The sequence below is a fragment of the Zootoca vivipara genome, chromosome 5 (assembly GCF_965207765.1).
Source record: "Zootoca vivipara chromosome 5, rZooViv2.hap1.1, whole genome shotgun sequence".
NCBI lineage: Eukaryota > Metazoa > Chordata > Lepidosauria > Squamata > Lacertidae > Zootoca > Zootoca vivipara.
In genome coordinates, this window is record NC_142588.1 from 33,691,271 (window position 1) to 33,811,769 (window position 120,499).

General features: G+C 43.5%; 4 protein-coding genes across 7 annotated transcripts; 1 reads left to right on the plus strand and 3 right to left on the minus strand.

Annotated features, from left to right (window-relative positions):
- Positions 1-4,935: 4,935 nt before the first annotated feature.
- PPP1R3C (protein phosphatase 1 regulatory subunit 3C) lies at positions 4,936-9,688 on the minus strand. The gene is made up of 2 exons (XM_035138351.3): positions 9,244-9,688; positions 4,936-7,505 (listed from the first exon to the last, which is right to left on the minus strand). The coding sequence occupies exon 2, from the start codon at positions 7,502-7,504 to the stop codon at positions 6,560-6,562; it is 945 nt and encodes a 314-aa protein (XP_034994242.1). The 5' UTR covers position 7,505; positions 9,244-9,688; the 3' UTR covers positions 4,936-6,559.
- Positions 9,689-46,282: 36,594 nt separating this feature from the next.
- On the plus strand, positions 46,283-84,013 carry TNKS2 (tankyrase 2). 4 transcript variants are annotated; one of them, XM_035137784.3, is made up of 28 exons: positions 46,283-46,749; positions 52,116-52,340; positions 55,008-55,103; positions 56,230-56,266; positions 57,625-57,700; positions 58,602-58,696; positions 59,754-59,820; positions 60,501-60,687; positions 61,136-61,257; positions 62,051-62,142; positions 62,881-62,959; positions 63,313-63,484; positions 63,658-63,747; positions 64,343-64,422; positions 64,689-64,834; positions 65,821-65,986; positions 67,016-67,235; positions 71,277-71,386; positions 73,266-73,454; positions 74,330-74,579; positions 75,611-75,693; positions 75,883-76,003; positions 76,649-76,746; positions 77,296-77,370; positions 78,897-79,002; positions 80,175-80,361; positions 81,636-81,792; positions 82,156-84,013. In XM_035137784.3, exons 1-28 carry the CDS (start codon positions 46,503-46,505, stop codon positions 82,216-82,218), a joined length of 3,636 nt encoding a protein of 1,211 aa, XP_034993675.1. In that variant the 5' UTR covers positions 46,283-46,502; the 3' UTR covers positions 82,219-84,013. The 4 variants fall into 4 exon arrangements, with proteins under 4 accessions (XP_034993675.1, XP_034993677.1, XP_034993676.1 ...); XM_035137786.3 differs by lacking the exon at positions 73,266-73,454; XM_035137785.3 differs by lacking the exon at positions 63,658-63,747.
- A 12,935-nt stretch (positions 84,014-96,948) lies between these two features.
- On the minus strand, positions 96,949-99,518 carry FGFBP3 (fibroblast growth factor binding protein 3). Its single transcript, XM_035138244.3, has 2 exons — positions 99,383-99,518; positions 96,949-98,413 (listed from the first exon to the last, which is right to left on the minus strand). Exon 2 carries the CDS (start codon positions 98,321-98,323, stop codon positions 97,538-97,540), a length of 786 nt encoding a protein of 261 aa, XP_034994135.1. The 5' UTR covers positions 98,324-98,413; positions 99,383-99,518; the 3' UTR covers positions 96,949-97,537.
- Positions 99,519-106,439: 6,921 nt separating this feature from the next.
- LOC118096469 (D(1) dopamine receptor-like) lies at positions 106,440-107,930 on the minus strand. The gene has a single exon (XM_035138349.3). It carries the CDS (start codon positions 107,928-107,930, stop codon positions 106,569-106,571), a length of 1,362 nt encoding a protein of 453 aa, XP_034994240.2. The 3' UTR covers positions 106,440-106,568.
- Between the last annotated feature and the right edge of the window lie 12,569 nt (positions 107,931-120,499).

Sequence of the window (120,499 nt, forward strand, 5' to 3'; positions counted from 1 at the left end):
CTGACTCACAAGCTGAGACGGGGATCTAGTCACCATGACACACACATACACCCCTAGGCAAGGCTGCTGTAGTGCAGTCTACAAGGGGCTGTCCCTTGGAGACTGCTCAGAAAGAGTCATTCATTCATTCATTTGTATGCCACTTTTCCACACACACAAATCATGCTGGATATAGCTTACAACAAAGAGTGCTTCCTTCACTTTCCATCTTCCCACTTTTGCTTCCAGTTTCTTTACACCTTCCAGGTCAAGGTCTGGATATAGTTTCACACAGCCCAGCACGATTCTGGCAAATGAGCCTCATTTCTTCATTCAGGTGCTTCTGTTGTGGTTCCTGTTCACTATTGTTGCTACTCAGAGCAACATTGGGACAAGAAACAAAATATGAAGGAGCTGATACCTAAAATCCCCACCCCTGGTCATTCCTCCCCTCCCAACACACACACTTAAGTAGAATCATAGAACTGTAGAGTTGAAAGGAACCCTGATGATCATCTAATCTAACCCCCTGCAATGCAGTTATATCCATATGGGGATCGAACCTGCAACCTTGGCGTTATCAGTACCAGGCCCTAACCAACTGCATGATCCAGGCCTTCAAGGAGTTTTAGCTAGGAAAAAGATATATAAAATGTTCTAGATTATAAACTTCTCCTTGAAAGTTTGTTTTTTATCCCGGTCCCGGACATCTCTCCTTGCAACTTAACTTCCGAGTCATTTGTTTAAGACCACAGCTGCTTGCAATGCTAAGCATGCTTACTTGAAAGCAAGTTCCATTGCAATAAATGAGAGCAACTTCAGAGTCCAAAAGAAACACACACTCAACTGGAAAACAGTTCCTTTTTTTCTATCTATGCCCGTTGGAAGCCAACATATTGAATTGTGGAGGTGAGGTGAGTTATGCCTTTTCCTGCATGCCAGGCTTGACTCCATTCCCCTTGGATTTCTCCCTGCCATATTTTTACCCCTTTCTTCTCCCTCTCTCTGGCTATGTGCGCAATGCAGAGGAAGTGCCTGATGCTTGGCAATCAGCGTGGGAAGATTGAAACTGGTGGCAAGTTTTAATACAGCGCTGTGGAAACCATCCAGAGACTCTTGTCTACCGCTCCCCCATTGTTCTGTCTCATGCTACACACGTCACCAGTTTATAAGGGTACAAAGACACTTAATTTAAGCCACGGCATGAATGAATTTCCCCGCTAAGGGAGAGAGGGCACGAGAGAAGGGGCAGAAAAAAAAGAACAATTTGTGGCATCAAAAGTAGCTGCTGTGCAAAATCTCAGGGAAGGGAGCTTGAAGGCACTAGGCCAGGCTCTGGTGAGGTGGAATGAAGGCTGAATCCCACTGATTTTATAACGAATTACCCACAAGGACTAATTTTACCTCATGACTCAAACTGAATTGAACAAAAATAGGTAGCACCTAGGTTTTTATTAGGCATTGACGGACAAAGATAATTTTAAATGCTTAAAGCTTAAATATGAATAGAAAATACAGGTAAAAGCAAATACCTGTACCACTGGATGTTTCTAAGTCTGTGGATATTTGGGGCCAATACTCATTGTTTGTTGTCTTTGTCCATGGAGTTTTCTTGGCAGGGATACTGGAGTGGCTTGCCAGTTCCTTCTCCAGGTGGATCACGTTTAGTCAAAACTCTCCACTATGACCTGTCCATCTTGGGTGGCCCTGCATGGCATAGCTCATAGCTTCTCTGAGTTATTCAAGCCCCTTCACCACGAAGAATTGATGCTTTTGAATTATGGTGCTGGAGGAGACTCTTGAGAGTCCCATGGACTGCTAGAAGATCAAACCTATCCATTCTTAAGGAAATCAGCCCTGAGTGCTCCCTGGAAGGACAGATCGTGAAGCTGAGGCTCCAATACTTTGGCCACCTCATGAGAAGAGAAGAATCCTTGGAAAAGACCCTGATGTTGAGAAAGATTGAGGGCACTAGGAGAAGGGGACGACAGAGGACAAGATGGTTGGACAGTGTTCTCGAAGCTACGAACATGAGTTTGACCAAACTGCGGGAGGCGGTGCAAGACAGGAGTGCCTGGCGTGCTATGGTCCATGGGGTCACGAAGAGTCGGACACGACTAAACAACAACAACTCATTGTTTACTTCCTCCCTCCTTTCCTCCCCCTACGTAACACATTTATCACCTACTAAATTTCACAGGGGTAATCCTATAGACAGGCTTTTCCCAGGAAAGGTTACACAGATATGCATACTTACCGGTAAACGGTACTCTGCTCACCACCTTGTTAACAGTCAGTTACCTTGAACATCTGAAGATTTTTTCTTCACTATACTTTTGTATCATTAATAGTGAAAAGTGCTTGCTGATGGCCAGGTTTTTTTTGTGTGTGTATATAGTATAGCAAAGCTGGGGCGGGTGTGAGGGGAATATCTATGTCTGTTCAATATAGTATGGAGAAATGCAAACAGTACAAATCTCCCCCTTGTTAAATGGAAAAAAGGAATCAGACTGTGGAGAGGAAAATCTGGAATGTATTTCTAAGGAGGGAAGATAATTTTACATAGGGAACAGTCACAGCAGGAGGATATATGGTATGAAGTATCAGCATTCAATGCTGCCCAAGTTTGGGGTGAAGTCTCTGAAATGCATCCTTGGGTCTACTATTTCCAGCTGTTTTCAATCAGAATAATTAACAACTGAGCCTATTCATCTGTTTAAAAAATTGCTTGAACTGCTTGAAGCGTAATGCATAATCTCATGTCATTGCTGTCCCAAAGTATAGCCCATGCACACAGTCCCTCCAACTTATGCAAAGCAGCAGAAAGAATTATCAGGAGGAAACAGACTCATAGAAGTCAGTGCCAGTCTTTGTCTGATTCTCCTCCAACAGGTCTCTGCTTCAATGTAAGACTTGTCACAAGCTTATTTTAATACAGTGGTAAGGAGCCCTGCAATTCTGAAGCCACAAGGCATGCACAGACAAATAGCAGAACTCTCCTCTCTTAAAAGCCAGCACAAAAAGAAAATGAGAACTTTGGGAGGTTCTTTCTGTCTGAGAGGCACCCTCCGAGATGTTCTTATGGTTGTGTGATTTTTAAATCCATGGGAGCAATTTTGTTAATAGCTTTACCTTGAGGCATGAAAAGACATTTGGTAAACAAAAAGGCTTTGAACAAAAAGCTAAGACTTTGAGAGGAATTGTAAGGGCATTGCAGATAGTAAAATGTCCTGTTAACAACTTTCCATTGAAAGTAGGGGGGGGGAACCGCAGCAAAGGATAGCTTGGACTCTTTTAATCATTTTCCATGAAAATAACATTGCCTTTGTGCATCCTAACAAATAGAAAGCTTCTCCTCCTCCACCTCCTCATTTGCTGACAACCAATGTTACCTATGAAGGCAGGTAGGTAGCCCTGTTGGTCTGACTATGAAGGCAACAAGACATTTCACTTCTGTTTACTGGATTTGCTTATCAAATAATGCGAGGATAAACGCACATCAAGGGTTCACCCCATTCAAAAGTGAAGTTCATATTTTTGCATCTGATGATGAATGTTGATTCTAGTCCACAAAATATTGTGCCATAATATATTTCTTAGTGTTGTAGCCAGTGCTGTGTCCAGAGTTCCACTTGCACCAGACTTCCCCTTCTTCTCCTTTCCTTGCAAGTGCACGAAATTTGCTCCAGAGGATCTCCTGACCCTTTGGAACAGATTTGTGGGGTGGGGAGAGAAGAGAAGAGAAGAGGGGAAGGAGAAGTTCTGATGTGCAAGTTGATATCAAAAGTCACTGAGGTTGAGGACAAAAAGCAGGGACATATTTCCCCTTTCTCTCTTCTGACAGGTTATCCTACAGGGCAACCAAAACTGGGCCTAACCCCCCCCCCCCGATTGAAATGGCTCTCAAAAAAAGTACTGGTAAGTTTCCTCCAAGAGTGCCTGAATAAAGTGCTTTGGGGCATGTTCTGTGTTTTTGAGAAGGCCCCAAAAACCCAGATCCTTTGCAACAGATAACTCTACATTATTATTTGGAAAAAAGGCTTGGTAGCCAAACATATCAAGGCTAATCTGCTCAAGCAAGATATTGTTTGCTTATCAATTATTGCAGTTGACTGAAGTGTTCCTAGTTATCAAATAATCTGTATTACTAATTGAAAAATCCAGAGGACATATGCCTGGTCATATAAGCAGAAAGGAGGAGAGGAAAAAAAGTATTAAAGAATGATCCAGCCTTTATTTGCATTTGCAAAGGGCAGGGTGCAGAGATACTGGTATATGCAAACATTCATGTACCACCCACACTCAGCTACGAGGGCATGCACACAATGCATGCCATTTCATTGATGCACCAGACGTGCTATTGAACACCACTGTGAAACTCCCATAGGGGTGCACAAACATAGCCTCAGCCCTACAGCAGGGCATCCAATCTAGCAAGTTCTGGTGAATCAGAGCCCGCAGCTTGCTGACATGAGAAGGCATGGACATGGGGGATACTGGAGTTGTGTGTGTGTGTGTGTGTGTGTGTGTGTGTGTGTGTGTGTCCTCTTTATAGCTTCTACCCAGCAACCATCTTCATATGCAGCATCATAGAAAGAAAGAGCATGACAAAGTGAGAATGTGGGGAACTGCTAAGAGATTATACTACAGGCACAGCCAGGAGTGTTGACATATTGGAAGCTTTGTGGGTTAAATAGTAGTAGCTTTTAACTGTTCTCTGCTCTTCAGCAGCACACACAGCCGTTAGCTGATGATTAGGAATTCTGGAAGAGGGAGGCCTTAGATATGGCCAACAGCAGGTGGGAACATACCTTATCCCCTGGGCTTCTTGTTTGTTTGTTTGCCACCTGATTCTGCCAATGACTGAACAACCCAGTGAATCCCAGCTTTTACGTTTCTCTCAGCTAAGGCCATGCTATGATGTTCAAGTCCTTCCCAAGAAAGGGATTGCTACAATTATCAAAACACAATTTATTTTTAAAGTGAATTGTTTACACAGTAGTGTGGTACAGTGGGGGAGGGGGCGAAGAGGCTTTTCCCTTTTTTGCAATACAGATTCCATGTCAGTACTGGTGGAACAAAGAGTATAATGATGTGATTTGCATTTTCCATAGACACCACCACTACAAAACAGGTTAAATGAACACAGAGATGTGTGCACACACTCCTATTCAGATTGGCTTTTTCGTATACAGTCCGTGCCAAAATTACACTATTATTTACAAAATGCTATATATCTGGGGAAGATTAAAGACTATAATCAGAAAGTCACAACAACAGCAACAACAGCTTTCTGTGTAACAGCTACAAAAAATGAGGTATGAGAAAGTGTATAGAAAACTATTTCTATTTATGTGCAAGATGCATACTGTTATTTTAAACCAATTAGCTTGAGAAGTGCAGCTACATTATTACCCCTTCAATATGAAGGACTTTTAAATTGCTTAGCTTTATTTTACTGTTGTGAAGAGCTATTTCTTGGAGAAGAAAAATATTACTAAACTCTACAACAAGCAAGATAATAGGAGAGTTTGTTTCTACACTGAACAAGGCAAGTTGAGCAGCCAGTGTCTACAGGATTAAGGCATTTCATTCAGTCTCTCTTAAAAACAAAACCGTGCAATCACGGGAAACCCTGTGTGATTATTTTTGGGTTTTTTTTAAGGCATAGCCTTTGTGTACATAGGATGAAGATCTACCTGTGAAGTGTGGTTGCAAAATTAGCAGGTTGAAAGACAGGATTCCCCTAAATCAAGTCTACAGCTTTGCAGGGGCCTATTTACATAACAGTTCCCTAGCCCCTTATGCTTTTCACACTTCCTCTCACCCCCTCCACACATATCTAAGCCTAATGGTCAGAAATTCAACAGATGCAGCTTTCCCCACTGCTGTACAGCAATTCACTGATGGGAAAAGTGCTGTCTGTTAGAAGTGCTGCCTGTCTGTACAGCTCTTACAAGGCCCATTTCTTCTTGCTGTATGCTTTACTTTTGCCCCTATAGTAAGTACACCATACCCCCTTTCTTCTCTCTCTCTCTCTCTCTCCACTTCATTCCCACTTAAGAGGCCCCTTTTCACCACAATCCTAAATATTGAATTGTATTCTAGCCAAGACCTGCTTTGTCTTGACTCAGGTCTCAGGTTTGGCAGTTCCGCCTCTCTTACACAATCTCAGCTACAACTTAAAAAGTAGGCACGAGGTTTTTTTGTGTGGCTACCTCTGCAACATCCCCCCCACACAATCACAGCTTCCCCAAAAGCCACCACACACTCTATTACTTCTTCACAAACTTCTCTGCTGCCCCCTAGTTAAGGCAAGTGAATAGCAAGTGAATGGTATATCGATCACTCGGTTTTTACATTAGGAGATGTTCTCCCTGAAATTCATATTCTCTCTTCCTCCCCCCTCAAGTCAAAGTTGTGGCTGGTAGTTTTTGTTTTTAAATGTAAATGCATAATGTTCACAGTCATTTCCCCTTTTTTAAAAAAGTAGTCAGCCAACCCTTCTATGTGGCTTGCTTATGCTTATTGAGAAGTTTAAAGTCAGGTGGCAACAGATGCCTCTGTGTTTTGTTATCATTCACCAATATGGAGAAAAGCTTTCAATCCTGCTCCAGCTTTGCCATTCAGGGAAGAGGCCATTGGCTATCCGAGGGCTACCCAGTCGTTCACAGCCTGCCTCGTGCCCTTTTCTTGCCGGTTTGAGAGTCACGCAGCCTTTCCTGGGAGATGGCACTTGAACTCCATCCGACTTCCATTCTGCATGGACAATCTTGTAGTTCTGCCCATCGTTATTGTCCCAGAATGTGTGCTCATCGCTTTGGTAATACACACAAAACTCAATGTTCTGCTCAGGGGCAATGGCTGGAGGCAAGTCAATAGCAAAGGAGAAGGTATCATTGTCAGAGTCTCCATACACGTTGTTCATGTAGACGCAATTGATGTCGGAATAGGTTTTCCACGAATCATAGGTGACCCGAATCCGCACCTTCTTCTCAAAACTCACATTTTTCACTTTCACAGTCCCCGACACAGCCCTTTCTTGGAGGGTGCAGTTCTCAAGACACACAAAGTTCTTCTGTAAGTGGTTCCGGAAGTCCAAGTAATCCGCCGAAGGCTGAGCGAAACCCAGAATCAAGTTCTTTTCCTCATGTAGTTTTAAGCCAGCAGTTATGCCTTCAAGGTCTAGCAGCTCAAACTGAAGATCCCACCCTGGATTCTCCTGAAACTCAGAGAAGACGTGAATGGCGGTGAGAGAGAGACCTTTTGAGTCCGCAAAGACGACTCTCTTCTTGGCTCGGCTGGCAGAGCGCTTCCAGTCACTGTTTTGGGATTCAGTTTCACGTTTCACATTGAGGCACGGTCTGAGAGGCTTAAATCGATCCACAAAGTTCCTTCTCTGATATTCGTCAAGTGGGTTGAGAAAGCTCTTCACAGGTGGCGAACGAGCCAAGCATATTCTCATGGCCACATCTACAGGCATGATAGAACTGGATAGGGGCCTTGGGTCCAAGACTTCTATCATTCTGCAACGTAAACAAAAATCAATCAGGCTTGCGTTTGTACTGGAGGACATGCGCTGGAGGGAAGCCTCTGCAAAAGGCTCCCTCTGCTTACACTCAACCCTGTTCATAATTCATCATTTGCTGGCTGGGAGGCTGTAAATAATTCAGTCACAAGCAAGATTAGCCAGAACAGTGACTGGCAGCCAGATGCAGAACTGATGAAATAATAACACCCTATTCAGAACACTTGGATGAATTCCACATGCCATTTTGAGTCAGCCACGTTTTTAAATTCATGTTTGCTTTGCACCCCCAAGAAAGCTTTTTGTATTTGTTTTATCAATAAAGCTCAGAGCAGGAGGAGGGCGCAGAATAAAGTTCTTAGATTGCAGATTCATATCTGGAAGGTAATCACGGCTCCCAATGCACAAGGAAAGGAAAGCATGCCTATCCTCTGTTAAAAATAAAAAGCATCTAAGTAAAATTCATGAGAAATAATTCCTTTTTAAATCGTTTCTATGGAATCTCTTATGTACCATACAGACAATATTTTCATGATGCTTCCTACAACCTTAAAAAAAAAAAGATGGCATCCAATTTATAGCACAATCCTGACCCATGTCTACTCAGAAGCAAGTCCTATGAAATAAGTAAGGCTTGTTCCCAAATGAGTGGTGCTATGACTGCAGCTTTAGCCATATTCAAGAGTAGACCCAGTGAGAGAAATCTTTGTACTGGGTCTGCTCTGAATATGACTTAATCAGATACATCCCTATTCATCCATCTCTGAAGCAATTCAATAGTTAAATACATTAAGATATCTCATTAATTTCTCTGTGTACATTACATACAGGAAGCCAGCTATTCCCCCCCAAGTACATTTATTGTAGGCAACTATGGTTACTTATGACGCCTTAAAGTAATGCAGAGGGTTATAAGAGGAATCACTTAAGACTACAATAGTTGGCGCCTGTAGCATGAGAGAAGCCTTATTTTACAGCAGCTTTCCCACAAGCTCAGAAGAGACCGCTTTGGCCTAAGCAAGTACAAATCAACTTTAATGAGGAGTCCAGTGATGAGGCTATTGGAATTTTCTAGACTCCTGGGAGGAAGGTTTCAAAGCATAGCTATTTATGTGGCTTTTCATGAACACCACCCCTCTGTTGGCCCGGGAGGACAATGACAGGATGACTCCCAATTCTGACCAGGTTGCAAGCAGCAGAAGATAATGAGCACACACACAGCTAAACCCTTTCCTTCCTCCTTACACACCCCTTGTCTTTTCACTGCGTTTGCAAGATTAGAAATGCAGGTGTCTTTCCTGAAACCATTTTCTTGCAGAGCTACGTGGAAGTTTCTGGTCGTTATGCTGAAACAAGCCCTTATTCTACAGCAAGAGATTAACTCAAACAGACGAAGGATGATAGGAGCAAGTTGCTTTGTTCATAGAAAACACGCCAACACCTTCCTTAAGTTAGGTATAGGATCCAAAAAACCCTCCTGTAAAATGCGGCTTTCCAAAAAACGCTTAGTCGGAGAACCTGCGCTAGGTTGCAGCCACAGCGCGACTCATGACGAAGCAAAAATAAAACACCCCATGCTTGCTCGCAAGCAAGTCTCGCCGCGATCAGCTCCGAAGCAAGTGGGTGCAGGATTGCAACCTTGCTGAAATCGCCCCCGTTCATTCCTAGGCATGGCCTTTTCCTGCTGCAAAGGAGCCCCCCCCCTTTAAAAAAAAAATTCCGCACATCAGGCTTACCTGCGTTAAATAGAAGAAAGTGGACCCGAGGAGAAGCCCATAAATATAGAGGGACGGTCGTGCAAACGGCAATCGCGGCTTTTCTGTGCGCCTCGACGGAGGAGTAACTTCCGCAGGAGGCTTCGGGACTTTTGCGCTCTCTCTTTAACTCACCCAATGCGTCCCCCCTGTCCTCTCCCCTTCCAATCCCGGCCGATCCTCGCCCGCAGAGTCAGCACCCCGCCAGCCTCGCTCCTACTGCTTATCAAACGCTGCGCCGTCTGCTCCACGTGAAAGCGCCGCGGAAGCCAATCGCGTCGCAGGCCAGGCGCCTGCCAAGCGAATCAGCGCCGGGCTGCCCTCGCTGGGGGAGGCGTGATAGCTCCGCTGCCAGTAGGCGCCGTGGGATGGGGACAAAGCATGCGGCTCTGTTGACACAGCCTCCAGCGGGAAGACCCTCGGGCTCAAGGTCAGCCCCTGCCGGCGACCCAGGAGTTAAGGCAGCTTTTCCAAAATATATAAAAAGGCCCAGAATGAATGTGGACAATTATTTTTGGGGTGTGTGTGAACGTTGTAGTACATATTGCATTGTTTTAATGGATGCTTCATTATATAGCGCACCTTTCTGTATTTTATTTTATTTTATTTATTTTTCTTCTGTAACTTACTGCATGACTTCCCTCTGCCCCAGCTGCAATGAAACAGGCCTTTTCCGTATTTGTTTTATTTTTCACATTTATATACAGTACCACCTTTCTCTTCCGTGGAGCTAAAAGTGGTATACCTTGTTGTCCTCCTCCTCCTCCCCATTCCATCCTCACAGGAACCCTGTGAGGTAGGTTAGGTTGAGACATGATGACTGGCCCTAGGTCATTCAGTGACTTTCGTGGCTGGGGGTGGGTGGGTGGTTCAAACCCTGGTCTTGGTCTCTACAGCCACAGCAGGCGCTGTAACTCTCCAATGGTTTGACTTCACCTGCAAAGTCACACACTTCCGTTGCCTCCTGAGACAGACAGATGCCAACAAAATCACTTCAGGACTTCCATTGGTTGCAGCAAACAATTAACAGGTTTAATAAATGTTAATGACATTGCAGCCCACTTTTGCTGGATAACTTTCACCAGCAGTTTCACATTTTCAGAAACATGGGGGACATTTGTAGCAGCCCAAAAGCTAATGGTCAAGGGGAGGGACAGAAGTCTCTCAGCACCACTGACTGGGTTCTTCCTTCCAGAAAGGACTGGGGCCACTATAAATTTGTGTCTCTGAGCCCCAATCCTGTTGGGCAACCCAGAAGGAGACAGTGGTTGCTGGTACCGAAACTCATTGAGAGGTCCAGAAAAACTAACAGGGTCACGCTCCCCCTATGCATTCCCCAGTGCAAATCATCTGCCCAAGTGAAGGTGTTTTCTGTCCTATAACCAGGCCAAAAGCCAGACTGGAATAGATCTAAAGAATCAGTATCATCCAAAACTGCCTTGAGCAGCGGTACTTCCAGAGCTTCACTTAAGGATGAAAAATTAGACACTGGGTGATCATTGTCCAGGACTGTTCTGACCACATCTGATTTATTTAACTAAGGATGCACTACCACCCTTTTCAGTGCAGCAGGTATAATCCCTTCCCTTAAATATGCAGTAATAACTTCTGGCAGTGTGCTGTCCAGATAGTGCGCCTGGCCCTAGAGAGCAAATGAAAAGGGCCCAGAATTTATTTGTATTTCTTGAATTCAGTCCTGCAAAGACATGTAGAGCCATAACTTTAGTACCTTGATACTCCTATTATAATTAATGGTACTTTCCTACCAAATTTCATGATTCAGTCTGACTGCACCATGTAATTAGGGTGCCAACGGTGCAGATCCCTGCACTTGCCAAAATTCTTTCTTCTTATTCTCAGCAATTAGCAGCATAGGAGCTACGGTAACTCCTAGGGGCCCTGAGGGCTTCAGCCCTCACAATAAAACATTTGAGGGAGCTGGGCCTTGACAAAGTTGATGGGCATTCCCATTCAAATGGTGTGTGTGCACTGTGTCATGTTATCCATTATGAGGGGCTTACCTGGGCCCCCACAATATTTTATTCAAGTTGGCACCCCTTATTAGAGGCATGGGACACTCTGCAGATGAGGAAAGGAAGCTACTCTTATGCATGTGAACAGGATTGTCAGCAATGCATGCATGTAGTTAAGGAAGAGGAGCTAGAACCCAAGCCCTTGGCATGTTTACCTGCTCAGCACATTTTGGAATTTCATATTTTCTGCCTAATGTATGATCCAGCTCTAGACATTTGCATGATTGTGACCACAATATTAATCTCATGTTCTAGATCAGTCCTGGAGAACCTTGACCCCCCCCCAGATGTTGCTGGACTGCAACTCCCATCATCCTTGACCATTGCACATGCTGGCTGGGGCTGATGGAATCCTCCAATATCTGGAAGGCCACAGGTCCTGCGCCACTGTTACAAAACATTGGATTTAAGCATGCTTACAAGTTAGGAGGCTTTTCGTTTTTGTATTTTGTGGGAGTGGAAATATATGAATCCCTGTGACCCATGTGTGGGGGGTGGATAATAAATCGGCTGGGTGCCTAGTTTCAAAACACGGGACTAGCACATAGAAAGCCCCAGCAGAGTTTAAAATCAAGTCACAACTTGTACAGCAGTAAAGTGTGGAAATAGGCTGTTAAATCTGCTTAAATATCCCATTTAGTTCACTGAAACAGTGGACCTCTTTCTACCCCTATTATCATTGAACAGACCACACTATGTTAAGTAAGTTTAAAATACTTTTACTTACAGATTCAAAGGTCTGATGCATGCAATGTTCCATGCAGCAGCAAGGAAAACACAGGAAGAAAGCTTTCGGGTAGAAAATACAGAATCTTGTTCCAAACACTTGCTCTAAGCTTGGGAACAAGCTTATACACACCCTCCTTTGTTGGCTACATGGTACAGAGGGGGGTGGACAGGAAGAGAGGGCTTCATTTCTTCCCTCATTGGAGAAGAAGGGGCATGACCTAACAGTTTAGGAAACACAGCTGTATTGTCTTAGCCCCTTCATGCACTAACTAGCCCTATGTTTGCTAGTTGTATATGAATGCAATCTCCCACCTATTACTGGAATCTTGCTTCCAAATAATAGTTATTAATAGCATTAGTCTATAGGTGTGTCAGAAGAACAAGAAAACTAGGCCAGTCATTTATTTTTTCTGGAGCCAAGAGCTTATGTAAATTAGTCTGCTAAACAAGACCACTTTCCTTTGGATTCATGATGCAATATAGCAAACCTCCAGAAAGAGGGAGAAAGCCACTGAGATGAAAAGCAGCTGTTATTTCTCAACCCAACTAAGCAAACAGCTGCCAAGTCCTTTCATTCATTTCACGCAAATAGAACAAGTAAGAGGCATGGGCAACGCTTGCTGCTTTTTTATAGGTAAACTGTGAGTCTGCAAAAACTGTTCAGGGTTTGCATGAAATGGTGCAAAGGAACAGCTTATTCTTTGTTATTATTGTATTTATATCAACCTTTCATGCAATGAGCTCGAGGTGATGTTCCCCATTTGATATTCACGACAACCCTGTGAGATGGGTTAGGCTGAGAGGCGGTGACTGGCCAAAGGTCACCTAGTGTGACTGAATGGGGATTTGAATCCTGGTCTTCCAGGTCCTAGTCCAGCTCCTACCCTAATCAAAGCAATGCTACAGCCCTATCCAATCATTTTATCCAATTAGAATTAAGTGAGAGGAGAGTAGGGACATCCTTTCTGATCCCACCCCTCCACTGCATTCTCATCACCCAGCCATGTCCCCTACTCCCCTTCCACTTGATGGATGGGGGGGAGGAAGTCTCAAGCAGGGAGCCTGAGGTTGGATGACCATCTGTCATGTATGATCTAGCTGAGATCCCTTAATTACAGAGGGTTGGACCCTCAGCATCCCTTCCAACTCTACAATTCTATGGTTCTGGTAAGCAGGCCTGTTCAAATAATTTTACAGTATAGGTGGGAAAGTGTGTTTGTATCTACAACAATGCTGGCTGGGAGGTATGTTTTGCATTCTTACTGGCCATCATTTGCAGGGTTATCAGCAGGGCACCCAGAGGCAAACAAAGTCCTTGTGAGTTGTGTAAAAAGAAGGAAATCCCTTTTCTTGCATGACAAGCCGCGCCTGCTAAAATTCCTTCCTCTGCACAAGTACAAGACCTTTGTCCTCCTTTGCATCTGTTCACCCTGGTGATAGGTCATGATTTGTGATAAATTCCCCCAAGTACCACTACTCTGTGTATGTGCTTTAATATGCTCTCTATGAAGAATATTGCCTAGCTTACCTGTCATACAGCTGTACTGTATATGCAAATACTAGCAGTTGATCTTGTTTCACTTTCTGCAGCTATACAAAGCTTTATCAGTAGGATCAAGCTGCAAGAATAGGTCATAGATATTTCTTTCATGGTCACCCACCCAGCAGTAGCTTGCCATTTTACGATATATAGTTATTGCCTCATTTATGGTTGACTATTTTGTTTGCCGATTGTCTACTCCTTCTTTCCTGAGCCAGCTGTGTGTGTGTTTAAAAGGGCAAATGAGAGCAAGGCTATTCCTCCATCTACACCCTATGGTAAGGTTACCAGATTTTTTTCAATGAATCCGGGGACACTTTTCAACTTCAATGGATTTTGTATGGGGACTTATCTGTAAATCCAGGGACTGTCCCCAGGAAATGGGGACGTCTGATAACCTTAAAGGTAAAGGGACCCCTGACCATTAGCTCCAGTCGTGACCAACTCTGGGGTTGCAGCGCTCATCTTGCTTTTCTGGCCGAGGGAGCCGGTGTACAGCTTCTGGGTCATGTGACCAGCATGACAAAGCCGCTTCTGGCGAACCAGAGCAGCACATGGAAACGCCATTTACCTTCCCATCAGAGTGGTACCTATTTATCTACTTGCACTTTGATGTGCTTTCAAACTGCTAGGTTGGCAGGAGCAGGGACTGAGCAACGGGAGCTCACCCAGAGCGGGGATTCGAACCGCTGACCTTCTGATCGGCCATTCCTAGGCTCTGTGGTTTAACCCACAGCACCACCCGTGCCCCTCTGGTAACCTTACCCTATGGCTATAAAGCTGTTGGGCCTCCCAGATCTCGTGATACTGTCATTGAAAAATGGCTTATGCGGGAGCATTGTGTAAAGGTTTCACTGCCCTGAAGGCATGCTTTGCTTTTCCAGGAAGGCCCCGACCCCTGCCTATAATTATTTGACTGTGACAAGCATGCAGCCACCTTTTCAAGCCTCCTGCAGACCAGAAATAATCTCCCACACTGTATTTCAGTCTCAGTGTGCCACCCAGGACAGGGAATGTATAAAAGGGTGGTTCTGAAGGGTGGTTGCCACCCACCTGTCTGCAGCAGTTTTCAACCATCTCCTTCAATGCAGCCTTTGAGCTGAGCATTGACCCACATCATTAATCCAGGGAAACACCCGCTGTCTCTCTGCTCCAGGGAAACAGGACTGCAAATGACATTTGGGACAAAGGCAGCTTCAGAATTTGGTCTAGCTCAGGGGGGGTCAGCAAACTTTTTCAGCAGGGGGCCGGTCCACTGACTCTCAGACCTTGTGGGGGGCCGGACTGTATTTTGGAAAAAAATATGAACGAATTCCTATGCCCCATAAATAACCCAGAGATGCATTTTAAATAAAAGCACACATTCTACTCCTGTAAAAACACTAGGCAGGCCCCACAAATAACCCAGAGATGCATTTTAAATAAAAAGGGCACATTTTACTCATGTAAAAACATGCTGATTCCCGGACTGTCCGCGGGCCGGATTGAGAAGGTGATTGGGCCGCATCTGGCCCCCGGGCCTTAGTTTGGGGACCCCTGGTCTAGCTTCTTCACCAGTGCTTTAATCACAGGTTGCTGCTTCGTTTTAGCTCCTTACTACTTTTATATCCCTTCTCTCCTCCAAGGTTGCATTCCACCCCCAATCTCTGCTGAGCAATAGCAAGATCTCAGGGAGTTCCAGGCACTCACCCAGGGCTGCTTCCATTGGGAAATCAAGGCCCGGTGGAAAATAGTGTCTTTAATAAACATGGTTTCTTGTACACATATTTACACCTGGATCTCAGGAGGAGCCCATCCTTCACAGCAGCCCAGCACTGGATCCCCAGACATCTCTTTACCTCTTTCCCAGCCTTTCTTCAGCCAGCTTACCAAGATAGTTCTGGCCTTCACAGTAGCACATCCAGTTCTCCCCCTTCTTCCCCAGCTTCTCAGTTTCAAAAGGACACTTTTTTCCTATGTGACATCATGCCTCCTATAAACTCCCCCTCCAACTCTGCTATTTACCCAGAGCTTAGGCAGAGGGTCAATGACTGGCCATAATTACACCTTGGTGGGCCTTCCCCCAAGGAGATTTCTTGGTGTAGCCTGCATTTTAGATCTAACATCTGGCATGTTACCCTCAATATTATCTCAATTCTACTGTTTATTAATTTTTAGCATTCCCTAACTCTAGCAGTTACGGGTGACCTTTCACCCTCAACATCTGTTGCCCAAGATCTGTAACAATATATATAACTTCGCCCCTCTGTTTTGATCCTCACAAAATTAAAATTAAATTAAGCTGAGAGATCGTGATTGAGCCCAGCGTCAACCCAGTGAAGTTCACTGCTGGGTGAGGATTTCCACCTTCCTTTCCCCAGTCCCAGTCCAGCGCACTAAATCAACCACTATGCCACACTTGAGATGATGTTATCACATGAAGGTGTGTACAGTTGCAAACCTGAAGGAGCGTCTCCACCCCCATAGTTCTGCCCGGACACTGAGGTCCAGTACCGAGGGCCTTCGGGCGGTTCCCTCGTTGCAAGAAGCCAAGTTGCAGGAAACCAGGCAGAGGGCCTTCTCGGTGGTGGTGTCCGCCCTGTGGAACGCCCTCCCATCAGATGTCAAAGAGAAAAACAGCTACCAGATTATTAGAAGACACCTGAAGGCAGCCCTGTTTAGGGAGGCTTTTAATGTTTAATAGATTATTTTATTTCATTTTTCTGTTGGAAGCCGCCCAGAGTGGCTGGGGAATAAATAATGAATTATTATTATTATTACAGTATTATTATTATTATTATTATTATTATTATTATTATTAACTGCTGTATACAAAGCACACTGTAAAAATATAAATAAAAACTGGCTTCTGTTCATTTCAAATGCTACCGTGTTTCCCCTTTTTTAAGACTCCGTCTTATAAGTTTTTTCCCTAAAAAAAACGTGGCTTTCGGTGGGATGTCTTATTTTTTTATTACCGGTGTGGTTTTTACGGCTCAGGGCGCTGCTGGGCTCTCTTGAGTGCTCAGCGCAGTCTGTGTGTATACAGCCTAAATGATGCCCCCCCCCATGTGCCAAGTACAAAAATGAAATGGGGATGGAGATGAAGCACACCTTCTGGGGCTGAGGTGCTTGTGTGTGTCGCTTCTGTGTTCCGCACAGCACCTTGCTCCTGGTTAGCAAAGCAAAAATAACCTACGTGCAAACAGGTATTGCATTATGCTCCACAATCCCTCTCTGACTTTTCTTGGCACACGGCTGTCCTTGCATGAAGTGTTAGTTTAGGAAGAAAATTCCCACGGGAATGCCATATCCCTGCTTACAATCTCCATTTCTGTCCCTCCTTATATAAATTAAACTCAAACCAGTGAATAAGGCTGCAGTCCCATAATAACCACTTATCTGGACTTAAGCCCAGCTGAACTCCATGGGACTTACTTCTGACTAGAGATGTATAGAATTGTCCTTTAAGGATGTCATTGGGACCATTTATTCCACTTGCAAAAAAAAAGTCTAAAGTTTATTTCAGCGCAGAATTCAGTGCAGAATTTGATTATCATTTTCTTTATGGGGCAGACATGCCCCAACAGTTGTTCAACTTCAGCACTCTATATACTTGATGAATTATGTAGGATGACATAACTGTACTCGTATTTTAATAGGACTGAAAAGAAGTTGTTCAACTTGAGTACTCTGAGTACCAGATGAGTTATGCAGGATGGCATTACACATGTTTTATTAGGACTGAGAAGCATGGAAGGAACATGCTTGGTTATCTGGAGGGTAGCTTGACATTGGCAGACATCACAAGTGGCCTCTGAAAGCTCATAAAAAGTCCAAGGCAGAAATGTCAGAGGCGAAGGACATTGCAAGAGTAACAATCTCCCCCTTCTTCATTTTTGACTCATGCCAGTGTGTTAAGTGAAACCTGGGCTCTCTTCAAAATCAGACAGTAGAACTGCAAAAATTGATCCTCAAGCCCTACAAAGGTAGAAGAGGAAACAGCACCCTCTCCCCTCAGTCGATCTGGACTGGAACCCTTTTTTTACAGAAAAGTTTGCAAATGTCAGCACTTTTTCCTTAAACAAATAATTGGTACATTCAGGTATCAGCCTAACTTGGGTGGGTATATTTTTTCAAAAACCAAAAAACAGCAGCTGGTATTTGGTGATTGAAGATAGCTCCCTCTGAAGGCTGATACTGTATCTTGTAAACCAGTACTCCCTTGCAGAAATGAGATTTCTCTGAATGGTGACTCTGTTTCCACCAGAACTCTTCAAGGACACCTTTCCCTAGTCTGTTTCTTACCTGTTCCATTTCAAAGTTTTCCAGTTCCAAAGTTTTTAACTTCGGGTTTTTGCTTCTCTGGCATAAATAATCCCTGATTAAACATTTCTGCATTTTATGCTCAAACCTGACAATGGCACTTTGTCTCAAGTGTTTGAGGTGAGATTACCGCAAGAACTCTTTGTAGTCTGGGCGATGTATTTTTAATGTCACGATTGTAACAGCTGTTCCTCAGCTCTTTCAGAGCAGCCAGGTGTTTCACCCCAAGGTAGCACCTCTGTCACCAGTTCGTTTCCCTAGCATTAAAAGTATAATAGTGTCTTATTACAAAAATGATTTTCCGCTACCAAGCTAAACGTACCTATTGTAGTTACGAGTGCTACGTGACATCTCACATATTGGCTAGTGCCCAGGACAACATTAATGATAAATGGCACTAATGATAAATAACGCTAACACATATCTCTGTGCCATTTTGTGTACCTGCTCTCCTCACAGAAATACCACAGTTTCGTGGATTTCCTTCTTCCTTTTCTTTTCTTTTCTTTTCTTTTCTTTTAGTTGTTTTAAGAGAGATTTCCCCCCCTCCAAACTGCAGTTCCACTCTCCTGTGATGGAGGGAGTCCTTTCAGTTCAGTTCTATGGGTTAAAGATCCAATTGAATTTCCAAGTATCCCATTGAGGCAAAGAAGGGCAAAACGGGCTCATAGCAACACACACACTCCTCCCTACTCACAAGGCCGCCAACTTTCATGAAGCATATTTTGCATATTCTCCAACTTTCGTAATGTATATTATGACCAATACCCTGTAGATTTGCTGAGGGATAATTCAAAGTGGGAAATTTATATCATAGAGGTGTATTTGGTGGATCAAATAGATCGGACTGTAGCCCTATTTGGACATTCTGAAACTGTACCCAGTAACTTACAATCCTCTCTGCAATCAGAGACCCTGATCATGCAGAAGTCCTGGTCATGTTTATCCTTGAAGGCTAGAAGTGCCTTCAGTTTATCCTTGCTTCTGACCTTCCCACTCAATGCCAGAAGGCTAGGAGGTGGAAAAGGTGAGGCTGACATGCATTGCCCCTCCACTGATACAATTTTAAAATGCTGGATTAAAGCCCCTTTTTTTGTGTTCACATGATTTATGAAATGCATTTTCTCTTCTTTTGTATGTATTTTCTTTGCATTTGAAGTAGCCCTTCAAATGTGGCTCCAGTTGGATTCCTGCTGTACATTAGATGATCTGGAGAACAGCCAACGGAGAAATGGGCAAAACTGCACATTTCCAATTGCTGTAAAATCTCATGCAAAGACTAAATCTTTGCATAAATCTAATATTAAAATCATAAGCGGGACCAACATTTGTGGAAAGTTCAGCGTTCCAAAGGTAGCAGCCTTGAGTGTGAGTGTATGAAATAATGAATCCTATTGCTGGTAACATATAAAGAACCTTTCAAAATGATTCACAGAGGGACTGGATGGTAATCCAAAAATGTTGGACCAGCCATCAAAACCGAGTCCACAATGGGAACCTTTATAGCTTGACATCTGTCTGGAATTCATGACTCAGGCACATGATCTCTTTCTGCTACCTTGTTGACAGGTGCCAATCACATCCTTGTTGGCAGATTCCCAGCATAAGGAAAGCTACCCTCCCAAAGTCCACCTAAGGCAAAACAAGGATGTGATACAAGGTCGTGAGCCTGCCAAGGATGATGCTGCCAGCAATGTACTTGTTCTGTTTATAAATAGAGGACTCTGTTCCATTGCTATGATGTTGGCACCTTTTCCTTTAAAGGGGAAGTGACAACTGCAAATTAAAGAAGCACCCTTGTTTTCTTTTAAGCTAAATTTAAAAGAGTTAGTGAATTCTATTTAGGAATAAAAATATTTCTTTGATAGCACTTGGGAAGACCAATATAGATTGTATCCAAATTAGCCCCTTTCCCATTCTCTTTGCATGACTTGTTGTCTCTCATCAGCTCTCACAATACATTTTTAGCGAAGATGAAATTATTCACAAAATGTTAACCTCTTGACATTGACCTTGAATTTCAGCATCAGAATCTGAATGTCAACTTTTAAAAAATCGCAGGGTATAATGCTGTCCTGATAGTACAACACAGACGAGCATTGTTTTTAGTCTGGACTCTTTCCAGTGTAATCTTTTATTACATCAGGTTGTTTTTGGATGGATTCCTCTGGAGTCTGCTGACACACAAAGGCAACCGAAGGGATCCAGCTTACATAGTTTCATTTCCTGGAAACATGCAACATCATTTGCACAGGCAGGGATCCATCAGGATCATCCCAGAAGCTATCAAATGGAGGAAATCTATTTGAATTGCCTCCCCACCCATTTATTATTATTATTATTATTAGTAGTAGTAGTAGTAGTAGTATAATTTATGAAGCATTTAACATATTCTAAGTGCCATACATAGATTAAAAACAAGACATTTCCTACCCGCAGGTTTAAAATCTGAAAGGCATAGCACAAAAGTTAAAATGGTTAGAGAAAGAAAACAAACTCAAGTACCAGTTGATAAAGTTACAGAGGTTGTGTACACAATCCCATTTGTTCTGCCTCCGATTCAGTGCATTCTCACCACCGGTTTGGGAAGCCGTATACACACGCTAGGCACAATTCACATCTGTCCTGGAGTTTCTTGAGAAATATTGTGTTTTCCCTCAAACACCTTTGAAACGATTTGAAAATGTAAGCCGTCTGAAGACATCCACACTCCCAGTCCACCCGCGGGTGTGAACAGACGGTGAATTTTTTCAAAAGCACATCCAACTGTGCTGATGCGTACAATGACGCACAAATACATGGGGGGGGAGTGGCCTCACTGTGTTTTAATCTATTAATATGTACACAGTCAAATGACCACCTTGAAAGGGAGGGAGAGGCCCGATGGCTATGGATCTCAATGGGCCCTGCTGTTCCAGCTCTCCTGCTGCAGCAACCCTTGGCCCTGTAGTATAAGAAAGTGCTTAGTATTATAAGAAAATACATTAAGCCTGCAATTTGCATGGGGATCAAGCTTAAAGCCAAAATCGTGTATAGTCAAAGCACATTAGGGTGGGATTACCAAAGCTTTTTTTTTTGCCTGGATGTTCACTCTGTTTCCACTATTTATTATTATTATTATTATTTCATTTCATTTCATTTCATTTTAATTGCCAAGCATGTAAAGCTGAATGTGCACAAGCTAAATGTGCATAAGTTGCAGGTTTACTGTATTCTGCATTTTGTGATCATTTTTGTTGTGCATCATGAATGCAATGGGCGCAGTCCTTTCACGATGATGCAAGTGTAATGCCCACATGTGGAAGATCTACCTAAGGGTCCACTTTTCCCTCTCCCACTGCCTGCACACAGGCAGCATAAGGTATATTAGTGGGGATGATAGACTTGCACCCATATCCCACATTTCCACCCAGGCCTTCCTCTCTATGCCTTCAGGCATAAGCTGAGGAATGAGGGAAATCACCTTTATTGAGAGCCTGTGCACACCAAAGCTGTGTGTGCAGGGCAAGCGGGTTGTTCCCTGCATGTTTCTGAATTTCATTGTTTATATGTTAAATATTTTTAAAAGTTACCTGCAAAAAAGAGCTTCATTCTTGGAGACTGCCATGTGGTTTCCAGTCTAGAATCACTAGGCATGAAGCACACAGAGTTGCAAAATATACTCTGTGGCATAAAGCTGTATTAGCTTTGAGGGTTTTTTTCTGGACAAAGACAAAATGCCGTTGTTGAAACTTCACAAAGAATCGTCTTACAGACTCGTAATCCCAGCCCCGTTCTGTCATCGACCCACGTAACTTTTTTACCAACTCCCTTTTCTTTTAAACTATTTCTTTCTTTCTTTAAAGGATTGAAATGTTTGTATGTTCATGTCAGCTAACGGATGCCTAATAGTTTGTTTATTTGTTCATTTCTTACGAGAGGAGTTTGCAGTACAAGGAAAATAAAAGGAGCTTCATTCTGTATAACCTGTGGCCAAGCTTGTAAGTGAATTGGGCTTTCATGGTTCTTTAGGTGGTGTAGGAAACAGTCCGATATTTGAGCTCCATTGGCGGAAGAACTGTAGGATTTGCTGGAAGCTCTGCTTTGCCACAAACCCAGGACATGCCAGACAAAAGAGACACTGGGGAAACACACCAGATATGCCACCAGAATGGACAAAACACAGCAAAAGTTGTACCCTATATTTCTGCCTCTTCTCTCTGTCATTGCCCTCACCTGTTGGGCATCCATATTCAGGGACTATATCTAGCTATAGCTCAATGCTCCTTCCTCTCTACAGGCCGTGAGATGGTACAGGATCCACCCCATGCTAAGTAGTAGTAACCAGGGTGGTCCTAACTGTTCCTCTGTGGGGTTGTTAACTTACAGTTCCTGGCAGACTCCTGCACTCTTGTGAGCTGCAGGGCACGCAGTTGTGCAACGGGCCATGGTATTGTGCCAGAAGGGATGCTATCTGGAGACTTTCCGGAGTGACTGCTTGACAACCCCACGGGTGTGCACTTCTCTTTCGGGACATGGATTTAATACGGGCAATGACTTTACGACAAGGTGGGGGTCCTCAGGGTCCATACCAAATATGGCCCCTCCAGGCTTAAGTGATCCTCAGAACACTCCCGAGGTGATACCCATCTCACTTGCCCTGCTTCACATCCCAAGATTTTTTGCTGGGCTGGAGTGTGTTCTTGAACTCTAATAATGCCTCTTGCTCACCTGGATGGAGAACAGAGAGAAGGAGTATGTGTGTGTATAGAGACAAGCCTAGTGCACAAAGGTAACATGGGTTGCTCCACCCACTTTCACCTCTGGCCCCACCCACCGCGGGCATGTGGCCCTTAGCAGGTTGACCAGCGGGAGACATTCCCTGCCCTACCTGGGGAGGCTGTGGGTTCAGCCTGGACACTGAGGTCCAGCTCTGAGGGCCTTCTGGTGGTTCCCTCCTTGTGAGAAATGAGGTTACGGGGAACTAGGCAAGGGCTTTCTCAGTAGTGGCACCCGCCCTGTGAAATGCCCTCCCATCAGATGTCAAGGAAATAAATAACTATCTGACTTTTAGAAGACACCTGAAGGCAGCCCTGTTTGATGTTTGATATTTTATTGCGCTTTTATATACGTTGGAAGCTGCCCAGAGTGGCTGGGGCAGCCTAGTTAGATGGGCAGGATACTATTCTTATTCTTATTATTTAACCTGGAACTTTTTATGTGCAATTCTGAGATCTCTACAATATGGCAACCCATGCTGAACCATGGTGGTCCTTGTGGAGAAAGATGTGAGTCCTTCCTATACACCAAGGGAGCACAGCCTTTTTCTTACATTAGCTTTCTTTATCTTTATTTCTTAATCAGACCCAGTTAATTCCTATATTCGGGGTGCTGCCAGGGGGTGTATCTTACAAGGTCTTCCTTGTTTTGTGTATCACAGAGGCGAAGTCTTTGCTCAGATATATTGGCAGAGTTAGAATTCTTTTTCCAAGTTTTTCTTGGATTTCCTACACAAGGAAGGTCCTCTGTAAAATAGACCCAAGATGAATGGAGCCTTTTTCCTCCAGATTTAGTCTAGATTCTGACTTGCGTGAACCTTAAAATAGGGGTTTATTAGGCGCTTGATCTGTTTACTTCAATTTGCTTCAGTGTGTTTTCTTTTTTCTTTTTTTCCCCTCTTCAATTTCTCTAGGGTCGAGGTTGGCGAGGCATATAGCTTAGCTTTGAGTTAGGTGGGTGAGAATGATACTTCTCTCGAGTCTGCGATTGACAAGAAAGCCATTCTTGCTCGATCAACTGACAAGGGACCTGGAATTGCCTATTGGGGTTGCAAAGGAGCCATTACTCAAGCTGCATTTGGCTTCTCTGTTATTGGAAGGGGGGCAGCTGCTCTAACTGTAGATTTCTTCATTTTAAAACCTCTGTCAAGAGTCCCTGCTAAGCACCACACTGCCTTTTGTTAGCTCTGTGTTAATTCCTTAGAGGAACAGTACAAATTTACAAATGAACTATTTAACATTTCTTTCAAACCAACAAGCATGTATGTTAAGCGGCATTTAAAATAGTCTCTCTTTCTTTCTCTCCTTCTTTTTAATATTGCCCAATTTTATTTAATACTGCCTACCAGAGAGACCAAGATTAAATCCAAATTTTTAATATCGTCCAAGACCACATGGATGATACCCACACCTTTTCCAAGACCTTCCTCAAGGGCGGCACGTGAGATGCTGGGTGATGCTTATACAAAATGAAAGAGTCCACATTTGAATTTGTTCCGCCTCTCTTAGTAAGCTCAGGCCAAGCAGGTTTTAATAACCAGGAAGGGCAAGGATTTGAAAAACAGCTGAAAGGTCCCAAGCCTCTAAGAAGCTTGTCTACAACCAGTGCTTTTTTTTTCCTGGGGGGGGATGGACGCAGGGGGGGACGCATACCCCTAAACATTTTGTGAATCTAACGGAAGAAGAAACTAAATATATATATATATATTTGTTTCTTCTCTAGCACAGTGAATCGTCAGTTCCATTGCTGCCCCCAATGGTGGCCTCATTTCCTGTCACAGTGTTTCCTGAGTCTCAGATGGAAGCGAGCGTTTAATGTGTGAAGCAGTGTGGAATGTGGATGTTAGTGCACACAACTTCAAGCCAATGTGGAAGTTACTGTGAGCTGTCAGCTGTGTAATATGAGGTAATGAACATTCTTTGTACTTTTGTCCATTTACTGTATTTATTTTTCCCAATTTGAACTATAAAATGGTGGTTTTCTTGAGTCAAAAAGAGCATTACACCCTAAACATTTTTTAAGAAAAAAAAAGCAACACCAGGTTGCACAAGCTGAAACATGTCCAAAAGAGCATCTATATCCAGCTATGTTAAAGATCCTGTGTGGTGTAGTAGTTAAACTGCCAGAGTAGCACCAGGGAGACCAGGGTTTGAATCCCCATTTGGCCATGAAGCTCACGGGGTAACCTTGGGCCAGTCACTGCCTCTCAGTCTAAACTTACCTCACAGGGTCGTTGTGATTAAATGAGGAAAACCATGTACACCACTTTGAGCTCCTTGGAGAAGAATTTAAATTCATCAAATAAAATAAAAATAAATACATAAAATAAAAGCCCATGGCATCCAAGTCAGAACAGATGTGAGCAATTCCGTCTGCAGCATATAATGCAAATTGCTCTCCGGAAGCATTCACAGAAATGTCGCTTTTCTACACTGTGATTCCATGAAAGTATTTGGAACACTCTGTTCCATTACTTCGCTATTGGTTTCATGCTAGGCCTTTCAAGCACCGATATTAAGCATTTGTTCTCTTTTCTTGGAAAGGGCGCAATACAAAACAATCTGCATGTGGCAATGTGGATAAATATCTGAGCCATAGCTCCATGGAATCAGCTGTTATATAAATAGGAACGGAGCCACCTCTGACAATGGGGGTCTCTTGCTGGTTTAAGTTGTTGGTTTTGATAATGCACACTGAGCTTGTGTTGCCTTTCTCTTCAATTATCTTGTTTTCCCTACCCTCACTGGTTCATGGGCAGAAGGAGCTGGCGCAGATTGTGTTCTAAGATATAAACAGAGTTCCTGGCACTAAGAAAAGAAGGAACAGTTTGTCAGGACTTGCAGAACTTACGTTCCTAGATTCTCTTCCATCCCAAAATACAGACCTAGTTGAATTGCTATCAAGCTTCCGGAGAAAATTAAATTATCCACGTCTTTGTATTTGAAAGCCAATTAACATCAAACCATAGGTTGTTATCCTATATAATAATATGCAAGTGTCTCTGCGTCCAGTCCGTGTGTCCGTGGGATTGCGCTACTGCGCATGTGCCCCACGGACAGCCGTTGGGATTTGGAGCGCAGAGACACTTCGGAGAGGAGAGCTTGGCGCCCGCTCGGCCCAGCAGGGAGACGAGCCAGGCTGAGGCGGCGAGGCGGGCACGAGGACCGCCCATTCCCCTTTGCCAGGCGCTGCTTCTTCTTCTTTGTAGGCCCTGATGGGAGAGGCGGGCGCGGCCTCCTCAGGGCCCGGCTCATCTGCGCAAGGAGCAACGCCGGCGGAAGAGAGAATGAGGCAGGCAAGCCGCTGCAGGGCTCGAGCCGGGCTGAGGTAGGAGGTCCGGGAAGGGAATTCGTAGGGCCGCTTGCTGGCCTCGGTGGAGGAGGAAAGAAAGCAAGGCCTTCTCCTAACTCCCACCCCATCAGGTCAGTTCTATCCGTTGGGACTTGGAGCGCAGACCCGCTGCTTCATCAGCTCTGCGCATGTCCCCGAGGTTGCTAGAGCAACAGGTCTGCTCTAGCACCCGTTATTTTAATGGGCTTCATGATACTAGTGAAAAGATAATAGCATGGGTCTGATCCCTTATATAACCATGGTTGTAATCCTATACACTGGGGACAGGGAAGCTGGTGGACTACAACTCCCATCATCCCTGAATGTTGGCCATGCTGTTGTCGCGGTCACTCTGACCTGCACATCACCCCCGGACGTTTGACGGTCTATTGGTGATGTGCCAACGACAAACAAATACTTTCAATCACTCACACACCTCAGACCAGGATATAGTAAAATAAAACAAGATGGTTTATTGAATGTTCTTATGCGTATTGGTTACTGTACAGAGCTTAAACGGTTTCAAAATCACAGATGGTTCCTATAGCGGCCTAATACCTCTAAATATGAATTACCGGCCTATTACCTCTAAATATAACTAATAATAATTATCACTAAACTCATAACACTGTATCCTGTCTATCTCACTATTTATCAGCCACCACAATATTAACCAGCTCTTATCTTCACACCAGCTCCTCTCATCTAACTCACTCTCCTCTCATCTAACTCTCTCATCTCATCTCCCTATATACACCCTGTTTCTGGCTGGAGAGCTCCCATTGGCCGTTTCCCTCCCTGGTAACTTAACCCCTTCTAGGCCCTTTAGAGGTGAAACGCCACAGCTGTCCTCCAAAAACTTGCTGCCACTCTGTTCCAAGCAGCGTCTGCTGCCTGAAGCAGCCGTCCCACTCTGCCTAATGGTGGGACTGGCCTCATATTCACCAGGGTGAAAATTCAGTGTCCATGTGTGTTGTACTTTTGGTATGGATCCCTCCCAAATTTTTCTCAGAGGGAAAAACATACAGGTCACAGCGAAAGCCAGGCTTATGCAACATTTCTAAATACCTTAGGTTTTAAGCATGAAACATTTACAGAAAATAATTAATGGCTGTGGCCTGCTTATACCTAAGGAGCAGTATATCTTACCCTAGTGTGGTTTCTGCTTAGATCTCCATGGACTGGGTGCACTTTTTAAGCCAGACAGTTAATAGCCACACCCTGCAATACTTTTTCTCTTGCTGACCTCACTTATTAGCATGACATGGACACAGGCTTCCAGGCTGCAAGTTGCAACAAAACAGCCAGGAACAACTTTGGGTAGCTCCGAAAAGGGGCATTGAGTACAGAACAATAGCATTACCTCAAACTGTTGGCAAACTCTTCCCCCAGCCAGAACCGGACTCGACTAAAATGCATATTATTCAAGCCAGAGTTAGAAAGTAGACAGGATTTTTTATTTCAAAGTTGTCAACAACTACTCATCAAGGCTCTCCTCTCTTTTTTTTAACGCCACCAACCTCCCTCCTTTTTTCACGTTCATCTGTGAGAGGAATCGCAAAATAGCTAAGGGGGGGGAATGGCGTTAACACAAATGTAAACACACAAACCCCTGTGTTGCAAAATATGACTCAGCAATATCAAAAGCAACACAATGGCCACAAACAATTACAATGTGAAACTTTATGGAATAATTCAAAACATAAAGATTAACAAACTAAAGTCTCTGAAGGTCTCTGAAAGTACTGAATGAATCACGGTGCCAGACTTTACGTGGCGGAGAAGAAGCTGTGAAGCTTTGTCATCAGCAATGTCCAATTCTGATGTCCAACTCTGAACTCTGCTGAACAGTTTTTCCAGATAGCAACTACTGTTTCGTTGAATTATTCATCAGCCAATTAGTTCAACAAACATTCGTAAGTATAAAGATATGTAATTTCTTCATAAACTGAAAATAAAATGTTGAAAAGATGACCTGCAGATGCATAACAACAACTTCAAATAGCGTGGAAATTATAAACTGTAACATAAAAAGGTTACATACCCAATCTTTTTGTGAAAAGATATAATATATACATGAGAATGAAAAAATACTCTGGAACAGTGCTCATGCAATTATGTAGTCACTGTTACTAACAACATTTTTTTTTGAAAAAAATATATAGCTGCCCCCAGGTGTTACTAATAACAAGGCACCATAGAAGGTATTGGCAGACCCACGGGTGCCTGTGGGTGCCATGTTGGCAGCCCCTGAGCTACACCCTTGAATGTTTAGTGAGGCAGAGGGGAAACTTGAGAGGGGGGACCTGAAAATAAAGCAACACTGTACCGAGCAGTGGTAGCTGGTAGATCTTCCGGAGTAGAAGCAGGGGCCACCACACCTGAGGTACTGTGTCCAGTTCTAGGCACCACAATTTAAGAAGGATATTCACAAGCTGGAATGTGTACAGAGGAGGGCAATGAGGAGACTGAGAGCAGAGATGATGGCCATTTGAATATTATATATAATTCAAATATCTAAAGGTTTGTCACATGGAAAATGGAGTGGCCTTGTTTTCTCCTGTTCTGGAGGGGAGGACCTAAACCATTGGCTTCAAGTTACAACAAAGGAGGTGCCAACTCAACATCAGTAAGACCTATCAGATGGTTAAGAGCTGTTCGACAGTGGAACAGTCTTCCTCAGGAGGTGGTGGACTCTCCTTCCTTGGAGGTTTTTAAGCAATGTTTGGATGGGCATCTGTCATGGATTCTTTAGTTGAGATTCCTTCATTGCAGGGGCTTGGACTAGATTATCCTTGGTATCCCCCTTTTGATAGGGGGGGCAGAACCTCAGTTTGCTATGTATTTTTATTGATTTTTATTGATTTAGTGGGGGCAGCTGCCCCTCCTGGGCCCCCCTGGCTATGCCCATGTTTCCCCGCTGGCTATGCCCATGCTTCTAATAGTGTATTATGTAATGTTTTTGCTTTTCATGACTTTGCTGCTTTCTTTTCTTCAGCCCAGCCCATCTGAAAATTGCATGCTTCATTATGGATCACTTTGCCCTGCAGCTTTAATGTCTTAAGCATCAAGGGAAACTTTATTCCAACATTGTTTTCTTGCTTGGAGCAGTTTCTGCAAATTCATATGTAACAAGGAAGTTCTAGAAGCTTTTGATCTTCAGGTCATATTTTCCTGTCAGCACTTCACCCACCTTTTGAGGAGACAACCGTCTCTACTAGATATACCTGTAAGGGTAGTGTCAGGGGGTTGTTGCGACTACTCTAGAGTAACGACGCTCCGCGTTCTTGTCTTTAGACAGTTTTATTTATTGCAGTCTATTTACAGTGAAACTGGTGTGTAGAACATGTCTGCTCAGTCCGATGCAGAATCTGGCACTGGACCGCCCCTGGACCTCCTCCAACATAAGAGTCTTGGGACAGCAAATCTCTTTCCCCTCCTTCTCCTGCGTAATTCCAGAACCGGAGGGAAAAAGGGTCTACGCTCCATGTTTTCCTTCTCCCCCCTTTCCCCCTCTTTCTCTTCCTCTCTCCTGTGTAGCAAGGGCTCTCCCATGCTGCCAGAGCCGGGGCCCTCTCTCTCCACTTCCTGACTGGACTCTTGAGCGTTCTCGCTGCTATCGCTGCTTGTGGAGGAGCTGCTTCTGACGAGGGGAGGAGGATCCCTATATTCTCTTCCCCTTACAGGTAGGTATGCCATTTTCTTGCTCCAAGATGCCTTTCCACCTACAGGAGGAGATTCCCCCCTCCAACTATGGAATAGTAAGTTGGGGTGGGGGCAGCAAAATGGCTGGAGGGGAAAGGGTTAAGCAACTCTTCCCCATTAGCATTCTCTCATTCAAGCTTGCAGACTCCTTTCATTTTTTTAAAAAAAAATCTGTCAGGAGATTATGGCATGCATGCTGTATAACAGTGGTTCTCAAAGGTTGTGGTGGCGCTCCACACCGGTGTGACAGAAGTGGATGGAAAGTGTGCTGGGAAGATTCAAGGACAATCAAAGAAACTTTTAAACATTTCAGTTTAGTATAGCATAACTTCCAAATGTCCCTATTTTCCGGGAACGTCCCTGATTTAGAGAAGCCCTGCCGGTTTCTGATTTGATCCCAGAATGTCCCACTTTCCTTACGATGTCCCCATTCTCATCGGAGAAATGTTGGAGGGTATGGAGTTATCCGACCCCTGAGCCATCTGAAGGCAATCCTGTACAGGGAAGTTTTTTTTAATGTTTAATGTTTTATTATGTTATTAAATATGTTGGAAGCTGTCCAGAGTGGCTGGGGCAACCCAGTAAGATGTGTGGGGTATAAATAGTAAAAAGATCATTATGGAATGGGATGTCCCCTATTTTCATCGGGGGAAATGTGGGAGGGTATGGTATGGTATGGTATGGTATGGTATGGTATGGTATGGTATGGTATGGTATGGTATGGTATCAAAATATTTCTTTTCTTTTTTGCAGAATATGGATAGATACCTTTCCAAAATGAGAGCAAGAGGATCAAGTGATGCTGAGGACAATCCTAGCTGCCGCTTGAATGGACTGCTGGAGAAGACTTATTTAATTCGAAACCACTAGCCAGTGCAAACAATCCCTGCCCCCATTAGCTATGCATTTCCATATAATATCTACAATGGCCCACAAATGCTATGATGTCAAAAAGTTTCAACAAAATTTGTTCCAAGTAAAGGGGCATTTCCTTCTTTCAGTTTTGTTAAAAGGTAAAGGGACCCCTGACCATTAGGTCCAGTCGTGACCGACGCTGGGGTTGCGGCGCTCATATCGCTTTACTGGTCGAGGGAGCCGATGTACAGCTTCCAGGTCATGTGGCCAGCATGACTAAGCTGCTTCTGGTGAACCAGAGCAGCGCAAAGAAACGCTGTTTACCTTCCCGCTGTAGCAGTACCTATTTATCTACTTGCACTTTGACATGCTTGAAAACTACTAGGTGGGCAGGAGCTGGGACCGAACAACAGGAGCTCACCCCATCGCAGGGATTCGAACCGCCGACCTTCTGATCGGCAAGCCCTGGGCTCAGTGGTTTAGACCACAGTGCCACCAGGTGACCTTTTATGGTCAGTTTGTAATATTCATCCAGCTCATTATAATCAGTGCTTTCCCCCCCCTTTTTCCTTTTAGAAAAAAATGTGCCGGTACTCATCATGAACTTGTTACAGTAAGTGCCACACTTTTAACATTTTGAGGAAAGGTGCCAGTACTGCGTACCCTTGAGTACCCCCAGGGGGGAAAGGTACTGATTCTAATTTTTAAAATTTTCTGATTACCCCTTTATTTCAAAATATCTAAAGGTGCATCGAACTCCATGGAATGGGCCAATTTTTCACAACATCCCTTATATTTGAATATGGACCTTTCATAAGGCTTTGGATTTTTGAATGTTGCTTTTGTATGTTACTTTTTCATACATTTACTTCACATTGTGAGAGCTATTCTAATCGGTACTATTATAGACCCATATTAAAGACAGAGGAAAACTATGGGGCAGATGTATTCATTTATTGGCTGGAATGATGCTTGGGGAGGGAGGGTAACCTTTTGGGTAGAATATCCTGTTGCTCTCTTTGTGCATCAAAATGCTGGATGCCAATGAGTCATTAATACTATTATTTCAGATGCATACTTTCTGAGATCTTGCCCTTTGTGCAGTGATTATCACAACATGGTTTCCTACTGGAATATATTATTTCCAGACACAAAATGGAACCCGTTGCGACTCTATGAACAAATGGTTCTGAAGGAGGATTAGTGTTGACACAGAGCTAAAAACGTATGTTCTTTGGCTTTTGAAAACAACCGTCCTTTCTTAACTATCTGTTATGCAGGGGTGTCTGTTAAGTAGAATTAAAATCCTGTGTGTGTCAATTATAGGTCACTGCTTTTCAATCAGCCAGTTTTGTTTTAACTCTCAGCAGGGTAGGGGAGTAAAAATATAAGAATATGAGAAGTGCTCTGCTGGCTGAGGCCAAAGTTCCATCTAGTCCAGCATCCTGTTCTCACAGTGGCCAACCAGATGTTATTGGCAAGCAGAACCTAAATGCAACAGAACTTTCTCCACTTGTGATTTCCACCAACTGGAATTGAGGGGAATACTGCCTCTGAACGCAGGGCATTGCTTTTGTAAATGGAATTATCTAAGTCACATATTCAGCCACTCTGGACCTCAGTATTGGAGGGTATGTTTCCTATAGGTTCAGACCCTGGTGTGGAACTTAAGAAACAACTATCACTTTCTTAGTCAGGAAACAGGGATCAGAATTCCAAGCAGATGAGTCAGGGATTGACAGGATGATTCCAACCCATGATAGGTTTATTATCTCTGCTCTGGACAGGATGGGTGTCCTGACTAGGGGAGAGGATAATACGCAGGGGAAGGATAATACTCATGTGTTCCCTGACAGCAGATAGCATATTCTCAAGGGCCGTATAGATCAGGTATAGGCAAACTCAGCCCTCCAGATGTTTTGGGACTACAACTCCCATTATCCCTAGCTAACAGGACCAGTGGTCAGGGATGGTGGGAATTGTAGTCCCAAAACATCTAGATGGTCGAGTTTGCCTATGCCTGGTATAGATGTTGAAAAGCAGTTTAAAGCCCTCTTAAACACTAGCTCAGCTGCCTGGAGTCTGCAAGCTTTTTGCATTCCTGGAGTCTTCTTGCACATTTTAGAACCCTAATTATGCAAGGGGCTGCAGGAAATTGCACCCAAACATAACTATGCATGAACATTAGTGAGTGCATGAAGGGATTAAGATCATAGAACTGTGTTCCTGGACTCAGGTAGGCCATGCTGTGTCTTCTCTGATGTGGGAGGAAGTGAAATTTTCTTATTCCTCCTCTCTCTCTCCTCGCCATGTAACTGACCAAGAAAGATGTGTCTAAGCTTTACTCCAAGCTTAGAGTATGTGTTTGAAGCTATCTCTCTGTGTTTTCTACACATTAGTTTTCTGCCTGTGTTCTCCTTACTGCTGCTTGGGTAAATGCATGAATCTAACATTTGGAACGTTTGGTAAGTAACACATTTTAAACTTACTTAACAGTGAGTGGTCTGTCCATTGCAAGAGGGGTAGAAAGAGGGGAGAGCTTTGCAAGTGAACTAAATGGAATATGCAAAAGGTTTAACAGCCTACATGCCAACGCTTCACTGTACTGCTTGAGTGTGTGGGGAATTTAGCCCCATGTTTTGAATCAAAGCACTCAGCTGATTCTTTTATTATTTACCATGCACACATGTGTCACAGGAATTCATATTTTTCCTCCCACAGAAACTTCTATAGAAACAAAAGTCTCCCTGCTGTGAAATAGCAATGGAGAGGGAAATGTCTTGTTCCCACCCTTACTGCCTCTCTCCCCTGCAGGTGTTTAATGCCTGAAAAGGGTTTAATAAAGCTTTTAATATGAAAAGATGGCTAGATGGCCATTCATGGTCAGAGGCATCTCTTGACTCTCTCTATAGCACTCTATGGTTTTCGAACTACATTCTGGAGGACCCTGGTGTTCTTCAGTGAGAAAACTAGCAAAGATGAGCTGGCTTCTATGAAAGACAATTTGTTCCGCACTGTTGATACCCTGTTTCTCATATTTTAAGACATACCCATAAAATAAGCCATAGCAGGATTTTTAAGCATTCAAGGAATATAAGCCATACCCCGAAAATAAGACATAGTGATAGGCGCAGCAGCAACGCCGGCCGTGGCAGGAGGAGGAGGAGGAGGAGGAGGAAAAAAATAAGACACCCCCTGAAAATAAGCCATAGTGTGTTTTTTTGAGGAAAAAATAAATATAAGACGTGTCTTATAATATGAGAAACACGGTATTCCCCCATACAGTTGCGCACCATGTGGGGAGTTTTGCATATGTTCTAAGTTCATGTCCTGACTTGGGCAAAGTTTTAAGTTCACCCTAGAACATGTCCTAGAATGCTCTTCAGCAGACAAGGGCTCTGTGCATATGCACAGGGATTCCAAAGCAGACAAGTCAGTGAGGAAAGGGTTCTTGGAAGGCAAAAGCTCGAAAACCACTTCAAAAGCATTTGATTTGCCAGGCCTTTTGAACTTCCACCCTTTATTCTCACCCTCCTGCCACTTCCAATTCATTATTTCTATACCTCAGAAACTCACTAATTATTGAGGTGTTAAACATAATTATATTAGGTCATTATTGCTATTGCTAGTAATTAGAATGGTGCACTGTGTAGGCTAAATCAATCACAGGGATGAGGTTGAGAACAGGCTCACCTTTTGTATCCCTTGAAACTAGGTGTTCCATGAAAAGGATGTCTAAATTGCTGATAAACTGCCTGTCTAAGCTTTGTCCTGAACTGACATTTAGCCATTTTATGTGTGGGCTGCTGAAGTCACATTATTACAGCTTTTAAAACTCAGTTGCTTCCTTGTTCTCCATGTCCTTTCCCCCCCAATTAAAAATCTGGCAATGAAAACATCACCGATATGATGGCTAAATGCTCATATTCACAAAAGTCTATTCTGTAGAGTTCTTTGGGGCAAAAAGTATCTTCCTTTGGGGGTTTTCTTCCCTCCTTAGGAAAAAAAAACCTTTTTTATAACTTAAGAATCCCCCTTTCTCTTGGAATACTTGAACTCTCCTAGATATCTTTCTAATAAGTGGGAATTAAAGGAGGTGCAATTTACTGGAAATTTAGTAAATCTGGAAAACAAATTATGTTAAATATCAGCCAGACCTGGCTGAACCAAGAAAGGGGGGGGGTTGGGTTCTCAAGTTGAGGAATAGCTACTGAGATTACAGCATCCTAAATCTTTCTTTCTTTCCTTTCTTTGACATTTCTAGTTTCCTGTCATGAAAGCTTGTTCTCTCACAACTCCCCCTTCATCAAATAGACTGAGCATCTCAGTGAGTTAGAGAAGTATGCATGTGTGTGCAGGTGGGTGGGGAATCTTTCACTACCAGAAGGCTGGAGGCTAGCCTTATGTAAGTGAATACGGTTGGCTAGCACATTGTCATCATGTGACCTGAGTCCACGAATAAAAAATACTGGAACAGCGTGTGCTGTGTTTTGTTTCTTTTTTAGCACCTGCTCAGCCAATCTGTCCTCAACGAGATATATTTGTGATCTGGCAACATGCCTGTGAACTTTGGGATCTGACAACGAGCTTTCTATGCCTCCTCTCCCATTACATAAGAAGCAAGAGCTGGCTAAGGAGATGGTTGGAGCATCAGATATGTGACGGAAATGATAAAGGAGATTTAGAGAGAATCTCCCAGGCCTTGAAGTAACTATCTACCTCGGTCTACACACTGTGGAAGTTTAGGGCAAAGTTTTTGAGCAATGTTTTCAGGAGAGTCTTCAGAACTGAGTCCAATGGGAGTGTCAAAGAGATGAAGTGATAGGGCTTATTGACCAAGTCATTGGGTCCATTGGGCGTTCACTCAAGAGACCTTTTTATATTCCTTCCCTTCTTATTTGCAAATATAATAGAAAAAGAATTACAATTAAACAACAGCCACTCATTGCCAGCTGACATTAACAATGAGTATATCCCATTGGCTGCCATCCGTCTGTCTTGGGAAACAAAGGAGGAGTGCACCTTTGGGGGTGAGGTCAAGCTGTTGGATAGTTGCAGCGCCGGCTATGGCTGTGGAGACCGATGTAGAAGAGACATGTTTTATTCCAGCTGGGGCAAATGAAGGTGTCCAATTGTGCTATCCAGTTGGCACAATTCAGAGTTGTTATCCTATATAATAAAGTCCAAGTGTCTCTGCGTCCAGATTCCCTGTGTCCCTGTGTCCGTGCTACTGCGCATGTGCCCCACGGACACAGGGACTGGACGCAGAGAATGGACCGTTTCCCTAACCGTTTCCCTGCGGCCGCCAACCATCAATTATTATTTTTTGCCTCTCTCTCGCGGTGGTTCGCGTTCCTCTTCCCGCCGGACTCACGTGGACGTAGAGCGGGAGGCTGAGAGCGGAGCTGCGCGGCGGAGGTGCCTCCGAAGAGCCTCTCTGGCGGCTGAACTGCCCGCAGGCCAGCCGGGAGCGCCGCCCTGAGCTTGCCAAGGGCGCCCATGCCGCTCCGTGCTGCTCTCGGGTCCCGGAGATGTCTTCCGTTGCCCGACGGGCGGAGGCGACGAGGAGTCCGCCCATAGCGACGGGGAGGGCAGGGGAGGCTGGGCTCGACTGGAGCTTCTCTGGCCCACGTTGCTTTTCACACTAAAAATAAATAAAATAAAATTGAGCGCGGTGGTCTGAGGGCGGGAGGGGGAAACAGGCCGCTTGCCTCCCTCGGCCCCCGGACAGCTCGGAAACCTTCCTCAGGCCTCATTTCGCCCCCTTCGGAGGCCGGCTGGGGAAATGCCTCGACGACGAGCAGGGCTCACGGCTTCCCCTCAGCCCCCTTCCCTTTGTCTCGCCTCCCTACCCCCTTTTCCCAGCGGCGGGAGCGGGGCTCACTCCAGAACTCATTGTCAGGCAGCAACCCCTCTGAGCATGTGCAGAGTGCCCACACTTTTCTAGCGCCCATTTACTTAACGGGCTGAATGACACTAGTGACCTATTAAGCGCTACATGGCTTAGGTCCAAGCTATCTGAAAAACCGTTTCCCCTCATATGACCCTGCCCAGGTATTGAGATATTCAGGGGAGGCCCTTGGTCCTGCCACCCTCACAGCCCCTTTTGGTGGGGATGCAGGAAAGGGGCTTCTCGGTGGCTGCTCCCAGACTCTGGAACTCCCTCCCTGGAGAAGCTACACTGGCTCCCTCTTTATTGTCCTTCTGCTGGCAGCTAAACCTTCTTGTTCTAGCAGACTTTGGGGAAATGACTGAATTTAATGAAAGGGCTGGTGCCATGCCATGCTGTTTTTATTGTAATTATTTGTATGCTTTAAACAGATTTTATATATGTATATAGTTTTTAATTCTATTAATTTTTAAATTTTATTTTTTCTGTTTTCAGCAATTCTTGTTTTTATCTGTCAGCTGCCTTGAGTCCTGTCAGAGAAAATGTCAGGGGAAGAAGAAGAAGAAGAAGAAGAAGAAGAAGAAGAAGAAGAAGAAGAAGAAGAAGAAGAAGAAGAAGAAGAGGTGTTTAGGATTGGAGACAAAGATATGACAGCTGAAGAAGTAAAAAAAGCATGATGACCAAACCTAGGCCTAGTTTTGTGATATTTATAGCCACAGAAAAATCTACAATGTATGTTTTCTGTCAAAGGAAAGTGTGCCTTAATTCCATCCCCCACTAATTCCAAGCTATGCATTGTAGCTATCCTTCTTTGTGCTTTTCTGCCCCCTGGTGGCAATAGTATTTTCAAGTCTTCAAATTTTAGGCTTGCTTTACCACTGAAGAATCAGTGGCATCACACTACATATTGAGCATCAATAAAAACACAAAATAAAAACACAAGTAAATAATTAAAACAAAAACAACAAAACACTACCCCTCCATCCCTTATGCTTTGAGGAACTACCACATGCCACACAGAGTGGTGCGTATCCTAGCAGTCCATGGGCTCAAATCAACAGGCCAGCCTGCAACAGTCAGTATGGCATAATAAAAAATGGCTGCAATGGTGAGGTGGCATAACACAAATGGGTGCCATATCTAAGAGCAGAAAAAGAGGTCGGGCCACAAAATTGTACAGGCACCTCTTCAATGAGTATTAGCCACTGCCTCACTTGTTCACAAAGAGGAACTCTTTGCACCAATCCTCTGTTTAGAACGGAACAGAGGGAGAGTGTCTAGCATCCAAACACAGGCATATTTAAAGAGGCACGTTCCATCAAGAAAGCAAGCCAGTGCAAACAGCATTGTGGATTTTTGAGGAGATATTTACTGAACCCTGTGGTGGGTGCCATAGGGTTATTTCTTAATGAAGTTGCTCAGTCATGAAAAATCATTGAAAGAATGCTTGTTGTAGAGATGAAATAGAATTTTCCTACTAATTTCAATGGAGTTGGGAATAAGTATTTCAAAAGGGCCTAACTGTGCCAAAAACTGGGCTGAATGGATACAGTGTGTGTTTGTGTGTGTGTGTGGAAATGTAATCTATAGTGACAATGTTTTGTCTGCCAACCCAATTCTGAAAACTGGAATGGCAGTGCCAGTGGAAAAATAAATGGTCATAATGATCGTTTGGTATTGTGAGCTTAGACATTTGATTGCTGTGTAAATGAATTCATCAATATGCTTTTATCTAAACTGCTGCTTGATGGTGATCAGGGATTTGACAAAAGAGAGTTAATGGCTGTGGATGGTTGCCTGAATGGGTAATTCAGTTGGAGAAGTGGGGTCTCAGACCTTTGAGCATGATTTCAGGTTAGCATGCATCCAGGGGTGGATTTACTGGCATCTTCAGTCCAGAACAAAACTATGAATATGCTATTAATATAATTTTGTTTCCCTCAAAATATTGAAGACTAGGGTGGTATACAGGAGTGACTGACTCCCTTGTAAGAATCCATTAGAGGAATGTAAAGGTAAAGGGACCCCTGACCATTAGGTCCAGTCGTGACCGACTCTGGGGTTGCAGCACTCATCTCGCGTTATTGGCTGAGGGAGCCAGCGTACAGCTTCCAGGTCATGTGGCCAGCATGACAAAGCCGTTCTGGCGAACCAGAGCAGCGCACGGAAACACCGTTTACCTTCCCACCGGAGTGGTACCTATTTATCTACTTGCACTTTGACATGCTTTCGAACTGCTAGGTTGGCAGGAGCTGGGACCGAGCAACGGGAGCTCACCCTGTTGCGGGGATTCGAACCGCAGACCTTCTGTTTGGCAAGCCCTAGGCTCTGTGGTTTAACCCACAGCGCCACCCGTGTCCATTAGAGGAAAGGGGAGGGGGGAATTGCTCTGCCAATGTAAAAATACAATCATACCTCAGGTTACAGCCGCTTCAGGTTGCATCTTTTCGGGTTGCGCTCCGGGTTTTGGCACGCACGCATGTGCAGAAACACAAAGCTGTGCTTTGTGCATGTGCAGAAGTGCCGAATCATGACCCGCACATGCGCAGACACGGGTTGCAAATGCTGCGGGTTGTGAACATGTCTTCTGCGTGGATCATGTTCGCAACCCGAGCGTCCACTGTAAAGGGCTTTTGGAGGCAAAGAGCAACAGCATTTCTATGCCTGCTTACATTGAAGTAAACTCATTTGAATACTTTGAGTCAGCATGCATAAAACTATGATAAGAGCAATCTGAAGCCCTGGTTAGAAGCAGCAGGCTGGAACAGCTCAAAGTGGATCTGCAGCTATGTCCTAAGCCACAGGTCTCCAACTTTTGTGGACCAGTGGGCATATTTGAATTTTGAGAGCGTGCTGGGGGTGCTGGTCACAAAATGGCTGCTGTGTGGTGTGTGGCATAACACAAAATAACTGTCATTATGGCCATAAAGGTAAAGGGACCCCCGACCATTAGGTCCAGTCGTGACCGACTCTGGGGTTGCGGCGCTCATCTCACATTATTGGCCGAGGGAGCCAGCGTATAGCTTCCAGGTCATGTGGCCAGCATGACAAAGCTGCTTCTGGCAAACCAGAGCAGCACATGGAAACGCTGTTTACCTTCCCGCTGTAGCGGTTCCTATTTATCTACTTGCATTTTGACGTGCTTTCGAACTGCTAGGTTGGCAGGAGCTGGGACCAAGCAACGGGAGCTCACCCCATCACAGGGATTCGAACCGCCGACCTTCTGATCAGCAAGCCCTAGGCTCAGTGGTTTAACCCACAGAGCCACCTGGGTCCATTATGGCCATGGCATAACCCAAAAATAGTTGCCAGATTCTGTGTCCAGATATGCAGACACAGACTTTCTCCTGAGAATAACCAGCCCGTCTGAAAGTCCCAAAATACAGTTCCCCGAGCGATCTAGGCCCAGTTCTCTGCGGCAGCTTTTTAAGTTTTAAGTACTCCCATTCGCATTGCATTTACAAATATCAATTTTATTGTTGTACTGTACAAAGTGTCACATATACGTTATGTTCCTTAGAAGTGTTCTTCCAAAGGGATTTTTATAAGAGCTGGTCTTTGACCATAATAAAGTATTCTTCTTCTTCTTCTTCAACCCAAAAATAGAGAGAGTAACTTCATGGTGAGGTTTTCCCCCATAACTGCATTTCTAAACTAGAAACCAGTTTATGCCTGTCATATGGCTACTAAAGGCACAATAAACCTGTTTTCCCCCCATGTCAACCATGCTCCAAAGCCTAGGCTGCCATCCTATACCCACTGACCTGGTAGCAAGCCCTATTAAACACTAAGAGACTTACTTCTGAGTAGACATATATGCTATTGCGCTGTAAGTGAATTATTAATTCTGCCAGGTCTTCAGCTCCTACATAGCATGAGAAAGTTATGACGCTGGAAGATGAGCCCCTCAGGTCGGAAGGCGTCCAACATGCTACTGAGGAAGAGCGGAGGACAAGTACAAGTAGATTCAGAGCTGATGAAGCGGCTGGGCCAAAGCCGAAAGGACGCTCAGTTGCGGATATGCCTGGAAGCGAAAGGAAAGTCCGATGCTGTAAAGAAAAATATTGCATAGGAACCTGGAATGTAAGAACCATGAATAGAGGTAAGCTGGATGTGGTCAAAAATGAGATGACAAGAATAAATATCGACATCCTGGGCATCAGTGAACTAAAATGGAAGGGAATGGGTGAATTCAGTTCGGGTGACTATCATATCTACTACTGTGGGCAAGAATCCTGTAGAAGAAATGGAGTGGCCCTCATAGTCAACAAAAGAGTGGCAAAAGCTGTAATGGGATGCAATCTCAAAAATGACAGAATGATCTCGATACGAATCCAAGGCAGACCTTTTAACATCACAGTAATCCAAGTTTATGCACCAACTACCGGTGCTGAAGAAAGTGAAATTGACCAATTCTATGAAGACCTACAACACCTTCTAGAAATGACACCAAAGAAGGATGTTCTTCTCATTACAGGGGATTGGAATGCTAAAGTAGGGAATCAAGAGATAAAAGGAACAACTGGCAAGTTTGGCCTTGGAGTTCAAAACAAAGCAGGGCAAAGGCTAATAGAGTTCTGTCAAGAGAACAAGCTGGTCATCACAAACACTCTTTTCCAACAACACAAGAGACGACTCTACACATGGATATCACCAAATGGGCAGCATCGAAATCAGATTGATTATATTCTCTGCAGCCAAAGATGGAGAAGCTCTATACAGTCAGCAAAAACAAGACCTGGAGCTGACTGTAACTCAGATCATCAGCTTCTTATAGCAAAATTCCAGCTTAAACTGAAGAAAGTAGGAAAAACCACTGGGCCAGTAAGATACAATCTGAATCAAATCCCTTATGAATACACAGTGGAAGTGAGGAACAGGTTTAAGGATTTAGATTTGGTGGACAGAGTGCCTGAAGAACTATGGATGGAGGCTCGTAACATTATACAGGAGGCAGCAACGAAAACCATCCCAAGGAAAAGGAAATGCAAGAAGGCAAAATGGCTGTCCAACGAGGCCTTACGAATAGCGGAGGAGAGGAGGCAAGCAAAATGCAAGGGAGATAGGGAAAGATACAGGAAACTGAATGCAGATTTCCAAAAAATAGCAAGGAGAGATAAGAGGGTCTTCTTAAATGAGCAATGCAAAGAAATAGAGGAAAACAATAGAATGGGGAAAACCAGAGATCTGTTCAAGAAAATTGGAGATATGAAAGGAACATTTCGTACAAAGATTACCATAATCAAGGACAAAAGTGGTAAGGACCTAACAGAAGCAGAAGACATCAAGAAGAGGTGGCAAGAATACACAGAGGAATTATACCAGAAAGATATGGAGGTCTCGTACACCCCAGGTAGTGTGGTTGCTGACCTTGAGCCAGACATCTTGGAGAGTGAAGTCAAATGGGCCTTAGAAAGCACTGCTAATAACAAAGCCAGTGGAAGTGATGATATTCCAGCTGAACTATTTAAAATTTTAAAAGATGATGCTGTTAAGGTGCTACACCCAATATGCCAGCAAGTTTGGAAAACTCAGCAATGGCCAGAGGATTGGAGAAGATCAGTCTACATCCCAATTCCAAAGAAGGGCAGTGCCAAAGAATGCTCCAACTACCGCACAATTGCGCTCATTTCACACGCTAGCAAGGTTATGCTTAAAATTCTACAAGGCAGGCTTAGGCAGTATGTGGACCGAGAACTCCCAGAAGTGCAAGCTGGATTTCGAAAGGGCAGAGGAACCAGAGACCAGATAGCAAACATGCGCTGGATTATGGAGAAAGCTAGAGAGTTCCAGAAAAACGTCTACTTCTGCTTCATTGACTATGCAAAAGCCTTTGACTGTGTCGACCACAGCAAACTATGGCAAGTTCTTAAAGAAATGGGAGTGCCTGATCACCTCATCTGTCTCCTGAGAAATCTCTATGTGGGACAAGAAGCTACAGTTAGAACTGGATATGGAACAACTGATTGGTTCAAAATTGGGAAAGGAGTACGACAAGGTTGTATATTGTCTCCCTGCTTATTTAACTTATATGCAGAATTCATCATGCGAAAGGCTGGACTAGATGAATCCCAAGCCGGAATTAAGATTGCCGGAAGAAATATCAACAACCTCAGATATGCAGATGACACAACCTTGATGGCAGAAAGTGAGGAGGAATTAAAGAACCTTTTAATGAGGGTGAAAGAGGAGAGCGCAAAATATGGTCTGAAGCTCAACATCAAAAAAACCAAGATCATGGCCACTGGTCCCATCACCTCCTGGCAAATAGAAGGGGAAGAAATGGAGGCAGTGAGAGATTTTATTTTCTTGGGCTCCTTGATCACTGCAGATGGTGACAGCAGTCATGAAATTAAAAGACGCCTGCTTCTTGGGAGAAAAGCAATGACAAACCTAGACAGCATCTTAAAAAGCAGAGACATCACCTTGCCGACAAAGGTCCGTATAGTTAAAGCTATGGTTTTCCCAGTAGTGATGTATGGAAGTGAGAGCTGGACCATAAAGAAGGCTGATCGCCGAAGAATTGATGCTTTTGAATTATGGTGCTGGAGGAGACTCTTGAGGGTCCCATGGACTGCAAGAAGATCAAACCTATCCATTCTGAAGGAAATCAGCCCTGAGTGCTCACTGGAAGGACAGATCGTGAAGCTGAGGCTCCAATACTTTGGCCACCTCATGAGAAGAGAAGAATCCTTGGAAAAGACCCTGATGTTGGGAAAGATGGAGGGCACAAGGAGAAGGGGACGACAGAGGACAAGATGGTTGGACAGTGTTCTCGAAGCTACGAACATGAGTTTGACCAAACTGCGGGAGGCAGTGCAAGACAGGAGTGCCTGGCGTGCTATGGTCCATGGGGTCACGAAGAGTCGGACACGACTAAACGACTAAACAACAACAAAGCATGAGACAAGCCTACCGCAAGTCTCCTTCCACATTTGCCTTTCTGTAGGGAGGGGGGATTTTTTAACCTTCATCCACACTTATTGTGTAGTAGTATTTGCAGAAAATAACATCTGTGGACTACCTGCTTTCAGATGAACCCAGCACAGGAAAGATGCATCCTGGATGCTTGGGGGAAAGGAAGGGTAAACTAGGAAGAGTCTAAGGACTAGAAAATAAGACAGAAGCAGCAAAACTGCACCAAGTGGGAAGGAAAACAGCATCTCTTTGGGACCCCAGAGATCCTGTTGCCTAGTGCCCAAACACATTACCAGTACTTATTCATTGCAGCTCTGACTTGATTCATTGGCTAAAAACAATAACAGGTAGGAGTAGTCAGGCTACCTCACAGAAATTACTAGCACATTTGGCTTCCTGTTTTTCTTGGAGGACTATAGACTTACTTTTTAAATAAATGAAAGCTTAAGAGTCTGGGGCCAACTGGTTAGGCCACCAGTTGACAATCCCTGTCCTAAGGGCTGCTGCATGCGCTGACCAGGACAGGAGTTGCTGATGAGTTATTAATATTATTTTGCTGCACCAGTTCTAGTCTAGTACATCAGAGGGTCCCAAATTGTGCACCTTTCCAGGTAACTAACCAGTTTTGGATCCACTCTAGGGCCTTAGGATGGTGAAAACTATGATGGCACCACACACTGCATGCAGTATGGAGCTCCACAGTAAGTAGTGTCTTTCCAAGAAAAAAAAGAGAGAAAGAGTCTATGAGAGTTAGGCACCTCTAAGGCACTGACCAGGTGATCGTAACTGCACATAAGACTGGGCTGAATGGATTAAGTGTCTGTGCGTCTGTAAACGAACGAAAGAACGAATGTGTGCAGAAATGTAATACATTGTTGCACTATTTTATTTGCCAAATCAACTCTGGAAATGAAAATAGCTGTGTGTAGAAGGAAATGTGGTCAAAACGATCATTTTGTTTAGACACGATTACTGTAAATGAGTCTATCACTATGCTATTATTCATATCTCAGGGATATGAATAAGAAAGTTAATGGATTGGATAGTTGCCTGAATGGGTAATTCACCTGAAGGGATGTGCTGAATCAACTAGCAGTTTGGAGTGTGTGTTTTTCCAGTTAGCATTAGCTGGAACTGGGGTATAATATAGGAATACTATACAAGTTGCTCTCTTGGGTTTTGCTGCCAGTTTTTAGGAGTCTGCTCTCTTCACACAGGCTCTATTTGTATATTCATACATAAAGTGATTACAAAGTCTTCTGTGCTCTATAATTCAAAGAAAACTAATCCCTAAAGTAAATTTTAAAAAGTTGAAATATATTTCTGTTCTTCACAAAACTCTTGTGTGTTTTGCTTAAGGCTAGAAGTAGATCTTGGCAGCAGCTGGATTTTTTGTTTTCAAAGATGCGGGATCGGTTATTGCATGCTTCTTTGTCCCAGAAATCTCCAGTTCAACCTTAAAACTGTTATCCAAATCCCACTGTTATCCAAATCCCATGCTTGTCTACTCAGAAGCCCCACTGGGTTCAATGGAGCTTTCTCCCAAGCAAAAGATGTATAAAGAGTAAGCCCCCAATAAATTCAATGGGACTTACCTCTGAGTAAGCATTTTCAGGATTGTCCTATAAGTCTGAAATCTCCTCTTAGGCTCTATTTTAAGATGATGACTTTAAGATGATACACTTTGTGGTTTCAACATCAAGTTCAACTCCCCCACCCCACCTTTTTTTCTTAATACCAGGTCCACGTTCAATATTGTTATGTTTTCAGAGGTTGTAATGCAAGTATAACCCAATCTGAGGTTCTGGAATTTTTCTTATGGACTAACAAAACTGCTGCTTTTCTAAACCCTTTAGTAACAGCCATGTTTCACTATACCGTATTCACACTATAGCTATTTGCAAAGGAAAAAACCCACACATATTGAGATTTTGATGTGCCTCTAATTGAAACTTTTAAGAGACTTAAATCTTCACATCACAGTTCACAAGTCATGCTTCATGTGCTGAAACATTTTCCTTTGCATTGAGAAAGATAATCAAATATTGTTGTATTACAAAATCTTGCAATTTAAAATGAATTGAGCCATATCAATTGTGCTTGCCATTTTTTCTACCAGGCATGTTTTTGAAAACCGAAATTAGCAATGGGGCAGGGGGGTCCCAACTAACAGTTATCCTACTTGCCTAGGACACCGACACTGGGATGAAGCCCAACTTTACACTCAGCTGGTGTCAGGTGTGCTTGAAGCCACCAATTTCTATGGTGGGCATGCCCAACACTGCCACTCAGTACCAAACAATTCCACTGCGATGCCTAGGAAGCTTTACTCTCATACTGTACTGACTTCATGACAGGAAGCCAGGCCTTATGAGGAATGGTTGAAGGAGTTGGGTATATTTAGCCTGGAAAAAAACTCAGAGGAAAGAGAATAGCCCTCTTCGAATAGCTAAATGTCTGTCACATGGAGGAAGGAGGAAGCTTGCTTGCTCCTGCTCTGGAGGGTAGGACTCGAACCAATGCATTCAAGTTACAACAAAGAAGATTAGGACTAAACAACAGGAAGTACTTTCTGACAGCAAGAGCTGGTCAACAGTACAGCGGTCTCCCTCAAGAGGCTGTGGACTCTCCTTCCTTGGAGGTTTTAAAGCAGATTGGATGGCCATCCCTCAAGGATGCTTTAGTTGAGATTCCTGCATTGCGGGGGGTTGGACTTGATGACCCTCGGGGGGACCCCTTCCAACGCTACAATCCCGTATTCAGCCGCGCACTGCATTATTCCTAACGCGTGTCTGGCCAAGCAGCGGTACCCACGGGAAGCTGACTCCCAAGGAAGCCGGGCGGGCGGGGGGCGGGGCTTCAACCGCAGGAGCAACCGCGGCTCCCCCTACGTCACTCCGCTGCTCTAACCGCCGCGCCGGCCGTTCTCTCGCGCGCATCGCGCATGCGCCTCTCCTCCCGCCTCCCCCCTTCATCGTTGCGCGCGCACCTCGGCTGTCCCGCCTTCCTTCCCCCTCAGTGGCTGCCTCGGCCGGAGGCGACGGTGGCGTCGAATTGCTCCCCGCGGCGGCCACCGCCGCCTCCCCCCGCCGCTCTCCGCGGAGAGAGCTCGGGCCGCCTATGGCGGGTGTTGGGCTCTGAGGGCGAACGCGGGAGGAAGTTCGCTCTTGCCCCCGGCATGACGGGGCGGCGGGGCGGAGCGGCGGCTGGTCCCCTGGGGGAAGCGCTGCCGCCGCCGCCGCCGTTGCTGTTATCCCCGTGCTGCGCCGGGGGGGCGTCTTCGTCGTCGTCGGAGCCGGCCCGGGAGCTCTTCGAATCCTGCCGGAACGGCGACGTGGAGCGCGTGAAGCGGCTGGTGAGGCCCGAGAACGTGAACAGCAGGGACACGGCCGGCAGGAAGTCCAGCCCCCTCCATTTCGCCGCAGGTACTCGCGGGTGGCCAGGTCGCCGCCACCGCCTCGGGCGTCTCCGCCTCTGACTCTGAATGTGAACGGGGGTTCGTGGTACAGTGGCTTTAGGGCCGTGGGGTTGGACCCCTTCCGCCGAGGAAGGTGCTGTTTGTTTATTTGGGGCTTTAAGGGGAATCATTCAGGGAGTTGGTGGGCGGGTGGGTGTCCCCACGACTGCGCACGTTTCCCTCGTGGAAATGACCTCTTGGAGCCTATAAGCCCCCCCCCCGGTCCCTGATCTCTGGCCATGCAGGAGGAGCTCACGAGATCCCCGTCCGTGAAAGCAGCCTGTGGGGGCTCCTGTTTAAATGGCCACCGTAGCCAAGAGCAGCCAGACTCCCCCCCCCCCCCCACAGCGAGGGAGGCCTACAAGTGGTGGCGTGGGCCGACCTTCCGCTCCGTGGGCGGGATGCATTGTTTTCAGAGTCTCCTCGGAAGGGCTGCTGTATACCTGAAAAGTGGCGTCCAAAGGGGGGAAGCAAACCGGGACTCGCCAAGTCCTGGCATTCCAAAGGTGTCCAGTTTGAGAAAGAAACGCGTTGATGGTGAATTTGTTAATAAGTTTGCAATCCACTCTCGGAGCTAAAACGAGTGATCCTGTAAACAGTTCACGTTGTGCTTTGTGGGCGCTTTCAGGAAGGTGATGTTGCTCAAGGGAGATTAAGAAGCCCATTGTGTGTAAAACATGCACATAGATGGGTTGTTGTGATTAGGCAAGTGTGTGTTTAGAAGTTCCTGGAAATCATTGGTCACAATTTACATGTGCACATGTCACATCAGAGTTGATAATTATTTTGTGATTCCATCTTGTAATTGCACACAAGGATGCCTTCTTCAGATCCAAGGCTTAGGTGGTGTTTGCAACCCTGAGGTTGCTAGAGCTGGCCCAAATGGACAAACTGAGGAAAGGAGACTGGAGCTTCTTAGATGCAGGTTTTCCAAAGCCTACTGATTTTGGCTTGCTTCCAGATAAGTTTGTTTTGGATTGCATGTAGCCTTAATGCCTAAGTTGTTTAGTCCATCTGGCACGGTAAACTACTGAACTGTCATTAATTTGCCCAGATAGGAACAGGCAAACTTATCCTATCAAAAAACCCCAAATGATGTCTAGACCAGCAACAGACCACATTTGCATATCACACCAAGCCATGGCTATGGCTTGCTATGGCTTGTAACAAACATGCAAATATACTGGCTCCCTAGGAGGCTGTGTTTCCTTTGCTCCTCCCAAGGTCACAGTTTCTTAGGTTAGTGTGGCACAGCAGTTAAGATTTGGTTTACCATGTCATCTGAACCTGGATTTGTGATTTAAGCTCTCTCCTTAACATTTGTCATTTGTCTTATACTGTACTTACAGGTAGTGGTTGAGGAGGTTGCCTGGTTTGGATGGAACACTAAACCAAACTTTGGCTTAGCAGTTGTTCTGCATTAACCTAAAATACTAGGGAGGAACAATAGTGGTACAAGGTTTTCTCCAGAAGCATGTTTACATTTGCACAAAACTGTGATTTGACATGCGAACTACCGGTAGGCCCCAGGTGATTTAAGGAGGGGGCAGCACACAAGGAGAGGGAGACTGACTAACCCTTGCAACCCCCATCAAGAAATCCCCCATGTGGCATTTAGGTTTACGAATAAACTTAATTGCTGGGGCAGGAGCAAGTTCAAGAAGGGGTTGTCATAGGCTGAATCTACCTAGAGACAAATCCCTTCAGCCCACAGGCCAACCCTCAGCCATACTCACTGGGGGAACCCACTGAGGGGAAGGCATCCCTACAAGTACTTTAGCCCCGAGCTCTTCAGGGCTTTGTTTTGTATAACCAACACTTGGATTTGGATCCCGTGGCTTATCTTCCATAGATACTCCAGAGAAAAGCATGCCCATGTGGGCTGGTGAAAGTTGACTTGCTTGCTTTCACCTCCCGTGCATCCCCTTCAAACCTACCTTGAAGGTTGAGGGCTCCTGCTGAATGGGGTGAACTGTATACTGCAGACGTGTGCATTCAAATCCTATACTGTTAGACCAGGCATCCCCAAACTGCGGCCCTCCAGATGTTTTGGACTACAATCCCCATCTTCCCCGACCACTGGTCTTGTTAGCTAGGGATCATGGGAGTTGTAGGCCAAAACATCTGGAGGGCCGCAGTTTGGGGATGCCTGTGTTAGACCATAGTATTTTTTAAGAATTGGAAGCAGCATAACAGATGGATCATCGCTTATGCCAGGAGCAGACAGAAGGTAGATCTGCATGATTTGCAATAGATATAGAAGGGTTTCTGACTGAATTGAATATTAGTATGCAAACTTGATTTTTTAAAAAAATAATAATTAAGCTCTGGGATGGCTGACATTTTGTTAATCATTTATCTCAGCTTCTATGTTTCCTACTTGTAAAATAGAAGCATTAATTAGTTTTTTTTTTACAGCTCTACTGCCTATTGCTTGAATTTTGTCTTAGAATCCCTGATCTATAGTAACTCAGCTATACAGTAGACTTAATCTTTTATTTACTGTATACATTGTCAGGTGCAAATGGTCTACCCTATGTCACCATTTGTTAATCTAGTTCCACCCCATAGCCACTATGTTGCACCAGGCAACATATATCCTGAAGGCTACCCATCCCAGGTTGACATTGTGTATAGTTAGCCCATGGTTCCCTGGGCTTCTGTATTGGGATTCTGTATTGTTTACTGATGATGCTGACTCTGGCAACTGTTTCTCTGTCCAAATGATAAAACTTCCATTTGTTTACTATATAATGTTAGAAAATGGAGGTTTAATGCAGAAAGGAACATTTTAAAAATCCACAGTTGGGCAATACCTGTACCTTTATTTGAACCACCAAAATGTCAGATGTTTGGAACTAAATAGGGTATTGTCCAACTGCCAATTTATTTATTTACTAGTGTAATTCAGCCCGTTCAATAAACGGGCGCTAGAACATCCTGGGGTTCGGAGAAGCGCTTCTCCGACCCCTGGGACCTGTCCTTGCTGTCGGCGGCAGGGGGACAGGAACGAAGGAGGAGAAAGGGCTGCTTTCTCCTCCTTCGTTCCTCTCCCCCAGCTGTCGACAGGAAGGAGACGGAGAACAGCTAAAGCAGTCTTGCAACCAAATCCTGACTCAAAACTGATTGCAATATGTGTTATCCAGAAGAGCCTGGATTTCCAGGTCATATTCCCCCCCCCCAAGAAGTTGACAATTATATTAGAATTCATTTGACGAATCCAGAGAGGGCTTCTTGAAGCATTGGCCTATCAATGCATCCTTCAGATCAGACAACATGTAAAGAGGCATTTGTAAGTCAAGGCAAGGAACCAAGCTTTTCTTTAAGCATTTTTTCTTAACCGTTAATGTGTTTTAATGATCAAGTCAGCAGAGGTTCAAGGTTCCTGTCTGCATTGTCAGGTAAGGGAGTCTGAAACCAATTAGCTAACATTATTTTGTACTTAGTCCTTCAAAGTCCTTTTTTCCTTACAAAACTAAATAAAAAGAGTTCAGTGATTGCAGCAGGTATGACGGGAAGCATTTAAAGGATTCCTTTATTTTTTTGCATTAAAAAAAAGGGGGATAAATTTAAAAATCAGAATCTGACCTTGAAGCAAGTGGATTGGACCTATATAATATTTACACTGGTCTGATTTATGACAGGGCTGTGGATATTTGGGGTTTTCCCTTTTAAGGTTGAGCAATATATTTTCAAGATCACACTTACAGTTGGCGATATTATGACATTATGTGGGTATGGAAAGGATGTCATTCCAATTAAAGATATAGAGATTGATTCCACCCCCACCTAATTACAGGTGGTAGGATTATTGGAAGGTATTGGGGAAAGCAAATCTCTCAAATGTAAGTGATTGTGAAGGAGAAAGAATGAAACTGACTGGGACTACTTTAAATTAATGGTATCACTTTACATCATTTTGGAATGGGAGATTTTGCACCAAATATAATGTAGATCCATTCTTTTGCTATGAAATATCTGTCATATCCTATATGATATTTGGCATATCCTATATATTTGTATTTTTAGATGCTCATACATTAGTTATTAGTTTAAATTGCCCCAACATATGTGTTTGGGAATGGTGCTAATAATCCATGACTTGGTGTGTATTAATATAGAGCGCTGGGCGTTTTATTCTGTTCAGCTTCTGTACTCAGAAAAAGGACTCTCCTTCTAAGGAGCCTTGTTAACTCTAGGTATGCATCAAAAGCAGGCAAAGTGAGGCTGTGTGGTCTTGGGAAGTCATTTCAACCAGATTAGATTGTTCGCAGGGTGCAGAACTGCCCCACTGGGGAAGCGACAAAGGAAGCTGAAAGCAGCTGGATCCCCGCCCTCCCTTCCACCCTCCCCTTCCCAAGCCAGGTGCAGCCTCATGGGGGCAGGAAGGGGAATATTTCCATGCAGGGAAATGTAACTTGCTGGGCTGCCCCGTCTCCCAAGAGCGCACCTCGGACCTGCCTCGGCGCCCCTTCCTCCCTTCCCAGGTCCATGTTTGAGTTACCGGTAGTAATGGGTGTTTAATTGGGGGAGGGAGAGCAATTCTCCTCTCCCCGAGGAGGGGGCCTGCCTCTTCGACTCTGCATTTAGAGAGAGAGAGAGAGAGAGAAGGGAAAAAGCAGCAGCCGTGAGAGGGGAAAGTTGCGGCTGCGTTTCCCTCCAGTGACTGCCTGAGGTGGTTTGCTGTGGCGAAGGGTGGGCGGTTTGTGTGTGTGTGTGCGAGAGAGAGAGAAAGAGAGAGAGAGAAGTGCACGGGTCTATCCCGCAGCCTCCTCCTTCTCGCACTGCTGCTTAGAAGCGAGTGGTTGGCGTCCGCAAACGGTAGGCAGAGGGGTTGGGGGGAGAGAGCGTGCGTGCGTGCATTCCAAGTCTCTGGTCCAATCCCTGTGTTCCTGGGACACATGCGCATTAGCGCGAAAACGGGACACAGGGACTGGACGCAGGGACAACTTGCATTTTATATATATAGAAGATTATGGGCACACATTGTGTTTTTGCAAATACTGTTTGAATAAAATTAGGGAATGTATACTTAGAACTGATAAGAAAATACACAATGTATACTCTCCCCACCACCACCATTTCTGTTTATTTCTTGAAAATGTGGAGACTTCAAAACTTCAGGAAATTTAAAATCTCCAAAATAGGAGCTGTCTCCTGTTCTGTTCATCAGCCTTTCTTTTATTTGGTTAGCCAGAAGCAGTTCTTTGGCATCTTGTCTAGTTATAGCACTCATGGAATATATAAGGAAGATTAGCAAGTTAGATTTTTGTTTCTTAGCTTTAGCTTTCTTCCTTTGAAGACTGACTATGTAAAACTACTTTTTTGTTTCAGGTTTTGGTCGAAGGGATGTAGTGGAATATTTGCTTCAGAGTGGTGGTAACGTTCATGCACGAGATGATGGGGGCCTCATTCCACTTCATAATGCCTGTTCTTTTGGTCATGCTGAAGTTGTCAATCTTCTCTTGCGGCATGGTGCAGATCCTAACGCACGGGATAATTGGAACTACACCCCCCTTCATGAAGCTGCCATTAAGGGCAAAATTGATGTCTGCATAGGTAATTTTTGAAAACACTTGTGGTCTTTGGATCATTTGTGGTTCAATCACCATCAGGGCTGTGTTTGTTGAACTAGCTCCTAGGTCCTGTGATTTTCATAATATGGTGCTGGTTTTGACAATGGTTCCAGAGCTGAAAGTGATCCACAGGCAATTTTTTAGTAGTGCATGATGGGGGCTGGGCGGCAAAGGTATGAGAACCACTGGTTTAAAACTGTCTCCAGTGGTTTTTTTTATATAAAGTGACACAATCATGCATATCTTTTAAATTGGAAAACAAGTTTTCAGACAATCTGAGGCTTTCTTGTAGAAATGAGGATACATTGTTCTTTATTAAAATAATATAAACTAGTCAACTATCCCTGAAATACCAAGTTGTTCAAAATGTAGGTTGTTATATAGATAGTATGTAAATGAATTTTCTTATTTTTCATTTTTGTGAAAAGCTGGTTATGGATAGTATCCAGCTTGGTTGGACAGGATCTGTCTGCATACATTCAGAGACATTATCTATGTTTGCACATAACAAGCCTAAATAACAACAGCAACAACAACAATTTATTATTTATACCCCACCCATCTGGCTGGGCTTCCCCAGCCACTCTGGATGGCTTCTAACAAAAGATTAAAATACAGTATTCCTTCAAATATTAAAAACTTCCCTAAACAGGGCTGCCTTCAGATGTCTTCTAAAAGTCTTTGCTTCTCGCAGCGAGGGAACTGCCAGAAGGCCTTCGGCGCTGGACCTCAGTGTCGGGTAGATCAATAGGGGTGGAGACACTCCTTCAGATATACTGGACCGAGGCCATTTAGGGCTTTAAAGGTCAGCACCAACACTTTGAATTGTGCTCGAAAACGTACTGGGAGCCAATGTAGGTCTTTCAAGACCTGTGTTATGTGGTTTCAGTGGCCCTCCCAGTCACCAGTCTAGCTGCCACATTTTGGATTAGTTGTAGTTTCCGGGTCACCTGCAAAGGTAGCCCACATAGAGTGCATTGCAGTAGTCCAAGCGAGAGAAAACCAGAGCATGCACCATTCTGGCGAGGCAGTCCACAGACAGATAGGGTCTCAGCTTGCGTACCAGATGAAGCTGGTAAACAGCTGCCCTGGACACGGAATTGACCTGTACCTCCATGGACAGCTGCGAGTCCAAAGTGACTCCCAGGCTGCGCACCTGGTCCTTCAGGGGCACAGTTACCCTATTCAGGACCAGGGAGTCCTCCACACCTGCCCGCCTCCTGTCCCCCACAAACATTACTTCTGTCTTGTCAGGATTCAACCTCAATCTGTTAGCCGCCATCCATCCTCCAACCGCCTTCAGACACTCACACAGGACCTTCACCACCTTCACTGGTTCTGATTTGAAAAAGAGGTAGAGCTGGGTATCATCCACATATTGATGAATACCCAGCCCAAACCCCTGATGATCTCTCCCAGTGACTGCATGTAGATGTTGAAAAGCATGGGGGAGAGGACAGAACCCTGAGACACCACACAAGTGAGAGCCCAGGGGTCTGAACACTCATCCCCCACCACCACTTTCTGAACACGGCCCAGGAGGAAAGAGCAGGACCACTGTATAACAGTGCCCCCAGCTCCCAGCCCCTCTAGACGGTCCAGAAGGATGTTGTGGTCAATGGTATCAAAAGCTGCTGAGAGATCCAGCAGAACTAGGACACAGCTCTCACCTTTGTCCCTAGCCCGCCAGAGATCATCGGCCAGTGTGAGCAAGGCAGTTTCAGTCCCATGATGAGGCCTGATTCCCGACTGGAAGGGATCCAATAATATATCCAATTAACAATAATATAACCAGCCTTAAGCCAGAGTATGTTCTTGTTACATCCATTCATCTATAATTTTATTTGTATGCTGCCTTTCCATAGTTCAGACCATGTTCATTACATAATTACAGCATAACAATAAGATATAAAATAAAGATACAAAAAATAATATCAATAACAGCAACAAATCCCCCAACAAAAACCCCTAAACAATACCCCAGACCTAATAGTGCTAATAGTGGCTTATTGGGGAGTATCAAACTGTAATTACATGTGAATGTGGCTGTTATTATAAGGCCGATGGAGCCTGCCTTCTAGATGCAGAATATGTGCATTGAAATGTTTCCATACATTTCTGCTTTCCCACCCTAGGGCTCCATGAGAGATTTACTTAGCGCTCACATTAATTTCCTTCTAGAGCACTGTGTTGGAGAAGGGGGACTGATAGAGACACAGGAAACACTTTCCCTCTGTTCTAGCTCATGCTTTCTGCTGTATGTACATGCATTAAGGAAGGAAAGGGAGTGTATGTGCAGGCATAGATTGTACTTGTGACTGAAAAAGAAAGCATGAAAATTGTGTTTTCACAATGATTTTCCAATTGTTCTGTTTCATTCTTGGGACCAGTTCTGTGACTACCTTTGCTTGATTCTGCTGTATGTATTTCTGCTTTTGAAAATATGTGTACACTTCCCAAGTGAAACTAGCCTTTTACACTGAAATGTTCAGGGTTATGTTTCATTATCAGTTTAGGATAATTCTAACTTGGTTCTTAGCTTAACTCTTACTTTATAGTTTTAGATTAGGGAATCTAATCCCTTAGCATCTCCGCTGAGCTACTTCCTTGTCAAGTTCTGATGAAAGCTTTATTTTTTTCCTCCTTTTAGTACTGTTACAGCATGGTGCTGATCCAGCTATCCGAAATACAGATGGAAGAACAGCATTGGACTTGGCGGATCCATCAGCAAAAGCAGTGCTCTCAGGTAAATGTTGTCTTTTTGTAATCTGTAAGATTTAAGTTTTGGCTACTATTTGCTGCTAAGGTGGTATTGCTCTTCTTATGCTTGGCGAGAGTAATACTCTTTGTTAACTGGAGAATACCTGCTAAGAAAAAAATTCAGTAATACTTTGTAAGATTGGTAAAGGAACAGCCCATTTGTTTTTTACCACTCCTATGGGAAAGCAAATATAATGGCTTGTTTATCCTACCACCATGCAGAATAAGTAATATTTGAAAAGAGTGCTACTTGTGCAAGTTTAGTAGCTGGTTTCAGAGTGTATTGTTTTTATTTTGAGGGCTAAATGTTTGATTCCAGCTGTGCTATTTATCTAAATTGACATAATTTATTTTGTATATACCATAGGTTTTGCTGCTTGCCTGAATGTTTAGCAGTTTTTGACTTTATAAAGAAAATAGTGGGGTGGTATTCAGCTAAGTTTTACTGAGAGCAGGGCCACTGAAATTAATAAACCATACTACCATGTTTCTCCGAAAATAAGCCATACTCTGAAAATAAGCCATACCCCGAAAATAAGCCATAGTGATAGGCGGTTTAACCTTGTAGGTTAAACTGTACCATACTTAATAAAAAATAAGACATCCCCTGAAAATAAGCCACCGTGTGTTTTTTTGAGGAAAAATAAATATAAGACTATGTCTTATTTTTTGAGAAACACGGTAAGTTAGGTCATTCAATTTCAACAGGTCTACTCTAAAGCCTAGTTACATCACACCCAGTATTTTAAAATTATCAAACTGGATCCAGTTCAGGGTGTTGGTGCTCGTAAAAGCTGTAAATGACCTTGTCCCAAGTACTTATAGGAGTTACTTTCTCCACATGTGCCTGTGTGTTGTGTGCAGTAAGAGGAAGAGGAATACTGTACATTTTTATTCATCCAGGCCTTTGGAAGTAGATGACTTTATAACTGTAATTTTAATTATTGTATATTGAATATTGCTTTATCAGATTTTGTTTCTAGCAAGACAGCATACTATTTGGGGAGGGAGGACAGGATAAAAATACAGGGGGGGGAATCCCTTGCTTTATAAAAGTTTTACACATTTGTATTTGAAATAAAAAATCCTATCTCCTTTTTGCTAACTTTCAGGTGAATACAAGAAAGATGAACTCTTGGAAAGTGCCAGGTAGGAAATAATAAAAGATGTAAGCTGGATCTACTGTCCTGCCTCTTTCAAAAATACCCAAAAAATGACAGTTTGAAGATTTTTTCATATTCTGTATAACAAAGGCTATTCTCGTGTACAGTTATGGATTGGAAATTATTACCATGATCTTAAAGTCAGTTATGGATTGGAAATTATTACCATGATCTTAATGTCTGGCATTCTCCATGCAATGGCAATACTTCTCCAATGCAGGGAATCCACTCTGTGTGTGAAGGTGGGGGAGGCAGGGACAGTGCATGAATGACATTCAAGGAAGGGCCTGCATACACATACTCTACTCTACTTGACTCTTTTCAGTGGCTACAGTACTGTACTGGAATTCATAATAATGGCCTAAGCCCTAAACAAAAGGTTGGCCCTGGTCAAACTTCTTAACAGGTAAATTAATCACACACACCCAGGGGATTTGGTCTTGACAAAGATAGAATCCACCTAAAATGCATTGCCCCCCGGACAAATAAAACAATACCTTTAATGAAACAAGGAACCAGCATGAAAACAACCTGTCTGAGGCACCATATTAATCTCAGTCCCATTCCTAAAAGGCAAGTGGCCAACTTCCAGGAGACTGTGATCTACTCACAGTCTATGATCTACTCACAGATCTACCCCCGTTCTATTGGGGTTCAGGTCAAAGCTGTTGAGCTTTTTTACAGAGGAGAAATTCTCTGTTTTAGTGGGGTTCAGGGAGGGCTGGCAAAATTTTAGGGGGAGGGGGATTAGCCTCTCACCAAAATATTGCTGTGGAAGCAGTCTGCCTCACCTCAAAGCTAAAACTCTGTCTTCCATTCAAGAGAAAATGCAGCGAGGGGAGAGGGTGTGGGGCCAGGTGCTCTTAGGCAAAAGCAAAGGAAAAGGAGCCTGCGATCGACTAGAACCTCCCAGCAATTGACCAGTTGATCCCGATCGACCTGTTGGACATCCCTGTTCTAGAGGGTTGGAGAAAGCTCTGCCTTATGTGTCCTCCTACATTTCACTCTTCAATGAAATGGGCAAACTTTTACACTTCTTGCTGGAGTCTTCATACACATCAAATGTGAATGGAATGCTGCTCTCGCAGCGTTGGAATACAACCGCTAGTGTTCTTACAATAAAATGCCAATAGATATGTTGCTAGCAACTGTGATTAGGGATTTTAATATATGATATATGAAGCACAGTAAGCTAATACCATTGCACTAATAAAATCTAGTCCAAAGTTTCATTTTTAATTGCAAAGCATTCAGGTAGCTGTTTGCAGTTGCTTTGCAGTATTGTGTAAGTTGAGTAAAGAAAGATGCATGCCAAATGTTCAGGAATCTTTCATTGCCTTTTAGGAGTGGAAATGAAGAAAAACTGATGGCTCTTCTCACACCACTAAATGTCAACTGTCATGCAAGTGATGGCCGAAAGGTATTTTTGTTTTAAAATGTCCACTTTAAAATGTTAGATTAAAAAAACCACCACACTTTACATTAAATTGTATTCTTTGGTTAAGGTTTTGAACGATATTTTAATTCAAGATTGTTTACTTAAAGTAGAACTCTGATATTATGTGTGTTGCCTGGCTGTAGAAACAAAAGAGCCATGGATGTTCTGTCTTGGCAATATCAGTTGTTCTTTGGTTTTTAATAAAATTGTACTTTTGAAAGCCAGTCAGAAAAAAAACATTACTAAGGAATCTAATACAGAGGTTATGCATTGGTTTTCTTTGCCAAAAATTCCTGCTGTATCAGTAATATTACTAGTGTGCTAGGTAGCATTAATTACTTTCTATAAATTATATTTGCCTGGGGTGTGGACAGAAATCAAAATCTGTTGTCCCTTTATTATGCTGTCCTCTTTAAATATATTTATGTAACTAGTTTAGCTTGAGAAAAGATTGCAGTAATTTTTGCCTTTGAACGGAGGTGGGAAATTAAACCTCATTCTTTCTTTGGCTCACTGTGCTGTACTCAAATTTAACCTATTATGAGAAAGGCCCTCCTAAATCTATGGGTTGGATCCAGAGGTAGCATTCCATGGAGGAGCAGCTCTGAATAATCAGGGAAGGCTTTGATCCAGCAGAAAATGAAGATGCTGGACTAGATGGGCCACTTATCCGATCCAGCAGGCTCTCTATATATATGTTCCTAAATATCCTTCTGCCAGGTAGTAGAGGATGTGACTTTTTGCTGACACTCCTCCCTTTGCAGCCCCCAGTGTCATGCTACAGATAACGTAGAATACTTTAACTGATTTATTATAATTCTTTTAATGGAAAATTTCCTTCTATTTATATAACCGTTAGATTTATTTATTCTTTTATTTCTAGTCAACTCCATTACACTTGGCAGCTGGCTATAACCGTGTTAAGATTGTGCAGCTCCTGCTGCAGCATGGAGCAGACGTACATGCCAAGGATAAAGGGTAAGTTTTTCTCTGAAATGGGCATGCCACAACTTGTGGCACTTTGTCCAAAGAATAGGCCATCTTAACCGGGGCTTTAGAAATTCTAAATTCAGAAGCCCTCCTGGACATTTGAAAGGGTTGGGATGCCTTAGCACAGCGCCGTCTTAAGCGCCCCTGTCGCCATGGTGCGCCGGATCTCTCCGGCGCCCTTCCGCCCCGTTTCCCGGCGCGGGTGGGCGGGGCGCTGCTGCTCGGAGGGCAGGCGGGCGGGCGCAGCTCACGGCGCCCTCCTGGCGGGCCGGCGCCATGGTGCCCTGCGCCACCGGGGGTCTATGACGAGCCGGCCCTGCCTTAGCAAGCCCCACTTTGGGGGGCATATAATCTTAGCCCGTTTGTGCACCCCTTCATGAATTGAAGCACAGTCTTCTGAAGCATGGAGGAGGTAGTTCTTGCCAACTGCTTCTACTCTTACCCGTGTAATTTCCAATCATGTGGGAAGGGAATGACTGATTGGCGCTTTAATCAGATGATTACATGAAGCTTTTGATTAAATAAAAAAGGGCATGTTTTAACATGGACTTGCATGGGCACCATGCAGAGTCTTTCCTTCGACATGTTGTACTCAGTCGATCCAGGGGTTTTATAACTGTTGCTTTCCTTCAAATTTTGTGAGTTAATTATGCAGTCTGTTACCTTCAATTACAGGCTGATCATCTGCAAATATTTATTTTTTACCACATTGCTGTCTCTAATGCTAACTGACTTTCTTTGTAATCAAATTTAACTTGATCGAACCTCTCCAGTTAAAAACAACAATATTATTTATTTACTTCAGTAGGACTTAATTCCTATAACTTGACCACCCAGTTGTTATACTTTTGAAGAGCATTGAGCCCAATGACAGAGGAGCTCCCCCTCCCCGCCCACCCCCCAATGTTTGGTTTTTCATTTTGTCAGATGAATGTTTAGGCTTTCTGTTTGATACTAATAATGAACGGTGTTTGACAATATTTTATTTGCTGAAGGAGATTTTTCAGTGTTCATGTGCTAAATTATTGGGATTTCCCCCCCACAGAGATCTTGTTCCTCTTCACAATGCTTGCTCCTATGGACATTACGAAGTAACAGAACTTCTAGTAAAGGTTAGTTTCTTAATTGTGTGTGATTTTTATGGGAAGATTATTGCAATTTTGTTTCTTTCTGTTTTGGTATTTTGAAAATTACTTCCTGTCACCTAGATTTTCAAAATGGGCATTGAAGTATGCATATTATTTGATGTATAACCCATTTTAGATTGCACTAGGTAAAAGGAATTATGGAAGAAAATGTTGGACTGGTTGTGTTTAGGGCTTGAATGTCTGAAAATGCTAAATTTACATTTGACTTTCTGTATGGGATCAAGTAATACCGGTACTATTTTTTCTTTTGATAAAAATGTCTCATGAGAGAAACATGGGATTAGGAGAGTGATTCAAGATAAAGATACTGGGATTCTGAAATTACTGTAATTATATTGGCTGTACCAACCACTTACCCAGCGTGTTCTGAGATTGTTCCTGGAAGTATTGGTCTTGGTTTTTTTTTTTTAGGAAACTCAAGTTAAGTTCAAACCATTTATGAATAAAGGCATGAGTCTTGCCATGAAGCTAAACAGTCACTGTTTGAAGGAAAGATGGACTACAAATCTAACATTGGAGTTCTTGACCTTCTGTATATGAGTGTTTATGGGGTAATGCTAGATGGATGATGTCTTCCCTATGACATCACTGTTCTCGTTTAGTATTATCCAGCATAAAATCACAAGTTATCTTTCCTCTCCTAGCATGGAGCAAGTGTGAATGCAATGGATCTGTGGCAGTTTACTCCTCTGCATGAAGCAGCTTCTAAGAACAGAGTGGAAGTGTGTTCTCTCTTGCTGAGCTATGGTGCTGACCCTACACTGTTAAATTGCCATAATAAAAGTACAATCGACTTGGCCCCAACACCTCAGTTAAAAGAACGATTGGCATGTGAGTATAGAGGAGATGGGATTGACTGAGAAGAACTGATGGATATGAACATTTTCTTTCCAGTTTCCAGTAGGGACCCACACTTTGTAGCCAGTCATTATTTGTGATTCCTACCACCCTTGCTTCTCCCCTGAGTCCTCTAGTATGCACAAAATCAGAGGCAAGGCCCTGCCCCTCTTCCATACATTTTTTTAAAAAGTTTCTACTATCAAGACATTTAAAGGCATCTCCCCCCCCCCCTCAAGACTAGGCATGATAATTATTCTGTGAGAAGACAAATTTACTATCTTTTTGAAATTAGAGGAAGCATTCTTAATGATTTCTCCAAATGTGTTTTAATGCAGAACAGTGTATGTATTTGTTTGAAAGTAATTCTATCCTAGCAGCAATAAGATGTACCTGTGATAATGACTCGAGACCTATCATGAAATCTTGTTTTCTCTTCTAGATGAATTCAAAGGTCACTCACTGCTACATGCTGCAAGGGAATCTGATGCAGCTCGTGTAAAAAAGCACCTTTCTCTTGAGACTGTAAATTTCAAACATCCCCAGACTCACGAAACTGCCTTGGTAATTTGTTGAATATATATTTAAGTTGTGTATTAGGCAAGTTGACATGCAACTATTCTCCCTTTAACTAGCTTTAGTGGCCATACTGTTTAACATGCATTGCTGTTTTTTTAGGGATAGTTTATCCAAATCCATTTGTTGATAGTTCCTTGAACTTCTTTCGTATCTAAAATACTGATTAAGAAGAAGGGAACAACTAAGACCTGGTGTATATCAAGGGAACAACAGATGTAGGGCCTGTGTGGCTTCCGCATCTGGTCCTCGGCTACCCTTCCTTGTCCCCTGCTCCCCTGCAAGCAGCAGTTATTCTTAAAACCAGCCTCCCATTGGAGCCCATGGAAGACAATTTTCAAGTCTTAATTACCACAGGGTTCAGTCTGGGAGAGTATGTTAACCCACCCCTTTTCCAGCACTATGACCCCTCCAAATTACAGTTATACTTTTTTCAAACTTAATTGCTGCATGGGAAGCATTTTCAAGGTAGTTCTGAAAACCGTCGCTGGTGCAGCAGTTCAACATGGAAAGAGCCTCCCAGTTGGCTTTAATGCAAGGCTGTTCCTAGCCTAATTGCTGGTTGGGGGTGTGACCTTTCTTTTCTGGAGATGGCAGTGGTGGAGGCTTAACCCTTCCCAGAGGAAATCTCCATGAAATTCATTCCTCCCAAGCACTTATGCCTGAAAAAAATACTCCCATATTTCCATGTGGTTTGGTTTGAAAGTCACATATTTTCATGTGGTTTGGTTTCACCATAAGCTGATAAGCAAATGATATAATGATTTCAATTTTTTAATAGCACTGTGCTGCTGCATCTCCATATCCTAAAAGAAAACAAATCTGTGAACTGCTTTTAAGAAAAGGAGCCAACATCAATGAAAAGACAAAAGAGTGAGTTTTCATTTCTTTTTTTTTTAATTCCACCCTGCTTCCAAGCAGCTCAGGACAGTCATTCCATTAGTGGTTTGGAAATTGTCCAGTTTGTGATAAACCATGATTGTAGGCGCATACAACAGAACAAGTTAAGATTGGAAGAAAATGAATCTAAATGCTGCCAAAGTCTTTCTGGCCATGTTGAGATGAGAACTAGGGAGACAGGTGAAGTCTCTGGTTCATTCTAGCGAGCAGACTTAGTTGCCTTAGAAAATGCTCACTGCATAACAAGTCAACTTCAGACCATAGTTTATGAAGCAATCTTGTTGAAACTGCCCATAGTTAACATCAGCCATAATTCCAGGTGCAGACAACATGACAAACTGTAATTAACTTGAAACAGAAGCAAAAGCTTCTGAACTACTTGTTTGCATGGAAGGAGGAGAAGGCCCAAGGCTTTTTCCTGCAGCTTGTTGGTTTATGCACTTTATGGTAAACTTTAACAGGACATGCAGATATGGCCATTGACTTGTTGAAGGCCACACAAAGATGATTTTAATGTTGCTTTTATCAATGTATAGCACCTTGCTATATTTTTATGAGAAGTGCTGTTTATAAATACTTAAATAAATAATGCATAATTGGAGTTCTCCCCAGTTGCAAACTGATGCTCTAGCCATTGTATTTGCATACTAATTATCAATTAACAGTCTAAGAAAACTCAGTGGAAACTGTCGTTACTTTTTTTAAATGAAGCTTCCTGACACCTCTCCATGTGGCAGCAGAAAAAGGTCATAATGATGTTGTTGAAATAGCCCTGAAACATGAAGCAAAGGTATGAGGCACTTAACTGTAATCAGGCATATTTTTATATATAATAAAGTAGAGAATTGCAAACCTGCAAATTTTGTAACCTTTTTGTGATTTTCCTGACTGTTATATTCTTGGCATTATATAGAGACTAAGATGAAGATTTTTGGGAATGTTTGAACTTTTGATAAACAGTCCATTTTTGCTATAAAGATGCTTTGCAGGCAAGATATTCGACTCTGTAGTTTTTGCAAACCAATATTCCACACTGTAGTTTTTTCATTTTTGTAAGTGGAATTCCTACAAATTGTTCTTGAAAAATGTATTCTGCACACTGTTATGTTAATGATATTTTTAACATTCTGTGATTATCTCTAGGTCAATGCTTTGGATAACCTTGGGCAGACATCTCTGCATAGAGCAGCACACTGTGGTCATCTGCAGACCTGCCGCCTGTTGTTGAGCTCTGGGTGTGATCCATCAATTGTGTCACTGCAGGGTTTCACAGCCTCTCAGATGGGAAATGAGAGTGTTCAGCAATTATTACAAGGTAATTTTTTAACACTTCTGCCTTGTCGATGTACCGGCTACTTAAGCAATCTTTAGAATTTTTTTCTGTTGGAACTGAAAAATAATTAATGTGTATGATTTGCAGTACCAGCAAATGTTTGCTACACTACAAGCTAAAACTAATTCTGAAACCTTCATCCCTTGCGCCCACAGATTCTTCTCCACCTGAGGAACATGCTGAAGGAACTTCAAAACAGAAAAAATGTCATGGGCAATTAATGGTGGCCTGTTTTCTTAGAATAGGTACAAATGGTTGGCCTTGGTTTTTCAGGCTAGGCTATTAAACAGTGTTAAAGTGGGGGAGTGTTGTCACTCTTCTTCAAGTGACCCCCTTTTCCAATTCAGAGACGAAGAGCGTAATGACTGGTGGTTCCCTTCTTTCTTTCATCTTGCTAAAGTTATGTCTACAGTATAAGATTGTGTGTTGCAGTTGCAACTTTAGTTGGCTGTTTCATGAACCTTTGTCATTCAGTTGGTGGTAATTATCTGACAGTTTGTGTATGTTAATGCTGCATACTGTAATTCATTATGGAAAATACTTATGTCTCAGTAAAAAAATGTCAGGTTCAGTTCCAACAGTGCATATCTAATTTTGCATTAATAATAGTTCTGCAGCTACCTGTTGTACCTGAGTTTCTCTAACTGGTAATTGAAAGTTTAGTTGGTATGTTTGGTTAAATTGTAAATCAAGCCTTTTGTCTAGGATAGTTATATTTTTGTATACTATGAGATCTCAAAATGGTATTTCTCTAAGGGTTAGTATTAATGACTATTTATTATTGTCTTTTGTGCTTTTTGAACTTGGTTAAGTAATTTATATTCTCATTTATTTTTATAGAAGGTGTCCCTTTAGGTAACTCAGAAGCAGATCGGCAATTGTTGGAAGCTGCAAAGGCAGGTGATGTGGACACAGTAAAAGTAAGTTTAGAAACAGATTGTGGATTTTCTTTCTCTCAAAAATATGACCTATATAAGCGTTGCAGGCTAATTTGTGAAGATTATTCTCAGGTCTTCAGAGATGAGGAAACATTGAAAAATTAGATAGCTTTTAATTGCTTTGAAATACAAAATCATATAAAAGTTCTGATTTCAAGACAGTTGCTTTTTTGTTTGTTTGTTTGTTTTGGAAAGTTGGCTGAATATTTGGCTGAAGTAACATGTGTCTCAACTGTTGTGTTCCTTAGAAGTTATGTACGGTACAGAGCGTGAATTGCCGGGATATTGAAGGCCGCCAGTCCACTCCACTTCACTTTGCAGCAGGATACAACAGAGTATCAGTGGTTGAGTATCTTCTGCAGCATGGTGCTGATGTTCATGCAAAAGACAAAGGGTAAATATTCCATTAAATAGCTCATAGCGAATGTAGGGAGTGGAGCAGAGGGAGGAAGACAATTCTCCATTCTTCCTTGTGTTAGTGCCTGACACATGTATAGGATCAAGAGTGCTTTGGGTGGGGCTATGCTTCAAATATTTTTTTCTAGAAAAAATAGGTACCACAGGGTATCATGGCTTATTCCCCCCCCCCCCACACACACCCATAACCTTTTTGTCATCTAAGTTTCAGTGTATAGATAAGGCATTATCCACCACACAGGGTAAATGTTCTCTCAAGCATGTATTAAATGTCTAGGAATCTTAGAATTCAAGTCCCCCTCTATACCTTCAACAGCTTAATATTTGCAAACCCCAACAACTGGTGCTTCTAGCTGACTTCAACTTTACAAATTACAGAATTTTGATGACTGTATGATCTTTGTGTTGACCTTAAATAATAATAATAATAATAATAATAATAATAATGATAATAATAATAATAATAATTGTTATTAATTATTTATACCCTGCCCATCTTGTCTGGGTTTCCCCCACCACTCTGGGCCCCCACCACTCTGGGCGGCTTCCAACAAATACCAAAATACATTAAAATATCATAGATTAAAAACTTCCCTAAATATATACACTGCATTGACCTTCCCCAATCTGGTGTTTATGCTGATCAGAATTGTAGTTCAAAATATATGGAGGGCACTAGGTTGGGGAAGACTGCTTTGTAACTGGAGGCTATTTGAATTAAATGTATCTAGTTGACTTAAGTTTTCTATTTATCCCCATATGAACACATAATTCTTCATGCACTTATTTTTTATGAAATGATTTTGTTTTTAATAGTAGCTATACTGTACTTAACTGTAGGTTTAGGCCAGTCATTTAAAAATCGAGGTATTTTTTTTTAAGATAATGAAAATGTTAGCCAAAATTAAGGCACCCTGCCGAGTGATGCAAACACTGATGGATGTTTTTCCTTAATATTTTCAGAGGCCTTGTCCCTTTGCACAATGCTTGTTCTTACGGACACTATGAAGTGGCTGAACTGCTGGTTAAACATGGTGCAGTTGTCAATGTAGCTGATTTGTGGAAGTTTACTCCTTTACATGAAGCTGCTGCAAAAGGGAAATATGAGATTTGTAAGCTTCTGCTACAGGTGCGTCACATGGAAAACTGAAGCATGCTTCAGTTTCGTTAGTTTGCTTATTTCCATTTAGTGGTACAGTGGTACCTTGGTTTACAAACACAGTTGGTTCCGGAAGTCTGTACTTAACCTGAAGCGTACTTAACCTGAAGCGAACTTTCCCATTGAAAGTAATGGAAAGTAGATTAATCCCTTCCAGACAGGTCCGCGGAGTACTTAAACTGAAAATACTTAAACCGAGGTATGACTGTATTCAATTTGTGTTTAAAGAAATGTTTCAAACTATCCCATGTTCTATATTAGAGCAACTACCACAAGATTCATCTTGTGTCTGTTGCATTGAGAAGCAGTCCAATGTGTTTAATTTCTGTGCCATATCGTTCCCATTCAATTCATTATTTGGGTTAAAATCTGATCTTTTAAATCTGAAATTGTCTTACATTCCTATGGATTATAATGGGGAATTAAGTGGATTAAGCCTGTTAAATGTTGGGCAGACTTTCTGCATGAACCTTTAAAAGTTTATGTGTTTGCTTATTTTATATACTGCACTTTCATATAAAATGTTGCAAGACTCTTTACAACTTTAAAACACAATACTATAGTGAGGCAATAAAATGTCAAACACATTAGTAAAAGCTAGACCTATCCATGAAAATGAAAGATCCCACCACCTCGCTCACCCCCCGCTTTTCCCCAATCAGCTTGGTTTCATTTCTCAGAAAAGGGAAGGTGCATTTAACCTTTTGTGAGGTGGGGGGGAAATGAGGATGCTTGGAGGGTCCATTAGCCTCCTCAAGATGCCTTGTTAATAACAGGACCCAAGTCAGCAACATGGAACCACAACCCAAATCACCTTGGTTTGCCTCATTATTTGGGGTACCCATATTGCTGGTGATAATTCTTAGTATATTTGAATATTTGTTAATAGAGAAAGAAATAATCTGCTGACAACGATACAAATCTTAAATATGTTTCTACTTGAGTTATGAAAGCTAATGGATGTGGTGTTGGGTTTTTTCTTTCTTCTTATCAACATAGCATGGGGCTGACCCCACAAAGAAAAACAGAGATGGAAACACACCATTAGACCTTGTTAAAGATGGTGACACAGATATTCAGGATCTCCTTAGAGGAGATGCAGCTTTGCTAGATGCTGCGAAAAAGGGCTGCTTGGCTCGGGTGAAGAAATTGTGCTCCCCTGATAATGTAAATTGCCGTGATACACAAGGCCGACACTCCACTCCACTCCACTTGGCAGGTTGGTGTTACCATATTAATGCATTTGTTAAGGATCTATCTTGGACTAGAACTTGTAAAGGGGTTATTTAAAGTAATTGGATTGTAGTCAGGAGTTGCAAAAGCCAAAGGCAGATCCTCAGGCTTATCTTGCTTTTTCACTTCCTTCCCCCTGCAGTCTTCTGTACCTTCAAAAATTGCTATTTAGACAATTACAATGGGTTACATCCAATCTTTCCCTTTTCTTTTCTTTGCACTCCTCTTCACCCTGAAAAAATAAATCTCTTCAGAGCATTGGAGGGCCAGTGGAAAAACATGGACTGTATTGTTCTGTACTAAGGGAATTGAATTTGGGTTGAGGGATCTTACAAAAAACCCCACCTGTTTTAGGCAACCTTTCACTCACACTCAGTGCAGCCCACACTGTTCAGGAGGGCTTCCCTGAACCTCTGGGCAGGGGGCAGGGGAAGAGAGATTGGATACAACCTGTCACAGTGGCCGGAGCGGACTACTTCAGAGTAACGACGCTACGCAGCTCTGCATTTTATTCTTTTATTGGTGCTGCGTATTTACAGTGCTAAAGTCATTGCTATTTACACGGAGTGATGTGATCAGTCGGTTTCAGAACCTCCTAATGGCTTTTGGCGCGTCTTTCTCCAACACAAAAGCTTTGGCAGACCCATCCTCTTTCCCCTCCTCTTTCTGCGTAGTTCTGGCGTTGGGGGGATGGGTCTCCCTCCCTTATTCGCCCCTTCCTGTCCCGCCTGGGACCCTGGCTCCTCTACCTTGCCTGAGCCTCGGACCCGACTTCCTGCTTCCCTACTGGAATCGGAACTCTCTCTGCTTTCCCCTGTGCTCGGTGATTGGCTTGAACTCAGGAGGGGAGGGACTTCGCGATATCCCCTGTCCCTCACATCCACCCCCCTCCCAAGCTCTCCTTCACCCCTCCCCAGGTCCCCCCCAGGTGTCGGTGACGACTGGAAGCCTAAGAACTCAGTGCTTTCCGAGCCCGTTGGTGTGAACACCTCCCCCCAGTCCTGCAAGCCCCCCCCTTCCGCCTGGGAGGATGGGAATCCCAAAAAGTCCGTGGCGTCAGAGCTGGTGGGGGTAAAAATGTTCTGCCAATCTGCTCCTTCCTCTGACTGGGTGGATCTCGGTGACACCCATACCTCATCCTCTGGTTCCTCAAACTCCGCTTCCCAGCGCCATGGTGAACTGCTCTCCCGTGCTTCCTCCCCCTCCCCCTCCCTTTCCATGTGCCAGGGCTTGGGTCTATGGGGAAAGAGGGCGTGAAATTCTTCTACCAGGAATTCCTCCTGTATCTGAGTGGCTGGGACCCATTCATTCTGGGACGGTGGAGCATCCTCCCATGCCATGAGGTACTCCAGTCCCCCCACCCCCCACCTTGAATCCAGGATGGCCGTGGCCTCATTGAGTTGCTCCCTGCCTTCCCTCTCCCCCCCTCCCTCAGGGGTTTGTTCGCTGTCTCGGAGCCTGCTGCTTTCCCTGTACGGCGACAGCAGCGATCTATGAAACACAGGGTGCACCCTCATGTCCTCTGGCAGTGCCAGCCTGTATGCCACCGGGTTTACCTGTTGCGTGACCGGGAAGGGGCCCAACCTTCTGGGCGCCAGCTTTTTGCATCGCCCTCTGATGGGAAGGCCCTCCGAGGACAACCACACTTTGTCCCCCACCCTAATGACCTCCCCCGGTCGCCTGTGGCGATCTGCCCCCTTCTTGTACGCTTCCTTGGCTCTCTCCAAGTGTTCTCTGAGCTGCTGGTGCACCGTCTCCAGTTCCTCTGCCCAATCCTCAGCCTGTGGGCCCTCCTCCTCCTCCTCCCCCTCCCTCTCTGGGAAAGATCTGAGGTCACGCCCGTAATTGGCCTTAAAGGGCGACACCCCTGTGGAGACGTGCACCGCATTGTTGTAGGCAAATTCTGCCAGTGGCAGGCGATCCACCCAGTCCGTTTGCCGCTGGCTGACGTAGCATCTCAGGTACTGCTGCAGAATGGCGTTGACCCTCTCCGCCTGTCCATTGGTCTGCGGGTGTCTAGCCGTCGACAAGCTGACCTCCACCTGCAGGAGGTTCATGAGCCGCCGCCAGAACCTGGAAACAAATTGGCGGCCACGATCCGAAATAACCCTTAAAGGTAATCCATGCAGTCTGAATACGTGATCCACAAACAGTTTGGCTGTCTCTTCTGCAGAGACCGCCCTGGCACACGGTATAAAGTGGCACATTTTGGACATGAGGTCCACCACCACCAACACTGCGGTCTTGCCCCTGGAAGAAGGCAGATCTGTGATGAAGTCCATGGACACTACTTCCCACGGCCTGTGCGGTGTGGCTAAGGGCTCCAGCAAACCTGCTGGTGGCGCTCTGACCACCTTTGCCCGCTGGCAGGTGTCACAGCCCCTTACATAATCCCTCACATCCTCCCGCACCCCTGGCCACCAGAAGTGTCTCATGACTAGGTGAGTGGTTTTATCCCTCCCAAAATGACCCGCCGTTGGGTTGTCGTGCATCTGCTTGAGGACCGTACGTCTGAGCTGGGTGGTGGGCAGGTACAGTGCACCCTTGTAGAAAAGCAGCCCCCTGCGTTCTGCAAAGTCTTTTGCCTGCTCCCCCCCCCTTCTCAGTTCTCTGAAGATGCGGTTGGCAAATTCATCCGCTGCCGTCAGTGCTGTGAGTTCTGCCTCGCTTACCACTGCTGCTCCGCAGGACCAAGCTGACGGGGGGAAGATGTGCCTGGGTGCCGGTGGCGCCTCCTCCTCCATGTACTCTGGCTTGCGGGAGAGGGCATCCGCCCTGACATTCTGCTCTCCCGGGATGTAGTGTATGGAGAAGTTGAAGTTCGAGAAGAACTCTGCCCACCGTATCTGCCGCTGGTTGAGCACCCTGGCAGTTCTCCAGAACTCCAGGTTCTTGTGGTCTGTGCACACCTGGATGGGGTGCTTGGCGCCCACCAGGAAGTGTCTCCAGTGCTGGAACGCAGCGTGGATCGCAAGAAGTTCCCGATCAAACACCGTGTAGTTTCGCTCTGGCTGGGTCAACTTCCTGGAGAAGAAGGCACAGGGTCTCCACTCTCTGTTGGCGTCCAGTTGCAACAAAATGGCGCCCACAGCTTTATCAGAAGCATCTGTCTCCACGCGTAGGGGCGCGTCCTGAACCACGTGGAACAGGTTCTGGTCTGAGGCGAACACCCTCTTGAGGCTTTCAAACGCTGCTTGCGCCTCTGACACGCTCATCCCGGCAACTCCAAAGTAGCCCAAAAAGGATTAGGAGGTTGCTGTCACAGTGGCCGGAGCGGACTACTTCAGAGTAACGACGCTACGCAGCTCTGCATTTTATTCTTTTATTGGTGCTGCGTATTTACAGTGCTAAAGTCATTGCTATTTACACGGAGTGATGTGATCAGTCGGTTTCAGAACCTCCTAATGGCTTTTGGCGCGTCTTTCTCCAACACAAAAGCTTTGGCAGACCCATCCTCTTTCCCCTCCTCTTTCTGCGTAGTTCTGGCGTTGGGGGGATGGGTCTCCCTCCCTTATTCGCCCCTTCCTGTCCCGCCTGGGACCCTGGCTCCTCTACCTTGCCTGAGCCTCGGACCCGACTTCCTGCTTCCCTACTGGAATCGGAACTCTCTCTGCTTTCCCCTGTGCTCGGTGATTGGCTTGAACTCAGGAGGGGAGGGACTTCGCGATATCCCCTGTCCCTCACACAACCCAATGAAAAATTGTCTGAATACTAGAAAATAGCAAGAGTGACTGGTGCCTATGCAAGTATCTCAGCCTTGTAAGCTTGCTAACAGCACCTCATGGGAATGGACGCGCACACACAAGGCTGAACATGGAAGACTATGTATGTGAGGCTTGTGTTTTGTCTTGGAGTTGGGCCTCTCCATCTCAGAGTATACATATAACCATGTTTACTTTGCAATTAAAAAAAATAGTTCAGAATTCTATGGTTCAGGTAAGCTGGAAAAGAAGTTTGTTGATACATTTATAGTAATATTTTTCAGGTGCCTTTTGATAATCCATAAAAAATGTTATTGTCTTGCTAGCTGGTTACAACAATTTGGAGGTTGCAGAATATCTGTTACAGCATGGAGCTGATGTAAATGCACAAGATAAAGGGGGTCTAATTCCTCTACACAATGCAGCATCCTATGGGGTAAGTATATCATAAACATTTGAACTAGATCAATTCTAAAACCATGAATTTTATAGCATCTGCTTTATGCCCTGTGAACCTTTTCTGAAGCTTTGTTCATGATATAATCAAAGTCACCTTTCTTAACTTGCACAGAGATTGCCAAAATTGGGGTGTTAAATACACATGATTGCTTCGCTGTGGTTTCTTAAATGATGCCTTGTGGTATATTTCTTTTTCTGACAGAAAACATATGGTTCTGGCAATATTCTCTACCCTCTCTGAACTTGGATAGGAGTTAGAATGGGACTTAGGCCCACATCTACTTTCCCTTGTTTTAGACGCTATGGGAAGAAGTGAATGATTGAACCAGAAGATCTAAAATTTATTTAAGCACAAATCAATGTTTGTTGGTGTTTGCTTAAATACAGGATTGTGTGTTCACTCTCCCAGTCTTTTACCTGGATACAGCCCAGGGTGGATGAGGGTTTTCTAACCTTCATAATATTTGTGGAAAACAGTCCCTTTTCATAACACAATATTGAGTAATACACACACACACACACACACACACACACACACACACACACACTCTTCATGCTGTTTCAACTCGTGTATTTGCATGTTTAATTTCAGTGAATTCCAACTCAAGCTGTTGATTTTTACACCTATCTACCGGCATTGAGAACTTGTAGTTAAAGCTTCTGTTGTTACTGCTCTGATTGTCTCCCCCCCCCCCAATCCCACTCCAAAGTATATATGGGATAGAGGCATACTTCACTGCTAACAGACTAGAAGCAGTACTTCCGAAACCAGCTTGCCACAGATGATTTTGGAGGGTGAGGGTGGACGTTTTTCGTTACTAGCGCAACTCTAGCGAAGAAGGGAATCTAACCAGGATAGTTTAGATTGTGAGAAACTTAAGGCAAGATTTTATTTCGTGATCTGCTCTATAATCCTAGAACACTTTGAAGGAATAGTTTCCAAATTAGGCTGATGGTCAGAAGTAGAATATCACAGAGGTTTCATGAGATCTATATTGTGGCTCTCTGAATCAAGTTATACACTTTGCTAATGCCCTGAGCACAGAAAGTGTATGAATACATTTGATTTCTTGCAGAACAAGTGTTCTTTGTACGAAGATTGAGTGTATACACTGTCATGGGCTTCCTAGATATGGAGATTACCCAGCATGATGTTCCCTAGGAAAGGCACTATCCAGACCTTGCCCATTCTAGTGACCATCATAACAGGTAATCTCCATAGCTATGTGATACTCACAGTATTGTAAAACAGCAATGCTGTTAAGCATGCTGGTTGTTTACATACATGGGTAAAATATTACATGTAGATGGGGCTAGGGCAGGCATCTCCAAACTTCGGCCCTCCAGATGTTTTGGACTACAATTCCCATCTTCCCCAACCACTGGTCCTGTTAGCTAGGGATCATGGGAGTTGTAGGCCAAAACATCTGGAGAGCCGCAGTTTGGGGATGCCTGGGCTAGGGTTTAAGAGCATGGAGTATGAACTAGAAGCTGTCTGCTCACATCTCAACTTGGTATTGAGGTCATTTGATGGCCTTGGGCAAGAAGCTGTCTCTTTCTCTAGCAGGCCCCACAGTCGCCTTGTATAGAGATGGAGACAACCAGTTGAATAAGAAAGGCATTTCTAGCAATATCATATCTCATATTAGAGTTTCCAAGACAGGGTGGCTATCTGAGCAAACACAAAACAGGGTGGGGCGAGCTGACCTGCGTGCAATAGCGGAGTACCGAGACTTGAACTGCCCTCTTTTGTTTTGATGGAATGTATTTTGGATTTAGGAAATCCAAAGGAAAATTGCAGCAAACTCCCCCCCCCCCTCGAGGGTTCCACTACATAAATGTATTTTATTTTCCAGCATGTAGATGTAGCAGCTTTACTTATAAAGTATAATGCGTGTGTAAATGCTACGGACAAATGGGCTTTCACACCTTTGCATGAAGCAGCCCAGAAAGGAAGGACACAGCTTTGTGCCTTATTGTTGGCACATGGAGCTGATCCTACTCTGAAAAACCAGGAAGGACAAACGCCTTTAGACCTAGTCACCGTAAGTGATGGGATTTTTTGAGAAGTTTGCATTAAGCTTCAGTTCCTGGCTCCTGACCCAGACATGAAATTTGAGAGATTAAAAGTGTGTTGTTGTTATGGTGGGCTGGAAGCTAAAAAGCAGTTCCTCAAAGTTGGGACTGAAGATGGACTCAAGGAATTTAGTTTAGGTGTGGCTTTTGGAAGTACATTTGTCAGAGAGGAGATAAATTGTTATTGAATTTGTGCTCATTTACAAACATACTGCTTGATGTTATTACCTAGTATTTTCTGGGCTACTTTATGTCTTCAAGTTAAACTATTGATAGAGACCTGCCATTCACAGTTTGTGACTGAAAATGTCTAGGTCCAAAACTCGTAACACAAAATTTCTTACTTAGTATAATGTTAAAAATAGCATCATTGTGCACCTTGTGACACCCTAGGAGCTTGCAGTTTATATTTAGGCTAGGATCATAAACATGCTTTCCTGGAAGTAATCCTCTTGAACTTAAGGGGACTTCTAAGTAGGTGTGTATAGGGCTGCATTGTCAATCTTTCTGCAGTAGTGTTTGCCAAATAAAAAAAAAAGGTCTTTATACCTTTTTAATGCGTGAGGCGGGCTACACTGCAAATGAGTGATTTTTATATAGGATTTGCCTCTAGGGTCATCCCTTTCATTGCATTGTAATTATATACAGTAGAAGCAAACTCTGGATAAGAGAGATAATATATCTGGTGATACTTTGTAAATAGCAGAATGTAAGAAAATTTGGCTTTTTAGGATAGCTCAAGTAAAAGGCCACTTACTGTAAATGTTACCTTGTCTTCATTTATGTTTGGATAAATTTGTAAATGTCTTAATGATATTCTAATTTTTTAAATTATTCTTTTCAGGCAGATGATGTTAGTGCATTATTGGCAGCTGCCATGCCACCTTCCGCCTTGCCATCTTGTTACAAACCTCAGGTTATAAATGTATCTCAAAACACGGCATCTTCAGCAGATTCACTTTCTTCTGTTCCATCCAGCCCTTCTAATCTGTCCGCTGCCAGTAGCCTTGACAACTTGTCTGGTAGCTTTTCTGAACTTTCAGTTGTTAGTACAAGTAGTGCTGATGGGGCCACTGGTTTGGAGAAGAAGGAAGGTGAGTCCTGCCTTTACTGATGAATTGGCTTACTCAGATGGGTGGATAGTTTATTAAGAATTAGGACAGTTCACACATACAACATCAAGTAGTGGTGCTACAAGTGGTATTCCTATCCACACCAGATTCATTATTGCAGATAGATAGAATCTGATGTAACTTTAGGCACAGTAGTGCTCTGCAGGTCATTCAGTGATAGGCTTGTATGTGTGATTTGGATTTTAGATAAATAGATATATCCAAAAATGATCTTTTCTGTTTCTAAGATATTTAAATGCCAATACATTTTTTTCAGGGCAACTTGCTTAGTCGTATGGTAGAAAGATTACTTGAATGTGAGGCTTACGTGTGTTAAATTTACGAAGGGTTTCTCACACCTCCCAGTGCCATTCCTGTAGTTATTTCTGAAATAATTTTTTGTACTTCCACTTTTGTTGAGAAGATTTCCCTAAGAATAAATCGAGCTAAATATGTTTCCATTTGAGTGGCTGGGGAGACTCAGCCAGATGGGCGGGGTACAAATAATAAAATATTATTATATAAATTATTATATAGAATATAAGGTCAGCAAGTACTTTGATTTTATACTTAAAACACACATTGTCTTCATTCACGGGTCAACCATAGTTAATAGTTTACTGGGATTAGGTCATTTTGCCCACTTTGCTACAGTCCCCAGCTTAGATGTGTTAAATGAAAATTCTAGTTTGGATGTGTTTCACTACAGACAAACTATGATTTGTACCCAAAGTTTGTTCTTGACTTGCTGTTCATAATATTAACACTAAGCCACAGATTGTGGGTTTGTTTCTCTTGTGGGAAGGAGCACAGCAGGCAAAATCAGCATGCTTACTGCAGACCAGTGGCTATGGTTTGCCATGAACTTGTAAAGTGTGCCACAGCATGTCCCAAATGTTGTTGGACCTATGTCCAGAAGATTGTTTCTAATTTATACTCTTGTGAATGTGCAGAAAAGGTGAAATACTCTTAGCCCCTTTAATATGCAACTAATGTCTGCTTTTCCTATACAGTTTCAGGTGTTGATTTTAGCATAAATCAATTTGTGAGAAATCTTGGACTTGAACATCTAATTGACGTATTTGAGAGAGAGCAGGTGCGTAGCCTTATTGTTAGGGAAACAAGTTGCATGATGCAAATGTAAAATGAGAAATTTTAAATTCCGTGTGTGTGCACGCGCGCATAATAGCTTCAGTTCTTAGCAACATGAAGTTTTCCATGCTGAAGATCTGTGCCTTAATCTGAGTTTAATGTGAAACTGCATTTATGTTACTTTTCTTTGTAGATAACATTAGATGTACTGGTTGAAATGGGGCACAAAGAATTAAAGGAAATTGGTATTAACGCTTACGGGCACAGACACAAAATAATTAAGGGAGTTGAAAGACTAATCTCGGGACAACAAGGTATGTTGCAGATCAAATTTTGGGGGTTGTGTTGCAAGTTGTGGAGGAGAAGAGGAAGGGAACATATTGATGTGGAGCTGTGGGCTTAATACTGCTCAATATTATCCTAAGTTTTTGGGGTTTTTTAGAGCATGTGTGTGATATCCCTGTTCAGGGAAGTTTTTAATATGTGACATTTTAATGTATTTTAAATTTTTGTTGGAAGCCGCCCAGAGTGGCTGGGGAAACCACTGGGTGGGGTACAAATAATAATTTATTTATTTATTTATTAGCAAGCTCATTTTTCTATAGTATTGGAACCAGGAAACCTTGCAAGCAGAAATTATTATGTATTATATGAATTCTGTGGCTTGTATCCAACAAAGTAGTTCCATTAGCGCAAGGACTTCTTGCTTGTACAACAGAATTTGCACAGACTCCCCAAAAACCTGTTCCAGATGGTTGGGGGGGGGAAACCCAGGACAGATTCAGGCACAAATTGAGGGAAGAGAGAGGGGGAAGTTTAATTGTGCAACCAAAAGTCCTTGCACTAAAAACAGCTTTGTTAGATACAACCCTGAAGTTCTAAAACTACAACCTTATCTATTATATATATTTTAATGGAGCTGCATGTGTCTAAATATTACCTGTTGCATTTTCTCATAGGTCTTAACCCCTACCTAGCTTTGAATACTTCAGGTAGTGGAACAATACTCATAGACCTATCCCCTGATGATAAAGAGTTTCAATCAGTGGAAGAAGAGGTATATCTTTTGATTCATATTCCATATAAAAAAACTCACTGTTGTGTAATCAGATGTAATAAACTTAATTCATTTTTCAGCCTTTTTCAGCCTTAGCTGATTCAGTGTTAAAAACATGGTGCTCATCCTCACGTTAAGTCTTTTAATTTTGTTATTAATCATTGCCCCCAGCTGAGGAGACAGTATCACTTGAGATAAGATAGGCCAAGCAATTCTTGTGACTTTTCCAAATACTCTGAACTAACATAGTGCGGACATGTAATTGCTGTGCATGGGCTCAAAGAGCGACATAATACCTGCTTTAAATCAGGACATGTGAAGATGGGATTAGAGGTTCAATGTGGTGACAAGTGGCTCTATACAGCCAGTTTTAAAGCAGCCTGCCATTTGAATTCTGCTTATGTTTGTGGAAATAATTATAAATTTCCTTGTGGGAGCATAGCTCAGTTGCAGTTGCCTTGCATTCAAAGACACTAAGCAATTTTTTATTCAGCATAATGGAATCTAATAAAAGTTATGGTTAGAGATTCTTTGTTTATTCCACTTCAGATGCAGAGCACTGTTCGAGAGCACAGAGATGGTGGACATGCTGGCGGGGTTTTCAACAGATACAACATCCTAAAGGTAACTAATTGGCGTCTCTTTCACCAAGAAGTCATTGTTTGTGCTATCAGTTCTAGCCCTTGCCCTTGGCCTTGAATTAATTGTGCAATCTGGAAAGTAGAAATATATACTGTGCCAAGGAAACAAAAACTGGATTTGTAATTAATTAGAAACAAATGTGCAACTTTCAGTTTATTGACAATGCTGTCAGTGGGCTGTTAAAGAAATAGAAACACTTTGGTGGGAAGAAAACTAAGATGAGTTGTAGCATTAACAAATGTTATTATGGCCTAAGATTTCATGGTCTAGAGGCCATGGGTGATTTCCAGTAAAATACTTCTGTTAGCCCAAGGAGTTCTGAGTGTGAATGAAACTTCTCTTCCCCCTCCACATACAACCCTAAATCTGTTCTTGGGGATTCCCACCCACCCATTCTCCTTACACTAATGGAACAGCTTTGCTGGATACAGCCCTGTTTCATCAAATGCTTAAAGTGTAATCCTGAAATGCATGCTTGCATACGCACACATACATATATGCAGACACACATGGGGGTTGTAAGGAAGTGTGGTTAGAGAAAAATTAAATACAAAAAGTACAGATAGTGGCAGTTCAGTTAGAATATGTGCAAGAGGAGCACAGTGATATTGTTGTTGTTTTTTTAAAAAAAATTATCCACTACTCTATCCCCAGTGTAGCAATTATACAATTTTAGACCTTGAACTATGTATATGATCTTACATGGGTTGGTGGGAGGCTGCTGTTTAGATGGTATTGTGTATTTTATCACTTAAAAATGTAATAAGCCGCTGAATGGGGCCCTGGGCTTCTTCCCCCAGTTGACAATACTGTACAGTGGTACCTCGGTTTGCGACCGCAATCCGTTCTGTGGAGGCGGTCGCTCGCCGAAGGCACGCTTCGGCGTGTGTACGAAGCGCTAATAGAGCACTTCTGCGCATGCGCGAGCTGCACAGATCGCGTCTGCGCATCCGATGCCGCGGAACCCGGATGTAAACACTTCCGGGTCCGCGGCGGTCGCTCGCCAAAGCGGTCGCAAACAGAGGTAGACGTAAACCGAGGTTTGACTGTACAACATCCCTGATAGGGTAGAAGGGTGTTTTGTAAAAGTCTCCTGAGATGTCAATAAAGTTCTTCCTAATGTTCAGTCAAAATATCCTTTCTTGTCATTTGAACCCCTTGGTTCAGGTTCAGCTCTCTGGAGCTACAGAAAACAACTCATTATTACCTCACTAACATGCAGAAGAACTGAAGAAGAGCCTGCTGGATCAGGCCAATGGTCCATTTAGTCCAACATAGGGGCACAATGATATTGTACAGCAATGTGATAGATGATAAAGCAAGCATCTTGACGTTATTAACTAGCATTTATAGTGAGAAAAGAAAGAATTCTCTGTATTCAGGGCAAAATCAATAAAGTTGAATTTCTTAATTGTAATTCCTTTTCCTAAGCAGATTTGTGGAAACAGCTTATACTTCAGACAACTGAAGAAATCTAATTGTGAATTCTGGATTTTCTGTCCTTTTAGATACAAAAAGTATGTAACAAAAAGCTCTGGGAAAGATACACTCACAGGAGGAAAGAAGTTTCTGAAGAGAACCATAATCATGCTAATGAAAGGATGTTGTTCCATGGTATTTCAAATTATTTTTTTCTCATGTCCAGTCATTACTATTTATAATGTTCTCTGGTTTTTTTTTTAATTCTGAGATTTGAAATGATCTACAGTTCAATTCCAAATAATGTTTAGCATTACAGTCTTATAAAACTCATAAATATTATTGACCAGTAGCTACCATGTAATTTCATATTGTTAATATTGTTCTGGTATTGTATTTGTACAATACTGTTAGCATTAAGTGCCTGGAAAAGAGGAGAATCGAAAAACCTCTAAAAATCACCTTGCGTGCTTAAGTCTCTTCTCAAATCTGGGATTATATTATAAAGAACAATCTGTATTGATTTTTTCATTGAGATTTCCATTACAATTGAGCATTAAAAGCCTAAAAAGCTGAATAAACATAAAAATATTGGTTTTTAATGCTCAGCTGTTTTAGCCTTTTCATTATGCTCTTTTTAGTTTTCGTTTGCCGGTATTTAATAATTGTGTGTTTATTATATACACCCACACACCCCAAATATTCTCCCTCAGTTTGATAACACAAAAAGCAATAAGGAGAGGCAGGTGGAGTATATAGTTTTCCAGCAAGTGTAATTGTGAAAGGCCCATTATTGTGAGCAAAGAGACTGGGCAAAAGCACTTTGTCCCAAAAAGATGTTTGTCACAGTGAGCATGCCAATCATCAATTACAGGCACCTGTCTATCCTGTTAATTTACAGTTTCAGCCTGAAATACATAAATGCATCCTAGATCTACTTTGTAAGTCTCAAGGGTCATTTCTACTGACTGCAGCATCCCTACATGAAACAGGATTTTTGGTTGCCGGTCATGCCTTCTTTAATGTCAAACCATCCCAAGATAGCACAGTGGTGATGTGTTTGCAGGCCTAAAGCAAACCTCTCCTATGTGATATTGTGGCAACACTATTAATGGGATTTATGAACCAGGCTTGGTGCCAAAATTTGTACAAGCAACAAGAAGGGCCTCCTGATTTTGTACCTCCACACCCTTTTTTTTGCTTCCCCCTCCCCCTAATGTATTCAGTTGGATAGTGTTGCTGTAATAAAACTGTCACTACAGTATTTCCCTGGATAGTGGTGAGTATTGTTTACAAGATGGTAAAATATTCAGTGCTAAGAACATATATAATAAAGACTAACACTTTTTATTATAATGTACTTGCAGGCTCCCCTTTTGTGAATGCAATTATTCATAAAGGTTTTGACGAGAGGCATGCATACATAGGCGGAATGTTTGGAGCAGGAATTTATTTTGCTGAAAATTCCTCCAAAAGCAACCAGTATGTGTATGGTATTGGTGGTGGCACGGGTTGCCCAATTCACAAAGACAGATCTTGTTATGTCTGCCATAGGTAAGTTGTAGTAAAGGTTGTTTGACCTGGTTTTTTAATCTTTGCGATTACATTGTTTTAACCCACTCTGGAACCTTACACTGAAGGGCAGACAATAAAATAAACAACCTAACAGAACTAAATGAATTGTACTAAAATTTGTTGAACTCATCATTGCTTATTTAGAGAATGTATATGGTACTTTTCTGACACATCCCTCAGGAGAGAGGATACAGAGTTACAGTGGGTCTGAGAAGGGAGGGTGGGTTCTGTTGTTTGAGTTGCTTCTGCCTCTGCAGACTCTGGATCCAATCCATCATTTACATCTATAAAATCAAGGTAGAAGGTTTCTGTCTTGTTTGTTCCTAGTGTCTCTATCTGCACAGCTATCAACCCCCCAAAATGGGTGCAATATTATGTTACTTGCAACCAAGGAATGTTTGCCAAATGAGGAAAAAGTAGTATTGACTATTAAAACCTTGTATGTCTGCTGCCGCATAAGAACATTAATTTCTCCACATTGGATAGGTGATCTTTTAATTACCCAATTTTGGTCAGAATCTGTAAAAGCTAAAACTAGTTTAAGTTCACTGGAAAAAATAGACCAAAAATATCCCTGGTTCAGTGTTGGATTGTGGGCACCGTCTTACGAATTTTACAATGAAATGTCATGGAGAAAGTGGCCTGCTACCTGTATGGGATAAGGGTAAAGATACCAACTTTTTCCACACCTGTCCAAATTGTAGCTGGAATATCATTTCTGCCACCCATTTATGGTTTTATGGATTGTAGTGAGCCCTTAAATTGTGGGCTTTATATTAGCAAGCATTTGCTTTTTAAGTTTTGTCTGTGTTGGAGTCCTGGCCAGATCGTTAGCAGTTTGTTGCCTTTTCATTCATGAGACTCTTAAGCTCATGTTTGTGGGTTCGAGAAACACGTTGGGCAAAAATATTCCTGCATCACAGGAGGTTGGACTAGGTGACCCTTATGGTCCCTTCCAACTCTACAATTCTATGAAAAACTAAGGCAATATCCTTTAAGCTACATAGTGTTCTTTAATCATGTGCTTTAACACATTTTTGTTATGTGATCAGAATTTCTGAGAGAACATTGTGGAGAACAAAAATAGGGGTCTTGGTGTTCTTGGATCAAACTCAATATTAAGAGAATATGGATAATACTCAAGTAAAAGTAATGCTTTTTGTAAACCTTATTTGCATATTAAGAAATGGAATTGCTTGTTTATTTTTGCCTTTGCACATTTATAAGTAAAGGATTTGTTTTCTTTAATATAGGCAGTTGCTGTTTTGTCGTGTTACATTGGGCAAGTCTTTTCTACAGTTCAGTGCAATGAAAATGGCTCATTCTCCTCCAGGACACCATTCAGTTACTGGGCGGCCTAGTGTAAATGGACTAGCTTTAGCAGAATATGTCATTTACAGAGGAGAGCAGGTAGTGTATTTTTAGTTTCAATTTCCAAACACTGTTTTCCTTAAATTTGAAGGTTGGTATTCATAGGCATCTTGAATTTTTATATCTTGCCTTCCAGTTGGTTTAATAAGAGAAATAGCTTTTTACAACAAAATCCTGCACATGTCTACTCTCCAGTGGGTTCCATTGATTTCAGTGGGGTTAACTCCCAAGAAAGCACATAGATTGCAGCCTGAAGCCGTGAGAGTTCTTCACTTGCTCAGAAATGCATTATACTTTTAGCTATTTTGTTCTTACTATAAGCAATTATTTTTCATCACATGCATTATTCCCATAACATGCTTACAGGTGACAGAGAATAATAAACATAATTTTATATTTCAGGCCTATCCAGAATATTTGATTACGTACCAGATTATGAAACCTGAAACTGCCACAGAAACTTGAAACCCCAGATGTTTTGCAGAGATCAAAATGAAGAGTACACTGAATTGCTGAAAAAATGTATCCTACCCCCACACCATTCTGGTGGAAAATGTGAATAAAATCTAACATTTTGACTTAGTAAAGCTTTAATAAATATATAGTAAGTTTTCTAAAATTTCAGAAACTTCCTTTTTTCAGCACTTTAACAGATCTCATTCCAGGTGATACTGGGTTTGTCTGTACTAAATTATAAAACATTAACTTGAACTTTGTTTTCTATATGCTGTTACAGTGAAATATTAACAAATTGTATTGCTATATAGGAACTCATTTTACGAATACTGTGTTCTTTAAAACACTACATTTACACTGAGTAAAATTGTATTTGTAAAACCTGTAAATAAGAGCTTTTCTACTAGCCTGGTATTTATTTACATTGGTTTTGTAATATAAAGTGTTTCACAGCCACAACATATGCAAATATTTCTCTCTCCCCCACCCAAATGTTACATTACTCATCTGCATTTCACTATCCATGAGATTTGGGAACCCCATGTAATTTGCCAATCAAATAGAAACATACACATGATTTTAGCTAAGTAAGCAGAGTTTAGTAGAGGAAATGCCCCAGCAGTCAAGTCATATATGCATTCCTGAGAAACAGAACATTCCAATTCCTCTATAGATTCTATTGAAGGAGGTAAATAAACTTTATACACATGGTGCAGTTAAACCTTTGGGCACCCATTTCATACAAATACAATATATTTTGTAATGAGCCTATCTTTATCTCCCTATACCTCTAGCAGTACAAAGCTAAGCCTAGAAATGCGATGAGATCAAATTTCCTTTTGCATGCAGGACTCCGTGAGTGAAGTCTGCTGTCTATAGTTTAGCTAACCAACTTCCTGTAAGACTTGTTCTGCTTATTGTAGACGTTAGCTGGGTTTCCCCATGAAAGTCACTGGAGGCAAAAGGCAGAAAAGGAAGTACTCACACCACCTCAAGGCACTGCCAACTTTTTCACACCCTCTCCTAACATCTGTTTTCCTTATTTCAGTTCCATCTAGGATTACCCATTTGTTTCAAAATCTCTTAGTAAATGTATATAATCCCACATTTCATTTGTCCACTTATTTAATTAAGCATTTCAACGGGAGTTCTTCAACATTATGACCCATAATGTAATTTAATTGAGGATCATTATCACATTAGGGTTTAAGAGAGATTGCCAAGACTGCTTGGACTGTCTGATTCATATGGGGACTTGAGACTTGAGTCCGAAACAATTGCATTGCACATGAAGTCAGTGCATGGATAATTATAAAATCATGTGGGAAATATAGTAAATATCACTTATATGTGATTGCTCCTGCAAGCAATACAAAGAATATAAAGGGGTCTTGATTTGTATGGTACTATATCACTGCATGTTTTCCACTCGCTAGCTTAATTAAATGCTGGATCGAGTGTTCATGCAAAATCTGCTAACTATCATTTAAGCACTGAGATAATTCATTTCATTGCTGAAAATACTTCATTCTTTGTGAATGATTATTTAATGTGATGTAAATTATTGTGGTATGGGTAGCATTTTAAATGGTACCATAAGATTGGTTAGAATGGTTATTGGGGTTTTTTGTTTTTAATTTTGCATGACATACCTTGCTTTTTCTGAAGTAATGGTTTTGCTTGTGTTGACTTGAGGTGAAATTCCAGCCTCCTGTGCAATTAATGCTTTACTCATCTTGAAGTGTCTTACCTGTATTGTACGACATTCCATTCCATTCAACCCCAAATAAACTTCATTCACAAACTTTTTGGTATGGTTGCATCATTACAATTAAGCGTAGCAAAAAGGGCAGCGACCCACCAACAGCAGACATTCCCCCCCCCACACACACACCTCCCTTAAACTCTGAAGTTAACTTCACTTGAAAATTACGGTATAATTACTCACTGCCTGTTATCTTGCTTGAAGGCTGCATTGCTGTGGCCTGGCCCTACTCCCATATTTCTGCAGTAGAAGAGGGGAAAGCAAACTAATTCTAACAGGACTGTCAGGAGCAAGTGAAGTACAGTAGTTGTTTTGGAAATCCTTGTTCTTCAAGAATGAGATTTAAAGTGACCTCCCCCTAAAGTTGGCTATACAAAGAAATAATCTTGTTTTCCCAATCTTTGAGTTGCTCTTTGGACCACAAAGGCAGCTATGTAGGATGGGCACAGTCACACAAAAGGACATTTCTATTCAGAAGTTACTCACTTTTGCCAAACAACACTAAATATTGTGATTATTGTAATTAACCTCCTTCACGCTTCCATATCCTAGGCGGTGTGAGTGAGCTTACTTTGCTCTCCGTGCTCACCTATGTAAAGTAACCTCAGACACTTAGGCCTGAATGGGAAGTTTTACATTACTTCAGCTATAACATCATCTGACGTTCTAATAAGTGCTGCTACACTCCCTGCACTCTCAAAAAGTGATTTGTAATAGCGCTTGCGCAGTAGCTGCTTTCGTAGCATTCCTAGAAATACTTGGTTCTGGAGAATCCTCAGAAAGCTGACACGCACACAGGAGAAACATAACTTATACAGAAATTATACTCTGTATGTCCAGCACTTCTTAATAGTACAGCTTTTTGTGTTTTTTATTTTTGCACTAGGGGGCACTAGATCCCAACATTCAAATGTGCAGGGGATTGACTGCTGATAAGAGTTGTCTTAGGTCTGTAGCCACTGGAGGAACTATAGAAAGTATAATTTTGTCCTTTTATTCTACTGTTTTACTTTAATAGGTAAAATAGGAAGGAGTCAGTATTTTCTCCTAATTGTCCAGTAAAAAGAAATAAAGCCTACCACTTTTCAGTGTTCTGCCCAAGCAGCAGAACTACTGGTATACATTACAAGATTTTTAAAGGCTAAAGATTTTTTAAAATTAATAATAATGTTAACATTATTGTTGATTTTATACCCATCTTTCATAAAATAACTTAGTGGGCTGCCCATATGGGACTAAACCCCCTTAAATACAAGGAGACTGACTTCTGAATAGACCTGTAGACCACTATATTTATTATAAGTTAACTGCACACTGAATTCTTAATGGCTGACTGGAGCTCTGCTACTTATTGTGTAGTTGCATTTGTAGAGCGTACCTTATCTCAGACAAAAGAGGAAAGATGCTTCTCGTTTCGAAGAACGGAAGGGCAACAGCCATGTTTACTGGAAACGGTCAGTTAGGCTTTGGGTGCTCGTGTTTTCCAAGTAACATGGGAGCTCCAGCAGGGCAGATCTTCCCCGTGTCATCAGGGTGAGACCTTGATGTGACTTCCCTGCTCCCAGTCACAGTGTCACCTGATCTGCTCTTGCATTTGCACAGAGCATCTCATGCTAACCCCGTGGCGCCGGAAAGAGCAGTGCTTCTGTAGCTCCCATGCCATCACGTGACACAGTGGCCCAGCTTTAACATCCATAGTATTTTGAGGTCACAATTCAGTTTCATCTACCCTGCTAGCCTTCTTTGCCTCTTCTTTTTGGAACCCTCTTCCAGAAAAGCTCAGGTGGGGCTGCCACTTCCTTCCATAAATCCCTTCGTCAAAACCCACTTTCCCCATGCAGCTAACCCAAAACATGTTGCTTGCCTGAGGTAAAAGAGAAGATGGCGCTTCCCCACTTCTAACTACAAAAACCAACCAGACTGGTAGTTGAAATTTGTTTCAAACAAAGGTGATGGGACAAGGTGATGTCCACGATAAAGGAAGCCGGAAGGCAAGCGGGGGGTGGGGGTACCAAAGCTTTTCTTGTGGCACACAAAGACCTGTCTGCTCCCTGACCCACAGCATGTGGTGCCTGAGGCAGTTGCCTCTCGCTGCCTAATGATGCAGCTGGTTCTGACACCTGCCCTCTTATCCCCGCTTGAAACAAAGTATAATAATGTATGTTTAGGGAAGTTTATAATGTTTGAAGTTTTATTCTGTTTTTAATGTTCTGTTGAAAGCCGCCCAGAGTGGCTGGGTTTCCCCAGCTAGATGGGCGGGGTAGAAATAATAAATTATAGTGAGGAGGATGTCTGCATTCATTAATATACGTCCCCAATCAGAATAAATGGGTGTGGTTCATATTTTTATTTTTTTAAGATATCTGGAATAGTTTTTAAATGTTTTCTATACGAAACTGCTTTTAATTGCTTTTACATTTTGCTTTATGGCTGTAACTTGTGTCATTCGTTTTTATAATTGCCTTTACCTTATTTTATTGTTATAACCTTATGGTAGCTGCCTCATTGTAAAGGGCAAATAAAATTTGATTATGATAAGACAGAACAAATAATGCTTATCGCCGTTCAAGCAGAATAAGCACCCCATCATAACATGAAGGATAATGTGAAATTAGCCAATTCTTCCAGAGGTCTGCTATACCTCATAGAATAGACTCATTGTACAGGAAGCTAATTTCAGGGGGGGGAAACACATGGCTGCTCTTTGTCACCTGTTTGCTTTAAAAACACTTAATGTTGGTGCAAAACACTTGGATTTGCAACCTTAGAAAACCAAGTAGCTTTCAATTTAACAGTTAACACGAACTTTTAAAAACTCGGGTCTTTTAAGTGTAAGTTTTCTACCCACAGGTATATCAAAGGTCCAAGTATTCTTGTCAGAAAAACCCAACAACTCTGGCGGCACAACGAGCCCGTAGCTCAGTATGCCAAAGCCAGCACAAGAGAGACCACCAGTTCTGACAATCCGTCATTCACGTTTCCCACTGTTTGGCTCTATTGAGGCAAAATGTGAGAAGCTGCTCCCAAGTCCTCCCCACACAAAGCTCTTTATGAGTCTTTACTGAGGCGTGATCCAGGCAGCCACGCTGAAGTTGCCAGCCTGAAAGCAGCCCCCTCCTCGTGGCATTTGGCAGGCTGGCTTTGGGAGGAGGATAGATTTATGAGTTGTGAAAGATGGGCAAATTAAAGTCCTGGGCATTCTTGATGGGATTAGACTTTCTAGGGCACAGGCATATATTTGCATATGGCTCTGACTTAGCACATTAGCATTGTCTTCCTGGCTCATTTTAATACGCTTCCCAGCCTCACTTCCCTGCCTCTTCACCCATTCTCCCACTCCCTCCTCACAGCAACTCCTCTCACATCCTTTTGTTGCCTACCAAGATAGTAAATAACGGAGAGGCCACCTTCGAGTTCCAGACAGAAGCGTGGGTTTTTTTTTTACGCCTGCCGCTCTTCGCTTAACTGCTGAATTAAAAATGAAGAAGCCCTACATTTTCACAGAAGTATCCCGGTTTCAAAGCCCCATTTCATGTTACCACATGCCTTACAACTCTGTTAACAGAGGGCCCATAATACATGATTGTCATTGCTGTTGCTAGGGCCTGAGAGACTAGCTAGTTCTATGAAGTGAGCCACTCTGAACACCTAGGGAAAGTGCTGTACAAATGGTAAATAATACTATAAAACCTTACTTTAAAAAATAGATTCCCAGGCCCACTTCTAATCAAAAACACCATGTTTTCTTCTGGGTCATACCAATTTTGAGTCTCTTTCAATTTCCCCTCTGGTATAATTGATTTGAACCTCTGCCCCCACCCCCAATAACTCTTTCGTTGATGGAGCTGAATACTGGAATGTATCAACCAGGAGATGAAGAACCTGTGTGTCCTATGTTGTTGGTCTACAAGTCCCATAATCCCTGACCATTGGTCAGCATGCTGGCTGGGGCTCATGGGAATTGGAGTCCAACAAGATCGGGGTGGGGGGGCACAGCTGTTCCAATCTCTGATTTAAGCTAACATGTTTTCTAAGCATGTGGAGAAACCATTAACCCAGTCCATAGGCAGCTAGGGGGTTAACATAAAAAAACCCACCTTCCAGGTCAGGCATCCCCAAACTTCAGCCCTCCAGATGTTTTGGACTACAATTCCCATAATCCCTGACCACTGGGTTCTCTTAGCTAGGGATCATGGGAGTTGTAGGCCAAAACATCTGGAGGGCCACAGTTTGGGGATGCCTGTTCCAGGTCAAAGATAAATTGGTCTCTTTCAGGAAGTCTGAACTTTCGCATCGCTTCACTTCTTATAGTGTAACTACAGGCAGCGTCCTATGTGGTGGTGGTGGTAGTGGTGGTGTTATATTTATTTATTATGTCTATATCCCACCTTTTTTCTCCAATGGTTCTTCCCACTCATTTAATTGCCCCAACAATCCTATGAGGTAGCTTAGACTGAGAGGTAGCGACTGTCTCATGGTCACCCAGTGAGTTACATGGTTGAGAGGGAATTTGAACCTAATCTCCCAAGTCCTAGTCTGGCACTCTAACCACTATACACCACTGTTTGGGCCTCTAGCTGTAGCGTAGAATATATAGGATTAGAAAGACTTAATGTTTCCCTGCTGAAACATTAAGTTCACCAGCTCAGAATGTGTGGGCAAGTCACATACTAGGAACGGGGGGGGGGGGGCTGTTGTGAGGATAAAATGAGATAATTGCCGCACACCACACTGCACTGAACAGCTTGGAGGAAGGATGGGATAATGAATTAACAGCTAGGAACTTTGATCTCTCACTTCTCCTGCTTTTGGTCCTAATTTTGCATTGGTTCTAGTGTGCCATGCCTTCCCTGCCCTCCTATATGTGACCTTGGCTTTAGCATCACTCTCTCTCTCTGCACTTTGGCTTCATTAAGGAGCAGTGTGCAGCTGAATCATGTCCTTCTTTAACCACAACACCCATGCCTGGTAGCACGTAGGAACTTGCCTTTCACAGAGTCAAATTACCGGTCCATCTAGCTCAGTATTGTCTACACTGACCGGTAGCCTCTCTCCAGGGCTTCAGTCTGGAGTTGGTTATATCTCTAGCTGGAGATACATGAATTTCCTGAATTTCCTTTGGGAGTTGCTGATTTAAACGCTAGAGCCTCCAGAATTGCTGTCAATATGCACAGCAGTCTTTGTTATGGTCCAAAGCAGGGTCCCTATTGGTCCCTCTCTGGGAGGCATGACATCATGCCTTATCTTCAATAGGCCCTTCGGTTTGCCTAAATATCAGCGGATAGCTGCGAAAGAATAGGAGAACCACATAGGAGGGGGGAATATGCTCCCACTATGTGGTCTCGGATCCAATGAAAACACAACTTGCCTTGGGATAAAGGAAACCCTCTCTCCACCCCGCCCGCCCTCTCCTCAAAGTTGCTTGTGGTCTTGCCTTTCCTATTAAAAGGGCGATGAATTGCAAGCTACGATTTCATGCCAAGGTACATTAGACAGCAGAATCTCAAAGAGCTGTTAACTCTCAGCCTGATGTGTCTGGGAGGCCTTTGCTCTCTGGGCAGAGGCAGGCAGATATTTTTTACACCATTCCTCCTTGGACAGAGACAGTGGCTCACTTCTAAATCTCTGACATCTTTGTGCCTAATCAGCATGAGCAATATTCCTCTGTGACTTTCTTGCTTCTTTTTGTTAATTCCTCCCAGCAGAATCTGAGCAGCAATTTTATTCACTATTATGAAAGGGCTTTTATTTGATATTACAATAATAATAATAATAATAATAATAATAATAATAATAATAATAATAATAATTTAAAAACAGTTCTGTCCCGTGCTGCTGTTCTGCTCAAGCAACAGGCTGCCACTAGCACAACAAAACTTCCCCTTTATCTCTCCTGCAGCCTCCTCACACCTTCAAAATATGCCCCACAGAGTAGATAGAAGGACCTCTTGGAGCAGATCTGGGGAACGTGGAAAGACGAAGGGAAAGCCCTAATCATAACCATAGCCATAATAATAATAATGGGCACAAGGCTGCCATGATTCTCACAGTTCTAACAGTATGTTAGGGAACTGTATTGATAAATCTCAGTCTCATAGAAGGAATCTGGATCTGCTGCCTCAAATGTAAACTCGTCCTTGGTTTACATATTTATCAATGTATTAATTATTTATTATTAAAGCTTCTCCATTCTCTTTGCATTATATTAGATGTAGCTAGGGATGTGTTTTTATTGTCTTGTATTAGTACTTGAATGAACACTCCTGCCTACCCCTGAGCTCCAGAAATTTGCTTTACAGAGAAATCCTATACATGTCTAAAGGTAAAGGTAAAGGGACCCCTGACCATTACGTCCAGTCGTGACTCATGACCGACTCTGGGGTTGCGGCGCTCATCTCGCATTATTGGCTGAGGGAGCCGGCGTACAGCTTCCAGGTCATGTGGCCAGCATGACAAAGCCGCTTCTGGCGAACCAGAGCAGCACACGGAAACGCTGTTTACCTTCCCGCTGTAGCGGTACCTATTTATCTACTTGCACTTTGATGTGCTTTCGAACTGCTAGGTTGGCAGGAGCTGGGACCAAGCAACGGGAGCTCATCCCGTGGCAGGGATTCGAACCGCCGACCTTCTGATCGGCAAGCTCTAGGCTCTGTGGTTTAACCCACAGCGCCACCTGCGTCCTATACATGTCTACTTAGAAGTAAATCCCACTGAGTACTGCATACGGAAAGCATGATTTGGAGAACATCACATCTCTGAAGTTACTTCCAAAATTTCACAGCTGAAAATGTTGGACTGTCCTGTGCTCAAATTGTGTCTGCTTTCCCCCCTTTCATTAAACATACTTGCATCAGATAACCGTAACTGCAGTTCATAAGCTCTTGTCACAGGAGTGTGCTGGTCAGTAATCACACAGTTCAAAAATGGAGTTAACTCTTCATTAGCAAAAGAAAAACAATCCCCACAGATATGGTTCAGTGTTGGTTGAGTGTCAGGCCTAATGAGCAGAGCAGCTCATTCTCAGTGGTTTTCTTCCATGAAAGTCAGTTGCTGAGACTGAAAGTCCCCGCTTCACAGCTATCTAAGTCCCCTCCTCTCCAGATCTTTTCCCCAAGCAATCAGAGACTGCATCTGCATGCAGCCAACTTCTCCTCCATCCTCCATGCCTCTTCTGGTTCTGGGAGACAAGGCAGGAGGGGAGCTTGTCACAGCAGGAGGAGAGATCCCTGTGACTCTTCCCCAGCCTGACTCATCTCTGTCTCTTGGCCTCCCTCATTCCACTCTCCTGCTTCAGCTTCAGCCTCTGATTCTGGACTTCCCAGTCTTCTCCCTCTTCTCCCTGTGACCACTCATCCTTGTCCCACCACCAATCCCTGGGCTCTGAGGCTTCTTCCCTTGGGGTTTCCCCAGATGATTCCTCCCACCATTCCTCTGCGCCCAACCAGTTCGTGGCATCACTCTACCCAAACTCATGGAACCCATTCATTTCCATGGAAGTCTCTGGAACAGATGGATTGTAGCTTCTGTTTTTTGAATTTGGTGATTACTACTATGACCTGGAAGCTATACGCCGGCTCCCTCGGCCAATAATGCGAGATGAGCGCGCAACCCCAGAGTCGGTCACGACTGGACCTAATGGTCAGGGGTCCCTTTACCTTTACTATAATAAGTCAGCCTTTTCCTGATTTCTGATTCCATGTATTTCATAGAATCGACGAGTTGGAAGGAATCCTGAGGATCCTCTAGTCCAACAATCCCCTGCAGTGCAAACCCATGCAGCTGTCCAACATGGGGCTCAAACCTGCAACCTTGGTGTTCTCAGCACCATGCTCTAAGCAACTGAGCTATCCAGCTTTTTCATTCAGAAAAGCTTTTAAGTTACATGGATGTACCTGCTTTGCAACTCCTGCAAGGCATCTGTTTAGGAATCTTGTACTCATGTCCACATACCCAAGTACAGAACGCACAGCGGGAAATGTCGCTGAATTGAGAGCACTGACATGAATAATGTTCCCTTCTAGGTACTACGCAGCTATTGCGGTTGACGTGGCATTTGTCCTTTCCCCTCAGAGTTTTTTTGCAGCCCTGGGAAATTCTCATGGCCTTTGTCACATTGAAAACTGTATGTGAGCGAAGTGGAATGTAATGTGCTTGCAACAAGGGCCTTGGTGCATTCCAGGAGGGGAGGGTCTTGTTCTGTGGGAAGGCTGGCTCTTGATGAGTAAGATCACGCCATCGCCATCGCGCCACTTCCTCTATTCAGGAAAGTGGGCTGAGTTAAGGGTGGCCAAGCCTTCTCTCTCCTGCCCTTCTCTCCCTCTCCCCCCCCAAAGGTACAGGCATAATTAACCTTGTGAACACTTGAGAGCAATTAAGAAGGAAACATTGGCCCTGAACTGAGGGTAGCTTGGGATGTACAGTGCTGTGTTTTCACCAAGTAAGGCACGTAGAGTGGGGTGGGTGGATGGGGAATGGCTAAGCTCTAAGACGCCAGATTATTTCCAAAGCTGTTTAATATTTTATACAGGATCTTGCTTTGGAGATTCTTTTCAAGAATGAAACATTGGGGGGGGGGGGCAAGAGAATTAGCTCCAGCCTCTAGCATTTCCAGCTGAAAAGCCTGGGTGGTGTTTAAACATAAAATCCTTAGAAATCCAAAATGAATGAAGTAACTTGTTTTAGTAAGGAATGCCTGCCATGGAAATGCCTATTGTTTTATACTCCCCCCCCCTCACCCGCTGTTCTGTGTTTCAGAAAAGCAGCCGCAGAGCAATAGAGAGCAAAGTTAAATGAGAAGCAATCTCTTGTACATTTAAAAATTCAGCTTACTGGTCTGATTTTGTATCAGGGCTTGGATTTTGTTTTTGGTTTTTTTTGGGGGGGGGGAACCAATATATAATTTTAATTTAGTTTTCTTTATACAGTAATATAACTATGCAAATGATTATTTAAACACATTATATGCATGAACATTATATAGTTAAAGTTTGTTTTCAAATATGAAATCAACCAGATCCACTTTTCTACAATTTTGTCCAGGCAGGTACCATCTGTGTCAGACTGGTATAAATGAATTTGGACTACAGTATTGCACTTCAGACCAAATTTATTTACTACAAGAGTGAGAAAGAAAATATATCAATGGTCAAAAGTCAAGCTCCTATTCTTTTGAAGGGTTGGTTGGATTTTGTCGCATCTTCTTCCAAAATCACAGGTCATTTAACATGCTTGTAAAAAAAGACAGAAAGAATCACTTTCCAACCAGTTTCAATTAACTTTGGTAATTGAGCATACTTAAGCTATCAGTTTAACTAATGTTCTTCACTACATAACTAAGGGCAAGTTTTCAAAATGTTTCTTTCATCTAAACAGCTTCCATAGTGAGTCTGAGTTGTATCTGAGTTACCTGTTTAGGGAAGCTTTTAATGTGTAATAGATCATTGTATTTTAATGTCTGGTTGGAAACCGCCCAGAGTGGCTGGGGAAACCCAGCCAGATGGGCGGGTTATAAATAATAAATTATTATTATTATTATTATCATCATTATCATCATTGGTCCAAATATGTTATATTTGGTTGCGCAACTCCTGCAAAAAATCACAGCCCCCCCATGTCTCATCATCCCCTTCTTTTGTGCAGGAGCTTAGGGAAACCATGTAATGTGATGTTAACTTTGCAACTTTCTCTGTATTCTGCAAGTAACAGATAGACTGAGGAACTTGCAGTGGTGTCACCTGTTGCTCGACAACGGAGAGAGAAAATGTAATGCCATAAAGTTGTGGTGCATCCTGAAATAAGGCTTAACAGGGCACTCACATAAGCCCCACTCCAGAAATCTTCACATTTATCATAGTCCCAATACTTTGTTGTGATTTTCAGGGAAGGTTGAGGGTGGTGGTTTCTACCCTTGTTCCCTTGGCGGTGGCTAGACGCCTCTCCAAAATCTGGTATCTGCCTCCCCCCCTTATCAGGATTCCTGACTGTGTGGAGGGTTCAACTTACATGCAAGCAGATGGCAGGAGAAAACTCACTGTGGAGTAGACCTTCCCCACTCCACATACCACGGAGGTCAAGCAAACACAACCCCCTTGCTCAACATGGAAAGGTCAGGGGCTGAATGAGATGTGATGCACAGAGGGATGTTGAAAGCAGTAGGTGTGTGTGTGTGTGTGTGTGTGTCCCTGTTCCCCCACCCATGATAGTATTTCCAATGTTCAGACAAATGGCGGAGCACATCTCTGGCGTGTGTATCAAATCATCAAATCATAGAATTGTAGAGCTGGAAGGGACCACAAGGGTCATCTAGTGCAACCCCCTGCAATCCAGGGATCTTTGGTTCGCCGTAGGGCTCAAACCTACAACCCTGAGGTCAAGAGTAAACAGGCAAGAGTAAACAAAACTAACAATGGCACTTAATTTCATGTAAACTCTTTTCATGTCAGAGCTCCTGAAACAGTCAGCCTTATGAGGTGGAGAAGATGAGAAATGTAGAGGTATTTAAAAGCCTGAAGAGAACTTAAATGAGAGCTATAAATTCCCTTAGGTGAAAAAAGCTGCTTCTTCCATGAGCATCTCTCTCTCCCCCCCTCCCTCCCTCCCTCTCTCTTCACTGCTGCTCCAGCAACTTCTTCACCATCCTCTTTTCTGATTCAAACATTTTGGTGCCTCAGCAGCACCCAGTGTGGGGCCTCGGCCCAATCATTCCCATTGTGCTTCTTGCTCCCAAGAACAAAAGAACAAATAGATCAAAGATTTGGGGAGGGGGGGGGCGCTGCCTAAACAGTGTCACGTGACCAGCTATCTCTGGGGTTTGCAACCGTCAAACTGCAAACAGGCCCCAGTTATCCTTCACTATTCATGTGGAGACCCAGGTTACCTAGCAACAGCTTCCTGCAGCCATTTGCATAGCTTTATACATGCCTGCGGCTGCTTCCTTGTGAAAGTTTCTAAACTTTTAGCTATTTCGAGCCTTTCTCTGGGTGCCCACATGGGTACAGCCTGTCTACACAAAGTGGTGGTAGTATTGTGAAGCTGGAATAGTTTATGTTCCACAGAAGCCTCCAAGCATCTTCATTCTTTAGCATTTAAGATTCTGTAGAGGCACAAGTATCTCCGCAGTACTGGAACATGGTACTTTCCAAGAAATACAATGTGCTAGGTGAAATGCTTAGGGCAGTGGTTTTCAACCAGTGTGTCGTGGCACCCTGGGGTGCCTTGAACAATGGTCAGGGGTGCCTCGGGCAACACTGGCCTCTGTCCCTCTTTCCTTCCCTCCCTTCCTCTAATGCCCTCTCACATCTCTGCCTCCCAAAGGCTTGCACAGCTGTTTGTTGCAGCATCCCTGCCTACAAGCTCCCCAGGCGAATGGTGCCTCTGGGGCTGGCCAGGGTGCTTCCCAGGCCCCTGTGGGGCAGTGTGAGGAGGCACCTCTCCTTGGGAAGGGGGGGGGCAGCTCAGAGACCAGAGGTGGCAGCTGCAGCTGCCCAGAGGATTCTCAAGGAGAGGAGAGAAGAGAGGAGGTTGAGGGAGGGAGGGGTGAGGAGCTGCCAGCTCTGCACATAAGGGGTGACATAACTGATCCCCACAGGGGTGCCGCAGAAAGGCTTTTAGAACAAAGATCACCATCCTTACCCTCCAAGATTTTCCCAATTGTTCTTTTATTTTAGAAAGCAATACACCTTCTCGTTTATCATCCTCGTATTTGTTCTTCAGCACCTGCTTAAGTGAAAAGGAAAAATTGGCACATAGGTGTAAATGCAAGCACCATTCTCCCAGTCAAAACAGGGGGGGGGGGGTAGATAGCTCCCGGCTTGCAATGTTCAGTGCTGTAGTCTCAGGGAAAGTTGACCATGTGCTAGAGCTGCACGTACAGAACAGTCCCAAACCTTAATATTGAAAGCAAATTCTGAGAGCTTGATCTCTCTTGGAATTTGCCACTGGATAGAAGCTTTTCAAAGGCAAGGTTTAAAATGTAATTGCTAGGCTTCCCTTGAGAGAAACTGACATTCTTTGGATAGACTGTGGGAACTATTATGATAAGCAAAACTATTGTGCTGTATGTAACCAGTGTGAAATGGGCTATGTGAAGTAGCAAGAGCTCTCTGATAAAAGTTAGAACAGTCTGTTGATAAAATTGCTGCCATGGCTCTAGGCATAAGTCCCAGCAACTGTGATACAAACAATGTGCTTCAAGAACATTTCGACAGATTATCATAGCTGCCAAGTTTTCCCTTTTCTCGCGAGGAAGCCTATTCAGCATAAGGGAAAATCCCTTTAAAAAAGGGATAACTTGGCAGCTATGCCGATTATGCTGTGGAAGAAGAAGAATCTGACTGAGAGTGGGAGAAAAAACATACCCTACCTAACAGAACGAATGTCTCCTTCAGTACTCCTCAGAGGCTCCACAGTGCAAGGCAGGTGGAACGCAGAAAGCAATAGCTTATTATGGTGACACTTCTATTGACCCATAAATACGGGCTCTTAGCTATTTCAAGCATTTGACAATAGGGTGATACATAAATTCAACCATGTCACTCTGCATCAATGGCTAGATTCATTAAGATGGAAGGCTAGAACAGTGGAATTTAAACTGGGGGGTGCAATACACAGTTTCCCCAGGACTGAGGAAAGTCCTGTGAAGATGTAGGGAGCTAATAACCTGACTGCTCAGCAAACCTCCCTTATAATGAATAGGCTTCCTTGCGAGAAAAGGAAAAACTTGACAGCTATGTTCCTGGGGTGTGAGGGCACATCATGCACCCACTTTACTGAACTAAACTGTTTTTGGTCTGGTTAGTGGCTGGATGAGAGGCTGGCTGGGACCTTCAAGTATGCTATGTTGCCTTGCATTTCATCTTGCTTTGGAGGGACACAAACACACTAAAAAAATACATAAATAAAAGTTTGTAAAATGTGATAGCATTGATATTGATAGCAGAGACTTCGACACTGTGTAATGAAATAACAAGTAAACGTTGCTGTAAAATAATTTCATTTATTATTATCATTAACATAGTAATTACGCCCAGTAGCATCTATTCTGTTAGAGAAAGAACCCTGCGATTATTTTTTAGACATGGCAAACCCAAATATCTTTTATTAACTGAGAATTAGCTACTTAATTGTGGGTAGGGAAGAAGCCACCTGATGCAACAGGACAGTTTACTTAACAGCTGGAGCACATCTAGCATGGAAGGAACAATATGTCTTTCATCTTAACCTACCTTTTTCTAGTGCACACCCTCTTGGTTAGCAGCTGCTGCAGGATTAGTAGGAATGAGTAAGTTATACATCCCATAAAAGCACAACCACCGCAGCCTGCCTCCCTTTCCTCACTGCCCCAAATCTTCACCCACGCTCTGTTGGCGCTCAAAAGCTCCCATCCCACTTGACCCTATTCCCCCCTGCCTCCATTTTGCCCTCGTCCCAAACCACCCCATTTGCCTTCATTCCTTCCAACACTATCTCTACCTAGGCTGTCTGCTGTACACTTTGCCTTTAACCCCCCCTTGCCTTTAAGCCTCCCCCCACCCCGTAGCCCACCCTTCTCCCAATTCTCCAGGTTCAGCCGTTCCAGAAATTCACAAAGAAGTTACATAGCGAATGCCACTTCTCTTCGCAGTAGGCCTCGACCACGCCTGCGTTGAGCTCTGTGGGCTGCTCAGTGCCTGCCGCGGCCGATGTAGGCTGCCTGCTGGAGGGCTGGGTTGGGGCTGCTGAGGAGCCGGGGCCTCCTTTCCTCTTCCCCTCTTTGTTTCGCTTGACTGGGGCCTCCGCCTTGGCTGGGCTGCTGATTGGCCTGTTCCTGGGCGCCTGAGGTGGCTTCTGTGGGGCTGGCGCATCCTTGGCATGGCCTTTCCCCTTGGATCTACTTTTAGCAGTCCCCTCAGTGGCCCCTGGGGCGTCAGTGCCAGGAGCGATGGGCACCAGGTGTAGCTGCGCTTCAGATGTCCCCTTCTTGCTACTGCAAAGCCGGGATTTGAGCGGGCTGCTGTCCTGGCATGGGTGCTGCTTTTTGCGGAGTTTGCCCAGGATCTGCTTCCAGAACTGGCGGCCTTTGGAGCTGTAGGCAGCGCATAGCTCTGGCTGGCCCCGGTAGACGCATTGCTGCCTCTTCCCACCCTCCTCTCCAGGCTGGTGGCAGCTGAGCAGGAGTTCGGTGGCTTCTTCGCCAGAGATCACCTGCCAACTGCACAGGTGTTTGTCACGGGTGGAGAACTGTCCAGACTGTGCCCATGGGGAGGAAGCGGGCTTCACTTTTTCGCTGCTCTCTTTGCTCTTCCTGCCAGTGGTGCCTTCCAGGCAGCTCAGGAAGAGAAGGGTGAGCGGAAGGGTTTGGGGGAGCCTCATTTCCTGAAGTCAGGGGAGCTGTTGACATTTATCATTCAAAAGCATCTGTGATAGAATCTCAGGTGAAGGGCCCTCTACATTCCCAAAGTCCTATAGAGGAGAGAGTTATAGGTCAGCTGTGGACACACACTGGGCAGATAAAGATGAGCAGTGATAGCTAATTGCAAGCAGTGTATTCTTCTTATCTCGAATTCTCAAACTTTCACTGGCATTAAATTCTTCTTAACTCACTGTGTGACCCTCAGCAGTTGGTAATGCCTCCCAGTACCTCCCCTCTGGACAAAGCAGACACTTGTTGTTTGTTATGCATCTGTGCCAACCTGGTATTTTCTATACCTAACAGCATCCCCCCGAGATACCCAATAGCTGTTATGCAGTTATATCAATGGTGCTGGATTTTGGTAGTAAGCAAAACTTCTCTGCATCTTTTGTTTTACACAGAGAAAGACTAAAAACTTGGCACTCCTAAGTAGAAAAGCCTCCCGTCTACATTCAACAGAGGAGCTGCATTCATTTCTGTTTGAGTGCAATCCATGTGGTTAAAGTAAATGTCCTGACAACATTAACAAACAAACACAAATTCGTTCAAGATGCATTCAGAGTAAGCACCGTTGTTCTCAATCGGCTTACGTCTGAGTAAACACATATGAGATTGTGTTGTTAGAAATCTATCAGATTTCTTTCTATGATGCGAGAAAGGTGATAGCAAGGTTTCGTTGAAGTGCTCTTTTCTACTGCTGCCTTCCTCTCTTCTCCACACCACCGACCTGCTTTTAACAAAGACATTGCAAAAACTCCCGGTTTCTTTCCTGCTTTCCAGGTTTTCTTTCATGCATTTTCCAAATGCAAAACCATCTCTCCAGTTTGGTACTGCTCTTAAGACATAATGAATCTGTTGGTTAATTTGGATGTGAGATCACTGGTTGCATAAACAAATATTTTTGCTTATTGCAGCACGAAAGAAATTGCATGGGAGGATCCCCAAACTTGTCACCAAGCTAAATTAAACAGTTCCAGTACTGATCCCCCCCCCAAACTCCTTCTGGCCGTTATACTTACAGTTCATTGCAAGAGGCAGAGAGCTCTCTAGGAAAACTGCAAGCCTGCATGTAACGTAGTCTCGAACTGTACAGAGCATGCATGTGTTATCAACAGTCCAGTAGGGGCCAGCCACAGCCGATGCCCCTCCCCAGTCTTATGCATGCATGCAAACACACACACACACACACGAGAGAGAGAGAGAGAGAGAGAGAGAGAGAGAGAGAGAGGAGAATCCTGAAAAACAAACCTCTTGACAAAGAGCAATCATGTTCTGTTCTTTATGTATTTATGGGCAACGTATTGAATAGTTAAATAGGTAAATATGATCCCAATACTCACTGGCAGAATTGGTTACTGCTCTTCTCACAGTGGCCCCCAACATCTGCTCTGTTCAAATGAATCACTCTACAGCATTAGCTCTATTGCAAAGTAATTCTCATTCACGGTACCCATTCAAATAGTTCTTACTATTAAGATGGCCATGGTGGGTTCTGCTCCTTGTAGGCGAAAGCGGTGTCCTTTGCTTCGACTACAGCCATTTGTTTTGTAATGTTGCTTAACATCTCAAAAATGAATTTAAGTGTCAAGAAGCCAAAGCTACACAACTTTAATGAAAACTGTCTGCCGAAAGTTTGGAGCAATGAAATCAACTCTCCCTTTAAGTTTGTACCACTTTTAGAGAGAGAGAGTACATAAGACGTTGTTTTGCTGGTACATGACTGCAACCAAATTGAATTAAATTGTACGGAACACAGCCGCACAAAATGTAAGATTATGTTGCAAAGGTTGGAAGCCTACAGAGCTTGAAGCTCAGTGGCTGCTAAAGTATTTTTTTAAATAATCTCTACTGCAGTTGATATTATTATTATTATTTTACAATGCAGCCTCGTAAATAAGCATGCTGAAGTTGCTAGCCAATTAAACATTGTGCTAGTCTGCCCATACATAGCTGTGTTTTGCTCATTTGTAGCACGTCAGTGACCTTGAAAAGGGGGAGGGCGGCTTGAGAGAGATGGAGAGTTCTTCTTTAATTTTAAAAGTTTCATACTTGCTAGAAGTGACCGAACTGATGGTTTACTTATAAGTCAGTCATAATTGAATTTTATGGTGTTTTAGGTTAGTTGTAGATTTTCTTTCAAATGTGTATGGAAAAGAGAGGTATACATATTTTAAATAAATATTGTCAAATAATTACATTTTTTTGCAACACAGCAGATTTAATACAACGGCTGCACGAGCTATTTTCATAGTCTCATCAGCTATTCAAAAGAGCAAATTAGAGACAACCATCCATTTTTCAGCATAAAGGAGACACCTAGTGGCCATTTAAAAAAAAGCAGGGGTGCCTTCTCTTCTAATAGTGTAATGCAGGGGCTACTGAAAAGTGGTTCCTGGGAGGTTTCTTACACCTTTTTCTTTGAAGAGTCTTTTCATATACTGTACTGGTATACAGAACATCTGAAAAGGGCATGAGATGTGAAATATTGAGTGCTCTGATTGTTGTTGTTTAGTCGTTTAGTCGTGTCGGACTCTTCGTGACCCCATGGACCATAGCACGCCAGGCACTCCTGTCTTGCACTGCCTCCCGCAGTTTGGTCAAACTCATGTTCGTAGCTTCGAGAACACTGTCCAACCATCTTGTCCTCTGTCGTCCCCTTCTCCTAGTGCCCTCAATCTATCCCAACATCAGGGTCTTTTCCAGGGAATCTTCTCTTTTCATGAGGTGGCCAAAGTATTGGAGCCTCAGCTTCACGATCTGTCCTTCCAGGGAGCACTCAGGACTGATTTCCTTCAGAATGGAGAGGTTTGATCTTCTTGCAGTCCATGGGACTCTCAAGAGTCTCCTCCAGCACCATAATTCAAAAGCATCAATTCTTCGGCGATCAGCCTTCTTTATGGTCCAGCTCTCACTTCCATACATCACTACTGGGAAAACCATAGCTTTAACTATAGGGACCTTTGTCGGCAAGGTGATGTCTCTGCTTTTTAAGATGCTGTCTAGGTTTGTCATTGCTTTTCTCCCAAGAAGCAGGCGTCTTTTAATTTCGTGACTGCTGTCACCATCTGCAGTGATCAAGGAGCCCAAGAAGGTGAAATCTCTCACTGCCTCCATTTCTTCCCCTTCTATTTGCCAGGAGGTGATGGGACCAGTGGCCATGATCTTGGTTTTTTTGATGTTGAGCTTCAGACCATATTTTGCGCTCTCCTCTTTCACCCTCATTAAAAGGTTCTTTAAAATTCCTCCTCGCTTTCTGCCATCAAGGTTGTGTCATCTGCATATCTGAGGTTGTTGATATTTCTTCCAGCAATCTTAATTCCGGTTTGGGATTCATCTAGTCCAGCCTTTCGCATGATGAATTCTGTATATAAGTTAAATAAGCAGGGAGACTCTGATTGCTCTGATTACTTGAAATTAATGGTTGTGAGAAGTTGTTCGCTGCTCTAAGTGTTCAGGCTCTGCACAGCATATATTTAATGCACATTTAAAGGACATAGCTTCCCTCAGATAATCCTGGGAATTATAGTTTGTGTGTTAAATCACGTGCTTGGAATCTAGTGCTCTCCAGATTTTCTGGATGCGAACTCCCAACATCCCTGACTGTGGCTGATGGGAGTTGGCTCCAACAACAGCTGGCCACAGGTTCTCCATACCACACAAGGTGATATCATCCTCATCATCACCATCACCATCTAGACAGCTGAGGCATGTTCTTCCTTCTACCAAAATAGATGCTCAGGACAGCTGCTGGAGCTATGCACAGGTGTCAGAATGCATGGGAATGCTGAGTTGGTAGAGAAACTAGGAAGTTTATTTCCATGACCAGGATGAACATATGTGAAGGTGAATCAGGAGACAGGAACAGGGAGAATGCAGGGATAAATGTGGAGGTGGAGGTATATTCACAGCCTGTTCTCTTCTTCCCACAGACCTCGCAAGCTGTGAAGATATCGATCAAAATATAAACACGCTCGCTATGGTGTGGGGAATCATATGACGGCCAGAATTAATGGAGTAAAAATGTTCTAGCAAAAAAAAACCAAATAGAACTGCCAGCAAACTCTTTCATTGCTTACCACAAAGTCTGCTCTGAAAAAATGTGTGCCTTGCGATGGAAGGAGTGACAGTTCTTACATGGTTGCAGGTGAATCCCACTGAGGGTGTGCAATGTGGCACAGTGTCAAAATATCCGTTGTACTGTTTGTGCACGCTCAGACCCCAATCAAGGTGATCAGGGAGAAGCTACATGTGACTTCTGTTTTCCTTCAAATTGCCAGCATGGGAGCCTGATCCAGATCATGGGTAGGGAGCGTTTTAACATTCATTGGACTCTCCTTTCTTTTCTTTTTTGGTAATCATCATCATCATCACCATCATTTTATTTGTATGCCGCCTTTCCACAGTTAAAACAATGATCAAGGCAGCTTACAATATGAAAAGATTTACGGTACATAATTACAAACATAGCAAAGTAGTCATAAAAATAAATAAAACACATTAAAAACTACATAACCAAACTGAAAAAGTTCCACATAAAAATAACGATTCAAAAAGTTAATATCAATTAGTATCAGTGACAACAGCAAAAACTCCCAACAAAACTTTCCCCCAAATAGCCCAGTCCTTGCTGGGCAGCAGCCTCAGCAACAGTCCTTATGAGGCCAGTCCGGCCCTGCCCTAGGCCAGGTGGAAAGAGGCAGGCCCTCAGGCTCTCGACAGGGAAAACTGCAAGTGTGTGCTCCCCTTCAAGTGTGGGTCTCTCCTTCGTCCACAAAAATATCTATTATTGTATCCTATTCTCCCCGCCCCCTCCTATTCTCTCCCAAAAGAGGTTGGGGTGGTGTTCTCCTCACCTGTTATCTTCACAAGAACAACCCTGTGGGGTAAAATGGACTAAGAGACAATGACTGACCTAAAGTTACCCAACAGATTTCCTAGCTGTGAGGATCTGTTGTCACATAATCCAGCCAATGAGTTCATGTCCCTAAAACTCAGATAGGGGAACTGTTTAATACTTTTGTTTTTACTCCCAGTTGTTGTCATCTTTGTGCTCGGTTTAGTAATTAATATCACATATCTGCTTTATGTTCAAATGCACTTTGGGACCGAGAGAGGGACTACTGGGATATGATGGCATAACTGTTGATAGGTTTCTTGACAAGAGGTTCATCTGGAGCTCAAGTGAAACAGATGGATGTATCACAGTTTCTTCTTAAGAATCACTGCTATTTTGGAACGGTATAATGAGCCATACTGCTACATAACCTAGCAGGGGCCCATATTGAAACTCTGTCTAGATAATTATTCCTAGAGTTCTGTTTCTGTAATAATAATAGTAAGTTCAGTTCTGCTCAAAGTAGAGCTCACTTTCAAAATTGCAGTTCTACTAATTTGGAAGAATTATAGGTAAAAGCTAAAGGACCCCTGGACGGTTAAGTCCAGTTGAATTTGACTATGGGGTGCATCACTCATCTCGGCTTTCAGGCCAAGGGAGCATATGAAATACCTGGCAGTCGTATCTAAAGCTAGCAAAGTTCATGGCACTTTCATTCATCCAGGAAGAACTGTAATCCCCCCCCCCGCTCCATAGTGATTAATATTCTGTATCCCCACACTAGCTTTCACCTTGTTATATTTCAACCATTTTGTGTCAAACCAATGTATACTGTACCTATCAAATTCTGCTTTAATTGTAATGGTTTTCCCCAAGAGTAATGGGAAATGTAGTGTGTGTGTGTGTGTGTGTGTGTGTGTGTGACCTTGTTGTGTTTAAGCCGCTAATGCGTACATACCCTCAGTTAAGTGTTTTTGCAAGAAAATGGGTATTGGTGATCTGAGTGCTCCTTGCATTTCTGAGAAAACAAACATACATTCAAACTGCAGCCAACTGTATAGAATTATACTCAACAGATATAAAACTTTGTTGCTAAGTCAGCATTCATTACTTTATTTCATGGAAAAATTGGCAATATGCATAAAGCAATCTTTTCCAATTTTGCAGAGGTAGGCAATAATTTTGCAAAGTTATTTTAATCTTATATAATTTATATAAAACATTTAGTGAAATATATCCAACTGACTACTTACATAATGACTTGATTGGGTTTCATCTGAATACAACCAGGAAAAAGTGTTAAGATTTTGCTGGCCCAATATTACATTCCTTGCTGCAAATGACAGTCAAGTTGTGGGCAGCACAGTAAGATGTGAAATAATTACTGCACTGCGCCTGGGCATAATTTATACAGCTCATTACCATAATGTCAACGCACATATTTATATATGTACAGAAACATGCAATTAACCACCTGTCTTCACATCCCTGGTAATGAAGCAGATGATAATACTTTTCTCAGTCCAGTCCACCCTTCTACAGCTGCTCTGCGACAACAGGAACTAACAGTGCCATCAAAGCCTTAGGCTCTTCTACACATTTACTGTAGCTCCAGTACACTCCCACTGCTGGTGCTGCTTGAAGCCATGTACACATGGCATTTGCCGAAATCCATACCTATCTTGCTCCCATCCCATTTGCAAACATGAGCCACATTCACTTTGCAGTGAAACTGAAGTGTGTGCACTTGAGACAGCTGTTGCACATGCACAGGTGATGGTTGGTTACTTTTGGGTGGAAATTGCAGTTCAACAATATCGAAAGCAACATCTGTAGAGCCACACGTTCCCTACCCTGTGCTTAGGGCAATCAGGATCGGGGTGTACAAAGGGGGGGAGGGGGCAGGCCGCCTTGGGCACCGCCCGGGGAGGTTGACAAGATGGCCTGTTCCCTCCCTTAGCTGTAGAGTGATGGAGGCCGTGCATGCAGTCAGTGTGGGCGCCGCTGACGCAGTGTCCATACGGGCATATGTATGGGCTGCCACTCACGTGGTGATCATACAGGCTGCTGCGCGTGCGCAGTCCGTACGGACATCGCACATGCGTCACTGGGTGGTTCGCCCCGCCCCGGGTGACGGAGAGGGTTCCTCTGCCACTGATCAGGATGGTGTCAGCACCAATATCTTGGCAGAGTGAAAGAGGGGGAGCAGATAAGTGTTGCACATGGGGGCTTCCTGTTCCAAAGACTGATGAATGCATTAAGATACTTCAGTTTTTTAAATATCTCTTTCAGCTCCTCTCACATCACAGAGTTGGGAATCATGGCTCTTATGTTAGACCATGCTTGCTCAAACTTGGCCCTCCAGATGTTTTTGGCCTACAACTCCCATGATCCCTAGGTAGCAGGACCAGTGGTCAGGGATGATAGGAACTGTAGTCTCAAAACATCTGAAAGGCCGAGTTTGAGGAAGTCTGTGTTAGACAATCAACCTTCAGTCTTACCATTGCCTCTAGATACACCCTAAGAGAAAGACTAGAAGATCGCTACTCAGTTATGCAGGAAAGAACTTTCGTGCAGACCGTTGCAGACTCAGGACAGGAGTAATGTTTAAGGCTCCAAACCATTACACACTTACCTAGGCATAGTACCCACTGCACACGCTAGGACTTCTGTTCTGAGCAAACATGCAAAACTTCTTTGGATGCAACCATATGAGCTGGGTGCCAATGGGTGGGTTCTAAGTGATCGGGGCCGGCTGTTTTAGTTAGGTCATGATCCCATGGCAGATAGAGCTATTAGTGGCTAATAAACATGTAATAGTGAACCCCTAGAGACAGACAGACTGGCCATGTATCCATAGCAATGACCAGAGGAGGAATGACCGCTGGGTGGAGCACAGAGAGGAGAAACCCCAAGGTGCACCTGTAGAAGCAAAACTGGACACCTTCATCTGTCCCAGCTGCAATCAAACATGTCTCTCCTATCTATATCAATGTCTACAGCCACAGCAGGCGCTGTAACTCTGTTTGACTAAAGCTGTTTGACTTTACCCTGAAGGCGCACTCTTACATTGTCTCCTAAGACAAACAGATGCCAACAACAAGTGATACCTCCAGAATCAGAGCCAGTGCACCTCTGAATACCTGTCACTGGAGAACAACAGTAGGAGACAGTGAAAGCCCTCGTGTCTTGCTTGTGGGCTTCCTATTCACATCTAGCCGGCCATTGTGGGGAAAGAGAATGCTGGACTAGATACGCCTTCAGTCTGAACCAGCAGGACTCTTCTTATGTGATCGTGTTCCTTTGTGGCCACTGCATGGTCCCATCCACATAGGCACTTGCCATACCACTGGGATGTGGCAGTGGAGATTCTAGTGCCCAGTAATCTCTGCAAAGGGATCAAGAGTCTCCAAAGATACATCAGCCTCACATTCAGAGGGGAGCAAAGCTGGCAGGTGAAGGTTTTTGCTGTTGCTCCTCTGAGCAGCCTGACGTGAGGACAACGTCCCTTTCTCTGGCAAGGTTCCTTCATTGCTCTCCCCTTCTCCTTGGGAGCTCACTGTGTGGGGCAGGGACCGATGCCAGGCAGCAATGGTGGGGAGAGGCGATGGAACTGGCTCTCCTCCACTCTTGTGGGAGGAGGAGTCGTGGTGATAAGAGACCAGCTCGTGGCTCAGGTTGACTCTCTCCACAGCAGACCTGCCTGGAGCCCAACAAGGGCGGCGGTGGCAGCCCAACAGGCTGCTGAAAGCCTTCCGAAAGTCCGCATTGAAAGCATAGATTACTGGGTTGACCGAGGAGTTGGCCCAGCCAAGCCACATGAAAATGCGGAAAGTTGTCTGGCTGACACAGAGAACTTGCCCAGAAACCCCGCTGCCTGGCCTCGGTTCACAAAAGGGTAGCAGGCAGTTAAGGACAAAGAAAGGCAGCCAGCAGCAGACAAATACCCCCACGATGATGGACAACGTCTGGAGGACCTTGGTTTCCTTGCAGAGCGAGCTGCGCAGCGAAGAGGCAGGCTCTTTCCCTTGCGCAAACCCCAGCCCTCCGGCCTTTTCCAGAGACGAGATGCGGCGGATCTGAGTCTGGGCGATGCAGTAGATCCTTGTGTAAGTGCCAATCATGATGGACACGGGGATGTAGAAGCTGACCAGGGAGGAGGTGATGGCGTACGTGGGATTGAGTCGGGCGTCACAACGTAGCAACTGTGGGTCAGCCCCCCCTTGCTCTTCGGCTCTGTGCCAATGGAGCTGGACAGGGATGAAGGAGATGAGGACGGAGAGGGTCCAGGCCAGGGCGATCATGGCGGAGGCCAGGCCCCAGGTCATCCGCCGCTCGTACCGGAAGGGGCTGGCAATGGCCCAGTAGCGGTCAAGGCTTATGATGCAGAGATGGAGGATGGAGGCCGTGGAGCACATGATGTCGGCGGCCACCCACATGTCGCAGAAACGGGTGCCAAAGAGCCACACCCCGCCCACTGCCTCAGTGACCGCCTGCCAGGGCATGACCAGCAGCGCTACACACAGGTCAGACGAGGCCAGTGACAGCACGAACCAGTTGGTGACTTTGGCGCGCAGGTGGCGAAACCGGACGACGGCCAGGCAGACCAGGGCGTTGCCCAGCAAGGTGCTCAAAACCAGCAGCCAGAGCAAGCAGACGCCTAGCACCACCCCATTCCCGCCAGGGACCCGGGGCTCCAAGGGCCCCTGGCTGCCGTTGGAGGCGTTCTCCATCAGAGGGCGCCCAGGGGCTCCCAGCGCCGACCGCCGTCGAGGAGGGTCTCTTATGGCCGCCACCCGCGCGCCCCAGTGAACTGGGTCCCCGCGGCCCCTTCGCCTGCTTCAAAGACGTGGCTGCGGCTCCCGCAGGCATCGTGGGGAAGCGCTCGATCCTGAGCCTGGACGGGGCGCATCAAGAGCTTCGCGCAGCGCCAACCGGCGCCTGGACAGAGAGATCTTGGTTAGCGGCAGGCTGGCTGGTTGGAATAAACGCGGATCCGAGGGCAAACGTTCCCCGACGCCGCTCGCTCGCTGCCTTCCTCTCGCGGTCAGATCCAAGCGTCGTCTGTGCTTCCCGGGCTTCTGGGCATCCTCCGGTGCTGGAGGAGACGTTGGGGCAGAGAAAGCACTATCTGTCCGTTTGGGTTTGGCAGTCGGGGCGGCACTGGGACGCCTGTTCCCTACGTCTTGTGCGCGGCGGCGGCAGGAGGCGAGAAGGAAGCACGTGCGGAGGGGTCCGTGCGCGCGATCCTGTGAATTGATCGGCGGTCGTCTTGCGGGGACCCCTTGCGCTGCTCGCTCGGGATCGCTTCACTCAGCCAAGGTTTACGAATGGATAAAATGTCAGAGATGCATAGCTGCCAAGTTATCCCTTTTTTAAGGGAAATTCCCTTATGCTGAATAGGCTTCCTCGTGAGAAAAAGGAAAACTTGGCAGCTATGCAGAGATGCCAGGGCTCAGCTGTGCCTGCTCAGCAGAACTGATGGTACACAGTTCAGTCCTTCTTCGTCGGACCCCTACCCGCGCCCCATAGCTTCTTCTCTTGTCCTGCCAGTCGTGCCCTCTGATGTGCCTCCATTCCTGCCTCCCCGCACCCCCCCCCACTGCACCCTGCTGAGCTGCTAACAGGCACAAATTCTGTAGGTGCAATTTTCACTGACACGAAAAACCTGCGAGCAAGGAAGCTTTACCTGTTGAAATTTTGCCTGCTATACAGAAGACCGTCGTTAAAATCATAGGTGTGGTCAAATCACATAGAAATAAAATATGTATTTTTTATTATAAAACAACAACAACAGTGGCAATTGTGGCCACATTTGTGGAAACTTAAGAGGATAATTATCAGACTTATTTTCTAAATAAGAAAATACTGCATCATAGACGGTGGTTGGTTTTTTTTGGAATGATGTTTATTTGTTTTTTCCCATCACCAAACCTGAACATTTTTCTTCATGCTTGTATACATATACAGATACATACATATACATATACATTTACATTTGTTTGTTACAATTTTTCATATCGTATTTCTAATCCTCCTTTCCCAAAGGAAAAAAAAAGGGAAAGGAGAAAAAGGAAAGAAAAAAAAGAAAAAAAAGAAAAGAAAAGACGGTGGTTTTATTCATCATTGATCATGTAGCTTAAGATGCAAAAACAGAGGAAAGTGGAGATAGGTAAAGACAAGTACAAAAACCCATCCAGGGGTCCTTTACCTTTTTATAGATTTTATAGATTTATAGATTTATAGACTGCTTTTTGTAGATTTCAGCTCGGCATTCAATACCATTCTACCGCGACGTCTGATAACTAAATTGGGAAATCTGGGGCTCCCGCTATCACTCTGTGGGTGGATACTGGACTTTCTCTCAGATCGCTCCCAGAGGGTCCGGTTGGGCCCTTATATGTCAAACATGCTTAGGACTAACACAGGAACACCACAAGGATGCGTGCTTAGTCCGCTCCTTTATACTCTTTATACATATGATTGTGTCGCTGCCCACCCTAGAAATAGGGTTGTCAAATTTGCAGATGACACAACCGTGATCGGGCTCATCTCTGATAAGGAGGGTGAAACTGAGTATAGAGATGAGGTGGAGCGGCTGACAGAGTGGTGCAGAGTCAACAACTTGCTCATAAACACAAAGAAAACTAAGGAGCTTGTGGTGGGCTTTAGGAGACAGAAGAACGAGGTCCAGCCACTCTTGATTGACGGAATTTGTGTGGAGAGGGTAACAACGTTTAGATTTCTAGGCATTGAGTTACAGGAGGATCTATCCTGGAGTGTTAATACAAGGGGGCTTGTGAAGAAGGCGCAGCAGAGACTGTATTTTTTGAGAATTTTAAGGAAAAACCATCTTCCACAAAAGCTGCTGCTTGCCTTCTATCACTGTGCCATACAGAGCGTGCTCACGTATGGTTTATGTGTGTGGTACGGAAGCTGTACTTCCCAGGACAGAGCAGGGCTGTGTAGAATTATTAAAACAGCAGAGAGCATTATTGGCTGCTCACTCACCACCTTAGAACAAATTTACACCACCAGGTGCCATAGAAAAGCACTAGATATATCAAGAGATCCAACGCACCCTGGTCACCATTTCTTTCAGCTCCTGCCATCGGGACGGAGATATAGAACAATGCAGGCAAGAACGAGCCGTCTCAGGAACAGTTTCTTCTCTAGAGCAATTTTGGCCTTAAATGGAAAGCCCGGACTTTGAAGTCATCTTATTTTACTTGTTATTTTGTAGTATATTTACTGTTTTTAATTAGCTTTTTGTGGATGTAGCAACCGAGTAATTTCGTTGTTCCCGCAAGGGGACAATGACAATAAAGATATCTTATATCTTATCTTATATCTTATCTTTTATAATAAATACTGTCTGAGTTGTCACTTTCCAGCACACCCCTTTTGGTGATTAAAGCAGACACAGCCACAACTAAAAAAAAAAAGTTAGAGCTGTGAAACTGATATGACATCTTGTGAAAAACTGTTGACTTTAAAATAAGAAGCCAGCTGGATTTAATTTGAGTGTGGGAACTGCTGACAACACGATTAAAAAACAACTGTTTTTGTACTGCAATGGTTGCAAATTGTGGAGGGCAATCCTGACCTCTGGTCTGTGCTGCTGGAGGGAGTTACGATGAGGCAGAGGTGTCATGGCTTCATGGCTACATAACCCCCTCCCCCCCCCAAAGTCTGCTGAAAGTGCCACTGCCAGCCAAAATGGGGTGACCCCAAAGGGGGCATTACGGGGGGGGGAGACTAGGAGATGGATGGACTAATGGACTAGAGATGGAAAGGCCATTTTTTTGGAGAGGGGACTGATCCCAGAACCTCTTCTGCAGCAGCCTAGAGCTGGCACAGCAAAGGGAAGTAGGAAATATTTGCTCTGCTCTTTTATCCTGGCTGGTTGTGAGTGGCAGGTCTTCAGAAGTGGCAGCAGACCCATTGCTCCATTCTGCTGCACTACTCCTGGCCTGTGCTTTGGTTTTCAGTGGCTCCAAAGTGCAAAATAAATCTCTAATATCCAAAGCAGGAAGCCTTGTTTGAGCTTTAGTGTTCCAAAATTGGTCATGATCTCCATTTGTGTGTTGTCTTTCCCATGTCAACAGATGCTGGTAAAATGCTATGAAAGTTATTATTCTCTCCCCACCCCCTCCTAAATTTCTGCTCGTCAGAATAGTGGATACCTTTCAAGCATTGCTGGATGAATTAAATTGTTTTGTATGTGACTTGTAGAAAACTTGCCATTTTTCCCAAACAAGCTTGGAAAAAATAGGTTTTCACACAAGAGGGAGGCCATTCCCTGGAAGCAGTAAACGCAAGAACGAACTGGTGGTTTGTGTTCATAGTGCCTGGTCCCAGTCAAACCTCATGCTGCCGTTTTTTAACCTAGCTAAACTTTCCAGACAATCTGCAAAGACAATCTGCAAAGACAGCCCCAAGTGCAATGCATTGCTGTCATCTAACCAGGAGGTTTATATAATGTGCATTCCAAATCTAAGGCCTAATTTCTTTTAATCTTAAATATGCAACCCTAATCTAAGGTCTATAACCCCTTTACTTTTTATTTCGTGAGATGTTATTGAAATCTAATCAGAAGCATTTTTAAAAAACACAAACAAATGATAAAATATTTTTATAACATCACAACAAACAAATTTAGAAGAATAAACTGTTTCTTGTTTTTTGTTTTCTGTTAGGCTAGATATATTGTGTACTCTCAGAAACACAAACGTAATGTATTAAATATGCAGGAAATGAGGCTTTGCTGAAAACACTAATAATACGGACTGCAGCACTGTTCTGGGAAAATTTAAGCACAAAGAATTTACTTTGCAAAGCAATGGGTTTGTTATGGCTCAATTAAACTTTCTTCTAATTTTAGATTTAAGTGCTGTTTTAGGACTGGGAGATGCAAGGAAAGTGTATTGGGAAAGAGCATTGTTCTTCTGTGCAAAAAGGTCATTTTCACAGAGCAACGTGAGTGCTCAATTATAACCGATCAGAGACCATGTCCAGATGACCTGAGGATATGTTCTGATTTGTTTGCTGGGAAGTTATATGTTATTGTGCCAAGCAGTTGCTATCCCACACTTTCCAATGCATTTTCTCATCACTTTCCTTACTGCAGAGTGACCTACATTTGGGGAGAGGAGTGGTTTTGTTGTGCAAGAGGGTCAAATAAATTTTTATTGCACACCCTAAACATGGTTGTATGTGATTAAATCCCAGTGAAATATAGTGACAATCTGGAAGTGTCCAGAATCATAGCTGCCAAGTCTCCCGCTGAAAAATGTGGGATCAGCAGCGGCGCGGGTGGCACTGGAAGTCACTTCTACGCATGTCTAGTGAACCTGACCACAGAAACAGGTTTATTACCTCAGCGAGAATTAGGTCACTGTCTCCACCTCTTCTGGTAACTACTTTCACCATTCATCATTACTCATAGGTCTCCTGCAGCAACTGCCCTGCCTTTTCCACTCCCATCAAGAACGTGGGAGAGAGAAAACTAAGGGTTGTATCTAAGCCAGGCATCCCCAAACTGCGGCCCTCCAGATGTTTTGGCCTACAACTCCCATGATCCCTAGCTAACAGGACCAGAGGTCGGGGAAGATGGGAATTGTAGTCCAAAACATCTGGAGGGCCGAAGTTTGGGGATGCCTGATCTAAGCTCTACTCCCAGAAGACTCATTTAAATTAATGGGCACAAGCTAGTCAAGACCACCCATTGCAATGGGTATACTCTGAGTGGGATCTCATGGGTGGACCTCAACCCACTATTACATGACTATTGCTTGGGTCACGAGAAGCCACAGAGGACAGGATTAACCATTTAATGTCCTGATCCTGATCCAAAAAGCCTTTGCCAACCTGGTCCGTTCCAGATGTTTTTGAATGCAATTCAGCACCAGACAGCATGTGCTCACCCCTGCCTCAAAACACAGAACAGCTGTAAATGGAGGTATAATGCATGCATGCAGATGAACATTTTGTTCAACCAAGTGATGTCAGGGGAAACGGATAAAGCACAAATTCTCGAATTTTGATTTTTATTCTCTTTACTATTTGATACCTTCTGCAGCTTTGACAGCGTTGAAAACGCAGAAATGCTGATAAAATGAAAAGTGCAAATCTCACAAGCTACCACTAGGTGGTGTGCTCAGCTTTATGAAAAACTCCCGATTCTGGCTGAAGGGTTGTCCCTCGAAACCACTTCCCCTCTTGTTAAATTAATATTCTAGTAGTCTAAGCAAAAATAATTCTTTCTTTTTTTTTAATGCTCGCTTGCTCTTGGTCTTGTTAGAAGACAAACTGAAGCTGCAAATCATTTTGGACAGATACAAGAGGCAAGGAGGAAAAAGTATATTTGGTATGAGTAATCTCTTTTTTTTAAAAAAAAAAGTTATAAAATTGACTAGGCATTAACATAGACTGTTGCAAAATAGCCTTGAAATTATATATGATATTGGGTGCAGTTTCCAGCTTGAGCATGGAGCAATAGTAAAAAATAACAGCAGTCTAATGAATAAATATTTTAGTTAAATAAATATGTGCTCATTTTTAGGAAACATTTAAATTCTTTCTTTCTTTTTTTAACAATCCAGAATTTGGCCCACCATTTTCATGAAGTGGCTAAACTGCTTTTTCAAAACAGTTGTCTGAAATATGTTGAAGTGCTGCTTTAAAATGCTCTTACTGGTTTTTTTTGAAATTGCGAGTTGCTCTGTGGTCTTGTTGGGGAGGAAGGGCAGATAATAAATGGAAATAATAAGTGAATACATGCTTATGAAGAAGTGAATGTCTCTACTGTAGGATTTCACCTTAGAAAATAAAAAAATATTCTCAAGTAACTAAGTCTCTCCCATACATCCTTCAGTTCCTCGATTTAGACCAATGGAATTTTTTGTTCCATGCATGTTTATTGAAATTAAAGTGCATAGTTTTAGCTGACATACATTTACCTATCTGGTAAATAGTCCAATGTTTACGGCATTGGTGGTGGAAGAACATGAGACTGTCATGGGAGTAGCCAGGGTTTATGTTGGAGGGGCGGGACAGAACCGAGTTATTTGTGACACAGTTGGTCAGTTAAGTATTTTTATTCATCTACTTTATTGGGGGGGGGGAACTGCCCCCCATGCTACGCAGCTACACGCCCATGGAGAAAGTTAAACCACCTGATAAGTATATTATTGAATTTCATATTCAGGGCTAGTATATCTGCAGTATATACCTACATATACCGGTGTTTTGCTTTTACATTGTTTGTTTTATGTTGCTTTTTGTCTCCCTTTTCACTTAGTTACTGTAAACAGGCTGCTCCTCTGAGGGAGTCACCAAAGAGCTAGAGAAGGACAAAAAACATTTTGCAGTGACAAAACTACAGTAAGTGTCCCTTGAAACTGTCCCCCCACACACTTCTAGGGCCTGAAATCCCCCCTCATTTTGCATCATCTCAGCTTATTATAATTTATTTCACAACTGAGAACAACAGAGAGGTTCACATGACACCCTGTCACATGACACTTCTGGTGTAGCCAATACTGAACAAGACTGACCAATGGTTTGACTTGCTATAAGGCAGCATCCTATATGACTCCGTGCTGGGAAGTGGTACCCATGTTTTAGAAAGCAACATTGCAATATTGTCATATGTTCATCCTTTACCTGCATGTGGTTCCTCTACTGATGTAGGAATGGACCATATTTCTGCCTCTTCCCATCTCACATGTCCCACATTGCTTGGGCTATCTCCATCCTCTAAATCAGTGGTCCCCAGCCCTTTTTTTTTGGTCATGCCTCATCTTGTTGTTGTTGTTTAGTCGTTTAGTTGTGTCCAACTCTTCGTGACGCATCTCTAAAATCCTGACACCCCCCCCCGTGACATATAATTCTTATTATTCAAAAAGTGAACTCCTATTCACGTGGAGGAAGCCTAAATGCCATTAACTTGGTTTAGCAATATCAAAAGCAACACGATGGCCAGAAACAATTACAATGTGAATAACTTTATGGAATGATTCAAAACATCAAAACTAACAAACTGAAGTCTATGAAAGTCTCTGAAAGTCATTAAATGAATCACGGTGCCAGACTTTACGCGGTTGAGAACAAGCTGTGAAGCTTCGTACAATCAGCAAATGTCCAATTCTGATGTTCAACTCTGAACTCTGCTGAACAGTGTTTCCGGATAACAACTACAGTACTGTTTAATTGAATTATTCATCAGCCAATTAGTTCAACTCTCGTAAGTAGAAAGATATGTACAGTAATTTCTTCATTAACCAATCTATTTCTGAATAGATATAATATACATGCGAATGCAAAATACTCTGGAACAGTGCTCATGCGATTATGTAGTCACTGTTCCAGAGTATTTTGCATTCACATGTAAATTATATCTATTCGAAAAAAGACATCAGAATTGGACATTTGCTGATTATACGAAGCTTCATAACTTGTTCTCTGCTGGGTAAAGTATGGCACTGTGATTCATTTAAGGACTTTCAGAGACTTCAGTTTGTTAGTTTTGATATTGTTTCATCATTGAGTGTCCCACATGTGAGAAAGGTGTGAATAAGCCTGTACAGATTTCTTGAAAGTGCCTCTCCGTGGTAGCTGCTGGATTGATTCAGCCTGCATGCATGTGCAATCTCAGTGCGTGGCTCAGCTAAGCTCCCCTTAGGTGGTTGGATGCCACGCTTCCCCCAGGAACATTTGGCTGTGATGTAGACACCAAGCACGAGGCCGTATAACTAGCGGGCCCCAATTGCTTCCTGCACGCAGCAGCTGCCTTGTTCAAATAGTTCAAAGAAACCTTCGTGAGCTACTCATCTTGCAAGAAGGCGTCCTTTTGCCTTATGCAACGAGGAAGCTCTTCCTGTTGCCCAACGCTGATGCAAACAGAGCGATCATTCCTCATGTGCCAGAACCACTCCTCAGCTGAAGGCAATAAAAGAGAAGGCGAAGGATTGCCTGTGAATTGGTGGGACTAAAACGAAATCAAACCCCACAGTGCACCAACGTATTAGGGACGTGGAACTGCAGTGTCATATGGGCAAAATGGACAAACATGCCACAATAAGAGATTTTGGGAGAGGGTTCTCACCCGCAAATTACCTGGCAAAACTGCAAATACCCAAGTATAGACATTCCTTTACTTTGGCCAGATTTAATGTGTTGCCCTCCGCCCTGTTGCTAGGCAGGTATGAGGGTAAACCGTATGAGTCACGCGTTTGCCCATGTGGCTCATCAGAAGTGGAAACAAATTTGCATGTATTGCTGCACTGCAGTTTCTACGAGGATCTACGCCTGACCTTAATCACCCCAGCCTTACAAAAGCTTAAAAATGAACCAGAACCCCAACGTCTGAGAGCCTTGGTAGAAGGCAAGGTCCCTGAAATTACGATCAATGTTGCCAAATTCTGTGTCTCTGCTATTAGACGCAGGAAACAAGAGCTTTCCAATGTCAATACGCAGGCGAATGCGAATATCTATTTTTATCTATGTCCTTTAATTTTAAAGTGTTGTTATGGACTAATTCGTATTGAAATTGTCCTCTGTTTATTTCTGTGTTATCCTTTGTTGAATAGTTGTCTGAGTTGATTTGGTCTGTGACCGTTTAATAAATTTGAAAACATGAAAAAAGGGAAAACATTTTGCTAAGCTTTCTGTGCCTTTAGTAGCTGGTACCGAGTTATTTGGAGGAAAGATGGGGTAAAAGTGTAACAAAGCTGTGCGTACACAGTGCTTTTTTTTTAGTGTTCAAATCAAATAAAAATATATTCAAAAATTGTACTACAGTCCTGTTACCAAAATGACAACCCCAGGATCACTTGTAGGGATTGGAAGCAGCTGTGACGGCTTGCTTCAGGGCACTCACGTGAATTAAGGGGCTGAGCAAGCTTTGAAGTGGGAACTTCTGATTCACAGGTCATGTGCTGCCCAGCCACTGTGCTGCACCAGAGCCACCCACGTGTTCAGAGCTTTGCAAGGCTGCTGTCGAGCTGAGCAATCCAATCCAGCTGTTTATGCAGAATAGTGAAAGAGGCCTGGGAATCGAGCCCCGGCTCACAACCAGGCAGTTCTCCAGGGTGCTTTGAGGCACGGAATTTAACATTATTGAGAGCAGTCATTTTATCTGAACAAAGGAACTCTTTGATCCCCACCCCCTTACCCCAGTCTGCAAACAATTTTATTTCCTTTTATTACTTGGCATGGAGCATGTGATTAGTATAGGAGATCTGGCAAAGTTTAAAGACTTGCCTTTACAGTACTGTTACGTTAATACAATTTTGCTCTGAATAAATAGATAAAATGAAATGGAATGAAACCTCTGAGACTTATTCATCTGTCCCTGTATGTTAAGGGGGGCTTTTTATTTGTACTGGAAAAGTCCTGCAAAGACTAGGTTTGAAGGAAACTGACAATAACAAATAGCCTTTACAGATAATACATTATTTGAGAAATGACGGTATTCCTGTAACTCTTTGGCATCTGGAGTCTGTCTTCCCTTCAAGGCTGTGATCCAACAGAAATTTTATGTGGCTGTTGTGAGGCAATTCTCCTTCTAGCTGGGGCAGCCGTTGACATTGATGTATGCAAAGTGGATGAATGGCCATCCCAACTGGCAGACGAGGCTCTTTCAGTGGTTGCTGCTCTGAATGAGGTGTACCCCATGGAGGAGATTTTTCAGTGGTGTTTCCATGGCTGTGGAATGATCTCACAGAGATACAATTACCAGAAGGATTGGTTGTTAAACTACTCTGAGAATTACAGCTGTGTCAGGGGCATACCTGTCAACTTTAGGATTGAAAAATAAGGGATCACTTGCCGAGTGCTGTCGGAAATTGCCTCTGCGCATGCCCGGGCATGTGCAGAAGTGATTTCCGGTGCTGACTCTGCACATGTCCGGGGCACCGGAAATCGCTTCTGCGCATGTCCAGACATGCCGGGCATGTGCAGAAGCGATTTCCGGCAGCACTCGGCAAGTGAGCGAGCAGCCAGCCGCCAAGCAAGGTGTTTTACCGGGCGGCGGCTGGCTGCTCGCACGTGGGGGGGGGGTGAGTGGAGCCTCCCTGGCCGGCAGGGAGGGAGAGGAGCTGCTTCCTTTAAAATCCGGGAGATTTACGGGATATTTTACAATCCGGGCTGCCAGCGGGAAACGGATTGAAATAAGGGGGTTTCCTGCAAAAAATGGGAGGGTTGACAGCTATGGTTGGGAGATTTCTGACAATTCTCCGCAAACTACAGTTCCCGTCTTTAGCAGAAGCCATGACTGTTTAAAGTGTTATGCTGCTGCTTTAAATGTATAGTGCAGACGGGGGATCTCTGCTGGTTTTACAGCAGCAGACTAACACGTGGGTACCCCTCTGGAAACTATATATGCAGGGCTTTCCCCCCCAGCTGGAACTCACCAGAACTCAATTCTGGCACCTCTCCAGTGGTCGCCATTGCAATTATAAGAGAACAAGGGAGGGGTTCATGGTGAGTTCCAGCACCTCTTTTTTAAAAAAATCATTTTTATTGGTTTTACAAATATAAAGTTATAAAGAATAAAAAAGTATATCCATATAAAGAGATTCCTCTAAATCTCAGGACTTCCCCCCATCCCCTCCATAGGGTCCCATTATGAACATTTAATACTGCATATTTTTCTCTATACTCCAACTTTCATATCAGACCATATTATCCATGGTAATTTTTTAACTACAAGTGAAATCAAAATCCTGCTAATGTTTCCATCTGCTTACAGTGGTCTCCTAAATAGCTTATAAATTTTCTCCATTCTTTTATAAAGGTTTTTATCCTCTTGGTTTCTGAGTTTACCAGTCAGTTTTGCCATCTTGGTATAGTCCATCAGCTTGGTTTGCCACTCCTCTCTGGTAGGGACTTGGTCTTCTTTTTATGTATGGAACAACAATCGCCCGGATTTTACTAGCCTAGCGATGGAAAGAAGACCAGCACCTCTTTTTCTAGAAAAATAGCACTGCATATATGTAAGTTGCTGCTGCTGCTCCCAGTAAAACAGTGAGGTTTCCTTATCTGCAGGGCAGCTTCTAATTTAGGACATGGTGGAAACAGCTTTGGTAGAAATGGTTCCAGCAGCTATCTAGACAACACCGGCTTCCCTTTGGGTCATTGCCATTTTAAAGAATGGATAAAGAAGAGTAGGGAAGCCACATAGGAGAGCAGCGTGAAGGGAATTAAAATTCATGCGAGAACTTAATACTGTTGACTTTACCAGCCATGAAATAGGAACTGTGTGTGTGGTGGTATCACTGTACAATGCGGACTGGATCCTGCTTACAGACACTATTGTAATTAAAACAATCAATAATAAATGAGCTCAATAGGTTTTGGTAATTCAAGGTGGGCATCTAGCAATATCTCTGCTAGCTTTGCTGAAATACTGTTTTTGGAAAGGTTTATGAAAGACAAAGGGTACCCTTTTAAATATAAGCTGCTCTGAGTGAGAAAGAAGTGGCAGCTTGATGGAGGAGCTCTTATCTGAGTGTGTGATGGGGCACCAGGGTTCCTGGGTTGTCACCTGGCCATCTAAGTAGGACCTGGTAGGCACCAACCAGGCAATGGCTCCTAAGGAGAACACATTTGGACATTGCCTGGAGACTTTACCTATGTGAGAAGAAGGGAGGAACAGGAAGGAGCCCAACTGCTGTACCTTAGGCAGAATGAAGGGTGGGGAGACAGGGAGGCTATAAAATGTCTCAGGGAGAGGGAAGAAGGGGCAGAAGCTCAGTGGAAATCCAGGGATGATCTTAACTATCGTCATACACAATTACCGGGTAGTTGTGCACAGCAGCAAGTGGCTGTAGACACCAGCAAGGACCTTTTGCACTAAATGTGTATCTAGCCTGTTAAGTGGGCTTTGAATGATTTGTAGAATGGTTGGCATGTATTTTGGTACATCATGGATAAATGGGTGTGTGTGTAAGGGGGGTGGGAAGAGGGAGAGAAGCTTTAAATGTATACCGGGTAGTGCAATTGTCAGTAAACAGTGCAATCCTATGAATGTCTACTGAGAGTAAGTTTTCTTGACACACTTCCAGTTTGATGTGCAGTCTGAGTATGGTATTTCCAGATCTGTAAAAATAGGATAGAATTGTAGAGTTAGAAGGAACCTTGAGGATCATCTAGTCCAGGCGCCCCCAAACTCAGCCCTCCATATGTTTTGGGACTACAACTCCCACCATCCCTAGCTAACAGGACCAGTGGTCAGGGATGCTGGGAATTGTATTACCAAAACATCTGGAGGGCCGAGTTTGGGGATGCCTGATCTAGT

Bases quoted from the DNA above. Each gene is read 5' to 3' on its own strand.
- TNKS2 (XM_035137784.3), top strand. From the start codon at position 46,503: ATGACGGGGCGGCGGGGCGGAGCGGCGGCTGGTCCCCTGGGGGAAGCG. The intron at 57,701-58,601 runs GTATTTTTGTTT...TTTTATTTCTAG, and splicing joins ATGCAAGTGATGGCCGAAAG to TCAACTCCATTACACTTGGC. The intron at 81,793-82,155 runs GTAGTGTATTTT...TTTATATTTCAG, and splicing joins TCATTTACAGAGGAGAGCAG to GCCTATCCAGAATATTTGAT.
- FGFBP3 (XM_035138244.3), bottom strand. From the start codon at position 98,323: ATGAGGCTCCCCCAAACCCTTCCGCTCACCCTTCTCTTCCTGAGCTGC.
- LOC118096469 (XM_035138349.3), bottom strand. From the start codon at position 107,930: ATGGAGAACGCCTCCAACGGCAGCCAGGGGCCCTTGGAGCCCCGGGTC.
- PPP1R3C (XM_035138351.3), bottom strand. From the start codon at position 7,504: ATGATAGAAGTCTTGGACCCAAGGCCCCTATCCAGTTCTATCATGCCT.